Below are 104,834 nucleotides of genomic sequence, written 5' to 3' on the forward strand. Positions count from 1 at the left end.
CAAGAAAGGCTGAGACAATTATAGGACTTGGAATGTGCAAAGAAAAGTGGCAACAAGAGGGGATAGTGGGATGGAAGCAGAGAAAGAGGTAGTAACCAGGACATAAAATGCTGTGGGACTGGACAAAGGCTTTTAGTTACAGCAGTAGAGAGAAAAGGTGACATATCAGAGCTGTGCTGGAAGAAACCGTAAGCTCTGGAGCCAGGTGGAAATTCCAACAGGACTGAGCGGCAGTCCTCATGGACTGGTGGTGCCACACTGCTAGATGCTCCACAAACTCATCATAAGGCAAGGACTGCCCCAAAGACCACCTGCTGATCCAAGGGGGGACAGCAAGTTTTCTTTGGTTGCCCCTCAATACCACTTGCTCCACAGCTTGGCATCTCTCCCTGTGCTGCAGCGGAGAAGAGGTGCTTGCCCTCCAGCCCAGGCAGAGGAGACCTTTGAGAAGAACCAACATTTCCCTCCACGGTGAAGAGAAATGGGCATTGCGCTAGTGGATACTGGTGTTGTGATCCACACAAAGACAAAACCTCTCGGTGCAGTGCAGTAGGGTTCCTGGAGGAGTCTGAGTGAAGAGATGAGACTGGTTTTGATGTGGGACCCTGGGCAGTGGGTTGCTTTGGACAGGCAGCAGCGAGGTGCCAAACAATCACTGCTGCTCTTTCCAGATGCTGGGGCTGGGGGGTGGGGTGGGAAGCCTTTGAGTAAAGAGTTAATTATAGGGACTGTATTCCATTTCCTACAATTAAGGGAACCCATCTGTAGAGATTTTAATTAATGGAGATCTTATGGGGAGTTTCAGTTTGGCTGGAGGGTCTTACTGCCTCTTTGGTGTTTTCTGTAGTTGTGCGGTCATTAGCATTTGCCATTAAAGACAGTGTTAGATGGCAATAAATAAGGAATGGACAATACAATGATTTTCATACAGAGCAGATGTATGTATTTGCCTCTTCCCCTGTCTCTCACCATCTTTCCCAAATTAATACAACTGCTAGCTACAAAAGTCTTTTTTTTTTTTTTTTTAAAAAAAAAAGGGCGGATGGTACAATTCATGTGCATGAAGCCATTTTTTAAAAATGAAATGAGGACATTTCACCCCATAAAATATATCAAATATAAACAGGCATATGGTGAATATTAATAAGAATGATCCAAATAAACCCCTTTTCTATCTAAAGCATTTTCATTCCATTGTTGTTCTATGTGTTACAATTAAAACGTATCAACATTTCTGCTGATCTGTCTGGTTTTTCCCAGCTTCCTTTAGACATACCCCCTCTTCTGGGACAGGCTATTTTTTTTTCTCAGTTTAACCTATGGAGTTTCTCCTAAAAGCACCTCAAAACTAGCAGTCCTAGGAGAAACAAAAAGTAGCTTAAATCACATGTCACGTTTAGTATGTGCACTGAAGTTTGTGCAGCCATGAGGAGTGCATAGCCAAAAGCTCAAATCACTGGGCACCTTCTCTTGCCGTCAGGGGACTTTGGATCTGACCTATACTCATTCCTTCACGAACTGACCGAGAGGTCCCACACCGCTAGCTCCTGCTGTAGACTGCTTAGGTTTTGCTTGATCTGAACTAATGATTCCTCATGCCCTGGCTCTCCAGACACAGCTGAACACCCTTGCAGCTGGCTGAGGGCTGGGAGCTGCCAGGCTTGCCAGCCAGGCAGGGCTGGTAAAGCCTTGGTGTGAGCGGGGAGACTGAGCCCTCCTGGCCCACCCTGCCTGCAAAACAAAGCCCTAACGTAAAGCCCAAGGAAGTTGACCGACTCATCAGGTCGACAAGGCATGACTGACTACACTCCGCAAGACTTCATCAGGCTCTGCCTCCAGCTTCATCCTGTCTGATCTTACAACAGCAATGAGGGTCCAGGAGTGAAACCCCTGGAAAGCAAAGGAGCCAGCAGCTCCATGGTTTCTAGGCCCTGCCTGTTGAATGCTACGGCATGTGTTCGCCTGTGTTGCAGCCCAATCCGGACATCCCTCCTGGGCCCAGGCCTCAGCCGTGTGGATGAGGCTGCTCTCACAGGGAGGGCCATGGTGCTGTGAGCTGAAGGCAACTGCACAAATCTTTTTGGGGCTGTGAGATGGTCCCACAGACGCAGCTGGAGTAGCGTCTTCACTTACATGTAGGTGCTTTGAATTTCTTGCTGCCTGGATTTCACTTCAGTTCCTTCTATTTTTTTCCCATTTTCAGAGACCATTTTTCATTCACTGTCTTTAATGAGACATTCAGTTCCACAGCAATATCCAACTCATCAATCTTTTCCCTTCAAAAGCACTGCCGCTTTTATTGATCCTCTATTCCTTTTATTATATATAAGGCTATACACAGACACTCATATCTATGTCTGTATACAGCAGATTCCTTTCCTTTTGTCTGTCTTTTTGTGCTTTGCTGTATTTAGGTTGTTTATAACATTCTTCTAATTACATGGCCATTGATTACCTTATTGATTTATTGAGCCCTGAATGATCTCTTCTCTTCTGTTGCAGCTGCTTGAATTGTCCTGGTTGCTCCTAACACCCTCTCTTCTCATAGATATCCCTCATGAAGTCTATTAACCAACTCTCCTGTCATTCCCTTTCTTGTGCCTTTCCTGCTCACTAGCTGTCTGGTGGGATCTACCCATGCATGCAGTTTTCTGGTGAAATGTGCTCTGCAGCAGTGAAGCATATCCATCCTGACCTTTGGAGAGTCAGTCTGAGTCAAAGTTGAATTCGTACTAGCCTCAGATTACCGTTTAAGAGGTTTTATAACATCTATCCTCCTAACAAGGTCTGCAATGTTGCTCAGAGCCCCGGCAGACAACTCTGCTTCCTCACCTCTTCGTGCTCATTCAGCTCCCAGGGCAATCATTCCCAGATTTTCAAAGCCAAAAAGCTTTACATATTGTCTATTCTCCGTCTCAATGCCTAGAACAAGCCACGGTCGCCTTTACTACTCAGTCAAGGGTTACTGAAAATGTGGTAGATAGACAATATGCTATGCAAACCAGCAGGTCTTTGGGGGTTTGAGGCATGGAGTAATGCAACTTCTTCTGTGGGAGTGGTGCAGAAAAACAAACCAGCTGTCTGGACTGAAATCTTGAGCAATTAACAGCAGTTTCAATTACTCAGAACAGAACTTTATAAATATTTGCAAATTACACCCTACCTATTTTCACATGAAGAGTGGCAACCCATGAGAGAAATCTCCCTAGATCAGAGGGACGTCATCTGAGGGAATCCTGAAGGTCAAGGGTTCAAGAGATATTTCAAAATTATCTTCTTAATTAGAAGCAGCACAGCCTACTCTGCTGTGTGCAGAAGGGCACCAGAACTACGGATAGAAATTAGAGAGGGAGATGGGAGGGAAACTCTGCCAGCGGGTTCTCCTCGCAAGGCACGGCGCGGCAGGGATCCCAGCGGGAAGAGATCCCACCCCTGCCTGCCTCCAGCATCCAGCGGAGACGCCACAATCGTCAGACTGCAGTTATCACCGGAGAAAAAAGGACCCATTCATCTATACTTGTCGTGGGAGAAGAGACTGGTTTGGAAATGAGTGCCCTTGCAGACATGAAAGATTTCTTTGGGTGGGGGTGGGATCTGGGTTTCCTTTTTGCGGCACTGGAGGCCGAAAGACACTTACGGATCGTAATCATTGCCACGTTAAAATCTATCATGTCATGATAGCTGTAGAGACAGAAACCCACCCCAGATCGTCTGATAAAAATAGCTAAGATACATGGGGAATGGAATCCACCACCAACTTGGTGAAGCCACAGGAATCTCTTTCCATTGTAAATATGCTCCATACGACGATGCCAGCTCTCGCAGGAGTGATAGTAAAACATAAATCATGCTAACTAGTAACAGGACCCACCAAACAATGCAAAATGCCTAGAAATTGAGGCTTGGCTCCACATGCAGAGAACTGTGTCTAAACTTGGAGCATTTGCTAGGGTGGCCAGAGGGGACACTCAAGGCTCTGCTCAGATCACGGGGAGGAGGACTTAAATATGGGACACAGTCTACACAGATAAACCCACACATCTGCCTATTTTGTTGCTAGCTCACTTACGGGGAGATTATAGGTGCTCGCTGTGTCTAACAGCCAAGGCCCAGGTAAAAGAGTACTAGTTTGAATTTGGTCATGAGCTACAGACCCACGGTACCTGTGTGAAAGGGGATACGTGCCTATCAGTTTCAGATGAGAAATAATATGCTCAAAACTGAGACTCTGACTACATTTTGCTGTCATTAATTATTTAGAAACCATCTAAATCTGGATTTGGATCCTGAGGTTGGGTATGCAAATTTGAAAGTCTTGGCATACAAAACATCTCCCAAGGCTTCACTTTTGTCACAATTTTCCACATACATTAATGAGAGCAGAAAGAGGAGAGCGACTTCTCTCGCCAATGCATACTCTACCTGCCCACTGATTCCAAGGGACGTGCACACACAGCCTGAAAATAAGCCCAGGATTTTCTGTTGGCAGTAGTAAACTGGAAATTAAATGAGGGTTCATCAAGCAGTGCTGTTGTGGTTTCAAAATTGCATTATTCTTTATCTGGATCCACAAATACACATTTGATTAGGGCTGTAAGCACATAACAAAATGCCTTGCAGTGCAAATGCTACACAGTCATAAAGATAACATTTCAATAATTTTTCTTCTATCTACAGACTTCATTACTTTGGGTGACGTTTTGTGGCATGGAGCATAAAACTGTAATAAGTCTTTCAGATACTACCTTCAAACACGCACTAAGGTAATTTTTCCTTTATGAATTGTGAGTTAATTTTTTTTACATGTCTACTCAACACTTTTGTCCTTAAAGCAGAAGATTAAACCAGTGCTTTCCAAAGTGTGACCATTTACAGGGTCTAAGTCTTGTCTGGAGCCTGCAAAGAGCCCTGTTAATGCCAGCTGTCCCCCCGTGAGCCAGCTGTTTACTGAGGCCCAGGCAGCTACAAAGAATTAAGGAATTGTCCTGAGTTCTCCCTGCGGTGACTTGGACTACAGCAGTGCAGGCCCGGCAACTCTGCCCGACTGCAAGGTGCGTGCTGCCCTGCAAATGGCTTTTGTTGCACAGCCCCTCAGCTCGATGCTCCCCATGTTACCCAAGAGCCAAGCTGGATGACATAGCTATCGAGCTTTACTGAAACATTTGGTAAGCACCCAACACCATAGCCTCGATAAGCACCTAAAATCACAGCTTGTTCAGCCTCAACACAAGTGCGGTGCAGAGAAAAAGCCTCTCATGAGCTCCAGCTTCTCAGGCAGAAGTCTAGCAACAGGAGCCATGGCAGAGGAGGGGTCCCCTCATCAGTAAGCGCTGTAATTAGTAGCATTTGATGTCACAAACAAAATCAAGGCCCAACTGCGCTAACTGCAAAGAAATACACACATGCAAGTACTTTGCACGAGGTCAGCTGCTTTCTTAGGCACCTGGCCATGCTTTGCTGAGCTGGCTGAGCGCACGAGGGGGACGCTGAAGCACCCGGTGCTACCCTGTAACGCTCTTCCCTGGAGGGGCTGATAGTAGGACTGGGATCAAACCCATCACAATCCCCAAACACTTGGAAACCAAAGCCATATGCACTGTAAACATTTCAGAAAATTGTAATGTTGTGTAATACCTAAAATACCTGCAATGGATCATTTCTTCCCCTTCTCGCCCCCGCAAAAAAGGCTTATGTTATTTAAGGACTAATTATCCAGTTAGTCAAGACACAACGGATGCTAAATTTATCCATGCACCCTCATCTGCCAATGCACTTCCACTTCTTACCTGATTTTTTGCTTCTTTCCTTCAGCTGGCTACTTACCTTATGCTGTCCATTTAATTTTCCTTCTTCCCTCTCTAAGGTTTCTGTAAAATCCTTCCTTACTTCCACCATCTTTCTTCCATCCATTTGCCAAGCTTCCCTGAAATCCCCTGCTCTCGTGTGCACAGCAGTCACCCCGAGGTCTGAATGCAACATTAATGACATTTGCCGGGGCAAGCTGTTACTCAGAGCAGTGCGCTCTGTTTCTACCTGCCACCAGGTAAAGAAAGATGACTTTGCTTAAAAATATTCCTAGTTTGGATGGGGTAAAAGGCACTTGAGAAACACGTATAACCCAGGTAATTAAAGACCTTGCCATGACCACATGGTCTGAAGCTCTAGAAAGCTAAACAGACCTGAAGAAAATCCTCCCTCTCTGTAATTGCTGCCTATAAATTGCTCTTTTATTAATTATTTATGTGTTTACCAGCTACTCCCAGTTAGAATAATCACAGCTAACAAGATTATTATCTTGCGCTAAGTGTAATTAGCAGAGATAAGAAAATCAGAGAAAAATATAATTTACCTGGCATTAGGTGCACAAGCTTCCACTAACCACAGGTCCTCAGATGTGATCCCGCACATTAGCTGCACTTCAGCATTTTGCAGCTCTTTTGTAAGAGTTTTGGATTGTGAAATTTGCACTAAGACCTCTTGCAAGCAAGCAAAGCGACAGCATCCCAAAGAGAGAAGCTGCTTCTGGGTATCTTTTCCATTTTCTTTTCTGCATCTTCCATCTTTCTGTTCTGCAGGAGATTTTGTAAAAAATACTGAAATCAACTCTATTTGCATTTTTTTATTTAATATTGAATTAATTTTGCATTTGCGGTGCACACAATTCAAAACGCGGAGCTTAGATCCCCTGAAATCAACATTAAAATTATCTCTCTATGTCTGCTTAAGATTTCCCTGGGCTTTTTGGATCAATGTAAATTTCCCCTCTACCCAGAAACGTTCACCGCCTTTGAAATTTTGAATTTCTGGAAAAAAACTGCAATAAACAACTGAGCTGAAAGCTGACGTAATGGCTTAAGTGTGAGAATTTTGTTTGTTTGGTCCTTTAAGGGAGGGAATTCTTGCCCAAACACCATTTTTCTATTGGAAATAAGGAGCACAAACAAGAGAGAGGAGGGTCTCTTTCTATCCTCCTCCTTCTTCTAATCTAATCTAATCTAATCTAATCTAAAACAAAGCAGAAGAACAAGGCTACCAAGCAAGGGCTTGTGCACAGAGGCCTCAGGAATGGGCAGAGACTTACCTGAGGCTGTTTAGCAGGTCTGTGGTAGAGCAGAGGCAAGAACCCAAATTTCAGGGGTCCCTGTGCTCTGTCACAGGGCTCCGTGCCCCGGTCACAAGGGTCCCTGGGGGACAGAGACAGCCCAGGAAATGTTTCGGGTAGGTAAAAGCTTGACTACGTTTTCAAAGGCCAGTTTTTAAGTAATCTCTAGGCAAAGTGTATTTAAAAAGAGACTGTATGTTTATGCAGGCAAGCACACGGGGCAGCGCTCCCAAAAAGCAACTTTTAGAGTCATAGATTCAGTTTCTGATTTGGAAACACAGGGTAGCTCTACAGCAATTTCTACTCATCTCCCCTTCCCCAGCTGCAGGCAGAATATCTTGCATGACCAAAGAGCCGGTTTCTCCCTTCTCAAAACCAAAGTTCTCGCTCAAGGGGAGGCTTAAACTCCCGTGAGAAGATGACCTTGTACTTTTGGGTTTTTTTTTTTTTTTTTTTTCCTCCACAGGCCCTGCTCCGCTCCCTGCCCGGAGGCGAGAAGGCTGCGCCCCGGCGAACCACCTCCCCCCCCCCGCTCCCCGTCTCCCGGCCCCGCTCTCACAGCACCATCTACAGACCGAGAGCGAGAGAGCGGCGGGGAGAGCCGGGCGAGCCGGGAGCGGGAACGGGGGGGGAGAGGGGCCTTCCCCCCGCTGCTCCCCGCGGCAGGGGAAGGGAGGCCGCGCTGTGAGGGAAGCGCCGGAAAGGCGGGAAACGCCTCAGCCGGTCGGGACGCTGTGAGGGCAGCTGAGACCGGACGCACGTCGTGTCACTGTGCTGAAGGGCTGCAGGCAGGGAACACGCGTGCTCCTCCGGGCGCCTAACCTCCTTATGGCTTTGTCTTTTTTTCCTGCCGTCTCATACCCAAAAAAGCGACCGAGCCCAAACTACCTGTAAATACAGGGGATGCGATTCTCCAGGCGTTTGTGGACGGCTGCAGCAAGCGGTGCCGTGCTGGAAGCCAGGCTTCAGACCACCACGGGCACCCAGCTTCGTCTGCAAACTGACTTTTCCTGACAAGGTGGAGAAGCAGTGAACACGTGCCGGTATCACCGCTCGCTGCTGCTCCGTGCTCCCACCAAGTACAGACAGGATTTCTAAGTTACGGGAAGGTTCATGCAAATGCCGCTTTTCTTCAACCGAAACCAGTCAACTATGTCGCTAAGCCCAGCATAAAACTAATTTCTGATTTTGAACTGACAGGTCCTTCTCCGCATTCCAAGTTACCCCAGGATCCCCTCTGCCAGCCCTTCGCAGGTTTGCTCTCAGCGTGATTCCTTCCGTTCCCCTCCTCTCTGCAACCCCTGTAACCAGGTACCACCAGTACGAGACAGCCTGTGCAAGCTCCTTTGGAAACACTCAGTTCCTGAAGGCTTAAAAGACACTTGAAGTTTATTTTTCATCACAAATAATCAACTACAGTTGTCCCTCGGCACTTCCAGAACACATTTTTCTGGGGTTTGGTTTCCAAAAAGCCTGAGTCTGCAACACTCCTCTGCCCATCCCCTACCAGTCAGGGAAGGGCCAGCTAAATCCCTTGGGAACCAAGCTTTCTCAAGGAATACTTTAAGCTCCATTTCTGGAGGAGAGGTCTAATAGGAAACAATATCCTGGCCCTTATCCATACTGGGTTTATAACACACATCTGACTCCTCTCTGAAAAATCACACGGGGGTAGTGGGGGCGGGTGGAGAAAACCTCTGCATGTTACAAGAATTTTGGTCAACTTTTCTGTGCACCCAAAGACTCAGCCTTTTTTATTTGTTTTTGTGGTCAGAGCAAGTACTAGTGGGAGGGAAGAATATGAAGCAAAGGACCTTTATAAACCCACTGCTACTCAGAAGGCAACTTCTCCCCTCTCTCACACTAACCTACTTACAGACCATTTCTTCTACTGCAGTCCTGACACCAGAACCCATTCAAGCCAGCACACAAGTGAAACAGCGTCTTCATCACATTTTCCTTTGCTAACCCAAGGACTTGCCTACACCAAGATGACAAATCCTCCTTTTTGCATTTAAGGAGGGGGGAATTAACTTACCATAGAAATTAACTCCTTGGGAAATTTTTTTTCAACTATTGAACTTCCAGACTGGTTGGGGGAAAGGGGGTATTTAAGCACATGTTCTTACCTTGATGAAGTTTCTCTGTGGGAGTTTCATAGCCTATTCATTCAAAAAAGCTAGGTGGAGTGTTTCATTTAGATAGTATGATTTCTTTTTAGTGTAAGTCACCATAAAAAACCCCAGTATGATCTTGTCTTGACAGAATAAAACACCTCCTAAGACAGTGTAGGCCTATAGTCCATGTGTGTCCCTAGGAAACATCTCCATTCTACTTGGACTGACCTGTGAAAAATACTTAGCATCTGCTTCTCCATTCTCACCATTGAGATTTTTTCTTCAAGATCAGTCAAAGATTCTCTGCCTCAGGACAGTAAGCATGCCTATACTTTCTTAGAAGTACTTCTAATTTTGCTGTTGTATCCAAATCTGTATGCAGAAATATTTACATTAACCATTATCTAAAATCTAGGAACAGGCAAAACCACAGTTTATTCTGCAGCAAGTGCCCTGCTGCTTATGTTGCCAACCCATAAATCTAGTCTGAATTTTAAACTGACACACAGAAGTGCCCCATGACTGGAAGTCACTCATGTGATACTAAGAACAAGATAATAATTAACTCCTCCCACATGAGAATGGATTTGTGCACACACTCAAGTAGGTAACTGACCTAGTTATATGTAAATGGAGTAATTCAGACTGCTTCTTCAGAGATCTTAATGGTCTGAAAAAACATTTACATACAACTTATCTAAACATTTGAGACAGTACTGACTGAGTAGTCAGCAAACCCGACCTGTTTTTAGAAATCAACATCCTCCAAGAGCAGCAAATTAGCTGCAGTACAGGAAAGACTACCAGGCTATCAAGCAAGTTGGAATTACAGCAAAAAAAGACCCCCTAGATTTTGAAGAAACACTTAATACATTGGTGAAAGACATTTGATGGTAAGAATACATACGTGCATGCATGCTATTTCAACAAAAAGACCTGAATAATTTGGGTAGTGTTTTGCTTCAGTATCATGAAACTTGCAGTGAAAGGTAATATAGTTCACTGTTTGTTGCTTCCAGATCAAGTCCAAAAACTGTATTTCCCCTTTTTCCTGAAACAGTTTTGTTTGGAAATACATACCAGAGCAATAGCGTACACAAAAGACAGACATAGGTATCTATATATACAATTTTCTTTTATTAACAAGGTATGTCATTACTGAACAAGGCAACTGGGAAATACAAGGACTGGACATACACATGAAAATTTTACAGCTTGACAAAAAATTGGCATATGACTTATATACAGATGTGATTAATAAAGGTTACAACTCTACTGTATTTGATTAGACACAGTCCTAAGCACTTATAATATGAAAATATGAAGTTGATCATACAGAGGTCAAGTTCTGGAATCTAAAATAACAATTTTAAAACTTCAAAACCTTCTATCTCCATCCATTTTACAGAACATCACTACAGCTTTTCCTACTACCATATACATGAAAGATTATCAAAAATATATCGATGGGTCTATCACTAACCATGAATGTTTGTATTTACATTAAGTTAGCAAATTCTTCACCAAATACTTTATATACAAAACTCAATTTGCCCTTTGTGAAAGAGTCATTAAAAAGTTAAAAACCATAGAAATGCCAGTTAGAAATAATGCATTCCAAAAATTGGACTTGTTTACAACTGAGAAAAATTTGAAAATAATTTATGAAAAAGTACATAATTTTAGTACATGTACTCTCACAACACTTTAGTTCCAATACAGAGTAGCACGAATTTTGTCCTGTGTGTTGAGTGGTATCTTCTCTTCCAATAGCGCTGCAAGAAAAAAGAAAACAAATTATTCTTAAGCAGTTTGTCCTGAGTCTTTGAAGAAGGCAGCAGAAATAATCAAGGGACCAAGATTCTTTTCCCCCTTCTCAGTGCAGGAAGCCCTGACCCCATTTGTATTGGCCCAAATACTCAGAATTCTTATTTCTTACTCCTTAGAGGCTAAAAGGGGAAGGAAAAAAAAAAAAAAAAAAAGAAAACAAAAGAGAAACCCAACAGCCTCCATACTTTAGTACTATTCAGAAGGCGCACATCCTTTTGCCAGCAGTGTTTTTGAGTATGATCTTGACTGATTTTTGTATTTGACTATAATGCTTTTGCAGCATGCTTTGAACACCCCTAACAAAATCAGTCTTCTCTGCCAAACTAGAAACCCCTCCAACCTGTCTCTCAATTGAAAAAGAGCTTAGACAGGAACCAGACGTTCGCTCTGCAGGCACTTCTTCTACACAGACACGAGCACCTAAGGAATTCTGCAATACAAAACATGGATGCTGAATGAATCTACACATACTAAGGATTAGACAGCTACTGAAACACGGACTCTCTTGGGATTATGTTCCACTCAGGCCCATCCGAGTACCAGAAATCAGTTTGAGAATACAGAAGCACAGTTTACAGTGCTTCCAGTATGTGAGAAAATAGCAGATGGATCAATCGCTAAGGTCTCAGCTCACTTCAAGTGACAGGCATTATGGAAACAATGCTGTGGTTCTTCACCAAATCAAATCAGTACAACACAATTGTTCATAATGCACCACAATAACTTTGTCAAAGTGCTGACACCACATAACAAGCAAAATTAGATCTTGTTGTCAAATCCAAATGAAGTGGATTGAATTTCCCTTTTTATCTCTAGAGATGCTGAATGCATCTTCTATGCTTGCTGTATGAATCTCCATCTTCCAATTCCTTCAAAGTCTTTCCATGTGCTATTATCTCGCCTGTGTGCTATTCTTACTTATTCTTCAAACTCCATAAGGACCAACTCTTAAATTTGTTTTTTGTAAAAGATAAGGATGGAATGACATCTCAATTGCCTTTCATCTATGCAGCTACACTCCTAGTCTTGAAATCTTGTCCCCTCTTGTTTCAGACAGCCCTCTATTCCTTGGCTTTCCTCCTAAGTAATTACTCTTGTCTTTCAAGTCATCTTCCTTATTCCTTTCAAATCAAGTTCACTGGGGGAAGGGATATAACATCTTTGGCCTTCTCTTTTCTCTACCCTGTTCCTAAGTAACTTTATCCAAAACACAAAATCCAGTTACCTTCTCTATTTTGATGATTTCACACACATCAAACTCTTTCTTCAATTTACTGCTTCTCTCTACACATCTCCACACCTGTTCATGTATACCTATCTAGCAATGCCTCCTTCTCCAAATTCAAGTACTTTTCACCACAGCTTTTCTTGACAAACTTCAGCAATCTGAGCATCCTGCTTCAGTTACAGACCAATGACAAACGCTCAAGTCTTCAAATCTTTCTTGTCCCTACATCTTTACATGCAATTAACTACATCAGCATTTTGCAGGTTTTCTGCAGTCCCTCTCTAAAACATGTTCTGCTTAGTCCACTTGTATGCCTATAACTCTAATCCAGGCCCTGAGCCTTTCCTTTTAAGTTGTGTTAGTCTTCTGATTCAGGTCACCATACATTCACACAAACAGTGCTGCTGGCACAACTTAAGATGAGATGTGGGAGCAGAGAGTAACTGAAGCTACATAAGCAGCTCTGCTAATGTAAGTGAAACGACAGTTTATCCATCTCCCTTTCATTAACACCTTGATCTCTGTCTGATAATCTTCAGTCTGGTTCTATTTTTATAACTACTTCATATCTCATACTTTGCAAACTCTCTAGAGCCAGGATTTTGTATTGTTTGTACAGTACCTGGAACTGAAATATTTACAGCAATAATTCAGGATCTTTCGCATTGCAGTGATGTGAATGTTATCATAGACATAAAATCTGTACAGGAATTTACTCATTAACAGGGTAACTTTAAGGTGTCTCAGATCTTACCAGTTTAATTTGTGCTCTGTCGCTGGACTTTTGGTCCAACGCTCTGAGTTTCTTCTTCTGGATTTGGGCGTTTCCCTGCACTAATGCCAGTACCAAGGGCCGTTCTTCCTGATAATTTAAAACCAGTATTTACATTAAGATTCTATTGCACCTTTATATATTCAGGAAAAGCTTTTCAGTTTTTTTGTTGTTCTTTAAATTACCTGCTTGCAATAAGTGTGATTGCTGATTGTCTCCATGAGCATAGTGTAAGATACTACTTGCTTGACAGTAACCTGTTCAGATACAGTAGATATTTATTAAATAAAATTTAGAACTGCAAGCAAGTGTACAACTACATTCTTTACAACAACAAAAAGGAGCCAATTGAATTATTTTCCATCATCAAGAAAAATCCTGCCAGAAACCATACTGAATGCAGAAGAGTTCTTATGCAAAAAAAAAAAAAAAAAAAGGGCTTCATGGCAGTCTACAGCAGTTAAATATATATGCACTTATCCACACACAGTGAACAATATTAAGTGCATACATATTTATGCATTATATTTGCAACAAGCAGAATGTTTGTATATCCAAACGCTTTAATTCCAAGTTGTTATAAATTTTAACATTTGTTCTGCCAAGTCTCCTCATCCTTTTTATTATTCTGTTATAGCAATACTAGTGAATCCTTAGCATAACTAAGCTGTGGAAAAAAAAAAAAGCAAGTAAAAGAAAGATGCAGACTATTTTCTGGTTCATGTAAACTATCCACCTTGACACTGAGCGCCCTGCATGAATAGTGCAAATTAGCAAAAGCAGTAGCAAGGTTTCTTTTTCTGGTCAGTTGTGTTATGTTCTAGATGCTTAAATAAAACTCAGATTACAGTCTTTCATGATCAGTAAACACACAACCTCTGTTAGCACCGCAAAGAAACAAACAGTTGTGCTAAATTTGATTGCAACTTTGATCTATCACAAACCACAGATTAAGTTTCTGTATAGTTACAGTAACAAAAATTTGCCTCCACAATATGAGAATATCCACACAAAACTGTGGAAATTGATTATATATGGAAAGAGTGGTAGTGAAATCAGGGAAAAGATGACATGCAAGTTTTGCTATCAAATACACAAAGTGAACGTTTTTCTTTCAGTATCTTTCATTTAAAGTAACCTAGGAAAACGTTTATTACTTTTTGTTTAGTCACACTTGTGATCCCTCCCACTCAAAACATACAAATATCATTCTAGATGAGTATTTTCGAGATAAAAGTGACAAGACAAGCAAGTTCACTATAAGAAATAACTTTTATGTTTCAAGAACAGAAACAAGGCCAGTTCAAGTTGTAGACAGCAGCTGTCACCAAAAATCTATCCATGTTATTTTGATGTTTTGTCTGTTTTTCCATAGTCGCAAGGATTTGGAGATCCTCTACAGACAGGCACTGCCATAATACCTTGCTGCTGAATTCCACTTGCTCCTGTATGAGAGTCTCCCAGGGCACATGGCTGAACAACTGTATGACCATCACCAGTTCCCAGCTGAGCTCCTGGAGAGGCAGGAAAAAGACTTAAACGTAACAGAAGATACAATTCCAGTTCTGGAATTTAAAATGTTGGGGTTTTCCCCCCCTCTTCAAGAGGAGAGCTTTGACTGTGGCTTGCTTCAACCCCACCCCCCCCCCAACCCACCTCAGAACATGTCCAAAGCTCTAATGCTTTAGTCTTTCCAAATTCAGATGAATACACAGTAACCTTCTACAAAATGAATACATTTTTGATGTGAAGAGTGTAAGTACATGTATGCACTTTTAAGTATACATTTTAAGGAGAAAAGAGTGCACATAATGTTAATTTTTTAAACTAAGCCCTTCCTGTCTTCTAAATCTCTGAACTTAAAAAGAAAAAAAAGCTCAAGCACCCAGCTTTAAGGGGTCTAGACTTTAATTCTTCAAGAGGAACTATACTGGCTGAGAATAAGGTCCATCTTCCTCCACGATCTGCTTCTAACCTTGACTAAAGCCTAAGGAGAACACAAACCCAGTAAATTTCCAGTTCTGCTGTATCCTTTTACAATGAGGAGTCCAAGGTGTATGTAGTATTCGAGAAGTTGATGCACTATGGATTTACACAATGTTAATACTGTTTTTATTTTTCTCTTAGCAACTAGTTAATGCTAGTCTTTGTATGTTACAATAAGAATGTTAATAGTCTAATTTTTATCAAAACTGTATAAATTCTATATTAAATTCTTTCAGACACTGTCCACCATATTATTGTTGACATTATGGTAGAATTAAATTCCAGTAAGCAATCTAATGCCAGCATTAGAAAACTTTAAAAATTAACAGTTCTGACTTGAAAATTCACAAATCACTCATCACAAATATCAGGATGCTTGTAGACTTCAAGAAGAAAATCACAATCAAATGCTTTTGAAATCAAACTGTTTGATACACGTTAATAAGTAATTTTCAGGGGGAAAAAAAAAAACCACGTTAAAGAATTCTTACACATTTGAGATAAAAAAAATAACTAAAGATGTCTATACACAAATACTACCAAACTTAGTGAATAAATTTGAAAGTGTTTGTGACTTGCACTGAAAACTGTCTTGTGAAAACAGTTCTTTCTTATAATATGTAATGCTAAGGGCATTATAAAAAGTTCATGCAGTTCAGTTCCAATAATTCTATGTATTGAAAGAATTTGACTGACCTCCTGTACTACCACAACCAGAAATGCTTTCTCCTGGTGAATAGCCCATTAGGCCACCATTTCCATTTCCATTTGGATTAGAAGGCACTGTTGCAAGAAGACCTAAGCAAAGAAATAAAATATATAGCCATAAAAAAAAAAGACAGGGAAAAAAAAAAAAAAGAGATTTAAGTGTAGCATGCTTTTTTCCTCATGGTAGCTAATTCTCCACCCTCATCCTGACTGGTTTACCTTTTAACAGGAGAACATCTCTCTATCTTGCCTACTTCTGGGATCTTGCCAAGTAATTTTAGTTCACAATTATTTAACAAGCATTTCCTACATAACGTTCTGCATAACTTTTCCAATATTCATTAGTTACAGGTATTCGCTACATTCCATTGAAGTAGAACGCAATGATTCAATATCCAGTATCTGAACATACTGACTGCTTACACCTTCCTGAGCAATACAAGCACATGTAGTTTACTTCTTGGAGCAAAGGGGACAGTCTTTCCTAAATAGGAAGAATGCTACCAGAGGTTGCATTGCTCTCTCTTTGAGCAACAGCATTTGCAAATGCAAATACAGTATGATTTAAGATATGAACCACATTAATTTTCTAATCACTGGTATTAAAATCTATCTGTACAAGAGTATCAGAACATACAGAAGACCCAGTTTAACAAAAAAACTTCCAAAAACCCACAGAAAAAATTTTCCAGGTAAGATTTGGAAAGAGGCACTCCACTCAACTCTTTCTTCCCTTTCTTGATTACATCTAATTTTTTCATTTATTTGGATACACAACCCTGGTCACCACACTGAGCTCACACCTGATTACACCACTGCTATGGGACAAAATTACTAATTGCTAGAAGGTGAGAGAAGTTTTCGAATAAATAAAGCCAACAGCCTATAACCATACCCAGTCCTCGGTATCGTGAAAGCTGCTGGTAGATTTGTTTCATCCTCTCAATATTCAGACGGCTTGCCTCTGCATGATTTACCATTGGTTTGGGATAATTAACTCCTATCATACATTTTGCAGCCTTCTGGACGCTCTCTGGGGCATTCCATGGATCATAGATGTATTTTGCAGGGAAACCTCTAAGTACTGGCAAATAACGTCTTAAAAAAAAAATTAAAAGGTCATTTTGAGTATAAAGCCACTTGACAGTTTAAGCAACATCCAGGAATCGCTGAAATTTCTGGATTATGAGTTACCTGATATAATCCCCATTTGGGTCAGTTCTTCTGCCAAAACCCACTGGACAGTAGCAGTGAAAAAACTGCTGGAAGAAGGAACTACAGGATAGCCACATCCAGCTTCCAGCATTCACACTCCAATCTGCGTCAAGTAAGAGCTCTTCAAAGACCTTAAGAAATTAAAGCAACAAGTTAGTCTGAACATGGCACACCTTAGAGACATCTACTTTTTCAGGAATTGTTCCAAGTTCCTGATTTCAGCAGCAGAAACCCAGCTCTTCAACATAGCAACACTCTTTCTTAACTGGCAACATTCACAGAATGCTCAGTATGCAATTGCAAATACTTACCTAAATGCCAAACTCAAGAACAAAAGTGTGATAGCCTGTCTGGCTTTTACCTTGTAAAAAACCTTGTAGACATCTCAAAGCTACAACCAAAAAGTTACACATTCTTGCATAAATACATCCTTAAAAAAAATAAATCCCCAAAGGATGGCTGAAGCCTGACCGCTTGCAAGTGGCATTTGTTGCTTTCAAAGAGTTGCTTCATCACATTACAACTGAGTAAGTTTTGCAAACTTCCAGAAAACAGAGAACATACAAAGCACATTTCAAACTCAAACTGTCGGTCTGAATATCTCAACTTGCGCAGCACCTTTCACTATGCAAGGAGTCCCACGAGGAGAATTCAAGACTTCAGGGTAGCAAAAACATTCAGAAGTTGTATTCCTGAAGGCCAACAGTTAATCTAGTAAGTCACAGTTTTGAGGATGCACACTTAAATTCCTGGAGGTATATGAACCACCAAGCATGCTGAAGAATGGTGGGACAGATAATGAACTCTGGTCTGAAGACAAAAAGTCTTCTCTGGTAATTGCTACCTCTATTATATAAAAAATAACCCATGAGGAAATTGAAGATTTATGAAGGTTTTACTTTAAATCTGGAGCTCAATAGTTGCAAAACATTAAAGTTGCCAGCATTGATTGTTTTTTCATTATTAACACAGACAATGCTAACTTGTATAAAAAGAAGTTTCTCTGCTCAGTCAGATCACTAGCAATACAGGCTAACAACAAATAAAGAGAAGCCTTATTCTTTGAAGAAGAACATTCAAGTACCTTTTATAAAAAGGGTGCACTGAGAAGTAGTTTTCAAAACAGATACTTAATAGATATTTTTGAAAGTTCTGATTTTCCTTTCAAACTTGCATTGTCTCCAAACGTTCCAAAGAAACCACCACCTTTCTTCAAGCCAACACTAAAACTTAACATCTTACTACTGCCACCCATCTTCAACTAATATTATTTGAATATGAATTCTAAATAAGGTAATACCATTAAACAAGAATATCTCTCTACATATATTCAATAAGGCATTCATTCTACAGCATACACTGAATAAGTGTTACAAAAGTATCTTTGTCTAAATATCTGCAACTATTTGGAAAAAAAGAAAAGGCTGTTTTGAAAAAATAAGATTTATCTTAAAACACTTTTAAAAAAACATTTTAAATAGAAGGTGACTAATAATGGTACAAAATCTTTAGATGAACATTAAGTGTTAGCACACAACTGTTCCACTAGATGCTGCCATGTAATAAGACTTAGGAAAGAACAGCACCATGGAAGGCCAGATTAACTTTTGCTAGCTACAGATGTATGAATTAAACATGCTTCCACTGCAAAAGTCTGGGCCCTCCACATACCTGTATTATTTCAAAAGTAAGAACAAATTGGCATTTATGTGTAATATACAGCTTTGTTGTTTGGCTGAGTTACTTATGTATGTGCATCTTCAATGTCTTTATCTATGAACTGTAAAAGGAAAATTCCTAAAGCAGCTTACGTTGTTTTGTAACCAAGACTTTTTTTTTTTTTAAAGGAAAGGTGTTTGCTTAGAACTGTTAAGAAAGGTGAAATTTTGTAAGATTATATACATATATAAATATGAGATCACAATCCTGATAGCAAGTAAATTCTTTTTTAGATTTCAAAACTAAAAAACTATTTTTAAAATGAATTATGATTGCTCCGTAAAAGATGTGATACCCTTCTAAAAGTATAAAACTGATTCAAAGGCTGAGATTAAATTATTCTATTCTTTTCTTTAAAAGACTGGAATTTCTAATTTGATCTTCAGCATCTCTTGGATACTTGTATAGAAATGAATTGCACTGAAACTTCAGCCAAACCATGTTGTCCATACTCACACTTCTACCGTTGGATGAAAGGACAGAAACTGCTGAAAGGACATTCTCAGCTTTTACTTTTCTCCCTTTAATTTCTATGGTGCTTTCCCTTCGCAGGGAAGCAGATGCGAGATGTGAACAGAAACTGTTCACACAGTAGGACTGGAATGAAATTTCAATTACAAGAGCAATCCATGTTTATTTGCCAAAATTTAGGAAGAAATCTCAAATTTAAAAGAACTGCAGACCTATTTTGACTACAAGAAACTCTAATATTCCAATAAAAGGGGGCATTGCACAGGCAAAACTTCAGCACCACGGGTTTATCAGAAGCGATTTCATTTTCATTTAAGTTTTAAAATTCAACTTACACCACACAGTAACAATTCTAGAATGACTAATTGAAACTTTAACAGGCACTTTAAGAAATTCAAGAGTTAGAAAAAATACCTTCATTCCTTCTTCCCAGCTAATCCAGAGGTCACCTCGAGTCAAAAAGCATGCTACAGCATGCCGGGCTAAATGATGAATCCAACCTTCTTGACGAAGCTGCGTCATAATCGCATCAATCCAAGGAAAACCTGTCCTGCCTTCTGCCCATTTGGCCAAAGCCTCAGGATTCTTATCCCATGGAATTTGTACACAGATAGGATTCCCCTCCATTTTATCAAACCGTGGATTGTTAGTCGCCGCTGTGTAGAAAAATTCACGCCATAACAGCTGGCCATAGAGGGAGAGGGGAGGGGAGCTGTTCTTTTTTACCTGATCATTAAAGGAAAATATTTTATTAGGCGAAGAAGGCGGCAAAAATCATGGCATCTAAGAGGTGTAGCTGACTACATAGAAATCGTACCTTTTTGTACAGATCCGTTAACTTGAAATAAAAGAGACGACAGGACAAACAGCCAAAGCGGAGGTAGGGACTAAGCCCTGTAGGGCTTGCCAGAAGGGAATTTGCATTCATTCGTGGTCTTTCAAAGTTTGCTACCCAAGCCTTAAAAGAACAAAACCAAAAACAAACCACACAGCAATATCAGACTACAGGCTAGGTAGCAACATAAAGGGAGAAATCACTCACTGCCTATAACTGAATCCAGACATTGGACAGATGATCACGTTAGCTACGATATCTAGGGGTTCCTTTTGAATCAGCGGAATCTAGAAGGCGATTTGCCTCAATGCAGAAGGCATGTACTGTCTTCTAGAACTACCTATCCCTTCCTTTTAAATACAGGGGAAACCTAGACAACTAGCAATATGTTAGCTTTTAGAGGAATTCCCCTTCAGAGTTCTAAAAAGTATGTTTCAAGTAGAATTACCTCCAAAGAAAAAACAATTACATTTTTTGGAGTAGAAAATAGTATACTATTTTCTCTAAAGTATATAGACTAAAGTCTCTAAAGTAAAGACTCTAAAGTATATAGTATACAGACTTTCTCTAAAATTCAAATTAAAGACAACCTGCTATCTCCTTTTAAAAGTAAGAAACAGCAACTTGATTTACATCATTTTATCAAGGCCCTGAGTTCAAGTTTGCATTTTTGATTATTTTTTTTCTCTTTTAAATGACTTGCCCAATTCCTTTTACATTTCATTGCAAAGAGCAACTATGTTTCCCAGATATGTCCAACTTGTGAAGATTTGAAACATACCTTTCGTTCTAAATGTCTTTCCAATCGCGTGAGAGCTTCTGTTTCTCCCCCTGGCCATACTGCAGAAGGCAGACCATCTGTGTCAAAACCTGAAAAACAAATTGAAACAAGGAAATTCCTTGTTTGCTTATACTGTAGGTCAACAAAATTCTAGCATGTTGATACTTGACTACATTTTATTGTATCTTGAGAATAACCCTAAGTTGGACACACAGCAAAAGTACAAGTTTTAAAACAGTATGCAACCAAGTCTTATCAAAGCTTATTCAATACCTCTAACTTGCAGCAAAATCCACTTTTTACTTTTACATTTACATTAATTTACATTACAAGTTTTACATGCTGAATGGTCTTACTTCAATTCCACTTCTTCTGTTTTTTTTTGCACAAAGTGACCTTTCTATCATTTTCCAAATTATTTTCAAGTTCTCAGCTCTATGTGGGCTATCCCAAAACAACAACTTTTTTCTTTTTTTTAAATTACTACTAAGAAGCAACAATTGCTATTGTAATCTACAGAATGTCTAAAAACTTCTTCCATCAAGTTAAAAGCATGAGTGCCATCTTCAGAACATTCCTAGGTTTCATTAACCTTGACTTAAATAACAGATGGGCATTATTGTCAATCTGATGATAAACACATACTTGAGCTGCAAAAGAAAGATGAAAAGAAGGTAACAAGATTTCTTCTACACCCCCACACCTCCCCCAAGATTGTTCACCAGGTGCACAAGATAACATGTCTGCCTGTAGTTTAACCACTGTATGGAAAGATCTTCTCTTCTTAAGAAGGCTTTAAAAGCAAGGCCTGTTGTATGAAGAGTTCAAATGGACTAGACGGAGCAGCCAGAGGTTAGCCAAAATCTGTCCAGACCCTTTTGTTAGCAATTTGGAGGTCACACCACATTTGCTTGTATTTCATGGTGGGGGGAACAGGAAAGGGGGGGAGGGATTCACAGCACAATAACTTGATAGTATTTCTTAAAATTATAGAAACGTAAGACTTTTCTGGTCCCCCCCCAACCTAAGAAGCTTCTAAAATAATTATTTGCCTTATTATTATCATCTTTTTTTGGCATTGCAACACTACAGGTTTTTTTTTTATTAATTTGTAAAAATGACTAATTAATGACCTGAAGCACAAAGACACCAAATGCTTTTAATACAAAACGAAGTATCAAAGACTATTGATAGCTTAATGACTATTTGGTACCATGGGAAAATGGCTACGCTGTATTACAAGATGCCAAACAGTACTTAGTGTAGTTTGAGCTGACCTCCCATTTAAATAAAAACAACTAAAATTTACAGAGTTTATTATCCTTTTTTGTTCCTTTTGTATCTCATAATTGGCATCAGTTAAGCAATTAACCATAAGTAGAACCTCTCTCATGGTTATTTTAGAGTGTTATGCTTTTAGTGATAGATTACATCTTACTTGTTTCACAATGTCAAAGCAATCTTAGAACATACCTAGTTCTTCAAGTGATGGGACACCGTATTTCTCGTCATGGTCATCAGAAACTGGAGTAGTACATTTTTCCATTACTTCTGGGGTTATAGTCTCCACTGGCATCTCCAGTGGTTCCATTCTACTAATTAAGGTCTGGAATCGCTTGTAAGTAAGAGGAGGCTGTCCTCCATTTAATTCTATTATTCTGGATTGAAAAAAAAAATGAAAAAAAAAAAGAAAGGAAGTATGTCAGAGAATAGTATATAATAATTATTTTTTTAAATAAAATATACACACCTATACACATGCACAAATATATTCTTACCTGCCTTTAGCATCTTATATAAAATCACAGATATACATACTAATCCAGACAGTTTGAACTTTACTATTTACTATCCTTTTTTTCCCCAGTAGGGAGACATAAATTAACTGTTTACAACCAAGTCAATTATTCTTCACTCCTGGGTTGAGGAAACTCCCTCAAGAACGAATAAGTAATGAATATGGACAGCTCAAGGCAAAGAAAAATACAGATCAGCAAAGCAGATAAGAGATCGTAGCTACATATGAAGTATGTCATACCCAAGTCACCTACAAGACTATGCTATTTGCATTTAAAAAAAATAAAATCTATTTTTCTATTCTGGTATTGAGAACAGTAGTCAATATTACAACTGCCTTAACATGGGGAAAAACTAAGGTGTAGTTTATACACAATGACTGTTGTAAAAACACAGTTTCCATATTTTGTATTGTGATGTTAAATATATCTAGAATCTCGGAAACAGGAAAACTTCAAAGAAATAATTTACAAAATGGTAGATGGAACCAACTGTTCATTTGGGGGGGTGCTTGGGTGGGGATGGAAGAAAAGGAATTTTCAATTTAGGGTTAAAAAAAAGAAAACAGGCATTGGTTTCAAAACAGTACATAATTCCCTTTCCCTGCCATATGTCTAGCTGCCTCTCATACACTGGCTTGTAACAGAATAGAATAGGCATCTACCAAAATAAACACCCAATGTTAACAGAAGCCAAGTCATACTTCTGAATAGTTTGCAGATTATGTTTCTATAATAGGGAGCTAATAGTAATCCATTTAAATAGATCTGTGGAAAAATATCAACAAGACACTAAGTAAGGGCAACAATCCCCAATTACTTATTGGATACATAACTGATAGGAAAGAGCTCTTGAAAAATAAAGGACTTTCTGCTAACTTGTGTACAGCAAGTGAAATAAGGACAAAACAATCTAACAAAACAACTAAACAACAACAGATCTTATATTTGGGAGAGGTTGCAGGCATGTTTGAGTAACTTCATTATAAAAGACAGATAATTAACATGACCACTATTTTCAAAAGAAGTCCAAATCAAAACTGTACTTCAGACACAGTTGTGTATCATTTTCTGGAGTTGCAAAGTTCTACTCAGTATGTAATAAAATTTGGATGGATGGATAAGAGAGAAACATAAAACAGATTTGTAGTCTTCCTAACTATAAAGTGCTCTGCATAGAAAGTAGCACACAATATCTAAGCAAATACTACATAAAATTGATACTTTTTTTTCTTTTTTTTTTCTTTTTAAAATCAGAGGTAATGGTAACTTACTTGTCTAGGTCATATAATGTATGGGAAATTCGAACAATGACCTCCACTCCAGCTTCACTAGCCAGCTTCTTAATTGCTGCATCTCTTTCCTTCCCAAATGGTTCAGAATCATATTCAATAGAAAGTTTTGCAATATTCCATTCCTGCAACACAAAACAAAAATGTGGTCCTTCAGCAACTCAGCTGCTTGATGGAGGGCGAAGGAAAGGAAAACGGGAAGGACAGGGACAAGATGGAACACCAGCTGTTACCTGCGGATAGTTGCCAGAGATACACAAAGGCTCAAAATACATTCAGATACCCAGACTCACAAAAAAAAAGAAGTCCAACATTTTGGCATCTAAGTAGGAATCAGGCATAAAAAAAGCGCCTCTGTCTCATTACTGTGGGAGCACACAGGAATGGGACAACTGTGCAAATTTTGAAAACTCAGCTCTAACTTTAGGATCCATATACCTTAAGAGACAACAGAAGGAAAAGATGACAGAGGCTATCTTCTGGACATTGATCAGTAGCAGTATCTTGCTCTGCAGAAAAGCTTTTCACCTATGTCGGTCAACTTTTAACAGCAGAACTGAAGTTTCAGGGGAGGGGACAGCAAAATACCCCAACCCAAACACCACACACTTTCCTTCCCTTTTCCAAATTCCTATCGCTCACCTACCAGAATGGACAATCTTCAAATTCTCAATTAGAAATAAATAAATAAATCTGTCTCCTAAAAAGAAGTCACCTTCAAGTCTAATATCCTTTATGTCACAGATGCTGCTATCAAGGCCAACAGTAACAGGTGGGGGAAAAGAAGTGAAGAAAGGGATCAACTAATGGCTAAGGCTTCTGCAACAGCAGAAAATTGGAAAGGCAAGGTACCCAGAGAATGATCCTAGAAAGCCATCCTGCCAATCAAACTCAGACAAATACCTTTCTAATCCTTCAATCTTAATCAGTTGATTTAAACACACCAGCCAGACTATTTCAGAGAACTGGATTTACACCAAAGAGACAAGGGGCATTCTACGCTGTTCACCTAGGGTGCTGTTTCACTTCTGAACTCTAGCTCTCTCCTAGATTAAGCCCAGGTACACCAACCTTGAGGACAGGCGATTGGAAGGAGTGCTTGCTCTTTGAAAGAAGGCTTGGCTCCTTCAATCAGTAAGTTTGCCAAGACTGACCCAGCAGGCCCTGCATCCTCAAGGAACCTCCTGTGCACTCACACAACATTTATTTCCCATTTCATAATGTAAAACCATTGTCTGACAAGTTGCAGCAGATATTTTTCTAAATCTTTCTTTCCTCTGGCATATTAAAAAGAAAACCATAAAAAATGTGTCCAAGAGCCAAAGCCACGTCCCGAAGGGAGCCAAGAAACTCTGAGACAAGTGCTATGTGATGTGAATATACACAGATCACATGAGCGTGAGCCAGGCACTTAGAAGAAGCATGGACACAAATAGCTTTGCACATACTACTGGATGCTTTTAGCAACACTGATGCATTTAAAGAATTAGAGATTGTTCCAATTCTATTTTCTTTATGAAACCAGCCCTAAAGAGCTAGAGATACAGAGCAGAGCAGGACAAATTGAAGAGAATGAGGCAAGAACCAACCAAAACTTGACTGGTTCGAGTTAACCAAGAGGTGCCAAGCGGGTGCCTGCTACTAGTGGAAGTTGCATCTCCGCAGTCAGATGGAACCACCATCCTCCAGTTACTTAAAAAAATCCCAACCAAACAAAAAACAAACAAAAAAACCTAAAAGAATTCTGCAAAGACCTGCAAAGTCTACTGATAAAAATATTCTGTTTCTATGCACTACTCCGTAGGATGACAGCAGCTGTCAGCAGCACTGTTAGCTAGTACTGCTGAAAACATGGGACACTGAATTCAGTGTCTTAAGGGAAGCAAAGCTGCTCTGAAGGACTGGAAACAAGTCATATATATGTATGACATATACATATAAATTATCTTATATATATACACACACAAATGAAAGACCCTAAAGATCCTTGAGGCCTTTTGCAAGGATAAAGATAGATCAGCGCTCTGCCTTTTGAAGGAATCGTCCTTCAGCCTGTGAAAAGAAGAGCCCTACCGAAAAAGAGCTGTGAAACATTCATCCCCAGGAAATCCACAGAAGCTGGCACCTGTGACAGGGCTCCTGACACAAGGCTCTACATAAGTTCCACTATCTCCTACCATGACTTACTTATCTTCTCCCAGCCAAAACACATCTACATGTGTTCTTCAGAGTCAGGATCATTGCTCACCTTTGAGACATTTAATGAGGATGATCTGAAAAGCTTGGTTCAGTGTTATATGCCCTTCACTGCACTGTAAGTGCCTGATGTACCGCTACCGCTCTGGCAAAAGAGGCTGTGAGATTAATGATATGAGACAGATGCATGTTCTAAGTAGTGTTCAACCAAAAGCTGAAGTCCTCTAGAGCTTCAACAATGTCTCTTATTTGTTCAAGGATAGAGGATGTCCTAAAAAGACCCTCAGTGAACAAATATACGATAAAGACACTTTTTGGTAATCTGAAGAACCAGAAGACAGACAGATGTGAATGTTCTTTTTTGATTGATGTACACTAAGTTATTTTCATTACCTTCTCAGCACTAAAATTAATATTCTGAAAATGTGGCACTCCAATGCTGTCAGGCATAGAAAGATCAGCCTAGTAGCAAGATCTGAAAGAGGAGTTGTCAAAGTAGCCATTAAAGTGTTTAAGAAAACTTGTCACAGGTCGCTCAAATCCAGAAGGCAACACACACGACAGCAAGATCTTTGCCCCTATTTAAATGCAATCAAACCAAATTTGGTAGGCAGGTATAACAAGTTTGAGTATGTGGGGAGTTGCAAGCAGCAACTAATGCCACAGTGCTCCTGCAGGGAATTTTTCACTGAGGGGAAATCAAGCAAAGACCAGTCAAGAGTATCATCCAGTTACCATTTCACAACTAAAGCACAAGAATGAAGATGGAAAGGTGAGTTTTGGTTGACTTTTCAGCTTGGTGTTGAAGACTTGGGGATAAAAACCTTGAACAGATGATCTCTTGGGAAAAACAGATATTATTTTTTTTTTCCCTGAGCAGTCTTGCCCACCTCAGCCACCTCAATCCAGTCATTCTGTAAAAACTTTTAAAATCAATCTACAAAGTGTTCATTTTTACTACCCTATTATAGTATTGTTACCTTAAATACATTATTATCCATGGAAGACAAATCAGTATCAGTAACAATCCCTCACAGCTTTAATTTGCTCAATAAGACCCTTTCCCACAAAAACCTTAAACTTCTTTGACTAGAAATTGCTTTTTACCTGTACTATGCTTTTACCAAGTCTACTACCAGCAAAAAGCTTATTAGATCACTTTTAATGGCCAAAAAGCAACCACAGCAGATATTTGGCCTAAATAAAACATTGCTTTTACAGGTCAGGCTTTGAACTTGGATTCATGTACACAGAATTATATTTCAGCATTTCAAAGGGAACCTGGAAAGGAAAATTTAGTAATATATAGTACCTGCACTTAGCAAACCATTAGAAATCAGTTCAATTTCTGGAAAGAAAGAAAGCAAAACCTGCGAAGTCTAAGAGCAACTCAATTCAGTTGGTGATATGCACAGAGGGGGAAAACCCAAATCTAACAAAAACTACCTTAAAGACAAACTGCAAGGATAGTTAAGTATTTGCATGGATAACAACCTGCACTGAAGTGTATAGTACAAGAAATATTTCTAGTTGAAATTAGTTTGTCAGTCATATTTATGGATAGAAACAACAACTGTAGGGTGGCATTTACCTTAAAAAGTCTGGGGAAAACATCTGCTGGCTGTCCACGAATAACAAACAAACGTGAATTCAGTTTCCGTAGATTGGCATCAAGATCCTCAAGACATTGAAGCAGGAATCTGCAAGGAATTGTAAAGAAATATTTATTTTCTGAGGCAAACCAGAGAATTTTACAATAGAAAAAGGGAACCAAGAGGAACAATCCAACAAAGATTATCAGACCTTCAGTATTTGGCACGTATTTTGGTGATGCATGGCTGTTTACAACCTAATTACACTTAGCTTACAGTAGTTCAATATCATATAATATATTCAACAATACATAATTCAGAAAACCAAACTGCACTGTCATTTAAGTTTTGACCTCAACACTATTCAGCTCTGGAGTGGACTAAAACATATTCAAGTCTTAACGAAAACTAGAAGCATCTTGTCACTCTAAAGAAAAAAGCACACCACAGAAAAAACAAACAATCAGCTGTTGGCATACTGCTACTAAACTTAATCCAAGTCCTTCTTTACAACACAGCAGCCTGAACTGTTACTAAAAACAGCATACCAGAGGACTACATGGTCATAACTATCCCTTTGGCCTTCATTTATAAAAATAGCCCTCTATATAACAGTTTCATGCATCTTGGCTGCAACCTCACCTGAATTATTTAATAAGCAAATCGGCAAATAAGGGGAAAATAAAAAGGCGTGGGGGGGGGCGGGGGGGAAACGGGGTACTGCAAATCTGCAGGTCTTCAAGAGAAACAGGTAGTTGCACAAAGGATGTTGAAGCAGGTTCACATGTGCAAAGATTTATTGGCAGGTACAGTAACTAAAAACAACTCCAATGGTGAAAGTTGTTTGGGGGAAGAAATAAAAATAAAAGGAAGGAGAGGAAAAATGAAAACTCTCCCTTGCGACCAGCCAGAAAGAGAGATGCTGGGGGTCTCCAGATGAGTGGCCTTCCCCTGGACTCCTCCAGCGTAACAAGTGGCTCCTCCACAATATTTTTCCTCATAGTAACAATACAGTTTTCACCAGAAGCTGCTCAAACCCTGTCAGCTGTGCTTACTTACAATGCTGTTGGCACTCACCAAAGCGCACGTTGATCAGGGCAGCTGATGAGTCAGAGCCTGCCAGTCATTAGTCTCTGTGCACACACATTATTGGATCCCCTGCCATAAACCAAAAGCTACACCCAAAGGGGGGAAAAAAAGAGGAGATTCCCACACTGCAGGCCTTTATTCCTGAGAAAGCGAGCCTGCTGTAGCAAGGATAGCACCACAGGAGCAAGCACCCGAGACCAACGCAGGGAAAGCAGTGCCACAGAGGCCTGGAGACACTGCGCCTGCAGCCTGGGTGAAAAGGTGCAGAGCTACCAGGGAAGGGCAGGCTGCACCACTGCAAGTGCCCAGACCATTACAAAGACAAAGGCACCAAGCAACCAGGTTTACTAAAATCAGGAGTTCATAACACACCTAGGTTTTTAAGAATGATTCCTAAAAAATAACCAGTTACAAATGCTACACCTCCTAGGAGGGATATAGCGTACATGACTGTTGTAAAGCTACCAACATTTTTTATATTTTCTAGAGATTTAGCAATATGCAAGTGATGCCTGCCTAACACACAGTGCCTCCAACTTTATATGGAAAAGAATTATAAAAATCAACATATCGAAGGCTGGCAGAAAAACCCCCTAGCTGCTATTAAATGCCAAAAATGCATGGCTCACTTGACCTGAAAGGGTAACAGAAAGCAAGTCTGAGAGGAAGCCAATGTATGAGAATACAACCGCTTCCTGGCTGGCAACTATGCTTATATGTTTAATGACTGGAACAAGCCAAAAACGTCTAATTCTCTCCTTTTGCTAAATTTTATTTTGAAAAAAAACAACTCTGGAGTAGCAAGATCATGAAGGATATGCTGTATCTAAAAAGAAACTTGTGTATACTCATTTAGTTAGAAACCACACAGGAGTAATTTTAAGAATCAGAGAGAATTTGGGCCCCACATTCCCAGGCCACAGTCACTTCCAGATGGACTCTGAGAAGTACAGCTTCATTTTGTCTTTTTTTTTTTTTTTTTTTTTGAAAGCTGGAATGACAGACCTTATCACTAATCTTATCTGCCTGAATCTTGCTTTCAGAGAGCATGTGCCTTCACATATACTTCACAAAGAGCTATGAAGACAAACTGCAATAGCATCCTGGGTGCCTTTGGAACAGTCCAGGAAAGGTTGGAGTTTTTTTGTTTGTTGGGGTTTTGTTGTGGTGGTTTTTTTTGTTTTGTTTTTTTTTGTTTTTTAACTTTGTATCACAGAATATAGGGAAAGGGTATGAAGATAAATTGGCGACATAAACTGCTCATAACTATTCAAAGTAAAAATCTGTCTTTCAGGAAATTGTTAGGTTTTTTTCCTATTTGCATCTCAGTTGCCTCTAATTTCTCAATAACATACAACCCTAACATACATCTTATAGCCTGGACTTGGCACAAAATCCTAATCAAGAAGATTACATGCACTGACCCAGTCTTCAATTCACATCCAAGATCCCTAAACTTGCCCTTAATACTGTTTAATCTCTATTTTGTTGGTTCCCCAAATCCCCTCTATTATCTCTCTTAACTATCTCTTACCACACTCGTGCATTTCAATCTCCATAAAACTCTTTCATGTATTTAACAAACATAATGTTGTAGACACAAATTGTTAAATATATGTAGGAAGGCAGCAGTAGAGTGGCCAGGAAGACACACACTCCCCCTGCCTGAACAAAAACAGAACAAATGAAAAACAGCCAAACCACAGTCTGAGTTGCAAGACTGTCACTGAAAGCATATTGTTCAAAAATAACTGACCAAATTAAACCCTAGTGACCCTGCAATATCTACAGTAACAGCAATGCAGAAGAATACTGCTTTTGACTTTCAGAACACAAATTCAGTTTACAAGTGGTTACTCAGAATAACCACGCACTTTATTAAGCATATTTGAATCTTTCAGTTGGACCAAATGTGTTTTAACAAAATGTGCTGCAAATAATTACTCATCTATTTTGTTCTCACCAACTATATTTATGCTATACTACATCTGAAGGCATTTTCTCATTAATGAGTTAATAAAATTTGTCAAAAAGCAGTGCCTTTACAGATTTGCCTTCCTCAATTAAAAATGAACCTTCCTAAACCTTTACTTCTAGATAGAACCACTACCAAGAAGATTATAGTTGAATCAACTGCTTGTCATAACCAAAATTTTCACCTCCTCTTTTTCTCATGAGTACCTTCAGAATTTGCAGAAGCAACACAGCATCTTTACTAAGGTTAAATACATGCTAATTAACACCTAGCTTCAGGTATATCCAGGTAAAAATTAGTCTGAATTTAAGGAAGGAAAATTCTACCTTTCAGAACTTCTGCATTCATCTAACATGTTAACATATGCCTATGTGACTAGGCCTACATGAAAGGAAATTTTTTAATTGTACCAACTCCCTGGGACAACTTCTAATTCCAGCACTTTCTCTAATTTTGGCATGGCATTGTAATGCATTGCATTTATCACCTGTCCTAGCAAATTACCATTTCATCTATAACATACGCATGTCAGGGAAGAGTAATAACATGTCCACAACATGCACAACCCCACACATATTAATTTTATTATTTTTCTATTAGCATACTTATTCTCAGCATCCAACACACTGTCACAGTGAATTATTATCGGATCTGGAAGAGAAGAGTTTTTAGTTTTCCAAGGTATCATTTTGACTAGTAACACCTGTTCACAAGTGAAAATAGTTCTGAATGACTCTAACACCATGCATGGGCACTTACTGCAGCACAGGAACATGCAGGTGTTTGCTCAGTGCAGACGTTTAAACATAGTTAAGAGTAGCATTCTAGCACAGACAAGGCAAAATTATTTGAGCTTTCTCTCTGAAGATACACCAAAATGCTCACAAACACATTCCTTTCACAGTGTAACACAAATGAAAAGGAATGGTATATTTGTCTGTGAACTGAAACAAAGTATAAAACCTCCAAGTCATAAAAAGTAATATCTTTTCAGTATATAAGTTCTTGAGGCAAAGTTTCTTCACAGCAGCTACAAAGTAAAAGCTACTAGGCTTGAACTCTATTACACTTTACACCAAAGTGTGGCAATTAGGAGCTATTTAAATCTCTCCCTACAGTAACAGGTCATGCTTCTGAGTCTGCAATCTAAAACTTCTTCCTCTCAACCTAACAGTCAATGGCAAAGCACTTTCTTTTTCACTTTGAGTGAACATAAAAACTGCATGACGTGACTTCATTAAAAAGACACAAAAAGGATGCATGGATATTTTTTATCAGATTAGAGCATCAGCCCAGGTTTCTGCATCTGGTCTTCAGCTTCCCTTGGACAAACCAGAGGAAGGAAAAGTTCACCATTAATTTCACAGTAGCAAACCATGTGAGGTACATACATGACTAAGGTGATGGAGGGAGGCAGAAAAGACCTACTTATTTTAACACAGGGAAGATGCCAATGCAAAGCATACCTGCCTTCTTAGAGGGCATTGCACACATTTTGCTCAGGGTCATCTAATTATGATAGTCAGCATTTTCATGAAAGCTTCTGAAAACCACATTCTTTAAAAAGACATGCATGTAAAATCTTAGCTGTTTAATCCAAGAAACTCCACAGTCTTCCCTGCTGCCAATCACACAGTCTGCTTGGGGTCTGAAATCTAAACTAAATGTTCTGCCCCCCTGCGTCTTAAGAGTGACTGCCAGAAACCGGTTTGCGTAATACAGATCATAATTTTAGCTACCATGCAACTGAAATAAACTGGTACCATCAAAGCAGAAATTCAAAAAGTTAAAGAGCTAATTGTTGACACAGTTAACCATTAACAAAATGAACAAAACTAAGCACTATATCACACAGCCTTCCTGACTCTGCACTATTAACATGATTAAAGATTAAAGACTTTCTCCAGGGAAGAAGTCAGGAGCAGTCTGTTTAAAAGGTAGCATTTTTATTTAGGAGATTTGCAAGAGGGATACTTACAGACACACTGTTTAAGGCTACTGTTAAGTCTTGTTTGGGGTTATTTTTAGGAGTAATAAACACCCTGGAACCATAATCACACATAGAACCATCCTCACCAGTATGAAATGAGGACAGTCGCTGGGAATTGAGGGGACTTAAAATGCAATGACTTCTCTTTCAGGCATCATTCACATCTGAAAATGGTGGTGCTAAGCCATTAAGAATCAAGAAACTTAAGTTTCAGGTTTTTTTCTGAACTGATCCAGATTCTGAATTTAACCATTAGGCAAGGCAGCAGTGTTAGACTGCACAGCCAGTACCACACAAAACAAAGGAATCTAGTCAGGCTTCCTCATTCTGAGAAAGAAGTTTAAAAAGTTGAGTGAAAAAGAACAGTGCTAAAACTTGTTTCATTCCTAAGTTTAATTAATATTTTTACCTATGACTGGTCAACTTCCAGCAATCCATCCAAACTTCTGTTTAACCATTCTTTCTAAATACCTTCTATCTACCCACTAGTCCTCATGCCAACCCATTGATCACAATCTCTCCAGTGAAAGAAAAGCAGCACTGTCAAACAAGAGACTCATGTCATGGATATTTGATTGCCACCCAGACTTTGCCTATCAGAATTATCTTAAGCAGCCTAACATCTGCTGGTTTTATTTTCCCATTCAATTTTTTTTCCCCCAACATTGCTATCAGGTATTACTCCTTCATCTTTCAGAGTTTAGTAGAGCTGGATTCAATAAAAAGAAAGAATTTTACATACTGTATGACATCAACTACATTATTTTAGCTTACAGCGCTAGACCCTGACTGTATTAATAAATTATGCAACATTTACTTCTCTTCATGGGAAGAGAGTGAGTGAGCCTTTCTTTCATATATGTCTGCTATTTTGCCATATGTTCAGTTAAGTCATTATGAAAGACCAGTACCATTTAGGTAAACATATTCCTCATACTAGCTTCTACAGGAATAATAAGGCAGATTTCATCCAATGCCAAAACAGAGTATGAGACACTGAGAAGTATCTCAAATTTTATGTACCTATATACAAATATTTAATATTTTATCAGTATATTTTCCTGTTTGATTGCCACCAACCAGTGCATCTTAGAGCGAGCAGTATATTCTTATGAAACTTTAAGAAGATTAAGCTCAGACAGGATTTAAGTGTTATGTACACTCCACCGCATCCTTTGGCAGCAAGCCATAGTAATATTTTCCTATTACCAAATCAAGGTCACAGAGGCATGCCTTATCATATTACATTGTTTCAGCAAATACCACATACAACTTCCACATCCTAAAAAGGTATACAAAAATACATTTCATAAAGGTATTATCCTTTAAGCGTATACACAAGAGCAGGAAAAAGTTCATGTTATTCAACTCTAGGAAGTGGCTGTGGGAGCTAGCTAATCTCCTGCAGGGTTGCTCTACAGTCACTGGAGAAAAAACAGCTCCTTTAGAGTGCAATTCAGGACTTCAGCATCTTTCATAACTTAGTAAGAGCTGATCCACATGCAAAAACAAAACCAAACACAGACCCTGAAGTGCGTCACTTGGCTTCTTTCCTCTAATATTTACTACTGTTATAATCTTCAAGCCAAAGCAGAGCTGTGATGGGGGAAGAATGCAAGATACACCCAAGCCCATATACAGCTGAAATATTCGTAATTGCTGCAAAAGAGGTTCTTAAAAAATAAATTGTATTCTTTGAAAAAGGATGAAAGAAAGGGCTTTGAACAATAATTGAGTGAAAGCAATGTTTAAAATTTAATCTCTCCAAGCTGAGTCCTTTTGGGTGCATCTTCTTTGAAGCTAAATAGTAAATACCATTTCACATATGGAGTAGGACTAGAATATGAAGTACAGCAAGGAATACTGCTCTATTAAGAACAACAAAAGTATTTGAATCTAACTTCGCTTACATTGGACATAAAGCTAGCATTTCCTTACATATCATTCCTCATTAATTTCTTTCCAACTGAACTACCTTTTCAAGGGTAGCATTCCCCAAAGGAAGAAAACATACAAAATTTTTGTCCTATTCAAAAGACATTCATAAAACTCCCAAACAGCAATCTGTATTTGGTTCCTCTTTTGTGAGCCATACATCACAGCAAATAGCGTATTTATCTTCTGCAAAGATCTGGATCTTAACTTCACATTCAAAGGGCACCTATTATTCATCTAAACTATTCCCACATAACTAGCAACAAACATCTCAAATTACTTGCTTGTTACAAAGGTCAGCCTTCTGGTGATAGGAGACTAACAGGCTCACAGCTTCCTAAATCTCTCTCTCAGTGTCCTCCATTCTTTAACGTACATATTCTGTCTTTATTTTTCTCTAATCCTCTAATTCTGATTAATCTGATAAATCAAAGTCCTTATTATTTAACCATAATTCCTTATGCCTACTCTTTCCAGAGAGAAACTAGTTGGATCCATAAAGGAAAACCCAAGAGCAAACAAAAGTATTTGCAGTGGGGACAGCTGGGGAAATAGGACCTAGAAGCAAATTACACAACTAAGTTACTTCAGAGTACAGACATGCTTGTATTTAAACAAATTTAAAACTCCTTATTCTCATGTACCCAAGTTCTCTTACTTAAATGGGCAGCTCATAAGGCTTGATGTAATTAAACCAGACCTGGCCTGCTTTATAAAATAGTTCAGCCATGTTATTTTCAGCAAATCTAAGCTGTCCACGAGAAAATAACAGCTATGGCTCATTTCAAAAGAGCAAGCGCAATAAGAGCACTATAACAAGATACAGTCTTGCAATCTGATTCTGAAGGACAAATTTTATACTGCCCTTTATTTACTTTAATAAGTAAATTTTTACTTTCCTTACATTAAAATGACCTTTTTAAGGTTATAATTACTACTAATAAGATTTTGTACAGTTTTAAGTTTCCCAGAAATGAAACAATGTGTAAAATAGATATATTTCTCAACTATACTGTATAAATAGCAAGTCCTTAAGGTATAATTCATTGTCTCTGGCTTTCCATATCTGAAAAATCTATTAAACTAATAGAAGAGAATTAAGAGCTGAAATCTACTAGCAAGCACAGAAATTGGTAGAAAGTTTGGAAAACAGAAAAAAAACCCCTGAAGCTATTCCTGAAAATCTTAATTAAAACTGACTGGATTTCATCTCTGTGGTGCTTGCATTATGGTCGTCAAACATTCAGCATTATCCCAACTTCCCATTGCTACTCTTATGAATCAAGAAGGCCAAAATTTTCTGAACTGGTCTTTCAAAACTGAAAGGAGTCATTTACATCTGAATACAAGGTAAACGTGAAGAAAACGGGTTCAGGTTTTTGAGTAATAATCATGTAGAAAGAATCAACATTTTTAGAAAACAAAAAAACAACTAACTGAAACACAGCTTTGTTTTTAAGCTGCAAAAATCCAGAAAAACTCTACTTTGTCCCAAACATTCTTAGCGTATGACTACTGGAGGTAATGGTTTTCACTTCAAGCTGCAGAGGCCTTCCATCTCAAAGTCTAGAGCTGACAAAAAAGATGCACGGAGCTCAATAACATAAGCCCTGGTTAACAAAACTGAAATATAGCTCAAGATATCATACGTCAAAAAATCTAAATAACGTCCAGATAAACATGGTATCCTCATGTGCCACAACTGCAGCAGTTGACTGCAATACTGAAGGTCAGGACCACCAGAAGGTACTTCACTTGAAGTAGCTAAATTAATCTTGAAAAGTTACACAGTAGAGTTAAGTGGAATATTCTGATAACTAAAAAGTGATATTCAATCATCTCTGCAGAAGTGATAGTAGTTCAGATGAAGAATTATTTTATGAAGAATGAAACCTTTATTAGAACAACTGTATTTTTATATTTTCCTTGTTTTCCCTGTCTACCCATTCCTTTCAGAACATGGGAATGAATTACTAAAATTCACCTCCTCAACACCAGTCACAGATTTTTTTTTTTTTTTAGTACTTTGTTGAAAGAATAAAGGTAGACAACTGGAAAACATCATCCTACATAGGATCACTTTATTTTTTCCAGTTTGCTTGTGCCAGAATCAGAATTAATAGCAATGTAGAAGATGCAGACAGGAACACTGCCAATTTAAAGGGAAAAAAAAAAAAAAAAAGAAGAAGAAAAAAAGGGCGGGGGTGGCACGAAGCCCACCATCCTGAAGGTGGATAAACTTTATTGGAGGCAAAGCGGTTAAAATAAGAGCAGCTGAATATCAAGACAAACTGTTAGCATTCCAGAAAAGAGACACTCCTAAAAAAGGAGATTCTTAAAAAATTTTATTTTTAAACTCCAAAGTTATTTCTATAGATAAAACTGATAGGGGAGCATTTGTAGGCTCTGAACTCTGGAAACTTAACCACCATTTGTAAGTATTATTGCTATGCAGAGCCTTCAAGCAAGAAGAGATGTTCCCCACTAGAGGTCAAACTGGAGAAAAACAAACCTTAATTGCTTTAATCCCCATACGTCCAACATCAAGGGGCAAGACCAAAGGAGGGGGGGGGGGGGATAAGGGGAGGGGGAGCCTACAAAGTCTGCAGCTTTCATTGCTACATGTCTCATAACCCGATCATTTCCTTCTACCATTTGTAAGAAGAACGTTTCAATATGAATCAACAAAAATAGTTTCCTAAAGTAGGTCGTTGCTGCAGCAACCAGGCGGCTGTTTGGACTACTCCCTGCCACAATGACCTACTTTTCCAGTTATACGTAACCATTGTAGTAGGAGCCGAATTTCTGCTTCCCTTCCGAGCTGCTCCGAAAGGATTCCCATACCATGGCCGAACTTTATTCCTAACCAGGACAGAGAAAGGCTTCGAGCAGGTACACGCAGCGGGTCGGTTCTGCTCCTCTGTGTTGTATTTAGAAGTGTTAGCTGCTAAAGGTTAAGTGAAACCTAGTATGTGCGCGGAGTTCAAAAAGTACCAAGCCAATGTTCAAAACTGGAGGAGCTGATAAAAAAATAGAAGGGGAAGGTGTCAAAACGAACAGCAGCTCGTGAACAACGTGTCCCCTGCCAGGGTCAACAGCTGGCAGCAAGCTTCAGCACAAACAGGCTGCTCCAGTGCTACCATCCAAGTACACGCTAACGGGCATAATCCTTTATTACAGGTCTAAGTAACATTAAATCTGCATAAAAGAAAAACCCTCGTGAATGACGTTTTTAAACCCTATTTAACACTGCGTGGATGGTGGAGCGGGGACATAAAAAGGTACCACACAAACCCAGGAAGTAACATTGACTATTAACTTAATTTCCTGTTTACCGTTGCTGTTAATGACTATTAACCTTATGACAAAGGAAAAAGGATCACCAGTGCAACTTTTCATTGAACTGTATCTTAACCTCATGAAGAAAATAAAGATTATCTCTGTAGAAATAAGCGTACAAGGCTTCAAACATCAAGCACACTGACTTGTGCATAGGTATTTTTTGATCAATTTATGCAAACACCATACTCAAAAGCTTTCATTCAGGGTGAAATTTAAGAAGCAAGCACAAGAGACTAAGACTTCCAGGCGAAAGACAACTCATTCCAACAAAAGGCATGCTATGCATTACCATATAGTGCATCCTAATTAAAACTTGAGTTAACAGAAAGATTCTGACAGATACAGCTCATACTATGAAAGCAGAAAAACAAAGCACATGCAGCAAAGCTTACTTTACCTTAAGTCTTCTTAAAACTTGTAAGTTCAGCAGGAAAAATACTGGAATCGATGACAATACGGTACTACAGGTTGAAAAGTTTTTGAAATTTCCCACACATTTTCACTTGGGAACAAATCATAATGAGATAATTACTCCTGCAACTCTCACACTCTTCAAACAGAACAGGGAAAAAAAAAAAAAAAACCACCTATTTTTACTTTACCATTGCACTTGACAAGCCATAGAGAAGCAACTGCAAAGGTAGGATTCTTCAAGAAAGATGGACTAGCAGAAGAAAAAAAAATTGTAGAATTATGAAAAAAAAATCAGAAAGGCTGCTGCTGCAAGAGCAACATCTGATCACTAGTAACACTTTTCAGTTTCAAAGCGTGACCTCCAGGGCCAAAAACGCAAGCTCCATTGTGCTGTCTCATACGGAAGTAGTAAAGAACTGGAGTAAAACTTACAGTAGACGTAGCACTGAAGAACTTTTACTTCAGCAAACTAACACAATGTTTCAGAGTTATTGAAAAAGAGAGGTTGGTGGAGCTATATTTGAAAGAATGCAGAAAGCCAAAATCTGAAATGTAAAAATAGGAAGATGCACATTATCCCCACAAACCCATTATTTTCTTCATGGTTTAGAAGAACAACACACAACTGCTGAAATAAAGTACTTCTCACCAGTAAATTTATTGGCAACTAGCTCACAGAAAGGAAATTTCAATCAAATGAAAAAAACCTGCTCACTGAAAAACACCATGACTACATGATGAAAACTAATCTTTATACAGATCTCCTCAGATTATGAAAGCCTTGAAATGAAAGGGGAAAATATACCACAATTAAAGCTGAACTATCAATATCACAGCAATTTACAACTTTTTCCTTTGTCATAAACTGAAGAAACTACACAGTAGTAGATGTTTCCAGGTCATACCTGTTGAAAAAGTCACTCATAACAAGTCATTTAAAGAAGCATTCACAGGATTTGGGATATACTGCATAATAGCAGGAAACAGCAAACGGCTACACTGTCTAAAAAGAAACACAGACAAAGCACAGTAAACTAGATCTTACTAAGCCTGTCATCTACTGAAAAATAACTATGGAAAGTCACAGGAATTATCCCTAGGCGACCCAAATAAAACAAATAATTCAGATGACATCCTTTGCTTGATCACCCTCATTAAGACTTGGATAGTTTCAACTTCTTGAGTTCACTCATAGTAAGACTTAGGAAAACAAAGAACAAAACCAAAATGCAACCTCCTCCCTATCAAAGACCCTTCTGAAACCTGGGTGGCAAAAAAATCACTCTGTAGAATATTTTATTTTAAATGCATATCTCAACTTTTACAGATGTAGAGTCATGCTACTCCCATGAGCGGGTAATAAGTGAAACAATAGTAGGCAATTGCTAAAAGCTGTATTGTTCTCTTTTTCTACTTTAGGACTCCTAGAAAAAAAGAGTTTGTTTATTCTCAAGAATGCGAAATATGAAGGAGAAAAAATAAAAAAAGAAAACCACTTGATGCCACAGAATTTACAGACAGAAAATTTCAACTCAGAGGAAACTCAAAAGAGAACATAGGAAAGAAAAATTTTACTCCATTCTTCAATTAATCCAATGTATTGGAGATCAAATCATTAACTATTTTTAATGGAGTCTCACAATTCTCTGTATACTTCTCCAGTACCAGAACCGCACAGATGCAAAACAGAGATAAAGCTTGCCATGGTGTTCTGTATCTTTAGTGCATAGAAAAATTGTAACCACGCAGACCATGATCATGTTTTATGGACCATACAAAGCATGAAGTAACAAGCAACCTACATGAAGGAGTTACCTATTTACTCATCTTTCTGATGAAAATTGCCCTCCTATTTCTGTTCTCTCGATCATTATTTTGCCCCTCTTTCTCAATTGCAGCACAGTTTACCCTTCGCCAACAGGGTAAATAGAATATTGGCATTAAGAAAAAAAAATATATATATCTGCAAGTGCTGAACTCCACAGGTTCCTTACTATAAAAAGTAAAGCATTTCCTAAGTCATGGATTCCATGCTTTGGACAGATAACAGAGAAAAATCCAAGTTTTCCTTACAGGAGCTGTTCCTAAGTAGCCTGTGCTGTAGATATTTCATCTCCATCACTGAAGAATCAATAGCAACATATATTCATACTTCACAACTTCCCCATCTGAGCTTAAACAGACTTTTTGCAACATTTCTGGTTTCCATTTTGAAAGGACAGGAGTTTATATTATGAAAGGAATCAACCTTACAGTGCAAGAATTTTGCAGCCTTTACTTTTCACGGCTGCGCAAGAGTCACAAACATACTAACAGGTGTTAAAAAAAGGAATGCATGTGACTGAACAGGAAAGGAAATGCTTTCCTACAAATGAAGAAACACTGAGAAAAAGTAAGTTTCAAAGGCAGGGCCAGAAAATTTCTCTAGTTTAGCTGCAGGAGGAAGCAACACATAACACAAAAGCTCAGGTGTACATGACATCATGTGCCTGCCAACACAGAAATTAGACTTGCAGGATACATCCTGACCCATGTTCAACTGGAAGAAATCCCTTCCATCTCTGATTATCTGAACAGGTTCCATCCTATTGCAAGGAACTTGTTGCATTAGCACTTTTCAAAGAGATTATGAGCAACAGTTTGACACCTGAATTTACTTATGAAACCCTGAGTATTATCAAATTCTTATTTCCTACCCAGGTTTACCCATATAGACTTTGAGATCTTTCAAATACTAATGCAATTTAAAAAAAAAAAAAAAGAAACAAAGCACAGAACTTAAGAAAAAAATGCTTATTTTAGGAAGCTCTGTTCACTGCAGCTCAGCTACTGTCCGAACTAATGCTAACAAAGCTTATGCGTTAATTTTTATTATCTCTCCATTACTAATTGGTATGCTTTCAGATTCGTAACTGTTCCAAAAGTACAGATACACATGTAGACATTTGCCACAGCTGTCTCCATTTACACACTTGAGACAAAACGTAGCAATATTGACCTGTTTTCCCCAGTCCTTTCCAGACTATCCTTCAGCTCCACTGAAGCTTTATTCCTGCATAAAGAAACATTTACACACACAAAACTCCAAAGCAGTGAAAGCAAATGCTTAATGGTGACCTGAAAAATATATGGAGGCTTTGGGGTTAGAAGAACATGGCAATTATAGTTCACCTGTTGACCTACATTGCAAAGAACTTCAAAGCCAGAAGCATACAGAAGCACACAAACTAATCTTCATCCACATTTAAACTGGAGTTCTGAAAAATCTAAGTAAAATGTATTGCATCTAAATACCATGAAGTTCTTACCCTGGTAATCAAATCCAGTCCTTTCCTAGAGGTAACCAAAGGCACAGCTATTAAACCTGCGAAAATGTGATATGCAAATTACTAAGCCTATAAAACACAAAGCCGCATACTCCCACACTACTTACACAACCAATTCATGCTCAAGCTGACTTTTGCCTTTTTAGGTCACTATGGGAAGGTCACAAAACTCCTTAAAGCAAAGAGTTGCTTTCAATATACAAATTAATACATCACAGACTTTAGTATGACTTCTACACTGAAAAAACAGCCGACTTTGCTGGCAGCTTGACCTTCTTCCTACCACAGGTTATATAACTAACCTGAAAACCTGCCAGGCATTGAGAGAGTATGGAAAAGAATCACTTTCCTTGAAAATAAAGGCTCCCATGCTGTAGATAAACTGTCAGAAACCAAAAAGTTCAGGTGGTACAATGATAAACAGCTTTTTTCTGCAATATTTGCATAATGAAATATGTTTAAAGAGTAGCTGCCATTAGTAGCAATGAAGACATTTTCATAAACTGGAGGAAAATATACTTTATTGCATGAAAATGGCCAAAAGAGGATGATAATATATTAAGCAATTTGCTTTGAAGAGCTGATGCAGAATTCATTGACACTGCCACACAGTGATCAGTTGGGGAGGGGGGGAAATCTGTAGTCTTGATTGCCTAAAAAAAGCTGCTTTCCTGTTCATCACAGATGGTCTTTGCTGGGGGCTATCACCCTCTCCTTTTATCACCAGAGGAGGTAACATCACAAGCTGCAGACAGATTACCTTCCCCTGTTCAAATAAAGAATGTGATCTATTGATACTTAGGTAAAATAAAACAAAAATACATTTCTGGTACCAAGAGAAGGAAGACTGAAATAATCCTACAGAGCTGTTTCAAGACTACGTTTGACCCTTGATACTCAAAAGTCCACATGCTACTCTTACATATCAAGAACACTCTGCCCCGTTCTTCTCTTGATATCCTCAAACCTGGAGATTAGTGATGTAAAACCAGGTCTCTAAAACCTCCAAACTTCTTAACCTGAGGAATTAGATTCCTTCAAGAACAATCTTGCAGTCAAAAAGCAAATTGTATAAATGCTCACTGGAATTTTTCTGGCCTATAACAACTGCAACTTGGAAAAAACAACTTATTGAACACTTCGTACAAAATTGAATTTGCAGTACCGCCTGCTCTCTCCAGACCAACCAGTACAGACTTCTCGTCCAATTTAATAATAGTTACATTACAGAATCTGGGGATACAAGATCATTCACCAAAACAAGTAAAGAAGCATAGCATAATTTCTCAGCTGGCAGGGTTATTTCTCATATTCTGACAGTTGGGGGAAAAAAAAAAAAAAAATCAGGCCTTTCCCCTAACACAGTAAAAAGGCCCATACTTATTTTCAACAATATAACTTCAAAGGGTGTCAACAAACAGCAAGCCACAGAAGAAACCAATAATCACTTTCCAAAAAACACCCGGTGGTTGCTACACACACAAGCAATGCAGGCTGCAGTTATATGGCCATTTTAATCTGGCTCAAAGTCATACTGCCACTGAAAGAAATAGTACCTGCCCTTCCCACTCTCGTCTCTTCACTACTACTACGTGACCTTTTTGCTGGCACAATCTACCACAGAGGTCACCCCACCAAAACTGGTAACTAATCTCTTTCGGACAGGTTGATGAGCTAACCTGGTTCACCACAGGACTGTGTGCTATCACAAAAGGGTGGAACCACCCCTTTCATTAATGCTGCGGGATTAAAACCATGAGGACATACGTCAGTATGGTTCAGTGACGTACTTTGTAAATCATAGGACTAGATCATATAACACGATGAATTATAGAGGGAATAGCTGAACTGCAGGTAGGCAGGGCTTTCGGTGAAAGACGACGAGTGGGCAGTCTAGGTGTGCGGCACTGGAGGGTTTCTCCAATCTAACCATTGGTACCACAGAACTCCCACCTGAACACACGGCTTCTGAAAACAAGTTGCCACTCTTCGATAACAGATTTTTAAATTTACAGATTAATCACCCTCGATTTAGTGGGCTGGTTGGACAGAAGTGCTCCAAGTTGCAGGCTGCACTGGAGTTGATCCCACTCATTAAGAGGTATGGCGGGTATGTCTAGAACACCGCACCGCAACACTGAAGTTCCCTTGCAGACCTGTTACACCCTGGCTGCAGCAGCGGAGTGCAGCACAGGCTACCTACCCTGCAAAAGAAACCCCAAAGTATCTACAGAACACATTCAAAACTAATGTTACTCCCAAACCTGATCTATGTCTAGCTTCGTACATGAAAAACCAAGAGCATCATCTCTGTATTTTCGATGATTGGCTTGATGTTAAATATTTCATAAATCAAACAGATTTTCATCCTAAGTGCTACACCATGAAAACAAACTTAAAGGGATGTTTTTAGCAGGGAAGCCACAATGATTTTGGTGCACTCCTTTTTACATACCAAGCATGTCACCAAAATTAACAAAGTTAACAAAATTAACAAAATACACAAATTTTGCCTGCCTGAATTACAGATATTATATCATTTAAAACTGAAATCATTCATAGAATAATTCCATTGACAAACTTTCTTCACCAATCTTTCTTTCTTCACCATTCCCATATCCAACAAACAGGTCTCTATAGGATAAATCATTACCTACATAACCTGAAACTATAAGCATATTTTTCAAAAACAGATTCACGGAATAGCAAAATTTGACAGATGCTACAGAAGGATGTCTAAGTATTAATTTTTTAAAACAAGCTCCCACTTCCATGAATTGCTGTGATTGCCCTGGAAATGAAACTTTTTTTTTTTTTGCTCAGGTTTTTAATTTTTAATATGCTTTCAGGAATGATGTTAAAAATGTTATGTTTAAAAAAAAAAAAATCACATCTTTTGTTTCTCCTAAACCAATAGGACTACCTGCCATAACAGCAACTAACTTTGCAGGACGTTGATCACATCAATATTCTCACAAAATCTACTAGATACACAAAACAAATTCTATTACTCTTATTTTAAAAGTGAAAGTTGTTCTCTTCAGGAATGACTAAAAAAAGAAATACAAGGATTGGCAAGATTAGACTATCCATCTTTTTAAAGTCAATTGCTGCATGCCAGCCTTTCAACTAGCATATAAAAAAACATACATACACACTCAAAAAGCCAAACTAAAAAAGTAAATTATTACCCAAAGTAAATTCTCACACAGCAACTAACAGAATGTTTGCATTTCTTTTTAGGTATTGTGATCAATTGCCACTCTATACTAAAACCAGAGCTAAACGAAACCCTCCCGTTAAGTGATATTGCCAAACATGAGATCCCATTCTCCTTAATATGGAAAAGTCTGTGAGCACATACGAACACATTTTTTCATAAGTAGGTAATGGTTACTTGTTGGAGTACGTAAGTTACATTCTTTGTCTACTCTGTTGACACAATTAGATGCACTCTAACTCTGGTGCCAAAAGTTTACGGGCAATTGACAAAACTTTAAGAGAGTGTTAGAGCGATTTTCCATTTAGCATCTCCCTCCACCATTTCTCCATCACCTTTTACTGCACCAAAGAACCTCTCTCTTGCAAACCTTGATCTGTGAACGACACTGGAAAACTCATTATATGGAAAAAGCATGTCTCAGTGGAAGCACATCTTGATTTATTTGACAGCTTGAAAGAAGGAACAATAAGAAGAAACAGATCAGAACCAGAAAAAAAATGAAGTGAGTTGAGGAAGGCCCTAGCATTTGTTACGTAGGATTCATGATTTTAGAACGGGTAGGCTGAATGCCAGGAGAAAGGAGGTCAGTAAGACCATGTGACTGCTTAGTAATTAGACTTGCTCAATAGTGCAATTACACAAAAATATTAGTTCATGAGTGTTACATGACTGTTTAAAGAGAAAAGTTAATCAGAAAGCACCTATGTATTAAAGGCTGCTATTTGCCAGATTTAACACACATTTTTTAAAATGAACCATAACTGGTGACTCTGCAGAGGAACAATATTACTTCTAACAAGAAACTAAGCCTCCTGGTTCCTCGTATTCTTGCACCTTTTTTCCTCATATCCATTGTGTTAGTCATACTTTGAACTCTGACAGACAAAAGTTTTGCCCAGGGCATTAGTACCATAAACTCACCAGACATAAACTCTCGGTGTCAACCAACTCAAACTAAGAAAGGACCACTGTAAATTCACACCAGAAGATTAAATTTGACTCATGTTCCAAATGCTGAAGGGCTTCTCCTCCTAATCTCAAATAAGTACTTTTGACTAATTCAACACCCTACTCCTCAGGCGTGTAAGCAAGGATCTTGCTTAGGGTCATCAAGTCACTAAGGAGATAAAATGCTTGACTATTAATTACAAGTGCCAAATGAGACTGGCAAACCAAAAACTGCATCATAAGTCTTGTGTATGCATACTGTGAATATGTGTGTTACCACTGGTTAAAAATAGCTCATTAAAACCACTGGAACCTAAAATGGATTCATTCCAAACTAGTAACTGTTCATTTACATAAAAATTTGAGATCACTCTAATAAACATAGAGCTCTAGCAGCCAGTTATTCTATAAAGTTACTGTACTTTTAAACTTGAAAAAAAACGGAAGATCTCACAAAACTGGGCTATGCAGGCAGTGAGATTTCCTACTCAAGTCCACGTGCAGCATGTGCCTTGAGGGTATTTGAGTCCCAGGAGATTGTTTGAAGTGCTTTGGATAGGGGAGCTATAATTTACCCTTCTGGAAGATCTTCATTGGGGGCTGGGGGAAAGCTGCACACAAAAACAAAGAACTAAAAGAAAAATGCTCCTCTTCATAAAATAAATAAATAAACCTACACCACCAAAAACTCAGCCCCTCCAACCAGCAACTAAAAAGAGATGGTTTTCTTCAAATGCAAAATGTCTTTTAGAACGCTGAGAACACTGTTAAATTAAACCAGCTAGCAAATATATCACACATAAATGTACTCAAGGACTGTATTAGCTAACAATCATATTCAATAGTCATTGAAGAACCAGGGCAGTAGCACTGAAGACATGAACTTCTTTTGCTAGAATCAAAGTTCACGTTTGTCTATAATACACTAGCTCAGAGAATATAACCAAAAATGGTTTAGCATTTCAATTGCAAACCACATTAGAAACCTATGAAGTACTCTTAAGGCATGTGATTTCCTTAACACTTAGACTCGTGCCAGTTGCCTGCATCCTTTTAAAACTTTAGTTGTTCATGATTCATCCATATAACTAAGACCTCTGAGCCTTATCAAGTTAGGATTTGTTTTAAAAAAAACCAAAAACCAAAAAACAAACACACTTATCCCCTTCAAAACAAACCAGAAAGATTAAAAAGCCTCTATAAAAGAAATGTCCATTATGAACCTCAGATAAGGGAAGTATCGAACAATTATTATTCTTAAGTGGTATGAACATTATCTTTGTCAGTGAAAATGGAATAACCATCAAGTTAAAGTTCACGGAAAGCATTCTGAGTATTTCTATCTTCTGAAAATCTCTCAAAATTTGAAAAAACCAAAAACTTCCAAAGGTAAGTTACCTTGCTGGTAAAGTACTCTAATGACCTGGGATAGAAATTATTAAATCTGAAAGAAATAATCCTTGAAGATAAGTAAACGGAACTGAAACCCAAAGTATCTCAACTTTGTCATTCTTCTGTGACGTGGTGTTAAGCCAAGTTTCATTGTGCTTGTTCCATAATTAGGCAACTCTTCTCAGCATCGTAGTCCGGGCAGGCTAAACTCACAAGTGTTTCAAGTTCCTGACATTGGATGGTCAGATGAAACAAGAGCTCTACTGCATTATGAACCCTTTTTAAAAGGGTAATAACTTTCAGATCCCTAGTGCTGTTTTAACTAATCTCACAAGATAAGTACGCACACATGCCCCATTAACCCCTGCCGTATTATGGCACACATTTTGCATGGAATTGTCAGTCACCACTCCACAGTAAAGTTCATTTTTGTATTAGGTAGGACCACACCTGACTTGAAGGTGTAGGAATGGATCCGCAGGCTCTGCAAAGGGACGCTACCTACCCTTCTCTGGAGGAAAGCTAGTTTTGAAATTACTTTTGAACCAAGCAAGCAGCTTCACTGTGGGTTTTTTTTTTTTTTTTTTTTCTCCAGAATGAAGTCACCCTGGGCCGGCGCGAGGTTTCTGGCTGCCCAGAGGTCCCGAGATGAACGAAGCAAGTCCTCCGGGCTGCTCCTCCCGGGGCTTGCAGCCGGGCAGCAGCCCTACCCCGAGCTCCAGCGGGGGCGGGCACCGGGGGCGCGCTCGGGCACTGAACCGCCGCCCTCGGGAGCGGGAAAAAGACGATCCCCCCCCCCGACTTTCCCCGGGAAACCACGGCCCCCCCCCCCCCCCGCCCCACCCGGGCCCGCACTCCGCCAGAGGTTTCCCCCGTTTCTTCCCCCCCACCCCGCACCGCGGCAGCCGGGTCCGGCGCAGGGGCTGGATATGTAACACGGCCGCCGGAGCCGCGGGGAGGGAGGGAGGGAGGGAAGGAGGGAGGGCGAGGGAAGCCGGCGCTGGCGGCGGCCCAATGGGGCGGCGAAGGGAGGGGATGGCGGGGAGGCAGCGTGACCGCATACATAACGCGGGGATTAAGGGCCCCCGCCGCCCCGCACTCACCGCCACCTGTTGATGCCCACGTTGGACGAACCGGCGAACCAGGGGTCCAGGATGTAGACGCAGCGGACCGTGTCGGCGCCCTCGATGCACTCCCGCAGCGCCGGGTTGTCGTGGAGCCGCAGCCCCTTGCGGAACCAGTGCACGGCGTTCACCCCCATGCCGCCGGGCCGGGCCGGGCCCGGGGTGGGGGGGGGGGATCGGTCGCTCAGCGGGAACCGCCGCCGCCCGCGGGGCCGCTCATGGCGCGGCGCCGCCGCTCGGCGCCCGGGCGAGCAACGGGGGGGCGGGGGGGAAGGCCCGCGGGGCCTCGCCTCGGGCGGCTCTAGGACCCGGCGGAGACGGCGGGGGCGGCCGCCCGGCGGGGAAGCATCACCCCGCGGAGCCCCCGCGCCGGGGAGAGCAGGTAGACGGAGGGAGGAAGAGCAGGATCAGGCGGTGGACTCCGGGACGGCGGGCCCCTGCCCGCGGGAAGCGGCCGTCGGTACCGGCCGCGCACACCTCCTGCCAGCCGGCGGCCGCCGCCTCGCCGCTCGCCCTGTGACTCTGCGCCGGGCGCCGGGGCTCCGCCGGCCGCCCCGCCCCGCCCCCCGCCGCCGATTGGCCGACCCCGCCCCCACGTGACCGCCGGCCCTCACGTTTCTGAAGTGTGTTTACTACCGGCGGAGCCGGGGGGGGGGGAGGGGAGGGAGCGGCGAGGGGCTCGAACGGTCCCGCTCCCGCGGCAGGGCTGCCGGCGGCCGGGGCAGCCCGCCATCTCGGCAGGAATCCCACCCGCCGCCGCGGAGCAGAAGCGACGGGCCGCGGCGAGGAGGGGCGCCGGGGGCGGAGACCACCGCCCTCCCCCCCCCCCCCCCCCGCCTCGGTCGGGTCGGCGGGACCCGGATGAGCACGGGGCTCCGAGGAGGCTCGTGGAGGCGCCGATTCCTCTCAGGAGGCGCACGCGCGCGGGAGGGGGAGCGTGCGGCTGCCGGCGCGCGCCCGCCGGCCTGTTATGTATAGCGCCCGCGGGGGGGGGGAACGACACGAGGCTGCGCATGCGCGGCGGCGCGCCTCTCCTCAGCCCCTGGCAGCGCCCGCGGCGGGACCGCGGTCGTCGCCGTCGTCGTGGTCGCCCGTGGGTCCGTCCCGTCCCGTCCGATCGCACCGCAGCCCGTACGCCGCGGGGCAGAGGCGGGCCGCTTATGTAAGGGTGTGCGTAGGGAGCCCAGCCGGGTACCGGTCTGTGAGGGGCCCCCCGCCGAGGCGCGCCTGGGCCGGGCGGGCAGGGGGACGGCGGCCGCCCTCCTCTCCCCCCGTTTTAGGCCTCGCACGTCTCCCTCTGCCCACGCTGCTCGCCCCCCCCCCCCGTTAGTTTAAGATGAGTGCTGTTGCTTACGAAACGGAGCGTGGTTTTTTTTTGTCCACTGCAGTCCCGAGGTGGTGTCAAAAGAGCTGGGGAAGAACCACTGAGCAAGAGGGAGTAGCTCGGCCGTGCAGTGCTGCGGAAAGCAGACACGCTTTCCAGCGAGTTCTGAGCAGCAGAACGAGTTAAAATGGTCCCTCTAGCACTGTCAGTAAAGTCATTATTAGTAAATGGTGTATATCTAACGTCTTGTCTTTTAATTACAGAGCTCAAACCAGCCTCTGCCTGCTGCCGACGCAGCAGGTTTCCTTATACCTTCTCTCACGTTAGCCACTAGGCACGGCTAACCACTGAATGAGGCGTCACACTGATAGGACTCGGTAGAGCAATTCCGAGTCGTAACAGGGCAGCTGTAGATGCAGATCTGAAAATAAACCTCCACCTGTGGATTGCAACTCAAATCTACAACTTCCAGAGCGTTCATAGTCAGCTGGGCAGCAATAGCAAGGGGGGTCTCACTAGAAATAACAGCTCTCAAGTAAAAGGCAGAGAGAGGACTCACATCAGCAGTACTGACCTTCCTTGACTTCCAGAATTCCAGATGTCGTAAATGAGATTTTGTTACCTGGCTTTGGTTTAGCAGCAATTTAGGATTTATTAAAATTTTTGAGATAGATCACAAGATTAGGTTGTATAATTTTAACAGTACTTAATCATCAGCCAATTTAACAGAGTGATTCAATGGAATTTGTTACAATCAAATTTGCGACTTAGTTGCTAAGATTCAAAAATGGCAAGGATCACCCCACACTTACAGCAGGGTTGCACACACACATGGAGGTGTTGTGGTTTAACCCCAGCTGGCAGCTAAGCACCACGCAGCCGCTCACTCACTTCCCCCCACACCCAGTGGGATGGGGGAGAGAATCGGGGAAAAAAAGTAAAACTCGTGGGTTGAGATAAAGACAGGTTAATAGAACAGAAAGGAAGAAAATAATAATAATGATAATAATAACAATAATAAAAGACAATAATAATAATAAAAGAATTGGAATATACAAAACAAGTGATGCACAATGCAATTGCTCACCACTCACCAAATGATGCCCAGTTAGTTCCCAAGCAGTGATCCCCCTGGCCAACTCCCCCCAGTTTATATACTGGACATGACGTCACATGGTATGGAATACCCCTTTGGCCACTTTGGGTCAGCTGTCCTGGCTGTGTCCCCTCCCGACTTCTTGTGCCCCTCCAGCCTTCTTGCTGGCTGGGCATGAGAGGCTGAAAAATTCTTCACTTAGTGTAAACACTACTTAGCAACAAGGGAAAACATCAGTGTGTTATCAACATTGTTCTCCTACTGAACCCAAAACATAACACTATACCAGCTACTAGGAAGAAAATTAACTCTATCCCAGCTGAAACCAGGACAGGAGGTTAAATCAAATCACAGACACACACAGACAGATAAAACAGTTCTGAACCAAACTGCAAATACACACGCACAGATAAAACAGTTCTGAACCAAATTTTACACACACACACACACACACACACACACACACACGCACAGAGGTTAACCTATGCTTAAGATTTCCCTTTCGTAAGTTTCATGAATTACTCATTTCTACGTGCTGGCATTCATCACTGGAGGGGCAGTGAACCTTGCGAAATCAGGCCTTTAAATCCTTGCGAAATCGTCGACCGATGATCTTTCAATCCTCGCGAAATCTACCCTGAGAGGTGTCCCAGCTCAGGGGGAGACACTGGGTCACAGAGCCTGCTGCAGTCCCGGAGGGCTCCAAAGGTCTCATCTTGGATCGCTGTTTATAGGGTCTCGAGATGATTGGCTTTGGTCATTATTTTACATTCTGGCCACAATTCCTGCAGAGTCATTCTGTTTGAGAACTCAGGCAGCAGTCGGCCCAGGTGTGGCCAGGGGATGCCCAGCCACCCCAGCCCCAGGCTACTGGACTTGCAACCAAGATAACAGCACAATGAGAGTTCTTCCCAAAGCATGCATGGCTTATCCTGAAATACCAGAGTGGCCCAGGGGGGCTGCACCACCACACCAGAGCAGGACAGTACTTTAAGAATTGTAGTTGCTCTTTCTACTAAAATATTTTTTTTCTGCTACAATACACAGAATGTAAAAGTAAAGTCAACAAAAAGATACATGCATCACATGTTTCCCTTCATGCTTTTCTTGCCTCGCTTTGAATGACGTAATAAAATGTCACTAATGATCAAGGCATGCTAGCAGCAAAGGCCCCAGCCATGATTAGAATCCCTTTCTATTTGGTTTTATACAAAATTTCTGTCTAAAAAGTGTGGAGGCCGAACTGTTCTTAAGCACTGACTTTAACAATAGCCTAAATTATTATGAGTTCTTCAATTATTACTTTGTCACCTGTGGAACATGATAGTCCACAGCTCATTATTCTGGTCCAAGAAGAACATACAGGATCCTGTCATATACCCTTGCTGCAACTCAAATCTGGAGTAGTTGGGTCACTGTAAAGTTGAGCATTGTTTTCTCTATAAATACAAAGTACATTATTCCTTGCTTGTTTTTATTCTTAAGAAATGCCAAATATTTGGTGAATAATTTTCAAAGAAATAGAAAAAGAAATCTCATGGTTAATGACCACTTTCCATCAAACTCCTTTTAATTCTCTATTTTTTGAGCACATTGAAGAAAATAGGTTCCTTATTTTCAAGGAAAGTCACCTCACAATATGTTTTTTATTTCAAATTTTTAAATGGCTTTTTCATTCTCCTTATGTTCCCCGCTAGCTCCTTACAAGGCTGCGACACTGAAGATGGCCCTGAATAAAGTCCAGCATCATCTGATCTGCCTTCTTGGGAATACTGAGGTGGAAGCAACCCTCCCCTCACTAGACCTTACGGTTTCATGACCAAATTGCAACCATGAAAACCATCAGTCTATAAGCTGTTTGTCGCTACAGGCTAAATAACAACTGTAGTATATCATTAGCATAGCATTATGTCAAAGCACCATTTGGCTCTAGCCATACCTTCCATGCTAGACGGTTTGTTCTTGATTTAGAAGTGGAAGGAAGGTAAGGAATATATTAATTAAAGTGTCAAATCTCAAGGGAAGAGCCTCTCCAAGTATAGTAGAAAAAGAAAATAGAATCACAGTTAATCAAGGAACTCGTACAAGTAAACCTCACTACCGTGTTCTCTTGTGGATAACTTTTTTAAAGAACATTATTGCTAATTTAGCTAATTTAGCCCAGACTGTGATGGCAAAAATCAAGAGAGTGGGAGGCATTCGAAAGGAAAAAAGAACATGAAGGCATGAAATGACAAAAACATAAAGAAACAAGTATACAATACATTGTGTATTACAAATTAGAAGCATTTTTGAGATACATGTTTTTAACATTGTTGTATGTCATTTATAGTCACAAACATCATTAACTGTTCTTGAAACAGCAATTATGTAGGAGACCAAGCCTGAACTGCGTTCATAAAGCACGGTTTCTTTCTATAGCAGTTCTCTTCTTCATTAGATCTTTTTCACAGATCTAGCACATACCGTTGAAAATGTAGCTGACAAAAGAAGTGTTCCCAGAGGGAACAGGACTGATTTTCACTCTCTGAAGGATGCGATTGTGCAGACCCAGCGTTAGTTTAAAAAGTCCTAACACACCTAGAAAAATCGTTCTGGACTAGAAATCATTTATGTCTCTGCTGATTTGTTACTGATTAGTTTAGAAGAGAAATAAAGTAGATACAGCTGAAAAAAATACGATAGAGGAAGACGATTCTCACCATCACAGCTCATTTAACTTCTGAACTACCACCAGCAAAACACTGTAAATCCAATGACTACATGTGTGAATTCTCTTCTTTTATTCTGTAGTAAGTGCAGTGATCACATGGAAGGAAATATACTGATGTAAGAAAAGCCTCCCATCCACACATCAGTGTCTCCTCTCATCCAAATTTGATCCTGAAGAGATTTTTCAGGGTACTGCTTTCAAAAAGAGTGGAAGGGTCTTTGCAGAGGTTAACACGTTTGGTAACAGGAGCTTTAATTCCCGGCTGGTGTGTACGGTAACTGTTGTGTTGCACAGGGCGCAAGGCCTCACTAGCACCAGTATTTCAGATTCGGTTCTGGATAAATCCAAGAAACAGACCGTTTCTGTTACCGAATCAAAAGGATCGTTTGCCTCCCATCACAACACAGGCGCTCAAGTAGCCCGATTTCAAAATGTTCATTTCTTTGCCGTCATAATACTTCAAAATGATTTTCAAATTATTTTGACTTTTATTTGCTACACTAATTCTCTCTTGAAAGTTGTTTAAATCCAACCACCCTGAACTATTTCTCATCATAACGAAGTCTATTTTAACAAGTGCCGGAACCTCAGGTGATTTCGCATGATGAAGAGACCGTGCAAGCTCATTTACCGCGCTAATTAAGGCCAGGGTGCACCCAGGCAGGCCCTACAGCACGCTGCGTCACACCTCTAGGACGGCAAAGTCCCCGATTCCCGCAAATTCAGACTTCATAACTCTCCTTCATTGCCACCCGCCGCCGCCGCCACATGGTACATCCTCCCGCCCCCCCCCCCCCCCGGGCGGTACAGGTGGTAGGGCCCGGCGCAGCGGCGGCGAGCGAGGCAGGTCAGGCGCGGCGCGGGGTGGGGTGGGGGGGGGCGGGCCGGTCCACGCCGGTCCCGGCCGGTTCCGACCGGTCCCGACCGCCTCACACCGGCCGCGGGGCCGGGGCTGCCTGAGACGGCGGCCCGGCCGAGCGGCGGCCGGTGAGGGAAGCCTTGTGGCGGCCCTCAGGCGGGGCGCCGCCGTTAGCGGCCCGGCTGACGTTAGGTTCGGCCTCCCGTGCTTTGACGGCGGGGGGGGCTCGGGGCTGGGCGGGGAGAGCCCTGCCGGGCCTCCCACCCTCAGGTCCCGTGCTGGCTGAGGGAAAACAGCCTCCTCCGGACCCTCCACCGCCAAGCGGAGTCCGAGGGGAGGGAGAGGGGGGTGCGGATGGGGATCGTCCGGCTGGCCGGGCTTACGCGGCCAGGCTGCGATGGAGAACTTTCCGTTTTTTCTGCACTAAAAGCACCACTTGATGACCTTTGGTTTAAATAGTGCTATGCTTCCTTAAGCGTTTTTTTAAATGTCTTTCCTTTCCTAGATGTGAGGAAAAGCTTTTCCCCCACGAGGACGGTCGAGCAGTAGAACAGCCGACGCGGGGAGGCTGGGTGGGCTCCGTCCACAGAGTTTCCAGGACTTGACGGGACAAAGCAGCCTGGTCTTACCTCACGGCGGACCCTGCTTTGAGCTCTTGAGGTCCCTTCCAACCTGGGTTATTTTAGGATCCTCTGTAGTTTTTTCTAGAAAGCTTTGTGTCGGTCTAGTGTATTTTTGTAATCCTTCTTTACCTCATTTCCGCTACTGATGCAAAGCAGGGGTTCATTTTTTGTCTGTAAGCGCAGAAGTGTGAATGCTTCCTCTACTATGCATTAATCTACAAAACTGCTGCCTATTCCCGGTCCAAATTTCTCCACAAGCTATTCAAATCCTATCTACACTGCTCTCTTCTAGGTAGATACCTACTCTTCCTGGTTAATTCAAAGTTCAATGTAGGCATTTAATAGTTTCATTTAACTCTCTACAGCCTACTAAGACCTGGCTACAGTTTGCTGTAATGAGAATGGTAGTGACCAGCATACAGTAGTCATACTGTTGCTCTCTTTAGTGAAAGATTTTGTGAAAAATACAACATGAGCAAGAGGTTGGTTTCCTGATTTTCAAAAAGTGAGATTTGTGTCTCAAAATACACATTCAGAAATTTCTGAATAAAATGAGGGATGAATTGGCCAGTTAATCCTAGTGTCCACTTCCTATAGAAGATACACATAGGAATCTCATTAAATAATGAAACTTGTAACACCCATTACTCTGTAGATACAGGTCACCGCCAGTGTGCTAGCAAGCAGGATCACGGGTAACTTCCAGGCAGGCATTAGTTCACTTCCTTATTGCTGTTGTGACACCTGGTGATACAAGGGTGCTGCTGGCAGTGAGAGCAAACGACTCGTCTAAGCTAGCTGGTTTTTTTCTTAATCTCTCAATCGATTTACAATCCCCACCACAGTATAAGTATGTAAAAAGTTACAGTGGGGTCCTGCATATTAGAACAGTAGTCCAACATGAGCTTTAAGAGAACTCTGAACTCTTGGAATAGGTTACATACCCTAGAAATGTGATACTGTCATCTATGGACTCTGAAATACACCAAATCATAACTCTTAATCATCTTCTCAGTTTCTATAGAACACCATGACATTAAAATCCACTCATCTTATTTTGCGTGTTCTAGTTTGCTTAGTGCTTTACAAGGGTTCCTGAGTACCCCAGTCAGATGTGGTTCAGCAAATAAAGTTTTCTTTCCTGTTATAATATTCTGTGTTTCTGCATGGATGATCCTCACTAACAGGAAAAAAGTTGACTATGATGTCAAACATTTTCAGACAACATAAAGCTTCTTTTAAGTGAACATAACAATCCTTTCCACGTCAGATCTTGGAAATGCACAATTTATCAGATTTTTTTAAAAGCACTATAATAGATAAAATGACTATATTTTAAGTGACTGCATTACTCACAAGGCAATTTGCTTTAACAGCAGGATTACACATTGAAGTAAAAGTCATGGTTAGTTATTTTTCCAGTTCATACTTTGGAAGTATCATGTGACATCCCAAACAATTTTAACAATACTTAATTTTGCCGGCAGCTTCCAGCTGAGCTGAAGCATTAATGAAGAAAGCCATGATGCTTCATAGATTTATTTACTCTGACTGGACCCACTAAATTCAATAGAACTACTCAGAATACTCAGATGCAGGCGGTTGTGTCACTCCCTGTGGAGGAGAGGCTTCAGTTTGCAGTTCCCTTGAAACAGTCACTTTTTCAGGACAGGGAAAGGCCAGCACATGAAAAGTCTGTGACTTACCTACACTCACACTGCTTCCAGGGCTGTTGGGAAAAAACGCTTGTTTTGCGGTGGAGCTTGCTGGACAGCACTTCTCATGTCACAAAGTTTATGAAGATAGAATCATTAGCCTTGGGGTTATGACACAAGCAGCTTCATTAGGCAATCAGATTTTGCCTTGGAGATTTGAAGTAATACTGAAAAACAAGTTACCGATAAACAGCTTCTGTTAGTAACATAAGCTTGCATGTAGGAAATTGTCTTACTCTGTTAGTTTATGATGTAGTAACATAACAAGAGTCCAGCTTTTAGCAGCTGAAAAACATCAACTTAAAGGTACACTTTCTTAAGATGAAGTATTTTACCCCTGGAAAATATTTAACCTTAACTGACAACTAGATGGAGGCTCTATCACTTAAGTTCTCTAAACAAACCATGTATTTTCTTAGAAGATGGGCTGTAAAGAAAATTCTAGGAGTCTTGCATAGCTGTTCCTGCAATAGGCTTCTTGGTCTGTTATGTAGATTAGACTGCATGATCGTAACAGTCTTTTCTCCTAAAAAAAACCCACCTCAAAATAATTTAACTTAATGCTCACGTAGGTACTTTTTGATGCATGCTATACTTTGGGAGAGGTGAAAGGAGCTGTATAAATAGAATTGTCAAATGCACAAATTGTGTTCTTTTTCTCGTTTTCAATTTGAGGAGTTAAGCGTGTTACCAGAAGCAGCAATTTGTGCAAGTATTTCACAGACCAACAATTCTCCCTTCCACACTCTGTGCTTCCAAAAGGTTGTTATGAAAACACCACCTAGGAAGTTAAAGATACACTTGATGATATCTTTGACTGCTGCGGCTCCTTTGGCCGCTGCAGAGCAGGCGGCAGCATGTGTGCTATTGGTGATACCTGGCAGTCAGTTTGAGCAGAGGTGGGGTATGGGGTCACCCACAACTACCCTGTGGTTGCTGTGTGGACCCCAGCACAGCCACGCACCTATTCCACGGGGTGCACAAGGACCCTTTGCCCGCTCTGGGTGGCTGGCAATGACAGAAGCGACCTGGAAACAGAAATAAGGCAAAACAGTGCAAAGGGCAGCTGTAGCAAAGTAGGTGCTGGAAGAGGCAAGTGAAGGCCTGAAGATGTTACAGTGTACTTGCTTCCTCCCCCAAAATACCAGTGTGCTTATTCAGAACCCAATTAACAGACTCAGCTCGTGGAAAAACACATACATAAAGGTTTTGATGATTTTTTTCCTTAATTATAACGAGAATGATTTCACAATGCAGTTAGGCTGTGAACCGCTGCTGAAGGAGCACTGGAGGTGGGTCTCCGCCACGTGAAGGAACAAGTCACACTCCAAACAATGCTTGAGAAGTTAAGCAAATACATTCAGAAGAGTTAAGAAAGATATTTAAGCAGCTTTTTAAAAAATTAATTTAGTAGAATTAGTCAAATTAAATCGCATGAAACATTTTTCTAATATAGTGCGAGTGAGCTGTAATGTAACAATGTTAGCTGCGGGAAACGGCTGACAGTTTGGTTTTTGTATGACTGCAAGCATATGGACAGGGCGCTGCCCCCACATCAGGTCTGTTGCATCCGCATGTTATTGTTCCAGTGAGGCATCCGTCAGAACATTAACCTTTCAAAAGTCTTTCCTCCCTCCCCCTTCTGCATGAAAGCTGAATTTTGTGCTAGTAACAACAAAACACTGTTGAGAGTGGTTTCTTATGCCAGCTCAGTCTAAATATCAGTGCCTCTGAGAACATTACAAGGTATAATTTGTGCCTTAAATGTGTTTTCTTGTAGTTGCTGTTCTCTCTGCATAGGGCTGCATTCCATGATGTTGAGAGGAGTCGCTCACAGTGCAAAAGATACATTTACTCTTCTGTTGGCAAGATCTCAGTATCGTAACCCAGGATTGAATTTTCCCTCAGTATGGACTGAAGTAATGAAGAGAAGCTTCCTAATACATTCCACTTACACAACGGATACAAAATCAAGAGAGGAAAATAAAAAAACCATTGAGAGTCTCTACAGATTGTCAGTTGACATTAAGAAAATACGCAGACTAAAGGAATGGGTCCTCCTCCAGGATGTGGCCTATGTTAAAGAAATTGCTGATATCTTAAAAGAAATGGGAGCAGATGAGACCACTGTAGCCAACATTTTAGAACGCTGCCCAGAGGCAATTCTCCATACCCCTGCAGAGATAAACTCTCAAAGAACTCTATGGCAACTAGTATGCCAGAATGAAAATCAGTTAATTAAATTAATAGAGCAATTTCCAGAGTCTTTTTTTACTACTCAGTATCATGAGAATCAGAAGGCAAATATACTGTTTTTTCAAGAGGTGGGACTTAAGAATAATATAATCACCAGGTTCTTGACAAGTGCACCCAGTATTTTCTATAATCCTGTTGAGAAAAACAAAAACGTGATAGAGACATTACAAAGAAATTATTTAAGTTTAGGAGGTTCTGATGCAAATATGAAGATCTGGATACTGAAGCTATTGAGCCAAAATCCATTTATTTTATTAAATTCCTCCACCACAATCCAGGAGAACTTGGAATTTCTCCAGAAGAATGATTTCAGAGACCATGAAGTTCTACAGCTGCTGTCCAAACTTAAAGGTTTTATTTTTCAGCTTACTCCTACTACTATGCAGAAGAGTATGCTTTATTCCAAAAATGTCTTTAAGTGCAGTGATCAAGAATTAAAACAGCTAGTGCTGAAATGCCCAGCCCTTCTCTACTATTCTGTTCCAGTTTTGGAAGAAAGACTTGAAGGACTACTGAAGGAAGGAATTTCTGTAGCGCAGATTAGAGACACACCAATGGTGCTAGAGTTGACAACGCAAATCGTTCAGTACCGAATTAAAAAACTCTCTGCTTTGGGATATGATATAAAGAGTGGAACTCTAGAAAGCTTGAATGGTACTAAGAAGGATTTTGAAGTCAATTATGGTAGGATACAATCAAAGAAGGAGAGACCAATTTTTAATCCTGTTGCTCCTGTACACATTGAAGAATAATTTGAATGCTGTACTTCAAATTACACAAAAGAAAATTATTAAAGAGAAAAGAGATGCTGGGTGGTTGAGAAGAGCCAGAAGAAATCTTAACCAGATTGTAGTCTTATACTGTACTTTGTCCCAGAGTGGGTCTTGGGCACAAATTCATTATACAGTTGTAGCTTTCTAATACTTTCAAATAATATCATAGAAGCTGGTTATGATAAAGGTTGCCTTTTTTCCCCAGGGAGTACCTCACATGTTTTTTTGGTTCCGTTACATTTCCTTATCTAACAGGGCGTTAACTGCTTTGGATTTTCAGCTCTGTCACTGCACAGTCCAGCCTGGGGTAGTGATTAGCACAATCTTTATCTGAGAAAAGGAGGGTTATTTTTCCAGCAGTGTTCAACCCACTGGTTCACTGAATTTTGGAGGCTCTTTTGGAGTTCCATTCCTTATTGCTGCAGTAAGTAGCTCTAGCTCCTGGATCCTGACCTGCAGCAGACCTGACTTCTTGGATAGGAAAACGTAGGTAGAGCAGTCTGAGAACAGGGGCAGGACATAATATTTTTTTATTTAGTGACTGCTGCAGTGAGGCCCTGGTATGTTTGTGTGCAAACAATAATGCAAAGAAACTACGAGACAACCTCCTTTACATTTCTGAGACTTCAAAATTTACTCCTTTTTCAAAAGGTCTGGGGCAGGAGGAAATACATTTATTGCCATTGTCTAGTTCTTAATTTCTTTTCTAGCATGGCTTAGGGAGAGAAAAGGTTAGGGAGAGACTCAAGCGAGTCTCAAAGGATTGTAGGAGAAAGGAAAAAGTCATGCTTTTATATTAGGTGTAACAAAACTCTAGTCTGTAAACCACTGGTGATTAAAAATGACTACCAGATTTGCAAACAGCTGCCAGTTTCTAAATATATGGGTGACACTGCTTCTCAGATAACACCATACAGTAATTGTTGACAAGTACTGGCTTTCAAAATAGTAACTATCTGACAGTGTTTAAGTTCTTAGGGGATTTTATTTGTTTTCATTTACGGGCTGTGAATGAGAATATAAAATAGTAGCATCAATGACAATCATCTCAAGAGAATTAGGATCATCAGTGATTCTGTTTCTCAGAAAGACTTTGCTAAGCAACTATTCCATACACATTCCCTCTTGACAGCAGGAGAAAAAACAGTTACACACCCCCCTCGCTCCAGGCCATTCTTCAAGGTCATTTTTAACAGACATTTTGGCAGCAAGTCCAGGGTTCCTTTTCTTAAAGAAAAGTTTTAAATTGCTGAGGAAAGCTGGTATTGAATTACTTGCTTAGATGGTGGGCTGCAAGGTTATATTTTATATAGCCTGCCACATTATCTGCTGTGAACTTGGAAAAGGCTAGAAACATCTGGTTAGATCAGTGCCAAGATCTCAACAGCTGAAGGTCTTAAACTCACCACCATGCAGGCGAGTGTGGACGTGATGGCAGCTTGTGGGGGTAACCACTGCTCTTCTAGGAGCATGTGTGACAGTGGTGAGAATTCAAGAAGGGGCACGTATCACCAGCATGATAAAAATCAGGCTGTGTTACTAAGCCATGTCTTTGCTGACTCTTCAAAACACATTATCAGTTTTTTTAGGAGGAAACTGGGAAGATAGCCATATTAAAAATTTACAGGAACTTGCCTTTATCACTTTCTGACTGTCTGCTCAGCTATTAAGCATACCACAGTACTACTTGAATTTCAAAGCATCATTCCCCTCATACACAAGGGGACATTTCAGCTCTCTGAGGCTATTCATAATACAACCTGTAATGCTGAACCACAGATCTGATGGATGGTTTAGGATGAAAAGGAAACCAAGATGTAGAACAGTGTTTTCCCTGAAAATTTAGTTTTGGCATTTCTACAGGTATCTGTTTTCAAAGTTCCTGAAACAGCTTATTTCCATCACTTACAGTATTTCCAGTGGCAATGAACAAAATGGGAAAGTGACATATTTCCTTGAGTCACAGCCTGAGTTATCGCAAACTCATTTTCCATTCTGACTGTTTCAATTTCTCCTCCTCCCCTTTCAAAACAAAAGCATAAACAGAAAGACTCCTTTTTTCTACCAGCAGACAGAAATTCATTCAATCCTTCATTCATAACTCTATGCCTGGGACCCACTTCTCTCTTATTCACAGGATTCATTTATAACAAAGCCTCACAGAAGCTCCCAATTACCAAAATGTATTGCTGAAATCTGCTTCGTCTTCTCTTGCTGTTACCTGCAGTGAACATGAACCAGTTTAAACTGTTTAAGTCTGGCACATAAAAGCCTATAGACCAACCTTTCATTACACAGCAAGCAGTCAGGCGTACAAGTAGTCTTCATAAATATTGCCCCTTTTGAAATGGGGGCTGGGAAATGGGGAGTAAAATAAAACCACTACAAAACAACAACCCCGAGACACAAGAACAGTCTCACTTCCCCTGAAAATTTCAGGTCCGTATTCCATTCCACTCACTACGATCTTAAAAGTGGGTATCCCCAAGCCTCAGTTCACGCGGGGGAGGAAAGGGTATGAGGGATTTTGTGTTGTGTCTAGGCACAGCCTACATAGTGAAGTTACAGTTTTTGTTAAGAGCTGGTGGGTGCAGATAAAAGGCACTGGGGCACGATATTGTGGGAAGATTTATACCTAAGTATGCCTTTCTCCATAAATTAACTAAGGAAGCTTTCAAATGTCTGAAACAGCAACAATTTAATGTTTCACAAGTGTCAGGACAGAATCAGAACAAGTTTTTAAGATGAAGCAAGTTTCACAAGTGAATGGAAAATATGCAGGATATAGGACAAAGCTCTTTTCAAAAACTAAAACCATATGCCATGTTAAAGTGTTGCAGTTACAAGACTCAGAAGTAATAACTACAGGTTATGTTAATAACAAAACATAATGAAGTGTTGGCAGCTCTTTACAGATCTAACATTGCTTATCTCAGACCACACTTGTTTTGCAGCAAGTTTCGTAGTATAAAAATTAGAGAATATAATAAAAAAGGGGTATGACCAGTTCAACATTTATGCTTTCAGAAAACTATTAGGAAGGGTTTGGTTGAGTGTCACAAATGCCACTATGCTCCAAACAGGTGGCTCTTAAGGGTTCAGTGGTAGCCCTCTGGGGATATGTCTATACTGGAAACTGCAGGGGAGCAGACCATACTAAATTATCTGCTGCAGCTAGATTGCCTCCGATATCCAAGCTAGCTCATTTCTAGAGCTAACTGGTATCCTTAAACTACACTATATTCTATGCAATTAGCTTTTGGCTATAAAAAAGTTAAAAGTCTTCCATTTGTTGCATAAACTTACCTCATCACACCCTTGCAGCAGATGGGAGCTAAGCAGCTGGTGCATCTAACAAAAGGAGCAGATAATGCCGTTTGCTGGGTTTTTGCTCTCCCCACCGCCCCAAATCCCCATGCTTACGAATATCATACTACCAACATATACAATTACTGATACCAAATGAAGTTATTGCAGAGTGCAGTTGAAGTACCAATGGCTCAGAGGGACTAGGTGACTACTGTACCATAATCTACACATAGTGTACTTTCAACACCCATGAATATAGGACTAAGTTTTAGCCAAGTGATATGTTTCGATTTTTTTAAATTTCTAAAAAGTCTCCCTATATATCCTTCTTGTACAACCATAGCCACTGAAAAAGTAAGCTTACGTGCTTAGAAGTTCTCCATAGCAACACAAGCTTTTAGAAAATACTGCATACACAACATTCACAGCCTTCTATGGGCTTCCAAAGAGGTTACTTATTTTGCAAAGTCAGTACACACACACAAAAAAAAAAAAAAAAAAAAAAAAAAAAAGAGATCACCAACAGCTTCTATTTTAAGGCAACCTCAAGCTGTGTCATTACAAGTGCATTTTGCCTCACATGCTGTAGAGGACCTACAGATGTTCCCATTTGAGGTGTGTCAACATTTGGAATCTGTCAGTGTACAATTTACTTGGATTATGCTTCTTTCTCTCTCTTTTTTTTTTTCCATAAGGCCTCACCTACCTTTTTTGGTTTGTTTTTATATAAAAGTATTGCATTTTACTCAACAATCAAAATGCAAACTATGAGAGAAAGATGTAGTGAAAAATTCCTTGCCTTTGATTAAACAGAGCAAGAAGCTAACCTGGTGCATCATGGAGTTGAGACAACAGCTTTGCTAGTTCTTCAGTGGTTTCCAACTACACAAAGGAGTTTCTTTCAAGTCAAACAGTTGTGCTAGATGACCACAAACATCAGCCGTTTCCATTAAGCCATCATTTTTTCTAGTGTCTATAAGAAGTTTATTAGAAGCAAGTTTTCACTTGCAGGAGATAGATGCACATCATTAAATACACCTGAGATGGAGCAATCTTGTTTTCAGTAAAAACTGACAAGGTTTCAGATACCAGGATTTGTAAAGAGAGTCTAAAGCTCATTCTGTGCACTGCACTGAAACAACAGAACAGTCCTTTACACAGCTTCACCTAGTAAAAAGATATTTTTTCTAATAAGGCATTAAGTTAGTTTACTCTTTATGATCCCTTCTACCATGTTGTCAAACTTTCTCACTTCTATCTCCCACTCATTTCCAATTTCTGCACACCTCCAGTTCTATTTGCTCCAGTCTGCACTGGTAGAATGCAGTCACTGATAGTTTACAGGCTGCCTGCAGATGCAGTTTCATAACCAAAACTATTGGGGTACATCCAACAATGCTGTTAGACAGCTGAAGGATCCTTAGCAGGAGGATATGGAAACCACTGAGAACAGTAAATGGCATCTCATCATATTGATGGTACAGCAGAGACTACCAAGTTTCTATGTTCACATTTTAGTCCAAAACTCCAAAAGACTTACAGTAAATGAATATTCAAATACATATTATCCCTTCGGATACACTTACTTCTATAGTTATCAAGTGTAACATTTCACCAGATACAAAGCTTCAATCTAGGCTCTAATAGATCTTCATATGCTGTGCTAGTCAAGCTGCTTCTGTCCTTTTCAGATGAAATCGAGTTACTTGCACAACTCTTTAGAAGATAAAGTGTCTAAGACACATGGCTTCTCATGGTCCAAATCTTAGCAGATTTTAATGCCACTGATGTAATATTCTGAAGAATCGAGTACGTCTCAGTTTTGGTTTTAGTCAGACTTATCCTTTTTCTTTCCTGTTAAAGGCACTTTACTTGCAACAGCAGATCCTACAGCTGTAACACCTCCAGCTACAGCAGAAACACTTCCTTTGACTAGCCCCACTCCCATTGAAGGCACAGATGTGACCGCTGTTTTGGTAATTTCCAAGCTCTTCCCTCCAATCCAAGCAACACCCCCAATCGTGGCACCAACAGCTCCCTTTGTGACACTGAAGAGGCCACCAGTCACACGAGAAAGCATGCCAGGCTGCTGCTGCGGGTGGTCTTTTAATGAACCTAAGGGAGGAAACAACAAGCAAATCAATCATAGTGCTAGGATTAAAGCATTTTCAAAAGAAAAAGTTGCTCATAAGTATTTCCTTTTCTAGCCTAACAGCCACTGCACACAGTATATACTTACCTTGCAGGCTGCTTTTCTTGGATGCTCATACACCACCATAGTTCCAAGTAAGAAAAGACACTTTGCTGCAGCGAGACACACCTCAACACTGTTTTCTAAAATGTAAGTCAATACTGAGCCTACAAATATCAGGCATATAGCTTCCATACGGTCTTACGTGATAAACTTCTGTCCTCTATACACACCACTTTCCCAGACTCTGGGAAGTCTCATGGCCAAATTAGCCTCATTTCCAGACTTTATTAATGGGAGGGGATAACACACCCTCCTGTTTCCCCCATCCTAATATTAAGAGTTAACCCACAGAGGGGGGGACCTCCAAAAGCAGCAGGACTACTTGCTGTTCAAGTCTCTAAGGAAGGACTGGAAAAAGTTTCCTGGAGAAGCAGAGCCAAAGGTTTATTAAAAAAAAAAAAAAAAAAAAAAAAAAAAAAAAAAAAAAAGGTGTTCTTTGAAAACACCTCACCTTGAGACAAAGTTGCTTCTTTCCTTCGTAATTACTGTTTCAAAGATGCTTACAGGGGTTGTGTGCAAAGGGTCAGGAAAGAAGGAAAGAAGGTTACAAACAAGAGCAATCAGAGGAGTCAAAAGAAGCATGAGAAGGACAAAACTGGTGCCAACTCTTCACTGTAGCACTTCCTTTCTTCATCACGTACACAAACTTAATTTTCTTCCAAAAAGGCCTTTTCTGTAATTTGGATAGGGAAGTGGGGCAGGGACGGAAGTCCAATGGCCAAATAAGCTCATTAAATACCAAAAGCGGTCCCCACAGACATTAACAATAGCAAGAGTTACAGGCTCCCAACAGAAGTCCCAATATGATGCACAAAACCAAATCTCAAACCATAGGATTTCTGCATATTATTGATGACGTTAATATGTTTTTTCTTTTTAATGTTATGTTTAACCTGTGTTTTGCCGTTTCTTCCTATATACTGTAGAAGTCAATTCCTATTCCATATTTATGATACAATTACATAGCCTCAACATAATAGAAACCTATTAGAGTAATAGAAAGACTCCCAGAATTAGCCACTTAGCCTTCCAATAGTTTACTAATTACTTTGCATTTCTAAATGTAGGCTTCAAAATCCTAGATACATGCACCTTGCCTCTAAAGGCAACTGAGACTGCAACTCCATGCCCTGCTACTGCCTAAGCATCATCTAATCTTCAAAAAAGAAATAGGAAGATGAAACAGTATGTTAATGTTGTATTTAAGCACACAAGAAAATATCACCTACTGCACCTATAAACCAGTAGCCCCGACACGTCTGTCTACAAGGTATTTTCAGTGTGAACCTTGAGAAATCTCTGGTCTTCACAACAATTTACAGGTAAGCATTTTTCAGCTCCTGCCTTGTCAATTCCTCACCAACCCCAAACACTCCTTAAAAAAAGTTTCAGAGAGAACCATGGCAAGAGACAGCCAGTTAACACAAGTAGGGTGAGTCCCAGAGTTTTTGTATTTTCTAGCTACCTGTAGATAACGTATGGGATTTAACAGATACATTTCCCTTTCCTAGGGAAAAACAACAGGGGGAACCAAGAAAAGAGCAAGTGGAACCACAGTGGGCAGAGGTGGGGAAGAAACAAACATGAAATAAAGAGGTGAGGGAGTCAGCAGCAGAAAGAAAATCCTTGGAAGAGGACAATGAGTCTAAAGAGCCAGGGGAAAAGAAAAATCAGATCTAGATCCACCAGAGATCTCTATCTAGCCCCTGTCAACCCATTTGCTCTGCACTGCAGACATGCCTTAGGAGAACCAGCAGAACAGGTCTCTACTCCAGTGCCCTGACTGCTGACAACTCACATTCAGAGAACAGTTTCCAAGAGTCACCTCCCAGCACTCATCTACAAGATGAAAATGAGGGTGAACAACTTTCCATGCACCTCCAGTGAGTTTGTGATAATGCCAGGACTGAGCCAGGACTCAGAATTTGTTAAAAAAGTTCCAAGTTCGGAGTTCCTACGTGCATGCCTGGAATAATTAAAACAAAAGATGTCATCTAAATGTGAGAATTTCTTACAAGTTCGACAAAAATTTAAAAAAAAAAAAGCATACAGAGGAACAGTGCAGCTCAAGGGAGCAAAAAAATACTAAAAATGCTTCCAGCTTACACTAGTCTCTCTTATTTGAGAAGTTGATGTAGATAACAGAAAGTGTCATGGAAACTAGAAATGTAAGTGACAGCCTTTTACTTAAAGCCAAGTAATACCCTTGCTGGTTCATTCTAGGCCAGCAGCTTTCAACCTGGACATCTCCAGCAAAAATGCATTGCCAACACAAGCACACAGATATCAGAATTCCTATTCACACAAAGAAAGCCTAAAGAGTCACACTCACATAGGAGCATATAGAGCCTGGTATAAAATCCACTGTCTAGGTATTATTCATTAGACAATTCTTGTGACCAGACTCACAGACCTTGTAAAAAATTTGGTTATGAAGTGCTTCACTTCCACCTAACTGGATCACTATCATCAGGGTGAAAGGGAATAGTTTTATCACACTGAAGTTTAAGAGTTGATTTCAGTGAATTAGATCTGACGTTAGCAAGAAAGGACCCATCATAGCTAACTTAAAAAAATAACAAAAGAGAAACAAACAAAAGTAATCTTGACATGCTTTTCCTCACATTACTTCAGGTAGCCAATCCTTCAGCAACATATACTCTATTTCACAAGTATAAATACTGACTGTGACTTGGTGTATTAATAACTTCTGGTGATGGTTGACACATTCCCATTTCATTCCTGTTTGCATTGTCCATGAGATCTAGTAAACGCCTGCAGCTGCAAAAAGTTTTTATTGCCGCTTGATTTCTATTCTAGGATACACATTCCTGGTCTCCTTATTTCTAACCAGTATGAGAAAGAAGGTAAAACAGATCATTCCTAAATCTAGGGAGAAAATTACACAAGTTCCCTGTTCAGGGGTTGGCTCTACCATGCTACCTTGCAGCCAGCTTCCTGCTGAAAAGTGTCCAACAGCCAACAAGAGTTTGAATGAATGTAGGCTGCAAAGGTTGGCACCACTTGCAAAGCAGAAAATAAACCATTAGAATAGCACTACTTATAGAAAGCATGAGCACAAAAGCTTCTTCTACATATGTATTTCTTTAAAGCCTTTGGGCACCAAGCTTGTCAAGTGTGATTTCGACAAACTGGAACTATTTATATCTTTATGAAAAACTGCAAATTGGTTTTGGAATCGAGCCTTTCCTCTAAGGATTTTTTTTGGCAGCCTGTTCAGAGAGCCTGTTCAGATCTTCTTGCCAGCATTGAACTGGTAGCCTTCCATCCTCATTTGGCCACCCTTCTACGATGGTGTAAGCGTATCGCATATGAAGGCCTTGTATGACATTTAAAACAGGGATGTTCTTCAAGGGTATTCCAACATTTTAACTGAAGTCATGAGGCTTGAAGAGTGCACATGAAACAGAATCAAAAGGAAAAAGCCTCTTCAAGGACGGAGTTTCCATTAAGACAAGCTGTGTTTCATTCTGCTCCCTCTAACTACACCAACTTCATCTATTTAGATTTCATATTCAAACTGGTTCTTGTCATACTGAAAGAAGATACTGTGCAGAAGAAAATCAGTCTTAAATGCTCACAAATTTTAAATAAAACCTTGCAATAACTAGTGACGATCAGACTCTGCTGTTATGCTTTGAATCTGGACAACCTACTGAGTATTCTAGGAAGATAAAAAATGCCCACTTGTTTCACTGCCTTCCTCAAGAAAGAATCAGTTGTAGTTTATCAGTCAGACCACTGTTCACTTTCTATACATGAGGTTTAACATGAATAAAACACAATTCCATCTTTAAGGGGGGTGAGGGGGAAAGGCACCTTAAAAATTAGACTTGAAGATAACACACATTAGGGCATAGTTTCCAGCCTAGCATTTGCTTTCAGAAATGCTTCTTGGGATCTTGACAACCCTGTAAGAGCTTAAAAAGAAAGATTTTTGTCCTCACACCAGGACACTGTAACAAGTTCAAGTATAGTAGAGCTTAAGAACCACTGTGCCATGAAAAATCTATTTCTCCCTTTCCACTCTTCTTGTACTTGTGTTTCCTGCCTAATAGTTGTTAAGAATAGAGTGAGTTATTCCACTTCAAGCCCTTCTGCTACAGTTAGTGGATAATACTGTTGTTCAAGTGAAGTAAATTGTTCAGTCATACAACATACAAAAGCTGAGGAAAAAACCAACCAACCAACCAAACAGAGCTCGAAAGGGTCATCATAAATTGAAAAGCAATGAACCGAGAGGAATCGTCACTCACCCACCTCTACATCCAACACACTTGGTCTTAAAGCAAGAGAAGACAAAACACAGACAACCTGTGTGCCAAGAATGGCTTTTGATCTAGTATGCTTCCAGTCACATTAGGCAAACAGGACTCTTCACAGTCCTGCTGTTCCACAGCCCAGAAGGGAACTCTGCTCATTTGCAACTGCATTTCCTCTGCAGATTCAATAACCGATTTAAGATTCATTTGATTCAGGAGACCAAGATGCCACTGCATTAATGAAGTCAAGTGTGTGTTTGTTTTTAGGAAACCATGAGATTAAGGCAACAGTTAGAACCACAGTTAATTGTATGATGGAAAAGGGTCTCCAAAAGTAGTAATAAAGTTCCATGTATTTTTTAAACACTTCTTGTTTAAAAGTCACAAGCACTATGAACTCAGCAAGGACTCCGAAAGTGAAGCCGGGCTCTTTCCATCTCACATAATGAACAGCAGAAATAAATACCTATTGGACCAATTCACATCTCTGGAAACTAATCTGCAAATTATGTCCTTCAGTATCTGCCCATCTTCTCTATAATTTATCAGTACAGTTGTTCACTGAGTTATATTCAGTGGCCTTATTGTTATTGCGATAATGCAGAAGTGAAGAATAATCCAGGCCCATCCCATTCCAGGGCTGGCTTGCTTACTGTTACTTAAATGAAAGTTAAAGTGTTCAGCTTGCAGATTTTTTTTTTTTTTTTAAAGAGATCTGAACTTCTGATGAAATTCTGTGAATATACTTGATATTATGAAAACTAATACATACCTTCTGGTGGTTCATCATGAAGGTATGATGGGACTTCCTGTTGATTTTTGTCCGTTTGATTCATTATTGCCTAAAAAAGAAATTCACATATGCTGTACATCTTTTCTGGCAACTCATAAACGTAATCCATGAATCCAAAATGCACATAGGTTAAGTTCCACAGAAAAGGAAGTTCTTTTTCGTTACTAGATACACTAGCAGCTCCTGCCAAACTACTGCTATTTCATACTGCTAAAAAGCAATCAGGAAGAAAAACAGTATGAAAAACAAAACAGCCACTCTCATACAATAGTTTATGTACTAAAAAAAGCAAAGCCCAGTGATCATAGAGGTGGTGGGCACTAGAAAAAACAGCAGCAGCATGCCTGTAAGATCTGTTAGTACGTGGAAAGCAGCACTTCAAAGAAACAAGTCCTTGCAGCAGAATTTAAATAAATGCCATGAAAACAAGATGGAAGAAATGTAATGAAAACACTCCGTTTATCTTGTAGCAGTACTGCATACACAGTGTGGTGATAGCAGCAGAACTAGACTGTTTTAACTCTACACAAACTTTCCAATGAAAACATTTCAGAAAGGAGATTTCTTTACATCAAAAGCTGTTTCCTCGAGCAGTTCTAGAGCAGCAGTCCCTGACAGTGAGGGGAAGCACAGGAGAAAGCTCAAATCAGCAGCTCTGCTTACTGCATTTCCCCTTTCGAGGGGAAGAAAGAAATATCTAGTCCAGGTTTCCCTCCTGCTTTCCTCCCCCACCAAAATGTGCCTCAGTGTTAAGTCCTGCCTCCTTCCCTGAGCCCCCCTGCCAATCCTGCTTTCCCTCCTCAGCAGGCACTGAGGTCACGAAAAGAAAAACAAGTTGCACTAAGCATCCTTCTATCTTCCTGCCAGTGACCTCTTAGTTCCCTTCTCCCTGCACATATAGGCAAGCCTTTAAATCATTTACATTTCTTCCAGGAGTCACCGACCACCAAAAAAAATAATTCCAGCTTGTCTTGCCATGCACAGATCTCTCTGTACCTCCTCTGGGTGAGGAAGGAGTGGCTGGGATCTGAAGAAGGGATGAGAAGGCAGAAGCAGAACTTGAGGGTGGGAAGACTCACCTGGAGAACAACAGCTAAAACCCTCGTAGTATAATTATGAAGTCAAAACATCACAGTAAAAAACGGCACCCACTCACTAAATGATAGATCCTTGGATGCAAAGCAAGCCTAAATTGAATATTAACGAGACCTCACAATCAGCACTAAGGGTATCAGTTCATGACTCAGAAAACATAAGTACTTTTAGACAAGAAGCTGAACAAGAAAGCAAGCAAAAAAACCTACTACCAGGGTTGCTGATTTGATGGTAACACTGAACAAGTACCTAACAAAAGCCAGAAACACAAACATGGAAGCTAAGAAATAGGAAAGTGAGTAGTAACACATCAAGATGGACGACCTGATAAATGAGGGCTAAGAGGCAATTTGAAAAAGTAACAATCATAGAATTCCTTGCTACTTTATTTAATCACAGGTCAGCAAGTCCAAAAAAAAAAAAAAAAAAAAAGAAAGGCAAGAGAGCCCAGTTGATCACAGGGAGCAACCAAGGGCAGTCAGGTTCTGAGAAAGAACTGGATTCAGGTACTACATGACTTCTTTGCATTCATCTAATGCAAGCTGGAAAAAATACAAAGATTTATCCTCACTATGTGAAGTTACATGTAGGTTGTTGCTTTTTTCCAACTTGAAACAAAAATATCAAGCACTATAAGAAAGAGAAGGCAGATGCTGTAACAAACTGAGAGGCCTGACATTATTTGATCAAAACATCTGTACAAAGATACAAAGCAACTACGTTCCTACTTAACATGTGGCCATTTTGTTCGTTAAGATGATTACTCTATCAGGAATTTGGAAAGAGTTTATTCGCTGCATTAGGGAAGGTCCTAAAAAAAGTAAAATAAGAGTCACAACCTAGCAAGTCTTACTTCAAGCAAAGGAATAAAAAAAGTGACCAGAACAGTTTTAAAGCAGACGCAAGGGAGACACAAATGAGTTAAGCCAGAGATAAATTAATTTTTATAAAGAACTCCCTCCGCTAATATACTTGTATCTAGCTCGCATGTAACTCCCAAAAGAAATTCAGATGAAATTGCTTGTTTGAGCTCCCAAAAAGTTTCTGCCAACAATTCCTCATAAGAGGCTCAGAAAAGTTATTTAATCAGACAAAATACTGTCACGGATTATCAGCAAGTTTAGAGGGGAATTGGAGCAAGTTACCAATTTTGAACGTGGCAGAACACTAGAAAGCATCACAAGGCTCCACACAAGTTTTAGTATTTTCTGCTATTAAGAAGGTATTGGACACAGCAGCACTGACAGCAGATACAGCCCTGATGAAGTACCAAGGATCTGTTGTGTTAGGCATGATACAAGTATTTAAGATGACACCTGTCCAATGGAAAGAGTCAGAGTAAGACTGGCAAACAGTGCAGGTAAAAGATGCTTTCATAACTCTCCGTAATCCAGTTTAGGCCACTGACAGATTTGCTTGCAGTTCCTGCAAAGCTAAATGAGCAAAGCAATGTATTGGCAGGGGAGTTTCACAGCAGAGTTTCTAGTTTAGTGATGAAGTATTTAAAAAAAAAAACACAAGTGTAAAATCACAGCACTACCTAAAAGAAGTGGTAAGATCAGGCATTCCCTCCCCTGCTACCCTCCCTAGAACCTCAAGGTTACATAATTCTTGACCACAAGCTACTTTTTTTTAAAAGGTAGACAGGAATATTACACAATATATCACTCACATGCAATGATTTAACACAATTGCAACTCCTTCTAAACCACAGAAATACTTCACTCTCTTACAACTACATGGACCACAGTGGTCTATCTTCTACAGCCCAGGCACCTGCTGCTACCAGACCCCAGAAGTCAATGGAGTACTACACGGGCCTGAGAAGAGCAGCAAAGGGAAATAAGTCACTGTCGGTAGGACTGAATTTGTTCTACACAGAAGGGAGCCTTCAGGGGTCTACAGAGCAGAAAGTTGAGAACTACTGTATGATGTGTAGTTCTACAGGTGCCTGGAAGCACTCTAGGAATGCTACAAAAGATGTGCCTAACCAGCCTGTGCTAGGTTTTACTCACTGTTCTCCTACTACATCAATGCAAGTGAAAACAGAATCTCATCACTGTCAGAAAAGGCTCACAGCTTGGCCAAAACCAGAACCTAGCACACAAGAGCTCACAAGGCGTAATTCAAGTCCTTTTGTTTTTCTGTAGAAGCTCTCCAGTGAATCACAGAATCAAGACCGAGATCCAACAAAGCACTTCAGCAGAAAACTTTCAGGTATCTAGGTTACAGCCTGCATCATGCATCCTTATATCCAATTTAACATGTCAGGAGACTTAAGAGCCTCTGAAAAGATCCAAAATCCCGTGTGCTAAACAGGGTGTAGCATATCTGGCAAACAGAAAATACTACACACAGGAGCATGTCTTAAACCTGGCTCTCCTCCAGAGATTAAGGTATTTCTATTGACTGGAGGTCAAAGGGCTGGAGGCCAAAGGCCTGGAACAACTGCTTGGTGGCAGGTGATTTCATCCAGTCTTCAAACGAAGAGGGCAGGATTATAATTTTTTTCTTCAAAAATTGGAGTTAGAAAAGCAGAAACCGTTTGCTATCTTTTACGTAATACCATCAAGGTGAAAACACTCACATACAATTCAATGCCTCCTTTAAGATCCAAGCTCTTAAGTCCCACTTTGCGACAGGGTCCCTGGTCACCAGACTGCAGTGTATCCTAAGGGAGGTTCCTCTTCACGCTCCCTGCTGAAGGTGTGTCCCCACAGAGAAGAAGAAAGCAAAATTCATGAGACCCAACAGAGTTAGATGAGTTAGCTCAGCTAACACTTAAGGCACCGATCCAGAGGTGCAAGGGTAAGACTTTTGTGCAGAGAATTGGGTCATTCAGACATGGTATTGGTTAAGGAACTTTGAAAACTTAAGTTGGAAGCTGCAGATTCAAAGTCCCCTATGCACTGAATCATTAGTCACAATTATTACTGTTATTGCAAGCACATGCAACAAGGCAAAGACTTATCAGAAGCCTGAACTTTGGAACTTCTCTGACATGTTTTTCAGAATCTTCTTCAAAGTATGCTAAGACTGGCCAAAAAAAAGGGAAAAAAGAAAGAAGGCAAATAGATCTTTCTTTGGCATTTTCATCCCGTGATGCCAAATTCAGTGTCTTGCATCACTGGGGAAAAGCCTCCAGCTTCATTTAACACCTGCATTGTATGATCACACTGAACAAGGTAGGATCTCTATGAGTCCTGGCAGAACTCATACAGACATTCATGAAGCAGACATCTAGTATATCAGCAGCACTCTCCAGTTTCTTTCTTCATCTGTGCAGACGAATATGTAAGCTTTGTGTTTTCTTATGTCAAGTGGAAGCAAACCCAGATATTAAAAAAAGATTTCAGACAGGAACACATGTAAACTACTTTCTGGGTTTTTTTTTCCCCTGTGCGCTTATGAAGGTGCTAGTCATTCAAGAGATAAGGGGTAACTCCTCATCTTTTTTTAACAACACATTAAAATATGTATCAACCTTCACACTAAAACAAAATAAAAGTGGAAGTCACTCTTTCAATTGGTTTAAAGAAGAAAACACACTTTCGTATTGTCAGAATATGAAATATACAGGAAGCTTCAAAGTTTTACACAGTTGTAAAGAAAGAAGTAGTTTAGAAGAGAATTTTTAATTCAAGAGCTATTTATAACATTAACACTGCTATAGGACCCTGAATGAAAGCTCTAGGAAGCTCTGGAGGTAATGGTACAGCCACACATACATTCACATCAAAGCTGATAAAAATAAAACTTTCTCACCAAATATATTCCTTCGTGAAGATCTCTAGTTAGTCGTTTCCAAAAAAGTATTTTGCATACACCTACGAGAAAAGCAGAAGGTTAACGACATGTTATGGAACAGCGCTACTGTCACATACCTGCCCTGGGTGTATGGTGGGAATCATAAATACAAAGCCCCACGGTATCGGAGAAGCACACTCGGCGTGGCCTTAAGATACCAAAATTTTGTGAAATTTCTCTCACCAAAACACAGATTCCTTCTGTGTTCTTGGGCAATGGAGATAATTCTACTTGCTCCATATGCTGTCATGAGGATTACTACGAAAGGGTGGTAATCAATGTTAAGACACAACCTCTCCTTAACGAGTCTGCAGTTCTCAGACAGCCATTTATGTAAAATTTTAGCCTTCCATTGAAAAGTGGGCTCTAACCATTACAGACGTGTGCACAGCTTCCCGAGCTTCAGATGATGCTCTTGTCTTTCTGACTTTACAGACAAAAAGCCCTACTGTTTCAGCATAGCAAACCTGGCCCAAGCAGCAGCCAGTAAAAACTGGCTGGTTTCAATGCCACTACTCAGATATTTGCAGGCAGCAATGAAACTACCCAAGGATGGGGCCAATTTCAGTTGGCAGCATAACGCTGCTCCAGAAAGCTGCAGCAGCAGCAGACAGTGCTGGAACTATTCACCTGACAGAACTGCAAACAAACCAATCACCTCATCTTAGTCCACCACAAAAAAAATTATCTTCCTTCTGCACACCAGCTATGCAGTTAGAAAGCTTGGCTACAGAGCTGATGGAAAACAAAACAATCCTTGCCACGTGCACAGCTCTCCTTCCCCTCTTTCAGCAGCTGCAGCAGATTTCAAAATGAACCTGATGTCTTTCACGTACATGAAAAAAAATTATTTTTAGGGATGATACTTTAAGAAATGCATTTTGGAAAGAGTAACAGCGCTCTACTCTCTAAATTAAACAAGGAAATAAGCACAAAGCCAAAAAGGTAATCCCACCCATGGCTGCTCTTCAGGATACTGCTTCAAGCCGCACAAGCGACCCCTGACTATTAGCTTCCCCGCTTTACACCTTGGACTAGGGCTTGTAACATGTTACAGGTAAGAGGGCTCAGTGCTGTTACTTCTCCCAGACACAACCCTCAGAGCATAGCCGATATGGAAGTGTGTTTTTTCAGTTAGTTAATGCAAGGGAGACAGTTGACTGAGCTTCTGCAAGAAGAAAGAGTCAACGCTAACAGCGCTGAAGTAAAAAAACAAATCCAGGCACGTAGAAAGCGTATAGCTAAAAACCAAGAGCATAGCTGACATTTCAACAAGCCTTCTATTTAAAAGCCAAGTTTCAAAATTCAGATTTATATACAAAGCAAGACTGGCTTGGAAGTGAGCATGCCTGTTTCAGAGGAAAAAAAGACAGTTTTCAGGGAAAGACAACAAAAAGTTGATCAGATGATCAACCCGATGTTGGAAATCAAATTTTCTACGAAGCAAGGATTCGCAAGATACTAAATCAAAGGTGGCAGGAACCCGAATACCCCTTTTCTAGTCCTCCAGAACTGGTTTCTAGAAATTAAATGGTAGATTCCAGTAAGGCAGAGGGCACAGCTTCAGAAAGGTCACGGAAGCTCCATTTTATCAGTCCTGTCATCCTCTACCTCCTGCTAGCTCAGCTTTCCAAAGCAGAGCCTTCCCCATTTCTTCTAATAGTTTCCCGATGCCTGAGCTCCACACCCGCCTCAGCTCTCTTTTTCCAGGAGACCTATAAAGACAAAACCTGACAGTGCCTAACAGCCAGGGCGATAAAGTAGCTGCGGAACTTCCTTGCCACCCCTGCTAATGGAATAATGAACTTTTTCGCTAGCACCCACCACCTGTTTGTTGACTCCTATCTGACATTTAGACCTGTTCACTTGCCGGAAAAGGAATGCTTTTGCGACACAGTTCATTTCTATACTGAGGAGGCAGCACCAACTCTACTGAATGTTTAACCACACCTTAACAGAAAGCTTTAAAAAAACCCGTCTGGATAGTTTTTACTGAGAAGTCTTAAAATTGATGCGCATACAAACCAGCAGTTGTGTACTAAATTAAGGTATCCTATATGTACCCTTCCAATTATACAGACACGCCGCCTGAAGCAATGCTCTGGACACACTGAAGCAGACTACGTGCACTTGGTATTTATCTTCCTTACGGAGCGACGTCCTGATTCAGCGTGCATGTTTTCAGCCCAGTTAAATGAGCAGAAGGAAGCATTTAATCGCATCTGCAGAGACTGCCTATGAGCTTCGCACAATGACCAGAACCAGCTGCACGGCTAAAATAACTTGGATTTATGTTCGGGCCACACCACATAAACGCCTAGGCTAGGCGAATGCTGAAAGCTAACCTGCTCCCGAACGGTTTGCAAAAAAACTCTTCCAGATTCTGCTCCAGCAAGCTGGACTTGAGAGAAACGGATGAAATAAGGCGCAGCTCGCTACAGGCGACATCTGAAGAGAGCGAACTTTAAAAAGAAGAAAAGAAAACCCGAAACAAAGCTTCCCCCGGCACGCAGAACTTCACGGCGGAGAAGGAGCCCAGCCAGGAGCGAGGCCGAGGCGCGCACGGCTTCCGCCGCTGCCCTCCCCGGTAGGCGGGAGGCGCCGCCGCGGAGGCGGGGAGCGCGGCGCCCGGCAGCGGCAGGACGCTGCAGCCGACCCCGGTCCCGGTCGCGGTCCCGCACCCGAGGAGGCGCCGACTCCGGCCCGTCGAGGCCCCACACCCCGCGTGGCGGGGCGGCCCAAGGGCCCCCCCCCCCCCCCCCCCCGCAGCCCCCTCCACGTCCTCCCCTCGCGGCTACCTGCCTCCCCGGCGGAGCTGAGGAGGCGGCCCGGCAAGCGACCCGCTCCGCCGGGCCGGCCGCGGGCACCGCCGGGCACCTCGGCGCAGGGCGGCGGCACTGACGTGGCAGCCAAGGCCGCGGCGGAGCCGCTACGGCCGGCCCGGCCCGCCCTCCCTTCCCTCTCTCCCCTCACGCCCCCCCCCGGTGCGGCGGCAGGAAGCACAAAGGCGGGCGGGCTGCGCGGCGGGAGGCGCCGGGGGCAGGTGGCGGCGGCCCCGCTCCGCTCCCCCGGGCCCGCCTCACCCGCCGGCGGCTCCGCCGGGACGCGCCGGGTCCCCCCCCGCCTCCTCCCCCAGAAGTTTCCCTTCCTCCTCGGGGAACGACAAGAGGGGAAGCAGGAAGGGCGCTCGGGCGGCTGCCCGCCGGGCTCCCCGGCTAACGGCGGAGCGGCAGCAAGCCGCTCAGCCCTCACTCACCACACGGCTCGGCCGGGTTCCGCCGCAGACTTTACTCCTGCGCCTTTCCCCGCTGCTGCCGACGTGGCGCCCGCCCCGTCGGCGCCCGCAGACCCCGCCCCAGCGCCCGGCGCGGCGCGGCCCCCTCGGCGGCCGGGGGGGCGCGCAGGCGCCGCCGCTCCCGCCCCTTCTCCGCCCGGGGCCCCCCCCGCGGTCTCCTTCTCCGGCGCCACAACGTCCCTGCCGTCCCCCCGGGCCGACCCTCATGGCCCCCACGGGGCCCAGTGTGGGTCCTGCGCCGAGCGAGGCCTCCGAGGCTGCGGGGTCGGGGCGGTGAGGGTGGAGGAAGATGGCAGGGGGTGGCAGGGTAGAGGAGAGGAGGAAGGGGAGGACAGCGTTGCCATCGCTGACCGAGATGCTGTGGGGTGCTGGGGTTTGGCTTGCGGCGCTCGGTTGGGCTGGCGAGCGCCTCGGCCGGGGTGAATAGACTGGGGGGCCCCGGCCGTGCTGCCGGTGGAAAGGGGAGGCCGCAGAAGCTCCCCGCGGCCTGCGAGGAGCACCGGTGCGGTGCCAGCGGTGAAGCCGCTAACGCTAAGCCAGAGGATCTGGGTTTGCATTCAGCAGCGTTGACATTACACCCTTTATCCCAGCTATTATGTGAGTGAGCGGAGCTACTCCCATGCAACCTGTAGGGAATAAAGTTGTAGTCATGATGGTTTAAGGGCATGGGTTTCTAGGCAGCTACACTAACGGGGATAGTTGGGGAATGACAAGTTTTCTGGCGCTCGCTGCCTCCTTTGGGACCGCTCCATGTGCATCTCTAAGGATCTTTGGGGATGAACAATGACTTTCAAGTTTCTTAGACAAGGAAGTGTTGGGTGGCCAAGGGAGAGAGGGAAGTCCCAGGTCCTTTGTGAGTTTAGAAACAGAACTCTCATCAGCACAGAAGTACTAAATACCCCATGAAATGCTTCACAAGATTAAAAAACTTGCATAGGCAAACTACCACCCCCTGCTTCCTCTGCCCAGCTTCATGCTTGACTGCACCCTTCTGCTCCACCCTCCTCTCTAAGAAGAGGTGTGTATTGAGAATAATCTTTCCTGGACGCCTCCAAAATCATTAATCCCTGTCTGAAGTGTGAACTCGGTTCTTACTTGGAAAATACAAAGGAGCACCCTGTTTCCACAGAGATCTGTCTAAAGAGGCCTTTTCCTGGCTCTTTATCAGCCCCAGCTTCAGCAGTTTACCTCTGGATTAGCACAGAGGGACGTAACGCAGGTGTGAGATGAAGGTGAAAGAGACCTGTCCTCCTCAGAGTGTGCAGATCTAGTCAGACATCACTGGGCAGCTGCAGGAGCATCAATGTGACCCATCAGAGCAAACACTGTACGGGCCTCGGAGGGGTTTGCTGATAACCGGGACTCGGCATTCCTGACATGCTGAACGAATACCAGCCAGCCATATTCTTTAGTTTGGCACTGAATGGGTGAAAGCATGAGTGCGGGAGAATCCAAGTGAAAAACCAAGGGCGGTGTCTGGTCGGGAGCACGCTTTGGGATCTTTCAGGACATGGGAGGCACACAGGGTGCACGAATTAGTCGTGTTCTTTGGAAATAGTACACAGGCCCACAGGAGTCCTACGCTGGGGTCTTGATTTCCACCTGGGAGAACAGGTCTGTGGCTCTCCAAACAGAGTTTACCTCCCTGGTACTAACAGATGACACCTGCCACTGTTACCATCTTTTTGGTCTTTGAGATAAGGGGATTTTCCTATAGCTGATATTCATCCCTTGCCCTAAGGCCCAGGCGTACACAGTGCTTTCATTATGTGTGGTGCTCTGCTTCAAACGCAAGGCCTGTAGCTTCATGTTTCTGGTGGCAGCAGAAAGAGTTGCTGCTTGAGTATTTTCTCTAAGAGTTAATCAATCACCATAAACTTTACAGCATGAGGCATCAAAGAATGTTTTGCCTCCTAGTAACTGAAAATGAAAGGCATTGCAGAGATAAAAATCTTTTCTTTTTCAAATTCTGAAAGACTTAGGGTGGCACAGAAGGACTTGGGTTGGTGAAGTGGTTTGCTGAGCAAACGGAAAGAGCCAACTTCCTCGTAAAACCACAGCCATTGGCAGTGGAGTCTCACTGGCAGGTGTAACAACCGAAAAAACTTCAGGCTGATACCTCTGCAAACAACAGAAAACAAATGAGCGGCGTCCCTGTTACTTTGCTAAACCAACGCTGAAGCTGAGGAAAAGATTTTGTTTGCAGAGGTGTCATCATTGTGACTATTTTTGCTCTCATTTAATTTTTCATGCATTGAATGTTTCCTTCATAGTCTCAAAGATGGTCCGGTGTTGGTATATGTAAGACTTCCTCAGTATTATTTAGTCTTTATGAGAAATAAATAACCTTCTTTCACTGGAAGTAGCATATAAGCAGCTTCTTAACAATTTTAAAATGGAAAAAATACAACATTCAGTCTTCCCCCATGGAGGAGTGGTTCCTTTCTTTAGATTATAGGTTTTTAGATTTTTGTCTGTGAATGCACTATGATTACAGATGCAGAAAATAATTGAAGTAAGGTCAAAATATATACATTTTGTGTTCCATTATGATGATTGTGGTTACTTCTAGTGCTGCAGTAGCTGTGGGGAACTGCAGCCAGGCTTGGAGTTTCACTGTATTGGATTCAATGTAGACCTAGGAAACAGCTCTGAAAGGAGTCGTCCTCTTTCAGTGCAGAACTTCATTTAAAATGTGACGTGTGTCTCCTGAACTCCTAGGCCTCGCAGTTCCGTTTTTCCCATTGTAGGTAGCCGTTGTGAAAAGTCAAAGCTGTGGGGAGAGCATCAGGCTCTTAAGTCTGGTGAAGTCAACAGGCATGTGACTGGACAGCAAACTCCATCTCAACTGTTTGCTCAACAGGAGACCTGAATGAGGAGCACAACCAGAAAGCATGTGAGATACTGCATGTGCTGTTTTATTTGGTTCCTTTCTAGAGATAATGAAGTAGAGCAGCCAAGGGTGAAGGCCAGAGATGGACCTTATGGGGTGCCGTTTCCTAACTTGTATGCCGTGGATGTGAATACATCCCTATTGCAGATCCGTGCCTGTGGTGTAGTGGAGAGACATTAGGCAAGAACTGTGCTTTTGCAAATTAGAAATATAAATCTACCTTGGGGCTTACAAATGGGTTACCTGAGTAGATAACCTAGGTTAACAGTGTGCTGGAAGGAAGGGAGGAGGGAGGGAGATTAAAATCCAACATTTGTTGGTAGTGAGGCCACTGGCCGATGTTACCTTACTAACAAAACCAGGTTGGAATGAAAGAGCAGCACAAGCCGCTCAAACGTATATAATGTCTTCATTACATATGGAGAGACATGCTTAATTAAGCGTGATGCCTTACCTGCAGACGCATCTCGTCTCATAGAAAATGAAACTGTCTGTCTGCTAGGAGTACTGGGTGACTGTAGCATACAAGGGAAGAAAGTCAGAGACATGAGTTGGTTGTACAACATTTTTGGTTGATGGTTCAGAAAGTAACAGATCAAACATACTACCGAAGTACCACTACAGTGCTGGGTACCAACAGAAAGACCAGAGTATCCTCATTCCTTTTTATAACACAGCTGACTGCAGTTATACCAATACAAATTGGGAATAAGCAAGAATAGATTTTAAGTCTTAGGCTGTTAACTGTTTGGAGGTATCTTTTTTGTTAGATGTGCACACACAAGTTCAAGTCATTATCACAATATAATTATATACTTAAAAAAAATTATCAAGAGCCGTGGTTTTGCAGATTGTACTGTCATCTCATTACTGAGTCATTAAAAAACTGGTTCCAGCAGCAGAACTATTAATGAGCTTGTTTCAAGTAGCGTATGCTTTGTGCTTACTTGGCGCTCTGCCTCAGTTTAATTAAGATTTTAAATTTACATACTGATATTCAACCATATGTTGCACTAGTGTTTACAAAAGTGAATAGATTTTATTGTCCTCATTTTATAGGTCAGGACACGGTGTCATTTTGGGGTCAAGTGACAAGACTGAAGCCACCCAACCCGTGAAGCAGTCTGATCTGTTGTTCAACCTGCAGGGTGGCATTTCCTCCGTACAACTGAGAGGATGATTGGGTGGACATTGACAAACCTGGAACAAAATAATTACAGTAATATTATTCAGGAGAACTATAGTACCCGGTTTAATGTATTCATTAAGATTTGTTGCAAAGATCACAGAAAAGCTTTCTGTCTGTGGAAGTGCAGTGGCCAATTTAAAAATGTACCTTTGACAGGAAAATGATCAGAATAATTGAAGTGATTTCTCAGAGAAAGAAAAACAGATAATCACATAGTAAGAAACAGTATTGTTCCTCCTATCACGCTTTCTTTACATTATCAGCAATTATTTGATGTTCCAATCCTGCAAGTCTTATGAATATGAGCAGTCATGAGTAGCATGACCAAAGTTTGTGGAAACAAATGAGCCTGGAAAGGTCAGATCCCTGCCTTGAATAAATAGGTATAGATGATAATGTTGCTGTTTGGTCTCCTAGGTGTGGCATGCTGCATAGAAGTGCAGCAACTCTTTTGTGACAGTTTGTTTTTTTATCCAGTTTTAAATAAAATGTCCTTCTTGCTGTTTCCCAGCTGTTTGCTCTACTTATTAGTGCATTTTCGTAAGCTTTTTGCTCTTTTTTATGAAGGTGGAGGGTTGACTGATTTACCCGTTGGGTGTGTGTTCACCCACTTTCATAGTGTCTAACCTCTGAAGAAAATTGTTGGCATGGGAACCTCCCCTAAGAGACTGACATTTAAAATAACAAGCTGTGCTAAGCATGAAGTCACTCCTCAAGTCTATCTCTACCATGCCTCCATTTTTGTTATGAAACAAAACATTAACATTATCAGATTTCCAGATCTACACAGCAAGACATCCTTCCATGTTTTTGAGGGTACAAACAAAGCGAAGGTAAAACCCAGGCCTGTAAGGGCACTGAGCACCTCTTTCCTTGCTTTTGTCTCCCAAGGGGTCTCTGCAGAGCTGAGTACATACCTTCCGTCAGTTTAATTAGACATTCAACTCCCTGCTCTGCTTCCTTATTCTTCCCAGTGGACTGATGAGACATCTAAGTATTTGGAAAATCAGGCTGGTATCTCCATACTTTGTTACAGTTATTTAATTACTGGGTTATAGATAGTCAAATGCTTTCATGTAATCTTGGTACCTTCCAGAGGTGGCAGTGTAACAATAAAACACTCCACGATCTGTCTTAAGGTCTAGTAGATGGTCTGATCATTGCTAGCTGTTAAGCAGGAGAGCCAACAGATTACCACTGGTACTCAAGGTGTGCATATTGCAGTAGTGACATGCCAGAGACTCTTTTTGCTGTTATTGTGTTTATTGCTACAAATGAAAAGACAAATACGAAACAAAGAGTTGTAAAACAGGTGTGGGAATACTCAGAAAAACTACCTTCATTTAAATTTTGAACTAGAAATCAAATACTTCAAATAAGGTAATACTGACACTGCTAAGAACTGAATACTTTACGACCTGTGCCTGATCTCTGCCTGATCGCTCCATACTTATAGTTGGCATATTGAGGGGATGAAAGGAACATTCAAAAGTAAAGGAAGCCACATGGTTTCATAAACCCTGGACCCAACCCTCTGAACACCGTCAAATACAATCCTGTAGACAACTCGATCTAAATTCTGCACAATGGTTTTGTACCCTTCTCCTCTATGTGGAGTATAGTTTCCTTCCTTCTCCCCATTTTTCTAATCAAACCCTATATTTCCTTTAATTCCTCTTTTTCTTCAAGGAAAGAATAAAAATAATAACAGTGATGATGAGGATGATGATGGTATAATTCATTACTTGCATTTTATGGCACTGACTCACTCCTGTAATGCAGTTAACAGTCTGTAGAAAGCACAGAACTCCTTTTTTGGAAAGAAGTGATGGGATTGCTGTCCTTGCTTAGGGGACATCCCAGTACATTTCTGACATCCTGTGGAGCAGGCAGAAGCTGGGTGTCAGAGGTGGCATGTGCAGTCAGCCTGAACACTCGTGGTGGGAGCTGCAGCTTTGCAAGGTCCTGCCATGGGTGATTTGGAAATTCTTGCTGTGCTACCGGGAAGGGGAGTGGGACAGCGAAAAGGTGGCTGTAAGGCTTGGGGTTACAGGGACTTACAGAGTTTTTATCTGCTGTGCAGTGCACTCGGTGACTTTGCAGTTCTGCAATCCTTTCCCCTTCATTAGTCATATCCCATCATTGACCCATCATTAACCACTTCCCATCATTAGCTACACTGTCGGCTCTGAACCCGCTTTAGAGTTCAGGCACTAAATAATGACAGTCTTCTCAGCTTGCTTGGCTGTGGGTCATTTCCAAACAACATGAGGTACCTAGAATAGAAAATTAAAGAAAAGAAGACATTTTTCTGAGTAGAACTGTGAAATGGGTAAAGCCTCACAAGACTGGATCTTCCTTGGAGAAACATAGTGCATCATATTCACTGTGCATTATGGGGAGTATGAGGGAGAAGGTGCCATTTGTTAATACATAGACCCAATAGAATTAATCAAAGATGTAGAAAGGGAATGTTCTGACTACTTGTTGATTATAAAATGACAATATGATAATTTTGATTATAAACTGCAAAAACACCCTAATATTTCTAAGCAAAAACATGCAAATCAGTCCCATCTCTGTACAGATAAAATCACACACCCTGGTCAGTGCTGTTCCGTCTGTGCTGACATCTTACGGTGTCTGGAGCAATGCTGTGGAGAGAGAATGAGTTGCCTGTAAATCTTAACAGCTCAGGAGCCAGAAGGCAAGTAAGGGCAAGTTAAACCCATTTGATATCCGGTATTTTTTAGGTCCTGTGAATCTGGAGGTCTGTGTCAAATGTGGAAAGGTTGTGCCTTGCACTGCTGCAATAAAGGGCACTGTCTCTGGCTCTGATCTGGTGTTTCCTCAAAGAATTTGATGCGTGAACTGGAAAGTCCCTAAGCAGCAGCTGCTTCTCTGGTTTAGTCTCACAAAAAAGAAGGGAGAGGACAGGTTGGGTCTATCTCTTGCCAGCTTTTCTGCCAGACATGAGCAGCTCAGAAAAGGCAGGGCCCACACTCAGTTGGCTCTGCCAAAACCTAGGGTTGAGCCTAGCAAGGAACCGTTCTCCTCCCCACCTGGACTTTGAGTTCAGCCCAGGAGAGCCGGACAAGCCATGGTGAAGACCCATACTTAGTTTTTATTTCCTGATTCTTTGGCCCATCACAGTTAAGGGTAGATGGGTTACAGATCTCTGCTAGCACTTATACAAGGTATGGGCTTGACCGTATTCAGGAAGAGATTGCCTTTTAGCATCATACTCCAGGCTGAATTACCAGTTTCTGTAGGAGTGTGCTGAGAAGATAAACCCTAAAGTTCTCATGAAATATTTCTACAATTCATAATGGCTTAACCCCTGCAAATGATTGGACTGTAGTCTATGGTTTAATTTAAAAATACACATTTTTTGCTGTTGTTTGTACTTTGAATCCTAAGGAAAAGTTCACAGAGGCTATAAGCTGCTGTAGAGATGTGGGTTCCTCTGTGCCGGGTTGGCTTGCTCTATGTTTCACTCCCAGGCCCTGCTGGGCAGCATCTTCTCTCCAGAATCCCTTCTGGAGCCAGCCAGATTGTTGCCCTGAAAAGGAAAGCTGGTTACAAACCCAGAGAGGTGAAATCACCTGGGCTAAAGCTGGCTTTGCTGTGCAGAAGCCTTTCCGTGCAGCATTGCACAGTAAAACAATAGCCTAATGGGTACAAATTTATATGAGGATTAGTACACCTAAACACGATATTCAGCAAAACTGCAAGCACAGATGCCTTTTCTTCCTAATCTAACTAAAGCCCGATGACATAAAGCATTAAACAAACCTAAAGCTCACGCACAGACATACACGTTAAGGCAGTTTTGGCTTATATAGTCTCAGCTTGATTCTTCTTCTAGTGACATGAGTTTAGATATGGAATAGCTGGCTCATGCCAATACGTGAAATGAGATCTGGCCCTCAACATCCACCTTCAAAGACAGCAGCAGCGGTTGCTGGAGGGTTGCTTTTAATCAAGCCAGCAGATGGCATTGGTACACTTCGGGCTTCCCTGCTCCACACCTTTTGCAGCAATGCGTTTTCCCTTTATTAGGGGAGCCCGAGTCTCTCACACGAGAATGTCTCCCAAATCGGTAAAGAACTTTGTTTTTATAAAGGTAGGAGTATTTCCTGTACATTGTCCAACCTGATAGATTACCGGACTGTGAGGATTAGATATGTTATCCCCGAGATTAACATTTAAATTAGATCTCACAGAAATAAAGTACTACATACAATCTGTCATTTCCAAAACACTCTGATGAAAGTTGGAAGGTTTCCAAGCAGCTGCTGTCTCTTTCGTACAACCTTTTCAAAGCCATTTCATTATTCTGAGTTCTTTGGATGGAGCAGAGCATACACATTATCTAGAAACCTAAAGGTTTTACAAACTGAATAATTGCTTCATTTATCGAGTATTACTACAGCCAGTTTGCTCAGAGGAAAACAGCACAAAGGTGTGTTAGAAGTAGTTTTTCAAGAATGGATGTGAGACCAGAAAAGACACTGCTATGTTCCCAGTTTTTCAAGGTTCACAGAAAACAGTAGGAAATAGCTGAGGTTTGACTGTCCAACTCATTTCAGCTTGCATAGTAATGAATCTCGACAGGAGGAATTAAGTATTAGAACAATTCTGACATGACAAGGAATGCTGGTACATACTAGAAAGCAAAATGATTGATGAGCCTCACAGAAACCAACCAAACGGATAACAAAGGCCAAACTGAGGATTTGAAATACTCGTAAATGAAATAGGAGCTTACATGTATTTCTGCCTTCTGTACATTTTCTAAAGGACACGGTAATGTGGGAGACCTAAGTTTTACAGTAATGTTGGACTTAAATTATTCCTGATGTCTTTGGGAGTGAAGATTTTATTAACTTTAGTGAGTTCGAGATTAGACTTTATGTGAGCACAGCTCAGAGAGTCAACTGCCAGACTGGAGAAGAGAAAAGCTCCCTCAGACTTCCAGAAGGTGTGTATTGGTAAACCCAGTATTATTGTAAAAGCTTTAAGTGGGAAACCTGTGATGGAAATAAAACTGAATAGTGCAATACTTGTGTGTATAGCTAGATGGCTGCAATGACACACTAAGAATATCCAGATTTGCTAATTCATTACGGATTCTACTTTTGGTTTATATTTTGCTTCATATAAAACAATCTTTTCTATCTTCATTTTCTTGACATTTTTATTATGTACAAACTCCATCTACTTTTGTCATCTGATTCTTCTAAATAAAGTTAATAGGCTTTAAGATTTGTATCAAAAGATTTTGGGCAATGACAATTTTAAGTGGAGATCGTATTTCAACTTTAAGTAAAATGCTCAGTCTTTATTTCCTCTATGTAACGCTTCTTCAACTGCAGAAACACAGACAGACATTAAAAATATTTTAAGGGAACTACATACATTTAGAAAAAATATCTTTTTTAAAAGAAACTTCCTGGCAGGCTACCCGTTTTGACCATCATCATTTTACAACTTTGCAGAATGTTCTCTCTTAGGAACTCTCGCATTACCTTTAGGCAGTAAATTGGCACAAAAGAGAACTTAACAAAAAGATGAGAGAAGCGTTGGCAGGCTTGGGAGGGGGAACACATCTTAGTAGCTTACACAGGCATTTCAGAACTTTTTGGGGGGGTTCTGTGAGTCTGTTAGTTTAAAAGATTAAAGTTTGCAATCTGCACTGAGAGGAGAGTTCTAGCTAAGGTCTGTATACCAAAGCTGGCTGTGAATTGAAGAACTGTTGTAATTAGATTACTGTAAATACAATAAGAAACTCACTCCTGGTGGTCTGGGGAGGGGTGTCATAGGGCACTGGAGAATTGTGTTGGCAGGATTTGGGACAGTTTGACTGAAAGCAGAGAACACAATCTCAAAATCCTTTTAATCTTTTTCCCCCCGTAGTTCTTTGGGGATTTGTTTGTCATTAAGTAACAGTCAAAAGATTAAGGAAGTATAAAATGACATTAAAGCTCACAAGTACTTCTATAAAATTATCAGTGCTAGTGTAGTCTTCAGCAGGGATCACTTCTGCCAAGACTTTCTAGAGCCAGCAAAATTAAAAGAAAAGAAGCACGCAGGCACAAAAGCAAACTCCGCGAACGTGGGCTGGAATACTGCTTTTCTGCTAGCGCTTCGAACGCACAGTCTTCCAAAGTGCGGCAGTGGCTGTTGCTATGTGTCTGGGCTCAACAAGCTTAAACTTTGCATGGCCCATGCTAAACTAATTTGAGTCAATTTGTCTACATCATTTCAACAATCGTTCTGTGCATTTTGAATCGTACATACAACACTGCATGATAAAGGCCCACCGAGCAGATGCCGACTGCTCATTCTGCCGTGGTCTAGCTGTTGCTAGTTCTTCACCATGGTTTCTCCATATCCTAGTGACAATGTTAGTTTTTCGATGGTGAGGTTAAGTCTGTGCCTGGCTAGTTAAGACTTTTCTTTACAGGGGACAGCTCCTATAACAACTGCCAGCTCTAAGCATGACCTTTAAAAATGAAATGAGGGAGTGTTAACTGGAGTATTTTTTTTTTTTTTTAATCTCCCAAGTGAGTTCAAAGGAATACAAGGAGATTTTGCAAGTAAAGTTTTAAGCCTGCACAAGAAAGAGACACCAATATCAGAAGCTCTTATCACAAGAAAGCTGATCTAACCTGCTTACAGTTCAATAGTTTCAGTGTAATGGGTTTTGACTCATTTGTAAACATGCACTTTGTAAGACAGTTTTATTTTGGAAACTGATATCAAACAAGAATAAAGAATTAAAGCAGCTCCACTCTGCACCTAGGTAATATAACGGGGCTGATCTGCAGCTGGTGCAAATCAGTATAGCTGCAGAGGGAATTAGCTGCGTTATCCCATTTTCTACCAGCTAAGGATTTAGTCTTTGAGAGTGGAGCATCATGTTTGGAAAACTCCAGTTTTTATGAGTAAAAGAGCAAGATGGAGCAGTAAAAAATATACCACATTCTCATGTATGCTAAATCCTTGCAAGAGGCATTAAAATCCATGTGTTCTGTAGGGAGAGAAAGCCTATAATTAACATTTTTATTATTCTTGGATTGGTTTGATAGTTTCTCTGCAAGCCTCTGCTGAAGAAGGATTACCTGGTGCGTCTTGCCAATTTGGAGCCCTGTATAACTCCAGGGACAGGCTGGCTGTTTTTCTATCTCTCTGACAAACTATCGAGAATTTTTTGCTAGACCCACTAAATGTGGCAGCCATTTCTCTATAGCAAACTTTGAGATAACTTTCAGTTTTGACTGTGTTTGCAAAACAACAAAACTCTGCCCAAATTGCCAAAAACCGAGCTGAGATTAAACCTCAGTGTTTTAGTTAATTTTTTCCCCAGTTTTTCCTTTTTTTATTCTTTTTTTTTCTTTTTTTTTTAACTTAAGACAGTTAGGGTAGCCCATCTGTGTTAACCAAAATTTTATTTTGATGAAAAACAAGGCTATATTGCCTAAGGAGTCACTTTTTTCCTCTCACACAAAAATTTCAGTGAAAATCTTTCAGTGAGGTCCAGGTTTTGGGAAATGTTTCAATGCTGAGGCTTTTTTTTCAGTGTTTGCTCTCCAGATGATAAAACCAGAGAGATAGGAAACATGGGCAGCTCTGCTTACTATTGCTTAGTGGCTCTTTTTTAAATTCACATCCACCAGGCATGTGTTTATCGCACTCTGATTTGAATTTTAGGGCTCAAAATAAAGTTCAGTAGTTTATTCAAATTCAAATGAACTGTGCTACAGTCTGGCAGCCTCTAAGGATGTGGCAGGCCTGCAGCCCCTCAGAAAGTAGAGAGTGTGGCAGGAGCTTACAGACTTGCTGCCCCAGTGCAAAGATATTCTAAAAACCTCTTTTTTGGGCAAGTTGAGCAGAGCGAAGGTATGCATGAAGACCTGAGCCAGTCCTTCCTGCAGTGCTACAGCTAATAAAGATGCACTCTGAGATCATGCGGCAGAGGGCTGCATGTCAGAAAAGGTGGGTCTGATTTTGGGCTTCCTGCTGATGGCGGTGCTGTGGGAGTGCTACAGCATTATGGCAGTTCCTCCTGAATTTTGGGGTGGTGGTGGTGGTGGACATGCTGGATGTAGATGCTGGGCCAGAGGACTGAGCTCTCCTGTGAGATTCAGGGGAACAAAGTATCTGCCACTGTTGATATAGTCAGTCACTCAAATAAAAGCAAGTGGATTGCAGCAAGGTTTATTGAGGCTTTGAAAAGCAGGAATAAATCTGAATTTAAACAACATGGGTTTCTAAGATAAATGTGGGAGATGGTGAGTGCCCAAAGCTAGAATAGGAGCTGGGTGCTGCAATGACACAACCCGAAGTGCCACCTGCAGCTCTGGCCTGAGCCTCCATTCGCATTGTAAAGCCTCCAAGGGTGTTGGCTGAAGAACAGGAGTCACAAAAAAATGGGGATCTGCCTACATTTTTCAGCAGGGTAACTGAAGAGAGAAAGCTGTGTTAAATTCCACCATCTCCTGGGCATAGGTGCCATGATAAGTACAACTGGTCTCGTGGTACAGTGGCTTTACCCAAGGCCACTTTTGGCCCTATGTATATGATGCAGTTCAGCACTGCCAGAACAAGTCTCCTTCCAGCCAAGTATTCTCCTAAAATAGGTGCTTTTCTTTTAAAATATTACTTAATAAACAAAACACTTCTCAGTAAGCACTCCCTTTCAAACAACTGATACCCCTGGAGTCAGTAAAACTGTTCATGTCAATAATTGGAAAAGTCACCTGGGCAACCTTCCCCTCCAAGAACTACCTGGGCATAATTTTTACCTTATCTATAACACTCTTTCCCCCAATGCGATTTCACAGATGGTAGACGCACAGAGAGGAGAGCAAAAGTAGATGAACGTAGCAGGAGTTAGTCATTAATTATCAACCCACAAATTATGCAACATCCGTGAAACTTCTCGAGGGAAAAGTGTCTGGTCTTCAGTGCTCTGCTGGGAGCCTGTGGGACCTGACTCGTTCAGTCCTTGACTTACCCCTTTCTCATGTGGGAACAGTCACAAGCGTTAGACAGAAAAAGCGAAAGTTTGCCAGATTTTTCTCAGAAATGGAAGAGATCCCTGTAGGGAGCCATGGGCCGCCAAAGCCAGTCTCAAACGGCGCTTTGTTCAGGTGGCTCTGGAGAGAGCAGCCCTGCGCGAGAGCCAGGGCAGCGCTGGCCTTGCTCTCTGCTCTGGGGATCGGCCTCTTTGGCAGACTGGGAATACAAAATATGACAGGGCAAATCTATCCCTAGTAAAGAAGGTAAAAGTAAGCAGCAAAACTTGCCAAGGTTAAAGGGACAGGTTTTCAGCTCTTAGTTTCCAAATAGAGATGCAGCTGATGGGACACCTAAAAGAGATCTTTCCAAGCATTTTCTGTGGACATGGTGAGGGCAGCCGGGGCTGGGGCACACATGAACACGGGGCTCCTCAGCTTGGTAAGTGACCTGAGGGGAGATGCAAGATCCCCAGGCCAAACTGCTTTGGATCTGGGGGAGCCCACCATGGCCACTGGTATAGGGACATCAGACCTCATCCGAGGCACCGAGATGTTTGCCGTGAGCAAAGATTTCAGCAGCGAGGCCTCCCTGTAGCCCAGCAAGGCTTAGCTTTATGCCATAAGCAAGTTCTTGAAGTATTTTTCCTGCAGTGCCAGAGCCAGCTTGCTGCAGGCTAGGCTGCAATTTAGAGGGCACGGGGAGATCGGGAGCCAGGATGAGGGAGAGGGATGAGGGCAGCAGTTCTTGCATAACAAGGCTACGCTGCTAAGATCTTCAATATTTTTAAGATACTTGGACCTGAGCTAAACGTACAGGTAACGCTGCATCTGTACTGGGAAACAAAGCAGTCCTAACTCTTCCCAAGACTTGCATAGCAAATCTCTTGCATTGAAAGTCCCAGACTAACCAAAGAATCGCAGGTGTAGGTTTAGTGACAACCAAAGCCAAGAAACCAGTCAAGGTGGGAAGCTCCATCAACCCTGCCATGTTAACTGCTGAGGGGACAAGGGAAGATGGGGGAAGGATCCTGGTGCTTCAAGGCTGCAGGAAGGGAAAGCAGCACTATTTTGCCCTAAATAGTCAAAGCCTGGGGCTTTTACTGGCTACGGCCACTGCCTTGTCCTAGTCCGACAGTCTAAGGCAGTTTTTAGAAAAAACATATCTGTGAAATTTGAAATTCTCCTTGGCATCCCTTGCCCTCAATGCTAAGTTTTGGCAGGGTGCAATGCTGTGTTCCCAAGTGCTGGCCAGAGCATGTCCAGCATGCTACAGCAAATGTGTTTTCTGTGCTACATGATGAGCACCAGTGCTGGTCTTATTAATGCACACAAGCCCTCATATTTGAACTGTGTAAACTGCTTCTAATAGCTCCTTTCCCCTCTTTGTTCAAACAAACAATGGCCTTTGGAAATTTATTTTAATGCTGCCGAGACCAAATTGTTATTTAATTTAACAAATGAATAATTCTCCCTTCCAAATCCCCTGTAGCTCCACATGTATATTACTTAATAGCTTATCTATATGCCTATCAAATTCTTGCTCCTCTGAAAGAATACAATGAGCGACTCTTTGCTTGTACAGCTGATGAGGAGAGGGAAAGAGGGATATGGCTCCTCTCTTCGTTCCCATCTTGCCATACAGAGAAAGAACATACTTTGGTTTTCTATGGACACATTTGCCAGCTTTTTTGGCCATGAGCTATCAAATTTGGAACTGCCTCTGGGAAGACATTTGTGATAAGGAATGCAACACAGGAAACATATTTGCATCAATAACCCCTGCTGAAAGAATAAATTATAAAGATATTTTGTATCATTTAACTTAAAAGTTACTCCATTCTTTTTTTTTTGGCTTGTGTTATGCATTCCGGATTCTTGTTCATGGGGATCTGTTCACACTCTAACAGCCCCCACACTGCAGCCTTTGCCTACCTGAGGAGATAGTAGGTAAGCTGTAGAAAACAGTTTGCTCAGGACCACCTCTTTCAGGAGCTGGGAGCTGACCTTACCTCCTTCCACTGCATTGCACCCCACCGCCCTCAGCCAGAGCTTCAGGTTTGCCCAGGGACCTCCCTCTCTCCTGCAGGTAAAGAGCAGCCCTGGCAGCACAAGCTGAACGTGAAAGCTGAGTGCTCAGCTCCAACAGAGAAAACAAAAGCCATGTGTGCTGTCCCTGCAGCCCTTCCAGGTGCTATTAGTACCCCCTCCTCAAGGAGCTATCATGCATAGGCAGACACCAGAGGAGGAGGGCAGGGGTGCAGAGCACCCTCACGGGCATTAGACCGCCCTTGGCACAGATGGGAACACGTCGTCTCAGCCTCTTTGCAAACTTGGGCATCACAGCATGCACTACCATGCATCACATTTCCAGGGCTTTTTCAAAGCCAGCGATGGCACCTTCCCCTCACATCACTACACTTTTTGAAGGCCCTTTACTTTCATGATTTCTGCAAGAAATTTCTTGGCAGCTTTCTTCAGGAGTGAGCAGGGATAGCTTGTGTGTATATATATATATGTATATTGTATATGTTATTATAGATACTAGGATTGTCAAAAACATTTTCACTGCAAACCGGAGAGGCGCAGGCTCTCCATGGCAATGAGTGCGGTGAGCTGCCAGACCTCACTGCATGCTCTCTTTTGCCACGGCACCATGACTGCATGTCACCAGTGCAGGAACACTTCTTTTCCCAGAGGACCAACGTGCTGCTTCACCCTCTGCCACCATGGCCAAGGTGGGTGCCCAGGCTGCAGTGAGGTTACGCTGCCCTCACCCAATGGGGCCTGATTAGATGCCCACACTGGCCAGTGGGACTCCGTGGCCCTTGAGTTGGGCTCCTGTGGATGAAAGTAGGCAGGAGGGGATGGCAGTGCTGGCTGAGCTAAATAACCTCTCTGCTTGCCTGGAGGGAGGGGAAAAAAAAAAAAAAAGGGGGTTTTGGAAATTAATAGGGTGAAGGGAGAGGATGGGCAACCCAGCTCAGCTTGGTGAGAACTGGTTGCATTGAATATGGAGCCTGCATGGCTGCAGGGACTTCTCTTAGTGATGGGTCAGGAATCCTGCATCTTCCCTGGCTTTACAAAAATTACCTGTGGGGTTGAGGGCAGTGGAAAGCAGCAGCTGGGCTGCTCTGTGGGTATTTCAGGTATTATTAGCCTTGAGAGTGTGAAAAGGTATATACGTGGGAGCAGAGATTGGGCAGCATCAGGGGAGCCTGCTGGGTATGGACGGGACTTCAGCTGCTGAACTGCAGTTTTCCTTATCCTTTCTCTTTTGCCTCTCCAGCTCCTCTTCAGTCTCAGACTGACTTCTGGATTCATTCAGCCTCATTCCCCAAATCCTCAGACCTACAGAAAACATTTTCCAAGGCTTCTGCCCTTTTACTTTGTAATTTTTAAAAGGGACTTTGGAATAAATAAAACCATGAAATAATACTAGAGGGCATACAGTAGGACCTACCATGTCAAATTATAAATAAACTGAAAACATTTGAGAACAAACACCCCCATCACCTCCCCCCCCCCTTCACCCTGCAAAAGGCAGCATTAGAAACATTCTTGTATTTAGGTTAAAATGTGAGGCCTAAGCAGTTAAAAGGCAATGTGCTCTAAAGCTTCCCTAATCTATTTTCCTCCAATTCTTTCCACCTCTAAGAAGCTTGTGGAGTTAGTTGCCGATTAACATTCAGGAAGATTGTACTCTGTCTCCAGTTCATTGCTCTCTTGTTGGCTTATTGTTATTCAGAGCCCATTTATTGTAGATGAGCCATTCATTTTCCTCTAATTGGATGGGATTGGATTTCACTTTCATTGTTGGATGCATTGAAAACCCGGGAGGGGCTGCGGGGATCAGCCCAGGGCTGGGGAGATTTAACTCAGCACAAAGTTTAGGTTGCAGCTGAAAGAAGCTGCAATTTTTTTTTTACGTGCAAATACCTCATGGCTAGATTTGCAAGGTCTCCTTTGTGATCCCAAACACCTTATCGTGTAACTTTCGGTACTTTTGGTATTTTTATATAGTTCCTCACCAAAGTGCTTGTCACATGGGGATTGCTAGGAAGATTTCTGAGCATCAGAAACCCAGCAAGGGCTTTGCACCAATGTCCCTCCTGTCAGGATCTAACTGGCTTTCTGACACTCTCAAATGTTTGGATTAAATCCTTTCACAGTGCCCAGATTGTGCACCATAACATCCTTCCCTGCAAATCTGCTCAGATTCATCTGGGGCAATGCAAGTGTCTGCAAGCAGAAGGCAATTTGGAGACTGTGCTCTGCAGTTATTCGCACCGCAAATTGCTCCAGTAGCTGCTGCGTCCCCACCTAAGGGCAAGCAGAAGGCTGAAGAGCCTGTCTGGCACTGAACCACAGCCCGATTTTGTGGTACACACACAAGCCTGGACCAAACCCATCTCTCCCAGCCATCTCATAACTCACTCTGAAATGTTGGCAGCAGAGCTGAAAATACACATGGGCACCCACACACGGGTGTGCATGTCACTCAGCCGGCAAGTTGCCATACCGTGTGGGAGCCCCCTTCCCAGTCAGAAATACGGAATGTCTGTGGTCACAGTCTGGGCAAGGACAGCACAGCCACTCCAGGCTCCTGGGCTGTAGCATCTTGCACCTCACTAGACAGGTCAGGGACGGCAGGGAGATAAAACAGCCCTCCTTGTCCTCTAGGAAAACCACGTCTGCCTAGAGCAAGTCTCAGGATCTCACTGCCTGAATTAAAGGCAGTATTAAAATTAAACTCAAGGGTTTAACTGTATGAAAAATAGGTGTCTGATCTGCTGCAGGTTGCTCTGGAGTCAGAGGAGAGACGGGCACCTCTGAAGGGCGAGTGACGCCTCCTGAGACAGGTTTCACAGGTGGGATGAGCTGCTCTCTGGAGCGGAGAAGCAGGGAGATGCCTACCTTAGATGCAGCCCTGAGCTCTAGCACATCCCCTAAAAGTCCCCTAAGCATCCCTAAACTCGCCTCTAAACATCAGCTGGTAAGGGAAACCCAGGGGCTGTCTTTCTGGGAGAGAAGGTGGAGGGAGAGGAAAAGGAGCAGGGAGGCAGTATGAGGCACTACAGCAAAACTACTGTGGTATGTTGGAAGGGTTAACATCTGGCCTGCTGCAGATATGCCTCCGATGGGGACCTGGGGGCTGGCTGAGCTGGGGTATTTACATGGGAAATTCTCCAGCAAACTGCAAGGATGTACTGCAGCCTTTCCCTTGGCAGGGGCCCATTTTGCATCTCTCTTTTCTTCTAGGGCACAGATTTTCATTAAACATGTAGGAGTGTCACCTCTCTGACACCTTGACTGTGCTGACGGATACATCTGAAACTGGCCAGCAGGTTTAAAAGTTACTAGAGGGGACACAGGGAAAGGAGGGAAACACATGTGTACCTACACACTGATAGCATGACTGGAAAATGGGTTATTAGAAGGATGAAACAACTATCAAAGAAATTTTTGAGAAAGCCCCTCTGCTCGTGCACACAAGAACCAGCGAAACCCATTTGCTGCGGATTTGTGCCCAGTTGCTGACAGCGCCTAAGAAGGTGCCAGCTTGGCCCAAAATCTTACCTGCAGTAAGGTATTTATTCATTTCTTTTTCACATGGATCCTCTAGTGTTTTATAGAAGCTAAGTGCACACTTGAACCCCTCCCTCCCCTCTCCCTACCTCCTTTAGTTAGATTTTAGGTGACCTGATACCTCTGAGAAATGCACCCATCACCCACACTTGGTGGAAGGAGACCAGCAGCGACCACAAGAGCCTGGGAGGGAGGCAGAGGGACCTGTGCATCAGGCAGGTTGAAAATAAGACAATTAACACCAGCCCCAAAGACCAGGCTCTGACTGAGACACAAGATATTTAAGACATTAACCATTAAAACTGATAGACCAAGCAACGAAGACAATGTACAAAGGTGCCTGAAATTTAAAAAAATATTAAAAATGAGGTTAAAATTTGACCTTGCTGAGAATTTTTTTGTTTAAAAGGACTATGGGAGACACTATACCTAAAAGGCTTTGACATGAAGACCTGCATTACAAGTAACTGGTACAAAGCACAGACGTTTTGAGGGCCTGCAGCCCCACAATAGCACATGAAACACCAATGACAGCAGCAAGCCTGGGTGTCCAGATTCAAACGCGAGTCGACCAACCAAAGAGCTTCAGGTGACAGCAAGCCCACCAGACCTCACAGACTGTTGCTTCAATGTCCAATCATGCACATAAAATATTATTCTGGTTTTTTTTCAGCTTCATTAAATAAATCAAAGTTTTACATACCTTCTTCCTACGGAGATATTCGGTGGTTGTCAGCCTCTGGCTCTTGGTGGTTCCTGAGGTCTCCGGGCCCTTATTAAACAGTCTGTGAATGGTAATTAAACAAAGCAAGTCTATGAGCTCAACAGCCACTATCCCGGGTTTGCACCTCCCCTGGAAAATTGTGGTGGTCTGCAAAACAGAAATTACAAAAACCATCTGCTTTGGCTCCCACACAGCCTCCACTTAGCCTTCCCCTGAGTGTACTAAGCAGCACAATCGTAAATCATCTCACTGGGTTTTTCAGGCCTCTGCAGATACGTGGGATAGTGGCACTGAAACTGGCCATGGTTGTGGTCACGCTAGCACCGTATGGAGGGGATCAACTCCTTATGGCTAACAGCGCTTTTCCACATTCCCCACGCAGGGATTATGGAGCCTCTGCGTAACTCATCAGCTTTGACCATTACACACCATCTCTGTGCTACCTCCAGCATTTTCAGGTTGTTTTCCAAATCATGGATGCAGACACTGAGTCCCCCAGGGCCACAGGTCTTCCAGGAACCTGTTGGACATTTTCCTTTGGACAATGTTCTCCAGCAGCAGTTACAGCTCAGATCCTGCTGAGCTACTTACAGTCATGCTCTAGGCACTGCACCAGCTTTAGCATTACTTGTTCTCATAATGTTACTTCTTACTTAAGCAAGGACCATGCATTTCTACCTTTAACTCAGCTTCAGGAGAGCCTTTATCTGTAAAATCATATCAACCCACATTGGTGAACATCTAGGTTGTACCATACACTCAGAGTTCAGGTATTTTTCTCCTGTTTTTCTCCTTTTTTTCCAACTATCAACTACAAAGAGGCAGTGGGCCTCGCACAGAATCATCATCACAGGCTAGGAAGTTTGCTTCCCAAAGTCAAAACAGGGCAGTGTCAGAGAAACCAATGTGCAGGCAGGGGACCTCTTACCTCTTCTGACCTCGGGAACAGCTACCTTCCAGTTTTTCCTCTCGCACATCAGCCACACCAAACTCCACTCTTCTCTAAAGAAAAGCAAAGCCAAACTGCTCATCCCACAGACACAGAAACTCTGGGAGGTATTGACCTCTACTGATGCAAGGGCTTTACCAAGCAAAATCTAGCAGAAATAGTAAAAATTATGGCCTTTTTAAACTCTTCCAAACAATTACAGAAGGAAATGAGAACTTTCTGTGCCATTTTAATGTCCTGCTGTTTTAGTAAAAAATTTGACATGACTTTTATTTCATTTCAGGATTTTTTCTGATTTTGCCTTGTCTTTGTTTACTTATTTTTCCTTCCTCCCATTCTTAGAGAATTTGCAGAGGTTAAAAAGAATGCACACACACAAAAATTGGGAAACTAAGAAAATAGATAACGCTTTTTTCCATCTGACTACCTTTTCCAGATGTTTTTGAATGGGAACAATCAACCAGGCAAAAAAGGCTTTGAATGATAATTAATTTTAAAAAAAATGGTGGGGGTGGGGAATGACAGAAGTGGGAAGGTGAAAGAAAAGAGCAGACGGTTCCTAAAAGCAGGACATCCCACCCCGGACTGCACCTCCCCACCCTCCGACTGCAGAAGCAGAGGTTATTTGCAGGCTGACCAGCTCTCCTGGCCTTACCTGCTGCAAGCCTTTATTTCCCAGAAAGCCTCTTTCCAGGCCCAAAACAGGTAGCAGGAGCGTCTGGTTCTCACCGGGCGGCTGCAGGAGCTATGGTGGCACTGACGCAGCCTTACCCGTACTCTTGGTGTGCCTCTGGGAAACACAAGACATACTCACAAAGGCATTTTGCCTTAGGCTGGGAAAAACTGTCCTCATCTTCCATAGTTGTCCAAGAAATGACAATGAATAAATGGCTCCCTGTCACTTGTTATTTTGTTATGGGTTTGCCTTCATGCGAACAAGCTGCGTCATGACCCAGGGAATGAAAACCGCCTGATTCTTGCAGGTTTGCACCCAATATTGCCATTTCCTCACTGCGGTAATTCAAGCTGCCCATCCCTACACCTCTTACAACCCTGTCACACCTCTCGCTGGGCCTCAAGAAGGGCCCCGAGCCTTTCCACGGTGTGCCCAGGTCCCTCATGGCCGGCCGGGCAGGACCTGTCACAGCCCCTCACGGGGACAGCCCGGGGGGTTTCTGCCTCTCAGCTGGCCATCGGAGGGGTCATTTCTATCTGAAGCATAGGGTAGGCCCTAACATACATTGCTATGAATAAAAAAAGACAGGCCACTCGTTAACAAATAACAAAACCACCGCAATCAAAGCATCTGCGTACATCCTTGGGGTGTATCATCTCCGGAGAGGACAAGCCTTGCCGTCAACTCAGCTGCAGCGCTGCCAGGGTGGGGAGGACGGGCCAGCCGTTACCGGGGGGGGATTCCCGATGGCAACGGCCCTTCTCCCTCCGCCATCCCCAGCCTGCTGGGGAATGGCTCTCACTGGCTTTCCTCGCCCCAGGGCTTGGGTCGAGCCCTCGGTCTCTGCCGGCCTCGTTTCTTCTTGCACAGGTGGGCCCGTGAAGGGCCGAGTCCGCCATGTTGTGTCTGCTGCCTGGGCCTGGCTCCCCGCTGTTAACTGGCGGGAGGCCTTGCAGGGCTGCCGGGACACAAAATGGCGTTTCCTCCTACGGCTGCTGTCCCCAGGAAAGGCAAAAACATCGTTGTTTTCCACCATGCCTCCCAAAGGCCGGAGAGGTTCGTACCAGAGCGGCCCAGGGGAAAAAAAACCAAACCCTTAAAGCGGGGTGTGCCGGGAGGGAGGCAGCAGGGCACCGCTGTGCCGGGCAGGAGCCGCGGGGGCAGCCCGGCCCGGCTCCCCAAGGAGCGACGTTCACCAGCGTCCCGCTGGCCGTTTTGTCCTGGCCTTATTTATTTGTTATGAATAATTACAGTTCCCCTTTCCCCTCCCCTCCGGCCTGGGCACAAAGCAGCCCGCTCCCCAAAAGGCAGCGGCATGTAAAAGTTTGTTGTCGCATCTCCATTAAACTGTACGCTCTCCGCCCGCCGGCGATAATGCACTTCAGATAATTCGTTGACGCAATATATTTTCCAGGATAGGCTTTTGTTTTCTTTCTTGGCCGCTCACCCTCTTTCTGTGGTCAGTTTTGCTCATTTCTCTTGTAAGCTGTCTAGAGGCAGAGAAAAGGCTTTCAGTTTTAAGCAGTTTCCTTTTCAGTTCCCCTTTATTGAATTCCAACCTCCATTTTTTTTTTTTTTTTAAGCATAGGGACATCATTTATCTTGGACTTTAAGTTGCAGGGGCCTTCAAGGGGCTTCTTTTTTTCTTTCCCAGCTGCATTTGTTGACACATAGTCAATCTGTTTTTTGCCTTCGTTCCCCCTCTTCCCCCCAGCAGGCCATAAAGTATCGACAGCTGTGCCCTTTATTAGCATAGCCATTTTAAGCACAACAAGGGGGAAGAGACTAAATATATTACAGCCATTACCTCTGTCAAAAAGTGACAATTTTAAAACATTTTAGCTTTTCACTGGGAAAGCCGGCAGCACAAAAGAAAGTGCTATAATTTTATTGTAAATGCTTTTTAAATATGGGTCACTTGGCCATAATCAATAGAAAGGATGGAAAAGTTCAAAGCTTGAGAACAGTTCAGGCAGATAGCAGAATTTTTTTTTATAAAAAGGCTTGTCTTTAAAATATGCTAATTGGGGCAAAAATACAACAGTGAGAAGCATGCAAAATAAGATCTTGTTCCTGGCGGTTTTGTTTTCCGTACAGCTCTGTTCATGCTTTTCCCATCTACTTATAAGTGTGTTTTACAACTTGGATGGGAATTATTCCTCCCCAACAGGGTGTTATGAACATTTAGGGACTGAGAAAACAGGAGGGAATCCAGGCAGTCACTACTCTCTTCTCAAAAAAAAAAAAAACCAAACCCCCAAAACCACTACTGTTTTTTCAAATGCCTTTGGAAGCGTGATGTGCCGCAGCACTGTGATTTACCAGGCAAGATCACTTCTTGAGCATAAAATAATCCTGGAGTCTTAGAATTCTGGTATTTTAGGTTCAGGTTTGGATTCTTACACTTTGTGGCTTTTATAGGACAGAAACTTGTGTTTTAAGCTTCCAGGATGAAGAATTGGCCTTCTTGATTAGATGAGGACTAACGCCCACAGTCAGCATCTGTTATGAGCTCTGAAAGGTAAAAGAGGGCTTACAGATGCCCTGAAGCCTGTGGATCTTGGCTGCTTTTGTTTTAATTTGTAATGGGTTTATCAGGCAAAGAGGAAGGGGCAATCTCAGCAGGGTTTATTTTGAATGGCTTCACCTTCCTCTCCATTTGTAACATCTGGAGAGAACTTTTAAGTCTTTTCTCTCTCTTATCTGTACCTCCCTAATTACAATTTTTGCTCAAGGTTTCACTTTGCTTTTTAAATTTCAGAACATATGTAAAACTTGGCTTATACCAAGGCAAGTTGTTAAACAGGGTCCCAAAAGCAAAGCTGCTTTAAAGGATCTATTTAAGCAAAAGTCTATGGAATCCTACACGCAATATTATACAGTACCTATCAACTGTTGCAATGCAGCATCTGTCTTGTAGTGGTTCCTGGGGACCTGTAGGCCACTGCACTAAGCGCGCTCTGAATTTGCAGGAGAGAGCAAGTGAGCATCCTGCTCTGGGAAGAGTGTGGTCCATGGTGAAGGCGAAACGGGAAGGAATTCTCACCACCCATCTTTTGGCAACCAATTTAGCAGTTAAATGTAACCAGCTGGTCTCCCCAGGCTCCCTCTGTAGTCGCGGGAGGGAAAGCAAAGCTCCTGCAGAGGGTCATTCAGTGCACCCAAATTAGCCTTACTCTGAATTGTCCTCTCTCTCATCCGTGACTGGAGAAGGAGTTTGAAGAGACTACCCGGGTAATTTAGCCAGCTGAGATGGGTGGTCTGAATAATTCCTTCCCCACCAACCTCTAAAAGCCTGCCTAGGTACCCCACAGAGATTGGCATGCCGTCGGAGGGATCAATTCCCAAGCACGTCAGCAGTTCAGTAATCTGTGCTCACGCTTGCTCTAGAGAAAGCTGGGATGCTCAAGGAGCTTACTTGATCCTGTTGGACCCTGTAGCTCCCAGCCAGGGCAGGGAGCTGAGCGGAGCCACATGCTGTCAGATGATGCTGTTGGACTGGTTGTGGCAATGGTCAGGTTTTGGGGATTTTTTTTCCCTACCTGTCAGACTGCATCTGCTATCCTCAAGCCTGGCCAGAGGCGATGGAGATGGGATTAGCTGCAGGACAGCCTGGCCCTCAGAGGTGTCTCATGGTGGAACTGAAAGTGGCTCCTGTGCCGCATACACAGGAGACATGGCTGCTCCTACCTCCTTCCCAACAAACAAGTTTGGTCCCTTCTTGTGGGACTCCCTCTTCCTCATCCTTGCTTGTACAGAGCAAGAAAGGGAGGCTCATTCTCAAGAAGGAAAGCAAGTCACAGAGGTATGGCACACCTCCAAAACAAGGGACAGACACGCAACAGCCAAAGCATTACCGATCCTTGCAATAAAAGGCAATACCCTAACGAAGGCACAGCCTTCCACGGGGCCAAGTAACAGGTAAAAGCAGAGAATTCACCAGACTCACCTGCAGAAGACAGTGTTGCTGGTGGCAAGAGGAGCTCTGGAAAACACTCAGCTTCACTGCAAGTAGGCAAGTACCACCATTTTCCATGCCACGTAGCCACCTGCGTCTCCCCCATCTGCCTGGCCGCCCTACAGCCCTGAGCCTGCCCTGGTTACCCACAGGCAGTAGGAGATGGGCAGGGTGACCTCCCAGGTCCCACATCCACCAGGCAAGGGCCTCGGTGGCCCTCAGGTCACCCCCAGGCAGCTGGCTGGCAGCGGAGCTCGGGAAGGAGTTACGGCATACCTTTCCAGGCTCTTCTGCCTGCTCTTCAGCCAGCGCCACATTCCCAGGCACACTCAGCTGGAGGATACATGGCAAAGCTAAAAGGACATCACTTCCCCGCAAAATTCTTGGTCTAGATATTGCATCACCAGAGTGAGAACACGTATTTTGGAGAGAACCAACTTTAGGATGAGCAACAGCTTTTGCACGAAGAAACCAGGAACGTTCCCTATCACTTTTCACGAGAGCCAGAGCCATCCAAGTAACTAAGATGTTAATGCAACAAAGATTTTTATTTGCAGGATTAAATTGTGCTCGTTCTCTTTTTTTTTGTCTGAAAGTGAGCTGCATCTTTGCACTACCGCTAAATCATCATTTTTCCATGCTTGACCAGAAAAGAATCTGACCTGGGCAGCTGTTTAACTCGCTGCTCATCAAAGACCAGCAAAGTCTGGCTCTCAACTGTTTGAACAGTGGAACAGTCTTTTTACAGCCAGCCTTATTAAAGCACAGGATTTTATTAGCTGTTTTGTGGTAATAAGGTGAAGGACAATGTTGTGGAATGCTCCTTCAGGAGATTTGGGATCTTGTATACTTTGGGGTTTACTTTCCTCCTTCGGACTAGGATGCTTAGCAACCAACTAATACGACAGCTTCATTGTAATGTTCTCTTCCTTAAAGCCACCTTTGACAACCGATTTTTCACCCAGGTAGGGGAAAATTATTGCTTGAAGAACTATAAGAGAAATATACTATGGCCCAGTTGTTCTCTCTCTCTCTCTCTTTTTTTTTTAAGACATTACAGACTTTCAGGTACTTGGAAAAACTCCAGATATAGGGTGAAAAATCTACTTTGGCCACACGCATATACAGCAATGTTGTATATTCAAAACATTGAAGCTAATGTGGTTTTCCTCTTTGGCAAATTTCTTTAAAGTTCTGGTAATTTTCTCACAACAACATTTTTAACAGATTGTAAATGTCC

At 42.0% G+C, this 104,834-nt stretch overlaps 3 protein-coding genes and 2 long non-coding RNA genes across 16 annotated transcripts; 1 reads left to right on the forward strand and 4 right to left on the reverse strand.

The window, feature by feature from the left end:
• Positions 1-10,337: 10,337 nt before the first annotated feature.
• Positions 10,338-48,915, reverse strand: CRY1 (cryptochrome circadian regulator 1). 2 transcript variants are annotated; one of them, XM_030040073.2, is made up of 14 exons: positions 48,378-48,914; positions 27,640-27,748; positions 23,835-23,977; positions 22,238-22,422; positions 20,765-20,853; positions 19,966-20,106; positions 19,563-19,874; positions 16,938-17,089; positions 16,639-16,841; positions 15,732-15,833; positions 14,471-14,563; positions 13,235-13,306; positions 13,032-13,139; positions 10,338-10,994 (listed from the first exon to the last, which is right to left on the reverse strand). In XM_030040073.2, the coding sequence occupies exons 1-13, from the start codon at positions 48,533-48,535 to the stop codon at positions 13,036-13,038; spliced, it is 1,863 nt and encodes a 620-aa protein (XP_029895933.1). In that variant the 5' UTR covers positions 48,536-48,914; the 3' UTR covers positions 10,338-10,994; positions 13,032-13,035. The 2 variants fall into 2 exon arrangements, with proteins under 2 accessions (XP_029895933.1, XP_029895934.1); XM_030040074.2 differs by lacking the exon at positions 13,235-13,306 and having other exon boundaries at positions 48,378-48,915.
• Positions 48,916-49,075: 160 nt separating this feature from the next.
• On the forward strand, positions 49,076-62,147 carry MTERF2 (mitochondrial transcription termination factor 2). Of its 3 annotated transcripts, XM_030040077.2 has the most exons (3): positions 49,076-50,325; positions 52,516-52,595; positions 58,509-62,147. In XM_030040077.2, the coding sequence occupies exon 3, from the start codon at positions 58,540-58,542 to the stop codon at positions 59,734-59,736; it is 1,197 nt and encodes a 398-aa protein (XP_029895937.1). In that variant the 5' UTR covers positions 49,076-50,325; positions 52,516-52,595; positions 58,509-58,539; the 3' UTR covers positions 59,737-62,147. The 3 variants fall into 3 exon arrangements, with proteins under 3 accessions (XP_029895937.1, XP_029895936.1, XP_029895938.1); XM_030040076.2 differs by lacking the exons at positions 49,076-50,325; positions 52,516-52,595 and adding an exon at positions 54,316-54,378; XM_030040078.1 differs by lacking the exons at positions 49,076-50,325; positions 52,516-52,595 and adding an exon at positions 54,336-54,374.
• Positions 56,280-57,081, reverse strand: LOC121233884. Its single transcript, XR_005934188.1, has 2 exons — positions 56,720-57,081; positions 56,280-56,627 (listed from the first exon to the last, which is right to left on the reverse strand). It is a non-coding gene; the product is annotated as an uncharacterized LOC121233884 (long non-coding RNA).
• Positions 62,148-62,436: 289 nt separating the features above from the next.
• Positions 62,437-79,707, reverse strand: TMEM263 (transmembrane protein 263). 9 transcript variants are annotated; one of them, XM_030040084.2, is made up of 5 exons: positions 79,689-79,707; positions 75,257-75,318; positions 74,079-74,191; positions 70,376-70,445; positions 62,437-65,181 (listed from the first exon to the last, which is right to left on the reverse strand). In XM_030040084.2, the coding sequence occupies exons 4-5, from the start codon at positions 70,437-70,439 to the stop codon at positions 64,895-64,897; spliced, it is 351 nt and encodes a 116-aa protein (XP_029895944.1). In that variant the 5' UTR covers positions 70,440-70,445; positions 74,079-74,191; positions 75,257-75,318; positions 79,689-79,707; the 3' UTR covers positions 62,437-64,894. The 9 variants fall into 9 exon arrangements, with proteins under 9 accessions (XP_029895944.1, XP_029895946.1, XP_029895941.1 ...); XM_030040086.1 differs by lacking the exon at positions 79,689-79,707 and adding an exon at positions 78,555-78,674 and having other exon boundaries at positions 74,083-74,191; XM_030040081.1 differs by lacking the exon at positions 79,689-79,707 and adding an exon at positions 78,555-78,674.
• Positions 79,708-82,562: 2,855 nt separating this feature from the next.
• LOC115352267 lies at positions 82,563-84,936 on the reverse strand. Its single transcript, XR_003927059.2, has 3 exons — positions 84,737-84,936; positions 83,765-83,943; positions 82,563-83,665 (listed from the first exon to the last, which is right to left on the reverse strand). It is a non-coding gene; the product is annotated as an uncharacterized LOC115352267 (long non-coding RNA).
• Positions 84,937-104,834: the final 19,898 nt, after the last annotated feature.

The sequence above is a fragment of the Aquila chrysaetos genome, chromosome 17, assembly GCF_900496995.4.
Source record: "Aquila chrysaetos chrysaetos chromosome 17, bAquChr1.4, whole genome shotgun sequence".
In the NCBI taxonomy this organism is placed as follows: Eukaryota; Metazoa; Chordata; class Aves; order Accipitriformes; family Accipitridae; genus Aquila; species Aquila chrysaetos.

Bases quoted from the DNA above. Each gene is read 5' to 3' on its own strand.
- MTERF2 (XM_030040077.2), top strand. From the start codon at position 58,540: ATGATGTTGAGAGGAGTCGCTCACAGTGCAAAAGATACATTTACTCTT.
- CRY1 (XM_030040073.2), bottom strand. From the start codon at position 48,535: ATGGGGGTGAACGCCGTGCACTGGTTCCGCAAGGGGCTGCGGCTCCAC. The intron at 20,107-20,764 runs GTATGTTTCAAA...TGTTCTTTTAAG, and splicing joins AAAGACATTTAGAACGAAAG to GCTTGGGTAGCAAACTTTGA. The intron at 15,834-16,638 runs GTATGGTTATAG...TTCTTTGCTTAG, and splicing joins TTCACGATACCGAGGACTGG to GTCTTCTTGCAACAGTGCCT.
- TMEM263 (XM_030040080.1), bottom strand. From the start codon at position 77,746: ATGTCGCCTGTAGCGAGCTGCGCCTTATTTCATCCGTTTCTCTCAAGT. The intron at 75,319-77,643 runs GTTAGCTTTCAG...CTTTTCTCGTAG, and splicing joins TGCAAACCGTTCGGGAGCAG to GTGTATGCAAAATACTTTTT. The intron at 65,182-70,375 runs GTATGTATTAGT...TTCCTCCCTTAG, and splicing joins TCATGATGAACCACCAGAAG to GTTCATTAAAAGACCACCCG.